Source organism: Dermochelys coriacea, chromosome 18 (assembly GCF_009764565.3).
Source record: "Dermochelys coriacea isolate rDerCor1 chromosome 18, rDerCor1.pri.v4, whole genome shotgun sequence".
Classification (NCBI taxonomy): Eukaryota; Metazoa; Chordata; order Testudines; family Dermochelyidae; genus Dermochelys; species Dermochelys coriacea.
Window position 1 is genome coordinate 23552637 of NC_050085.1, and position 108133 is coordinate 23660769.

General features: G+C 42.1%; 1 protein-coding gene across 7 annotated transcripts; it reads left to right on the forward strand.

Annotated features, from left to right (window-relative positions):
* Nucleotides 1-28924: 28924 nt before the first annotated feature.
* Nucleotides 28925-106938, forward strand: SLC45A1 (solute carrier family 45 member 1). Of its 7 annotated transcripts, XM_043499980.1 has the most exons (10): nt 28925-29388; nt 37447-37518; nt 80791-81198; nt 82529-82621; nt 86789-87013; nt 88284-89023; nt 90812-90965; nt 92557-92733; nt 97710-97915; nt 106539-106938. In XM_043499980.1, exons 3-10 carry the CDS (start codon nt 80802-80804, stop codon nt 106803-106805), a joined length of 2259 nt encoding a protein of 752 aa, XP_043355915.1. In that variant the 5' UTR covers nt 28925-29388; nt 37447-37518; nt 80791-80801; the 3' UTR covers nt 106806-106938. The 7 variants fall into 7 exon arrangements, 6 of the variants coding, with proteins under 6 accessions (XP_043355915.1, XP_043355916.1, XP_038233082.1 ...); XM_043499981.1 differs by lacking the exons at nt 28925-29388; nt 37447-37518 and adding an exon at nt 66020-66156; XR_006276348.1 differs by lacking the exons at nt 28925-29388; nt 37447-37518; nt 106539-106938 and adding exons at nt 74502-74680; nt 97020-97108 and having other exon boundaries at nt 97710-97847.
* The last annotated feature ends 1195 nt before the right edge of the window (nt 106939-108133 follow it).

Sequence of the window (108133 nt, forward strand, 5' to 3'; positions counted from 1 at the left end):
AGCCTTGATGCACAATGTAAATTCCAAACCCAAATGCTTCATCTTTCTGACATGAGCTTAGTTCCTTTTTAAGTAATGGAAGACTGAAAATTAAATCATGTAAAAACCATTCATGTAGGTCACTTAACGCCTCTGCATCTGTTTCCCAGTCTGTACAATGGGAGTGATATAGTGGGACTGAAATGGTTCATTAATGTTTTTAAAGCAATTTGATATCCTCAAATGAAAAAAGTGTTATAAAAATGCAGTGTTTTTCTTTTCAGGCCTCAAAAATAGCTTCACATGCAGAACACAAAAACTTTATTCATAAAGAAAAAGGTGTCGTCTTTGCCAACACGGTAATATTGACTTGGAAAGACAAATCTTGTCTTGGGGACCTGCATTGCCAAAATATTTATAGAAGGTCAAACATGATTTTCTTCCCCACTGAACTGAGCAGCAAAGCTTATTTTGCAGTAAGCTGCAGGTGTGCATGGTAGCCAAGCCTGGCTCATTATCATTTCCTTTCTGAGGAAAGTGGGAAGGACCTGAGCTGAGGCCCAGATACTGGAGAAGATTCAGGCCTCTCTGCAGAAGCCTCTGAAAAAACAGTCTGCTTACAAATTCTAACAAGAGACAGGGCTGAGGACTTAGAGAGGAACATGAAAGATGGAGGAACCCAGAGTGACTGGCCATTAGCGATTAGATACAAACCTGCAAGAGGGAGATGCCCCTAACTCCCAATCCAAATAGTTTTGTACGTATGCTTAATTTGCATGTCTTGCCTATTTCAGAACTGAGCAGTCCCTGAACACAACCCTCGGGAAGCTTGTCATTTTACGAGTTGTGCGCCAAATGCTGATGACATGGAAGTTAATGGAAGAAAGCTTATGCTCTAATAAATTTGTTAGTCTCTAAGGTGCCACAAGTACTCCTTTTCTTTTTGCGAATACAGACTAACACGGCTGCTACTCTGAAACATGGAAGTTAATGGTAATTCTTTCACCAACTTCAATGAGACCAAGATCCAATTATGTCTGTAGTCACAGAATTATGTGCTGGTCATTTCCCTGCATGCTCCCCACTTGGCTGGCCAGGTATTCCAGCCCTAAGCTTGCTCGTATTCACAGGCCCACCAGCTTGTGGCACTCAATGGCACCCCTGGACCATGGCGCTTTGGACAGTCACACATGTCACCCACCCATGAGGTCAGCCCTGCCCTGGTTAATACCCAGCTTCAGTGAGACAAAGTGGGCCCTTGGAGAAGAGCGCAACTGGGGGCACTAATACATTCTAGTTATAATCGATTATAGCAACCTCTATCCTGAGGCAGTGCCCTACTCAGACTATGATCAAGGAATTAGTCCAAGTTTCACCAGAGTTGAACTCCCTACTGAGAGCATCACAGAACAAAGAACAAATTTCTTGTCCTGCCTAACACAGAAGATTTGGGATCCTCACGCTAAAATCAGTTCCTGCTTCTGTTTATCACTCCAGACAGATGGCTCAGTTGAGATTTTTAATAACCCTTCAAAAGTATATTGCATAACTTAATGATGACAGATGAGGAAGACTGGGACTGGTGCTTCTCCCTTGCTGTCTCTTTGTGATTCAGGCCATTCCACACACTGGCAAAATCTGAAAGTTGACTCCGGTACTTCAGCTAAACTAAGTTAACTGAAGATGAATGGAAGGTTCCTTTTGGTCTCTGTAGAACTCAGCTGCAAGTTAATCATCACATTTAGTTTTACTGATACTCTCTTTTGTACAGCACATTTACAAATGATAAATTATATTTTTCTTCCTTCTGAAAATACCTGTCTACCCCCATACAGTCATTCACAGCCACACTACACATTCTGGGTTCTCATCACCATGCTGAACCATGTGTTTTCAAATTGCTGGAGAATCACTACGAGAAATTACATAGTCCCGGTCTGTCTAATAACTACATACTGTAATATCCTCCCTCAGAAACAGCTTACCAACCATACTGGGAGGTCATCATTAAACTAAATTCAATTATTTTCTCTCTTATCTGAGTTCAGTTGAGACAGAGAGAGCACCCTTTCTGATCCATGTGAATAGACTAGTTGTCCAAGCAGTTTGGCTTTGCTCACGTGACTGGACAAACAAATGGGCAACTTGATGAATGTTTCAAGTTCTGCAGGAGCAAAAAGCAATTAATTATCTCATAACCAGTGGGTATGCCATGGAGTCCTATTCCCATTGAGCCTCTATTGCTGGTCTCACTTGCACTTGGTAGATAAAATTTGTAAATTCCATTGGGAAGGAGTCTGAATGTCTGTGGGTAGAATTTTAACCATTGTGACTGGCCGGGGAAAGTTTTATCTCAGGTTGTAGAAAGCTTTGCATGTTAATAGCTTTTATCTTTGCTAAAAAAGTTTTTTCATGTGTGTCCAAAAGGTCAGCCCTGAGGGGCAATTCCAAGAGGTCAGAGTTTCTTCATTAACAAGCCCTGAGGCCCAGTTAAAAAGGGGAAGGATTGAAAAAATATCCCCATAATTCCTCTTTATATAATCTTGTCAAAACAGTTTCAGATTTCTGAGATTTCTACAGGAGTGTAGAACTAGGCTGGAAAAATTGTCTGAGTGTTAATTTACTACCTGATGTCTCAGCCTCCTGGAAAAGACTGGAAAGCAATGGTCTCCTGCTGGAGTCTTGGCCAGAGGTGAATAGCTGAATGAAAAAGCCTTTGCTCTGCTTTTGAGCCTCTCTGACCTTTTACTTCCTGTTCAGTTGTGAAACAAAAAAGTAAACATTTAACTGAATGTGGTAGCCTGGGATAATCGGCCTTATTGTGGGATGAATGCCAGTCTCGTCTCTCCCTGCATAAATCCTCTTCACTGGCAATGCTAATGGATCTGCTGCAGAAGAAAGCCATGCCCTGTATAGGGCAAGACCTGCATCTAATCAGAAACACAAGTAGTCTGTTGTTGGATCCCTGGTATTGTCCTGTATGAAGTAGGATTGTTACATGGGGTGTGCAGATCTTTCACAGTCAGAGAGAAGAAGGGCTCTCAAGTACTTACTTTATTTTCAGTATAGAGTATTATGAGTGCATTTTTAAGTCACCAACATTACCACGAGGTTTGACTCCAGAATAAACTGTGGAAGCAGTTAGACTTCAGCCCTAAAATTGTGCTGTCACAGTTATTGGGATAACTGTACCTGTAGCTCCGACTCCTCCTGGTGGTCCGAGCAAGAGCACCACCTTTTCAGGTCTCATGACTCAAACCATCACCTGGCTCAGCATAGAATCATGTGATTCTCTCACTTTCAGACTGGCCATGCCTGGCACTCCCCTGGTACTAACCATGAAAGTCTCAGCAGGTTTGACTTAGGCTCAGATGCTGCAGTTCTGTTCCTTTTGGGACAATGACAGTAGTAATCAAGGCACCATTTATTTAGGACAAAAGCATTTAAGACAAAATATATCTTAAACACAATAAAACAGACTGTACGAATATCTAGCTTTATCCTAAGGCTTACCTTCTCTGGATCTGAGAAGGCCCAATTTCTTTAGACTCCCTCTGCAGAGTCTCCCTCTGTGTCAGCATGTCCCACTAGACAGCTTTGGACATGTAACTCTCCATCCTCAGAAGGCTTTGAACTCTTTAGTCTCCTGGCAAAACAAGCTTGCTGCTTCCTTGGAGACAGGAGGTAAGGTCCTTGAAACTGATAGTTTTGTGCATGGTCTTTCAAGTGCATACTGGGGTGTTCTTATTGGGAAGCCATTGTGGTGCTTCTGTTTGTTCTTCCCACAGACCCCAGTATAAGTTAGATCAATATAGTCATGCAGGAAATTCTTATAATCCAATATACAATGACTTTCCCTCACTGACCTGGTCAAATAAAGGGTTCAGAAAATTGTGACATCTCAGTATTCCCACCATTATTACATATCAGCTCTGCTTCTGTCACATGTAGATCTCTGAATTGTTATGAAGACACCTTGCAGATCCTTTCTAGCTTCCACTACACCTGACCTGACAGGACACTCTTATATCATATGCATTGCTGGGCTCTATTTGAACTAAAGTGAACATAAAAAGCTATAATTCAAACAGCTATTCTAAATTATAACTTTGCTTTCAATTAGTCTCACCATTATTTCAAGATTTATGGCTTAGCTCATGAGCTCTACAGAAATCAATACCACATCAAGAAACATTTATTTACAATTACCCATTGGTTTCTGGAAGTACATCTTTCAGAAGGGTTAGCTGGATTGTTGATATGCAGTAACCATTGTTATGCATATTGCAAACATATGCTTCACAATGCCATATTATATGCAAATCCTTATACCTGTTACTTTTGCTTCGTTGCTTAAATGTACTATTGTATTGTTTGAAAAGAAAGAGAGGCTAAATAGTTCCATTATTCAAGCCTTCTGAATCTGAACATAGAAACATTATAGCTAAAGGCAAGCCTTGTCAAACATTGGAAGTCTGGAGGACAATGCCAACCTCTTGCATATTTTGCTTATTGTAAAAAGTTGCATAATTCCTGGGGTAGGATTTTTAAAGCATGTTCATCAGTGCTGAACACTAAAATTCTACCCTGCCTTGGTTTGTGAGTGCTGAGGATAGGAAATAAGTTGGAGTGTGCTTGTGTGTTCCCAATGAACATCAAGAAATTAGTCCTTGAAGCCTCTGTTCTCATGACTGAAAGGATCCTTCTAAGATTATGGAAAGTGAATGCCTTTCTTTCTCAGGCTCACTGGCTTAAGGAGTTGTTTACAGTAGCACTGATGGGGAAACTACCTTTAACAGGAGACTCTGGGAAAAGTACAATAATATTTGGTCCCATATGAAAGAGCAACATACCATAGTACTGTAATTATATGCACATTTGCCTCACATTTCTATCCCTGTTTAGTTTTAACTCTTTAGATTGAGGGGTTGCCTTCCAGAGCTTTTCCAGGATTAGTTCTATAACATATGATCCTTAAGAGGCTGTAGTATATTAGAGGCAGATTAAGGTTTCCTGGACTTCCGCCTACAGCCCCACCCCTTTCTGCCCCTTACCCAGGGCCTGCCCCGTTCCACCCAGGGGCCTCCCCATTCTGACTCTCCGCCACTGCAGCCCAACAACCCCTTTTGCTCCTTTCTGCACCCACCCCACTGCAGCGCCAAGACCACAGAAGCTTGGACTCCATATGTTTTATGGAAATATTCTAATGAGTGTGAATATAAGTAACTGGAATATGTTTCATGCAAAAGGTCTCTTGTAAGACATCATTACAAAGTTTATAACCTACTGAGTGTGTTCATCTTATTTGTATGCATGTATCTTTCTTGTATTTAAAACTAGAAATATGAAATATAACTCTGAGGTCCTATTGTAATTATGCAAAGTGTGGGCCATTAATGGTGGTTTAGAATCTTTATGGCTTCCATTGACTAGGACAATTGGTTGTAAATGGCTCTGTTTACTTGCAAACCTCCCTGGATACGTGTGAGGCAGTCCTGGAAGAATGAAGTCTTACAGTGACATGTGACCATGTCACATGATACTGGAATCCATCTTAAATCTGGTACTTTTCCATTTAGAAGGAGGGGTGGGAACCCAGAGAGACAAAAGATTCCCGCATTGTGCCAAAGATATAAAAGGGGTCCCAGTCATGAGAAAGCCCCTGCTTTTCACCCAAGATGCCTGCTGGAACTAACAAGGACTGTACAAGGGGAAAGGATTGGGCCCAGACTAGGAAGGAGTCTAGTCTGTGAAAGAAGCTTATTGGAACATCTATGAGGGTGAGATTTACATATAAACAGTTTCTTAATGTAGAAGACTTGCATGTTTTGTTTTATTTTGCTTGGTGACTTACTTTGTTCTGTCGGTTATTACTTGAAACCACTTAAATCCTACTTTTTATACTTAATAAAATCACTTTTGTTTATTAATTAACTCAAAGTAAATAATTAATACCTGGAGGAGAAAACAGCTGTTCATATCTCGCCATCAGCGTTATAGAGGGTGGACAGTTTATGTGTTTACCCTGTATAAGCTTTATACAAAGTAAAAGGAATTTATTTGGGGTTTGGATTCCATTGGGAACTGGGTGTCAGGATGCTGGAGACAGGTGACCTGCTGAGCAGTTTTTGGTTCAAGTCTCCAGCTTTGGGAGCATGGACCAACCTGGGTCTGTGTTGCAGCAGGCTAGTGTCTCTGGCTCAACAAGGCAGGGTTCTGGAGTCCCAAGCTGGCAGGGGAAAAGGGGTCAGAAGTAATTTCAGCACATCAGGTGACAGTCCCAAGGGGGAATCTGTGACCAAACCTATCACACTGCCCCTCCCACTGCAGCCCGACAACCCCTTTTGCTGCTTTCTGCACCCACCCCACTGCGGCCCCAAGACTAGAGAAGCTCTCTCCTTGTGCTATGGCCCCAGGGCTGCAGTGGGGAGAGAGAGCTCTTCCAGTCCTAGGGCCGCAGCAGGGGTCTAGATGCTGGGGCTTCCCCGACCACCCCCCGTGCTTCTGCAGGGGACCAGGGTTGGGGCGCTGGGGCTTCTCCTGCCTCGTCCACTCGGTGCTTCTGCTGGAGAGTGGGTGGGACACGGGGGCTTGCTCTGCCACCCTGCAGCTTCTGCCAGGGATGGGTTGGGGGCAACTGCTGGGGGGCTTCCCCTTTCCCACAATGTCTGCCAGGGATGGGGTCAGGGGCCACTGGAGCCCCTCATCCCACGGCTGCTGCTGGGGATGGAGTCAGGGTTGGGGAGTGCTGTAGAGGAAAGCGGCTTCCCCCATCCCATGGCTGCTGGGGAGACGGGACTTCCCCCACGCAGCACTGCTCCTGCAGAGTGAGGTTGGGGTGCGGGAGCTTCCACAGCCCTGGTGGCCTGGGCTCTAGACTTCCTCTGGCCATGGCAGATTTTTTTTGGGAAAAATCAGGCCAGGTCATCACAATTTGCCCTTCTGGACTTAAATAAATAAAACAAAGTCAGAAAATGGTGTGGAGAATTTTGTTAAAATAATTATACCTTTGTTCAACAGGCTGACCCTGAATTTAATAGATTTTATTTTTTTAAATAAATTAAAATGTATATTGAAAGCCTCTGAGCTCAAAATCAGAAATTAAAGGCAGGACATGATATAAGCCTAAGGTTTAATAAAAGTCAGTTAATATGTAACCAATGGATCCCCAGTCAGTGAGGACAACATGATATTTCCTCAATTTTGCATTGTTTCATCACTCACATCTCCTCCCCCTTGGCCAAGGAAGAGGCTGGAGCCACTTGTTACATAACCAAATTGATACTGATGCAACATTAACATTATAGAACCATGTGAAAAGGGCAAGATCTCTAGATCCAAATGTGTCTTAATATTCATCCCTTATAGATAATTTTCTGTAGGAAAGGTCAAGTAATATCTATACACTAGCAATACCTATATAATTATTATGTTTCATGAATATAGGTTTCTGAAAACACACACAGAGGCACCAGGAACTTCTCCTAGTCTGAATAGCTTAACTCTTTGGGTATGTCTATATTGCAGTTTGACATCTGATGTTGTCTTAGGTCAGCTGACTTGGGCTCATGGGGCTCAGGCTAAGGGGCTGTTTAATTGTAGTGTAGACATTTGGGCTCGGGCTGGGGTCTAGGACCCTGCAAGGTGGGTGAGTCCCAGGGTTTTCTGCAATGCCCAGTTGCTGAGAAGGATCTGTCCTCAGTGCTCTCTTTTCTCCATCACTGGAAATTTTCAAAAGCAAGATAGGATGTTTTTCTAAAAGATATGCAGTAATTCAAACAAGAATTATTTCTGGGACCTGGGGCCTGTGTTATGAAAATCAGATTAGATGATCGTGGTAGTCTCTTTGGTTTTACAGTGTATGAAATACCAGAGGATGTCAGTTTCAATTTTTCCAGCAGAACGTAGCTGTCATGGAAAATGGTCACTGAAAGAGTGATGGTTCACCAGGTAACATGGGCTTTGAGGATGAGGACTGAAATCTTGAATCTGACCCAGTATCCCGTGGGGAGTCATTGCAGAGCGTATAGCACAGTGGGAATGGAATCTGGACTAGTTTGGGGTGCAGATGCACTTGTCACAAACAACAGGTTTGTCACTCAGCTGGCTACTGAAGAAACTTGATTTGAGTTTGAACTTGGTGAAGCACCCACAGAGACTAGCTGAGCGTTAGTTAGTATAGACAAGTATAACTGAAATCACAGGAACATAAGATAGAGTACAAAAAGTATAGCAAAATGACCCCCTGGATCGTGCATAGGTCTTAGGCTGTACAAGATAAAGCAATCTCCCAATATTGACATACTTAAAACTTTATGGAGGCCATTAGAAACAAAGATGGAAGAAACAGTGGAGCACACCACAACAGGAAATGACACGTTGGGCTGACATATACTCAATTACTTCCAGTGTCCCATTTGTGAATATTCATGCATCAGGTATAAAGCCCTTTTTCCATATCCATACATTTACATACTTACTTAAGTTTCAGCCCCTTATCCATATATAGCTTTCTGGGTACCCGTAACTGAGATTCCAACTGCTGACATAAACTAGTTGTGTCAATCCCACATGAATACATTTCCAAATGTTTCCAGTACATTAATGTGGTTAACCTCATGGTTAGACATACTAAAAATCCCCCCAAAATTGGTTATTTCGTGATTCTATGATGTAATTCTTTATCACCATTTATTTATTTATTTATGGTTACAGACGAAGGTTTTCTATGGTGTAATTCTTTATCACCATTTATTTATTTATGGTTACAGACGAAGGTTTTTAACCATCAGAGGAGTGAAGTTTTGGAAGTTTTGGAATAGCCTTCCAAGGGAAGCAGTGGGGGCAAAAGATCTATCTGGTTTTAAGATTCTACTCGATAAGTTTATGGAGGAGATGGTATGATGGGATAATGGGATTTTGGTAAGTAATTGATCTTTAAATATTCAGGGTAAATAGGCCAAATCCCCTGAGATGGGATATTAGATGGATGGGATCTGAGTTACTATAGAAAATTCTTTCCTGGGTATCTGGCTGGTGAATCTTGCCCATATGCTCAGGGTTGAGCTGATTGCCATATTTGGGGTTGGGAAGGAATTTTCCTCCAGGGCAGATTGGAGAGACCCTGGAGGTTTTTCGCCTTCCTCTGTAGCATGGGGCATGGTTGACTTGAGGGAGGGTTCTCTGCTCCTTGAAGTCTTTGAACCATGATTTAAGGACTTCAATAGCTCAGACATGGGTGAGGTTTTTCATAGGAGTGGGTGGATGAGATTCTGTGGCCTGCGCTGTGCAGGACGTCGGACTAGATGATCAGAATGGTCCCTTCTGACCTTAGTATCTATGAATCTATCACAAGCTACATATTGCAAAATATTGCTAAACTTTATAACCTTAGGTTAAGCAGTTGCACTTAGGCTAACTATTAAAAGTACCACTAGGCCTCAGCTTATTGTCAAGCCTACCTTAGTTATTATACAAATTCTTACATTTCCCTACCTCCTTTACAGCTTTAATAGATTCTGTTTTGCTATCTTAAAGCATTTTAATATGCTTTGTCACATAATATGTAATTTAATCTTGCATCCTAAAATCAGGTCAGGGATTACTGGTCAACAGATTGGTCTCTCAGCACCCTGTGTGGCTTTGTAGACTGAATGCAGACTGAACCAACTAGTTTCAACATTGTCAACAGTTTCATCATTGTTAACCCTAAATATTTATTTGTAGCCTTTTCACTCAGAAAACGGAAAAGGGATTTGGTGAAATTAAAGAAAAGTAGATTCCTATTAAGTTTACATCACATATAATGATGAGCCGGCTAACAGTTCTCTAAGTACACTGAAATGCTCCTATATGCCAGATGCCAGAATTGTAAGCTGCAAGCATTATATAAGTAAGCTTGATTCCATAAACCTGAAGTCATAATCATTGCTGGTTTCATCTCACACTTTGATGGTACTGTTCCATGCAATATAGACAAATCTTGATTTTACTAAAATTTCAGCAAACACAATACAATATTTGTAACATCTACAGAACATGTGATTGCTGGTTATCGGGCAAGGTGACAGAGGCATTTTAAAAAATTATTATTGTTTGTAAAATTGGAGTTTGCAAAATCAGAGTTGGGGTGAGATTCTCAACCCCACTGTCTATCTGTGTGCTGGATAAGACAGCTGGAGCAATGTAAAGGGGGTAGAAGAGCCTTTGATACAACCAACAAAGAATTCCCCCAGCATGGGAACTGAGAAGACAGCTGCAGGATGTCTTTCAAGGACCTCACCTTTCCCCAGCAAGCCCTAGCACAGGTGGTATGCAGAGAACATGTCTGAGGGGAGAGGGTTATATCTAGGGGAGGGTCTGCAGATAGTCCTGTGGAGACTCTGTGCAGTACTATGTCCCATAGGCAACCAGGAACAGGCTGGATAACTTTGGCAGCCCTAGGTTTTGCTAGGGGCTGTGAGAGTCCCCAGAGCAGCCCAGAACTGTGAGGGAGGTTACAAATGTGGTTTAAAGCTACTTCAACCGCACTCTTCTCCTCCTCTTGGACTGTGAATTCTGTGCTAAACCTTTTACAAGTGCAGTACAGAATCTCAGTGGTAATCTCTGAAAGAGCCCCCGGGTTCTGTGAAGTGCCCTTTAATGTCATGCTGCCAACTGAAATAACTCTAGCACTGAACACCTCTACAGAGATCCTGGATGGGCTGCACAATGAGACTTCATAAGAGACTTGGAAATTGAAACCAAATTTTCTTAGACTATTAACAGAATTGCGACTGATCAGAAATCTTAACTGCCAAATGTTGTTAATATCTTTAGAATTCCCAGTAACGATCCTTCTTAGTTTTTTAAAAATCTAACTCTAGTTTAACGTGGTAACTTTTGAGTTTCTGGGGAATCATGAGTTATGGATGAGATTTGGAAATCTGGAGGAAATTTGGCAACATATATGCAGGTACACATTTTTCATTACTGATCTATGGACTACACAGGTTAGGTTAGGAGGAAAAAATGTTAACTTGATGGGTTCAATTCCAGTCTTTGTGATACACTCCTTCTGTATCAATGTGTCTTATTTAATTATGATGCTAAGGAATTTTTGGATGTAAAAATCAAAGAAAGGGAATGACCAAGATGAATAATGATCTATGGTAGTATGTGAAAACATGAATGAGCTGGAGGAGAATACATAGGTGATTCTATATTATTCTGAATACTCCCTTCTCTCATTGCAGTAGTGTACAATGACCGGATGTAGGTGTATGGATAATAAGGCCCATGATTGATGAGACAGTTATCAGTTCATTTGGCATCATTACCTTATGCTAGCCATCTGCAGCATTAGTAAATTGGCGTTAACTTTTCTCATAACATGTCCCACCCCTTGCAAATATTGTGTATTTTAAATCTGAGAGGTTTGGAACAATTTTTAGTAGCCCGAAATACCCTCAAAACACATATCTTTGATGTATAATTCAAGTTATACCACTGAGTGGTCTATTTACCATAAATTTGGGGATGAATTATTATGACAATGGAGACAATGTTGAGAATACAGTAAATAAAAAGTTAAAATGAACTATACCAACCAGTTTAGAACTGACATACAATTTCCAAACCAAAACATACAGTATATATCTGGATTGAGTCCAAAATACCTTCCCCTCCAAACTGGTTTAGGCCTGACAGACAGGATAGTCTATAGAGCAACAGATCATGTGATTAGAGAATGAACAAACATATGGTGTATCATTAACAAAATGCCAGACTGCATTTCATAGTGCTCTTTTGTGATTAGTGACCCATACAATTTGCTCAAAAAAATAACAAAGGGCAAAGGTTCATTCTGTTCAAAATATACCCAGTCATCAAAAAAGAGCTAATGAAACCATTTTTGTATAGCAATGTACAGCTATCCATCACTGAAATATAACTGCAAAGAACCTTGTGTAAACCTCTACACTTTGTAATACACTATGAGAGAGTTTAGACAAGTATTGTGCCTCATTTCCGCACACCCCAGTTCTGCTGATGTCCTTCAATTCTGACTCTCAGCCTCCCCAGAAATATACCTTTGCCAATGCCCCTCTATCCAGGTTCTCTATTTTAGCCCATACCTCCCTATGAACACAACTTGACCAACGCCCTTCAATCCTAAACCACAGCCTCCTGCTATTCCAGTCCTGGGGCCTTTCTGCATTCTGCCAATACCTGTCAATCCTCATCTGCAGCCCTCCTGGATAACTCAGTCCATGGAATCTATTGAGCAGACTGCTATTCAAATTAGGCTGTAGGGTGATCTGGATTAATGTACTGTAGACACAAGGATGAGACCTCACAAAACTCACTTCTTTTGTGATCTGAGCCAAATTTTGAGCCATTCTCCAGAGATGAAAAGCGAGTCCCTCATCCTCTACCACTATTTTTAGACAATTTTACAATGCTCAGAATATGGGGTAAACATCTTTCATCTAAAACTTTTGCCTAGAACAAATGGCTGCTCCTGGCTGGATGGCTGTGGCCCTTTAAGGGCTGCTCTGACTTGAAAGCTGGGGCACCAATAGTTTTGGAGGCTGCTCAGATTGAAGGGCAGATGGCATCTGAGAATTTTGGAGTACATTATGGCCGACTGGTTGGCACCTGATTTTGAGTGAAGATCAGACAGATGAGGGTGAGGTGCCTTGGCTGGCAGCTCAACAGGAGGAGAGTGGAAAATCCTATTCTTGAAGCGTTTAAGGGTATTGTGACACAAAGACTCATTTGTGGTTCACTACTCTGACAACAATTCTTGTCAGGTCTGACATATTCCTGACACACCTTACATTCAAAAAGTTGCATGTAATATATCATTGGAAAACTAATAACTCACTGATCATTAATATTCTTATGTGCTGTATATATGTGGTGTGTACAAAGAATTATGTTCTTAAAATGTGTTTGGCAAGCATAAGCATAAGCACAGTCTGCTTTGGCAAAGGAATGGGTATTTGCTTGTCTGACCAGCCTGGTCAACAGGCAGAGACAAAGGTACATTTACATAAAAGGTAAACAAAACCATCAAACTAGTAACTGGGGGATATAGCCTCTTAACTGTAACGGCAGAGGGCAGAACTTCAAATGATAAGCAATTGAATCAACATTACTGTATTATAGATATGTATCCCATATGGTCTTTTATGAAAGCCAGTGACACACTGCTGATTGAGATAATTGTGAAATGTCTGCATTAACACTATATGAGGAATTATAGCTACTCACTGATATTGCACTTTAAAGGCTGACCATACACAGGGAGAAATAGGTTCTTTCTCAGACAGGAGAGAATGCAACTATCTACCTGTCTCCAATTAAATTGACCAGCAGGGAATCAAAATAATGGAAGCCCAATTTTCATATGAATCAGCAGGGGGATTAAGGTCCAAGGGAAAGAAAGAACAGCAGGAAGCTTTCCTCCCTCTTGAAACAGAGACAATGAACATTAGAGTGATATCAAAGAGGCAAAAAGACATTTGAAGGGGTAAGAGCTTGTGAAATCACAGAACCTTTGATCTTTCAACCGAGGGGATTGAAGTCTCCGGGTACCGAGTTTAGGTGAGAAATCTGCTTAGGCCAAGATTGTAACTTGCTGAAATTATGTTTTAGTTTTAGAAGCATATTGTTACTTTTGTTTGCTTGTAATCCTTCCTACCTTTATTTCTTACACTTGGTATTACTTAATCCTATGTCCTTTTGTTAAATACACTTGTTTTACCATAAATCAGTTCAATGCTGTAATTGAAATAGTGTTTGTCAAACCCCAGTTTAAATAGTCTATACACTGAAGCTTGTTAATTTAAGGGGCAACAAGCTTAACTTCTGTGAGTGTTCCAGGAGAGGGCTGGCCACTACAACGAGATATCTCTGGGACACTTGGGAGTTGGGGTTCACTGTTTGTTACCTACAAGGCAAGGTTTGAATGGGCAGAGTCCTGAAGAGTTTACTGGCAAGGCAGATGAGTTGGTGTGGCAGGGAGTTGCTACACAGCACAACTCTTACTTGCTGAGGCTGAGAATAGCTCACAATTCTGGAACCTCAGCAGATTGTCACATGGGCAGATGGTTTTGGAGAAATTCAGGACTCTGAAGGTATTGGGGTCACTCTGAAAAAGTAACCGGGAGGTAAAAGCCAGGGTGTGACCTGCATGCTTGATTTCTGGCGGTTGTTAGTGCTGAGCCACAACAGCATAGCACATTTAAGGCACCCAGAGTTGCAAGGTAAGGGAGCGACAGACTCCCTTACTAGTCTGGGTTGACCCACAAAGTGACACAGGCCTGAAGACACATGTGAATCTTTAATGCTCAAAGTTTAGACGGTTTAGAGAAAAAAATCGTGTGGAAAAATGGTATATTCCATGTTGTGATCCTACATACAGCCTTTCCAAAAGGGGCAGCATGTTCAAATGGAACATAGTTTCAATATCTCAATCCAGAAGGGGAGAAAGTGGCCCAGGAGCCCAGAAACATATCGGAGCCTAAACAACGAGGAGTCCTTGTGGCACCTTAGAGACTAACAAATTTATTTGGGCATAAGCTTTTGTGGGCTAAAACCCACTTCATCAGATGCACAGAGTGAAAAATACAGTAAGCAGTATAAATATTACAGCACATGAAAAGATGGGAGTTGCCTTACCACGTGGGGGGTCAGTGCTAACAAGGCCAATTAAATTAAGGTGGAAGTGGCCTATTCTCAACAGCTGACAAGAAAGGGTGAATATCAAGAGAGGGAAAAGTACTTTTGTGGTGCTAATGAGGCCAATGCAATTAAGGTGGAATTCACCTCTTTCCAACAATTGACAAGAAGGTGAGAGTATCAGCAGAGGGAGCCTGTTTCTCATTTCAAGTCAGGTCATTTGCCAGCACCTCTGCCAGTGTAAATGAGAATCAGACATATTTAACTTTGATCTGTGTAGGATTTTGCTTTTTTTATAACTGTAAATAAAGATTCCCCAAAAAATATTTATTCTGGATTTTCCTCTTCAACGGAATTTACAAAACAATCTAATTTCCCTGCTGGTGTAACTTGCCCTTTCAGTGAAGTGCAGACTGTACTCAGAGTTGTTCTAGCACAGAAAGAAGCACTTGTTGTTCCAGTCACATTGAGGCATCAGAAGATCTCTGAGAGTATGCCTACACTGGCAAGTTTCTGCACCACAAGCTATACCACTTTTATTAAAACACTGGAATTAAACTGCTGTTGCGTGACCACACTGTGCTCCTTGTCACACTGGAGCGCATCCACATTAGCAGCTCTTGCAACAGCAAAGACAGCAGTGCATTGCGGTAGTTATCCCACTGTGCAACTGGCCACAGGGTGCTTTGGGAAGAGTTTGCAATGCCTCATGGGGCAGGCACAGCACCACATGATGCAGGTTTCCCAATCCCGTTGTTCCATGGGCATTCTACTACATTGCCAGCTGCTTTTCAACTGAAGTGGGGTGGAGGGTAGGGGGAAGTGTGTGACAGGGAGTGTGTGTGTGTATGGAGGGCAAGAGAGACAGTGTGTTTTGGGGGACAGAGCGTGTGCTAGCATGCTGTCCTGTAAGTTCAGACAGCAGCAGGAAGCAACCAGTCCTGAGGCAGGGGGAGAGGGAAACCCCTGACATCAGCCCCTGCCTCCCTCCCCGGGCTCTCTGCACAGCAGTCTCTCTCTCTCTCTCTCTCACACACACACACACACACCCCTCTGTGTTCAACAGCACAAGCATTCCATATTAATGGTTTGCTTTCTGTCCCGGAACAGATCAGCACTGCATGCAACAGCTGTCAGAAATGGTGCTTTGAAAGGAGAGAGGCGCATATCTCTAGGGCAGCCGAGTTCAAAACAATGAGCAGAGCCGTTGCTTGAGGCAGTATGGGACAGCTCCTGAGGACAATTACAGCGCAGAAAGCAATCAAGTGTCTACATTGCCATAGAGTGCTGGAGCCTGCACAAATAGCCTTACAACTCTCATCGAGGTGGGTTTTATTGCAGCACTGCAACTGAGGAGTTTCGGCGCACAAACCAGTTGTGGCAGTTGTGTACACGTCTGCAGTTTGAGTGCAAAAAGCTGCTTTACTGTGCAGAAACTTTCCAGTGTAGACACGTCCTGAATAACAGAGGTGCTGCTATTTGAGACTGCAGCTTGCTGCCAATACCAGTGCTTCTCCCTCAGACACCACTAGTTGTCTTCCCTTTCCTTGCTGCTAGTTGGCATATAGCACCCTATTTCTTGCTGACTCCAAACTGGAAGGTATTTTCCCATCCTTCCTCACTAACTAAAATATCTAACTAGAGGAACAGGGATTTTCTAACACACTTTGGGAATTGCATTGTTTTGGATTAGACAATATTTTTCCTATTGAGCAGCATGTATCAAAGTTCTAAATGAAGTGCCTGCCCCAGAAACGTGAGCCAGTTGACAGCATTAATCATAAGCTGCAGAACCAGGAAAGCAGGGGTGGCAACATGATTATTATTTGAATAACTTCCTACCCAGCAGCAGGTCAACCTAGTGAGCAGCTGCAGCTCAGAGCAAAAGCATGTTCGCTTTCAGAGCTATTTGCTGCCTGGAAAGTTGAACATGTAATGAATAGCTTCAATTCATCAGCCTATTGTACTGTCTATATGTGAAATTTGGTGTTCAATTTCAAGTAATTATCATTGTTTCAGTTTCCTAGAGCCTTCTGTTTACATATTTGTGTTAGGTCAGCTAACCTGTTTCATAAATACTAGAAATGCCTTATGAATCTCAAGAGTGTGCAACATTAAAGCAGAGTTTAAATAATATTAAATCTTAGGAACTGTGATGCTTTACAATAAACTTCAGATATGTAACTCTATAATAGAGTTAAGATTCAACAATTCTCCCTTTCAATCTTAACCAGACAAAGAGTTTGTGACCAGGTGTCACACAGTTCCCTTACAGACAAGATTTCCTTCAACAGTGGCGCAAAAAAAAAAAAAAAAAAAAAAAAAAGTTAACACAGATGCTCCTAACTGGGGAGCGGGAGGGGGGAAGCAAGCCTGGTTCCTGTAGCATTTAAAGCCCCACATGAAATTGCAGTCTCATTAGCAAGGGGTCAGCAGACATTACACATGACTGCTCATTTAAATGTTAATGAGTGGGTAAAGGATCAGTTCTTTTTCTGCAACTGCTTGCAGATGCAAAGACTGAAATCTAAGGGATCAGTTTGTTTTGAGGTTGGAGAAGAACTAAATCATCAAATAAGTGAAATATTTAAACAACAAATGAATGGACTCTCTGGATATAAAAATCAACCCAGGGAGGGAACAAATTTCACAGGCCTTTCTTTGAGCCCAGAACACATTTCTACAAATCTTGAGGAGGAAATTAGAGAATATAAAGATGTTTAAATATACAAAACATTTCTTCTTCTGCAGGATAGTGGCTACCAAGTGACCCCTTTACCACATTCAAATACCTTCCTAAAACTGACTCCTAGAATCTACCCAGTAATAAGAAAAGGAGTACTTGTGGCACCTTAGAGACTAACAAATTTATTTGAGCATAAGCTTTTGGGAGCTACAGCTCACTTCATCGGCTGCATTCAGTGGAAAATACAGTGGGGAGATTTATATATAGAGAGAACATGAAACAATGGGTGTTACCATACACACTGTAACCAGAGTGATCACTTAAGGTGAGCTATTACAGCAGGAGGGTGGGGGTGAGGGGGAACCTTTTGTAGTGATAATCAAGGTGGGCCATTTCCAGCAGTTGACAAGAACATCTGAGGAACAGTGGGGGGGGGGGGGGGTAGGGGGGAATAAATGTGGGGAAATAGTTTTACTTTGTTTAAATGACCCATTCACTCCCAGTCTCTATTCAAGTTAATTGTATCCAGTTTGCAAATTAATTCCAATTCAGCAGTCTCTCCTTGGAGTCTGTTTTTGAAGTTTTTTTGTTGAAGTATTGCCACTTTTAGGTCTGTAATCGACTACAGGACAGGCCCAACAAAGAAAATAACAGAACGCCACTAGCCATCACCTTCAGCCCCCAACTAAAACCTCTCCAACGCATCATCAAGGATCTACAACCTATCCTGAAGGACGAGCCATCACTCTCACAGATCTTGGGAGACAGGCCAGTCCTTGCTTACAGACAGCCCCCCAACCTGAAGCAAATACTCACCAACAACCACACATCACACAACAGAACCTCTAACCCAGGAACCTATCCTTGCAACAAAGCCCGTTGCCAACTGTGTCCAAATATCTATTCAGGGGACACTAATCACATCAGCCACAATATCAGAGGCTCGTTCACCTGCACATCTACCAATGTGATATATGCCATCATGTGCCAGCAATGCCCCTCTGCCATGTACATTGGTCAAACTGGACAGTCTCTACATAAAAGAATGAATGGACACAAGTCAGATGTCAAGAATTATAACATTCAAAAACCAGTTGGAGAACACTTCAATCTCTCTGGTCACTCGATTACAAACCTAAAAGTGGCAATACTTCAACAACAACAACAACCAACAACAAAACCTACAAAAGGTTCCCCCCCACCCCCGCTCTCTTGCTGGTAATAGCTCACCTTAAGTGATCACTCTGGTTACAATGTGTATGGTAACACCCATTGTTTCATGTTCTCTATGTATATAAATCTCCCCACTGTATTTTCCACTGAATGCATCCGATGAAGTGAGCTGTAGCTCACGAAAGCTTATGCTCAGATAAATTTGTTAGTCTCTAAGGTGCCACAAGTACTCCTTTTGTTTTTGCGAATACAGACTAACATGGCTGCTCCTCTGGTACCCAGAAATAGCGCATCAAGCCCAGAATACAGAATTTATTTTTAAAAATAATTCACTGCTGCATGGATTTTGTCCTTCACCAGTGTCCTTTGTATGCATGACTGTATTTGGACTGTATTGTGTGGGTTTTAGATTAAGCTCCTTAGGGTCAGGACTCCAGATTTCTGTGTTTCATACAGCCCCAAGTAAACTATTAGTACTGAACAAAAATAAATAATGGCAACTCCTTGCTGCAATGCATGACAATGACAGACAGAGAACCTATACAATTAAGGCTTTAGCGGTGAAGTGGTTAAAAATGGCCAGAACATGTTACGCAGAACATGATAGGGCTTGTGTGTCAGAACAATCAGGGCAAAATTTAGAGCTAGAGCCAATCATAAGAAATTCTTGTTCACCTTCAGAAAAGTGATTGATTGATTGGGTGAATTCTAATGAACAAAACAAAGAAAACAGCAAGTTGTTTAACAGCAGCCCTGAATTTTGAAAGGATTGAAGATTCTATACTGACCTGAAAAGAAACTGAACATCTACACAATAGAAATTGTGTGTGTGTGTGTGCGCGTGTGTGTGTTTTTTTAGCCCTGGCTAGGACAATTAATTAGTGTCACTCCCCCCACCCCCAAAAAACCTGTCTAAACCACACATCGAAGGCAATTTATAGCAGACCTATAACAGGGAGGCAAATCATGATTCCATCGAGTCAATTGCCCTAGAAACTGCTGCATGTGATCTTCATGAGAAAATTCTCAGACGTTTCACAACAAAACTGCAAATAGAAACTCTGGGACCTATTTACTAACCAGGGGCATAGATTAGATGTGAACTGATGACAGATGTCAGAATATTTGTGTAAGCAAATTTGGCACAAAAGTTTTCTGCCCAAATTCGGTGTGGTTAGTTCAGGTGACTTTAGCCTGCTAAAACATTACATCACTGTTACTTCTCCATGGCTCACCTGAGGAAATCTCAAAGAATGAGGCAGGAGCTGTTTACATGGGAGGGCATGAAGAATTTTGCTACAGTTTCATAATATATACACAATGACAGTTGTCAACATTCATCCCTAGTGCAACTTCATTGATGTCAATGAATGAATTTGGCCTTAAGGGTCAAATTCATGACACTAGAATCTTTTCTTTGGTTCTGATATTGACTCCAGAGTTGAAGTAGAGAGAATCCGGTAGGGTGCCAAGGATATAGTATGAGGCGTGTACAGGGGGAAGATATCCGCATTCAAACCTGAGATATACAGGCCAGGGTTGAGGAATTTACTAAGACGCTAACAGACAAAGTTTTGTAGACAATTACTGTTTTAATTGGTTTCTTGCAGCTCAGTAGACTTAGGTCCTGAGTAATGACCCTACAAATTAGGAAACCAGCCAGCCAGACACCTACAGAGAGACTCCTTTTTTCCATCTTTATTATTCTGGGATGCGCACAATTAGTCTTCTCCAAAAACCCTCTCAAACAAGGAGATTTTGAAGCACACCTGGAAGGGTCACCAAATTCAGGGTACTTTGAATCAAAGGAGCGGAGTAGTTTCCAGAGTCTGAGCCCTTCTATAGTGAGGGGGGATACAGCTCAGGCACATCTAATGGCTGCAGGCTGTAGCAATATGGTACAATGATAGGCGATCACTCAGACAGACTAGGATCAGGCCACGTAGGTAGGGATGGCCATTCAGTTACATATAAGATTTAACACGCTTTATGGGAAATGCCATTTAGAGCCAATTATAACCTGACTGACCTTCACTGGATTTTAGAATGCCTAGATGAAGTTGCTTTGTCCTCCATGATGGAGACTTTGCTTTCTTGCTTATATCTGGGAAATTCATAGATCTGAATATCAACCTCATTCATCTAAAAATGTTAAAAAAATAAGTGCCTTGCATAATGACAGGTTTCAGAGAAGCAGCCATGTTACTCTGTATTCACAAAAAGAAAAGGAGTACTTGTGGCACCTTAGAGACTAACAAATTTATTAGAGCATAAGCTTTCGTGAGCTACAGCTCACTTCATCGGATGCATTTGGTGAAAATACAGTGAGGAGATATATACACACACACACACACACACACACACACACACACACACACAGAGAACATAAACCAATGGGTTTTATCATACACACTGTAAGGAGAGTGATCACTTAAGATAAGCCATCACCAGCAGCGGGGGGGGGGGGGAGGGGGAAAGGAGGTAAACCTTTCATGGTGACAAGCAAGGTAGGCTATTTCCAGCAGTTAACAAGAATATCTGAGAAACAGTGGGGGGTGGGGTGGGGGGGAGAAACAACATGGGGAAATAGTTTTACTTTGTGTAATGACTCATCCATTCCCAGTCTCTATTCAAGCCTAAGTTAATTGTATCCAGTTTGCAAATTAATTCCAATTCAGCAGTGTCTCGTTGGAGTCTGTTTTTGAAGCTTTTTTGTTGAAGGATAGCCACTCTTAGGTCTGTAATTGAGTGACCAGAGAGATTGAAGTGTTCTCCAACTGGTTTTTGAATATTATAATTCTTGACGTCTGACTGGTGTCCATTTATTCTTTTACGTAGAGACTGTCCAGTTTGACCAATGTACATGGCAGAGGGGCATTGCTGGCACATGATGACATATATCACATTGGTAGATGCGCAGGTGAACGAGCCTCTGATAGTGTGGCTGATGTGATTAGGCCCTATGATGGTGTCCCCTGAATAGATATGTGGACAGAGTTGGCAACGGGCTTTGTTGCAAGGATAGGTTCCTGGGTTAGTGGTTCTGTTGTGTGGTTGCTGGTGAGTATTTGCTTCAGGTTGGGGGGCTGTCTGTAAGCAAGGACTGGCCTGTCTCCCAAGATCTGTGAGAGTGATGGCTCGTCCTTCAGGATAGGTTGTAGATCCTTGATGATGCGTTGGAGAGGTTTTAGTTGGGGGCTGAAGGTGATGGCTAGTGGCGTTCTGTTATTTTCTTTGTTGGGCCTGTCCTGTAGTAGGTGACTTCTGGGTACTCTTCTGGCTCTGTCAATCAGTTTATTCACTTCAGCAGGTGGGTATTGTAGTTGTAAGAATGCACGATAGAGATCTTGTAGGTGTTTGTCTCTGTCTGAGGGGTTGAGCAAATGCGGTTATATCGTAGAGCTTGGCTGTAGACAATGGATTGTGTGGTATGATCTGGATGAAAGCTAGAGGCATGTAGGTATGAATAGCGGTCAGTAGGTTTCCGATATAGGGTGGTGTTTATGTGACCATCGCGTATTAGCACCGTAGTGTCCAGGAAGTGGATCTCTTGTGTGGACTGGTCCAGGCTGAGGCTGATAGTGGGATGGAAATTGCTGAAATCATGGTGGAGTTCCTCAAGGGCTTCTTTTCCATGGGTCCAGATGATGAAGATGTCATCAATGCAGTGCAAGTAGAGTAGGGGCATTAGGGGATGAGAGCTGAGGAAGCGTGGTTCTAAGTCAGCCATAAAAATGTTGGCATACCGTGAGGCCATGTGGGTACCCATCACAGTGCCGCTGATTTGAAGGTATACATTGTCCCCAAATGTGAAATAGTTATGGGTGAGGACAAAGTCACAAAGTTCAGCCACCAGGTTAGCCGTGACATTATCAGGGATACTGTTCCTGACGGCTTGTAGTCCATCTTTGTGTGGAATGTTGGTGTAGAGGGCTTCTACAGCCATAGTGGCTAGGATGGTGTTTTTAGGAAGATCACCAATGAATTGTAGTTTCCTCAGGAAGTCAGTGGTGTCTCGAAGATAGCTGGGAGTGCTGGTAACGTAGGGCCTGAGGAGAGAGAGTCTACATAGCCAGACAATACTGCTGTCAGGATTCCAATGCCTGAGATGATGGGGCGTCCAGGATTTCCAGGTTTATGGATCTTGGGTAGCAGATACTCTCCTTACAGTGTGTATGATAAAACCCATTGTTTCATGTTCCCTATGTGTGTATATAAATCTCCCCACTGTATTTTCCACCAAATGCATCCGATGAAGTGAGCTGTAGCTCACGAAAGCTTATGCTCAAATAAATTTGTTAGTCTCTAAGGTGCCACAAGTATTCCTTTTCTTTTTGCGAATACAGACTAACACGGCTCTGAAACCTTCAACCATGGTTATCTGTTCCTGGGAGGGTAATAATGGTAAAACCCCAACCTAAAAGAACTTTCTTCCTGATCCTGTTGCATCCCTCAGTGGTGACAGGACAGCATAGACTTACTTGAATGATACACATTATGGCAACAGACCTCAGGAACATACTCACTCCCATGCAGCCTTTATTGTTTCCTATCCTTATCTTCTTGCCAGAAGGAAGCTGCTGGGATGAAAGTCACCAGATGACTAGGCACCAGCTGTGTCTGAAGCTGTTGCTGTTATACTCCAATAGGTCAGGTTATCAGTAATGTTATGTAAATGACACAATTAGCCCATGTCTCTGCAGAGTGAAGTGACTTCTCTGAGGCACAGTTACTTTATAGCATACAAGCCTGAGGCAGGGAGTGACCTATTCCATTATCCAGCCTGCCAATCTGACTGACAGAGACATGAACTTGTGCTTTTCTAAGCTATTCATTCCAAGTTAAGACACGGACATATCGAACCACACAAAAGTCACGTGCAATCAAAATATTTTCCTAAATCAGTCATCTATTCCTATTTACCAGTGATTTCTAAAACAAAAGAATTCCCTCTCCTCCCCCCCCCCCCCCTGCAAGAGAACGAATCAATAGTAAATAAGGAATCAGCTTTTTCAGGCAGCTTTTCTTGTTTATATACTGGCTGTTTTCCTTCAAACTTTTAATTTATAAGCAAATCCCTTGTTGCCAGAAGTGGAATTTTTTCCCCCACTCTAAAATTTTTTTTGAGATGTATTTCTCAAAAACTGATACTTCTGTAGAAACTAATCAGAGAATTCATTTCCTAACACAGTTTCTGCACACGCTGGTTGATACACATGTGATTCTAAGAGTTAAAAGGCCTTCATTTCCATATCACATACATATCTCTATAGATTAGAATTTTAGGGTGAATATTTCATTGGAAATTGGTCAGGCAGATGCAGTTCAAGAATGTTTAAAATCTTCATTCAATATGGTTTTGACAGAAGACAGAAATCTCAATTCATTCAATATGGTTTTGTAATTTCTGCGGCAAGAAGTCAGGAAATCAATGGCAATCTTGAACAAAATGCTTTTATACGTCTGTCCAAGTTACAAGGTTAGCTGCACCTCTGTCACTCGTCTGGGCACTCTGAGTGCACCCCCTTAAGTTCAAAGCCCTGAGCCTTCACCTCTCTGTGGAATCCTGCAATTCTTCCATTCTTAGGCCAGGCCCTGGGCCTGCAGTGCACCATGCTTACCCAGCAAGTGTGAATGGGTTCAGCACCTGCAGTTCTTCCCTTTGGGAACTGGTGACCAGTGGTAAACACAGTGACCCAAAACAGCCTTCTTAAAACAAAGTATTGTCTAGTCTTTAACATTAAGAACAAAACATTATGTAAGAGAATGTAAGTATTTAAAAAAATAATAAAAGGTCTATACACATCTACTTTACCTAAGGCTTGCCACCTCCCCTGCCCCCCCAGGATGCTTAGGAAGGCCTAACTTTTTCAGATCCTCAAGCATGTGTCAGACTGTTCTCTGCAAACAGTTTCCTAACAACTGCCTGACCTCTGCTGAGAGAGAGCCTTTCTAACTCTTCACTGTCCTTTTGATCTGTTCAATTCCCAGCACTGGCAAAAACAAGCTTTAACGTGGCTGGCACCAAGGTAGTATGATCTTCACAGTTAACAAATGACTGCTTCTTGGAGCAGCTAGTCCTGGAACCCACAAGCAGAGAGGCAATTCTAGATTTAGTCCTCAGTGGATGTGGTCCAAGAGGTGAATATAGCTGAACCACTTGGTAATAATGATAGGTTTCAGAGTAGCAGCCATCTTAGTCTGTATCCACAAAAAGAATAGGAGTACTAAGAGGAGTCTCTAAGGTGCCACAGTTACTCCCGTTCTTTTCACTTGGTAATAGTGACCATAGTACAAATTATATTTAACATCCCTGTGGTGGGGAAAAACACCACAGCTGCCCAACATGGCAGCATTTAATTAGAGAAAAGGGATCTACACAACGAGGAAGTTAGTAAAACAGAAATTAAAAGGCTCAGTGCCAAAAGTGAAATCCCGGCAAGCATAGAAACTTTTTAAAGACACCATAATAGAAGCTCAACTTAAATGTACACCCCAATTAAAAAATACATAGTAAGAAAACCAAAAAAGGGCCACCGTGGCTAAACAACAAAGTAAAAGAAGCAGTAAGAGACAAAAAGGCATCCTTTTAAAAGTGGAAGTTAAATCCTATAGAGGAAACTAGAAAGTAGCATAAACTCTGGAAACAAAGGGTAGGAATGGTCAGTTTTCAGAATGGAAAGAGGTAAATAGTGGTGTCCCCCAGGGGTCTGTGCTGGGACCAGTACTATTCAACATATTCATAAATGATCTGGAAAAAGGGGTAAACACTGAGGTGGCAAAATCTGCAGATGATACAAAACTATTCAAGATAGTTAAGTCCAAAGCAGACTCTGAAGAGTTACAAAGGGATCTCACACAACTGGGTGACAGGGCAACAAAATGGCAGATGAAATTCGATGTTAATAAACGCACATTGGTAAACATAATCCCAACTATACATATAAAATAATGGGGTCTAAATTAGCTGTTACCACTCAAGAAAGATCTTGAAGTCATTATGGATAGTTCTCTGAAAACATCCACTCATGTTGGGAATCATTAATAAAGGGATTGATAATAAAACAGAAAATATCATATTGCCACTATCTAAATCTATGGTACACCCACATCTTGAATACTGCATGCAGAGATGGTCGCCCCATCTCAAAAAAGATCTATTGGAATTAGAAAAGATACAGAAAGGGCAACAAAAATGATTAGGGGTCTGGAACAACTTCCATATGAGAAGAGATTAATAAAACTGGGATTTTTCAGCTTGGAAAAGAAATGACTACGGGGGATATGATAGAGGTCTATAAAATCATGACTGGTGTGGAGAAAGTAGATAAGGAAGTGTAAATAATGCTAGCCTGATTATTGCTTGCATATTTATACCTGCCTCTGGAAATTTCCAATACATGCATCCGATGAAGTGGGTATTCACCCACAAAAGCTTATGCTCCAATACGTCTATAAAGTGCCACAGACTCTTTGCCACTAAATAAGGAAGTGTTATTTACTCCTTCTCATAACACAAGAACTATGGGTCACCAAATGAAATTAATAGACAGCAGGTTTAAAACAAAGAAAAGGAAATATTTCTTCACACAACGCACAGTCAACCTTTGGAACTCCTTGCCAGAGGATGTTGTGAAGGCCAATACTAGATAAATTCATAGAGGATAGATCTATCAATGGCTGTTAGCCAGGATGGGCAGGGATGGCGTCTATAGTCTCTGTTTGCCAGAAGCTGGGAATGGGCAATGGGGATGGATCACTTGATGTTTACCTGTTCTGTTCATTCCCTCTGAAGCACCTGGCATTGGCTATTGTCTGAAGACAGGGTAGTAGACTAGATAGACCTTTGGTCTGAAACAGTATGGCTATTCTTATGTTCTTAATACCTCAGGCATTGTCTCTTAATCCCCTTGAAGTGTTTACCCGGAGGTGTTTTGTTCTCCAACAACCTGTTATTTAACTAAACCAATATATGCATACAATAAACATCACAATGACCCAAGACAGCCATACAGTAATTAGCCCAAAAAACAGATTACACATGGTTTTCAAGAATTATTACAGATCAGCCCCACAGCCTTCAAAATGGCATCAAGCTGTGGAAAATTGAAGAATATTTTCAATCCTGACTGCTGTAGTTGCCCACCCCTGGCCTGGAGATAGGCAGAGGGGTGAGGCGGGGAGCTTGGCGGGCCGCATGAAAGAACCCCGTGGGCCCCGTGTTTGAGGCCTCTGGCATAGAGTCACAGCTTGTAATGTCTGATGTTTGTTTATTGTGTTGAGTTTTATTCAGAGGTAATTAAAATGCTATAAGTGTTAATACATTGTAAATGGAGTTCACAGCATGGGGACTGAACAGTTACTGTGGTGAGAAGCTTAATATAGGGCAAATGGGTATGGTGCTCATAGGGCCCTGGAGGATCCCCCTTCTCCTCTTTTTCTAGTGAACAGGGCCTTCTTTTCATTATAACACTGAATGCCTCAGAACACCTAATAAATGAATTATACATATGCCAAAAAGCACTTGTCCCTCACCACAAAAATGCAGAAAACCAACAACAATGGAATGTATGGTGGATGCCTCCTTAATGCGCACCACAGAAAGATTACTTAATGACACGTGCAGAGTCCAAATAAATGGATTAGCAAAATAAAGACAGATTGCAATGGATTAACTTTAACTAACACTTCTTTATAGCAAGGTAGCCACGACAGCAATGGTGGGCACTTCCTCTCAGAGTTCCCCCAACTTAATTTCCATATATCTCACAGGGATATTCTACCTAAAATTTTTGCCTCACAAAAAACTGCCATTCGATATCTGTTAGGACACAGCCTCCACCTAGAGCAACTTTCTGGTGTCATTATAAACTGTCAAATTTACTCTTTCAGACAGAAATTGCTAAACCAGTGGGGCCATGGAGTCCAGTATTCAGACTCAAAGTGATCAGCATCAGCTGCTTCAGAGGAAGAAGCCCTACAGTAGGCAGCAAGGAAATGAGAAAATGGAGTAGCTTCTAACCCCCAACGCTTAGAAATTGGCTCATACTTTCAAGCAGGTGGTTTTAGAGCCTTTTCAAAATTCTTATTTAATTTTTAATATTTACAATTATAAAATTCTTGATATTCTGGTTATCCATATAAATCATAGACATGTAGGACTGGAAGGGACCTCAGTAGATCACTTAGTCCAGTCCCCTGTACTCATGACAGGACTAAGTATTATCTAGACCATCTCTGAAAGGTGTTTGTCTAACCTGTTTAGGGTGCCAACCTTCCTGGTTTTGCTGGGAGTCTCCCGGAATCAATCCCCATCTCCCAGAGGCTACTGCAGCCAAACCGGGAGATTTTCGGCGCTAACTGTCCGGCAGCGCAGCGGGACCAATGCAGGTTCCCTGCCTGCCCTTGCTCCCTGCTGCTCCCGGAAGCGGCCAGCCCTGTGGCACTGGGTCTCTGTGCACTGCCCCCACCCCAAGTGCTGACTTTGTAGCTCCTATTGGCTGGGAATTGCAGCCAATGGGAGCTGTGGGGGCAGTGGCTATGGGCAGGGGCAGCACATGGAGCTCCCTAGCCCCTCCCCCCACCCAGGAGCTGCTGCCAGAGGGATGTGCCAGTCGCTTTCAGGAGCCACCTGAGGTAAGTGCTGCCCCGTTCACTTCCTCCTGCACACCAACTCCCTATCCCAGCCCAGAGCCCACACCCAAACTCACTCCCAGAGCCTGACCCCTCACCCCCTCCTGAATCCAAACTCCCTCCCAGAGTCCACACCCCCTCCCGCACCCCAGCCTTCTGCCCCAGGCTCAGCCCAGAGCCACCTCCTACACTCCAAACCTCTTGGCCCCACCCCCGAGCCCGCACCACTCCTGCACCTCAACCCCCTACCCCAACCCAGTGAAAGTAAGTGAGGGTGAGGAACTAGAGTGAGTAGGGCCGGAGCCTCAGGGAAGGGATGGGGAGGGGGGCGGGGCAAGGGTGTTTGGGTTTGTGCCATTAAACAGTTGGCAACCCTAAACCTGTTCTTAAAAGCCTCCGGTGATGGAGATTCCACAACTTCCTTAGGTAATTTGTTCCAATGCTTAACTACCATTACAGTTAGGATTGTTAAGCACTGGAAAATGCCTAATCACTTTTTCAATCCTGCTAAATAATGTTCTTTATCTAGCAGCAATGAGCTCCACAGTCTAATAGTCCACAGTGTGAAAAAGTATTTCATTCTATCAGTACTGAATTTACCACCTTTCAAATAAATTTTAATTGAATGTCCATACTCTTGTACTATAAGCCAGGGAAAATATAAGTTCCTTATTTATCCTCTGTTAGGGGCAAATTCCCAAAGCTGTGTTTGTATGGCTATTAGTATTAGTATTTGTATGGCTATTAGTATTATGATTTATTATGTTTGTATGGAACCCATTTTGTTATCTAAAATGGAGGACTTGGTCATGTGATCAGGAGGGCAGTTGGAGTGTTTTCCCACCCTTTCCAACAATCAGCAGTGGCCCAAGTAGTAAACAAGTTCCAGTTTTAACTGGATTTTCCTGGGAATTCTATGGGGTTTCGCACTATAGTCTATATAAGAGCGGCAGTTACCTCAGTTTGGGGCTGCCCATCTGAGTGGCAGGTGCATGCAAGTTTGCTTCCATAGGTGATCAAAACTCCGGACAAGTGCCATCTGCAGCTATTACTTACCAACCGCAGCAGTTAACATCCATCGTTGTCATTCGCCTGTGAACACCCAGCTGTCATCTCGTGAGTCTGCTGCTGTGTCATCTGGAGCCAGTGAAAAGGACAAGTCATCGAGGGATCTCCTCAGAGTTCCTCTCTTGAGGCTCTGAACAAGCCAAAGGATCGAGGTCCTGAGCAACCATCAGAAGGGTGACATTGTATGTTTACTTACTTTTTGTACTCTATGGGGGTCTATGGCTTCAGGACACAGACGTTTGAGTTACTATACCTATAGAGAGAATAAGTTTGTTATTGTTTTATGCATTTTTCCTGTTCCCATTTATGTACCTCAGTTTCCCCAAAATAAATACAATTTTTTTGGTTTATATACACCTGATTCTACTTGCCTCATTCCAGCAGAGAGAGGGGGAGGGAGGTTACATAAGGAGGACTAGCTTGGCTACCAACCAAGTGATAGATACTGGAGCTCGCAGTAAAGGACTGTGGACCTACATTTTTGTTGGGGGGAGGGGATTCCTGTAGCCTTTCCATATTTTATTCCTTGACCTAACACCACCTTTACAGATTAAAGAACTCTTGTGATAAAAGATGGACTAGATCTGAATTGTCTGCTGCTTCTATATACCCACTATACACAGATGCCCCCAAATTCCTGTGAACCAGCTCCCCTATTCTTGAGCTACTGATCCTGTAATTTTTACAGAGAAATTCAGTTACATGCTAATCTTGAATAAATTATCCAGTGGTCATTGTGTGATTATTAACCAATTCCACAGTTTAAGATTAAAAATGTATTTTCTAAAAGTACTTTGACTTTGTTTATGGCTCCACTCTAGAACTATTCATGTTGAGAGATTTAACCAGTTTTTCAATATATGAATCAATAAAACAGTCATAATAAATGTACAAACTTTTGTACATTATAAACTGGAAAAGGTGATTTCAAGCATAGATTTCACTAGTCTTTCTCCACCACTGTGGTCTAGGGGCTGTGGAACAATTTCTGATGCATTGCATTGGTGTGGCAAAGTGGATTGATTTAAGGTTTGGCACCGCTGTATCACAGCAAAATTCCTGCAATACACAATTTGACAAAACTGAGGAGTGTTATACAAGATTGTAGAGGAGTAACTCCCATCAGTGGATATGATGGGGTGAAACCTCATGCAGCATTGTGAAAATGTCCATTTTGTTGTTGTGTTTGGATTCAATTGTGGTGTCACTACATTGTTCTACATCTTATTTTGAGGTCCTAATTTTGCAGTAAAAAGCTTAGTGAATTTAGAATAAGCGTATAGAAATCTTTTTTTAAATCCTTGTTCAGATTATATATTTAATTTTGGATATAATGTCTTGCGAAGATTTATACTCATCCAACCCCCCCCACAAAATCACTGATTACCTTGAAATCTAACACAATGTAGACACTCTCCAGTGCCATGCACTGATTTTATAGTTTTACTATTTCCAGAAAAATCTGTGTGTAATCCTGAAACTTTGTAGATTTGAGTCATACATTTTATAATTGTATACTAATACAGGGCTAAATTCTCCAACCTTTACTCATGTGAAGAAAAGGTTGAATTCTCTCAACCTTTACTCCAACCACTTACTCACTCAGATATACCATGTGTTACTACTTTAAGATGTGGAATCTGTTCCACACTTGGGAAATGTAAAGGACTATCTCCCTCTAGCATTTTAACCTCAACAGTAAAAATAAAATACCTATATGTAGCTATAATATAATAGGCCTTTCCATTCTAGATTCTATAATTCTGGCAGCACCTTTCATCTCAGGGGATCCCAGAATACTATACTTTACATACAGAATTAGCTTAATCTACAACTGAAATACAGCTACCTCTGGAAAGAAACATGGCAGCTCTCCAGTATTGCACAATGACACCATATGACAGTTTAAAATAAGTGTAAAGAAGAATCCTGCATTAAGCTGAAACTTCAGGGTAATGCAGGGAGGCAGAATGTATTTATCCTAATAAAAATTTGGCCAAGACAATAGGATTAGCATTTCTATTTTTGTTAAAAGTGCCACTGGATATTTATTGACACCCTCTCCACTTTTAAATCTCTCAAAAAACATTTTCCACTATGCTGATGATAGTGACTCTTGGTCTGTACAGAAAATTCCTTTTGTTTTTTCCTTCAGACTGAACTCCATCTGTCTGGTTGGCTGGAAAAGGAGCACCCTCCAGAGGACAATGATCCTGTCCTATAAATTATACAAACTACAGCTATTGGACTGCATGACTGATGATTTATTCCTGTTGAATGTAGCCAATTTAATAATTTTTTTCAATAAATTTATAGTACTATATCCTCATGCATCCTCCAAAAGATTCTGGAATGTACGTGTTTCCTCATTCACATATACTTATCCGTGACAAGGACAGCTTGAAAGATTAATCTTCAAATGCCATCTAGGAAATTCTGGTAGGGCCTTTGGGTGCAAACGAGAAGTGTCAGCTTTTGTAAATTCAGCTCAACTGTTGGACATCAGGGTCTTGTTTCACATTATACTGACTAATTCTATTGGAATGAGCCATTGCCCTTTTAAGATACAGTGACATCAAGGAGTGAAATGGAGCTGAGTATTTGAATTAGTAGCATGTAGCAGTGGGTGTTAACTTCAATCTTTCCCACCCCCGCATCCTCTTTGCTGACATTCAGAGCAAGCAAGGCAGTGAGAGCATGAATCAGTGGAAATAGTCACACAGACAGGAAGTGGATTCAGTAAAGCCTGTGGCATGGACTTTTCCTGAAGATCAGGTTTCCATTCCTTTTTGGTGATCTGGCCTTCAGCATGCACTTATCAATTGTATTTTTTATACATTTAGATTTTTTTTCCCCCCCTTCAAGTGAGGACTTGTGCTACTTGAGCATTTCCTCATGTCTGTCTTGCACTTTGGAAACTCCAAATGTATTTATAACTTGTATCTATTTATTACTTCACACCTGAAATTTGTCTCTCTCTATAAAGTAATAGACAACGGCAAGTGTCCAAGCATAAAATACCTCTTAGAGGGTTACTGCTTTTCTGAAGATGCTGAAATATTTGGGCTCTGAATGCATCTGGCTAAAAATAAGTGCCTATACTAGTGCCTATACTATAACTAGTCACATTAACATATAATTAGAAGGACAGGAAAGAATGTTTTGAAGCTTTATAAGGAAACGGAGTGAGAGAGACTAGTAAGAAGGCCAGTTTATGCATAGACAGTAGCACAATTGAGAGATGAGCAGACTTCCTGTGCAATGTCCAGGTGGTTGAGTCTGACTCAACAGGTGTTCTTGATGGCTCCATGAGAGGCTTCATCCTGTAGGGAGGTGAATTATTACAATGGGATGGAGTTCTCATACTTTAAACTGTTAAGGGAAAAAAAACCCCAAAAACAAACAAAAGAAAACCAACTTATTTTTGGCCAACATTTTCTTCACTCAGCCTGTGATCAGAGCCCATTAGCAATGACGTCTGACCACATGGAGAAGTCCAGAGGTAGCAAAATTAGCAAGTTCAATGCACACCGATGTTTGTAATGATATAAATTAGTAAATATTCTAAATATTTTATTTTAGAAGGAAGACTACAAACTACCACAAATTTCTGAACCTACACAAAATGACCAGAAAAACTTCAAAGTTAGTTTAAAATTGTTCTGTTCATGAGCGCAGCACCATTGTATATCTGTCAAAGTGTCCAGAGACAAGCTCATGGTGGACATGTAGCTTATTTTTAATTAAAAAGATGAATAATTTTCATTAATCAGTTTGTCAGGATGAGTGTGCCATGTCACATGCAGAATTGTGTTGATCAGGATTCCTGACACACTGGGGATGACACAGGCTCTAACCCATTGATTGCTTCTGCATTCCCTTCCATTTTGACAGTCACCATAAAGTTTCACAAATATATATGTGACAGGTAGTTTATGGTGTATTGAAAATTAGGGATAGTTAATTTAATGGATATGCAGCCTGACTTTAGGAGGTGATGAGTGCATACAACTCCTTGTTTCAGTGAGACATTCAGACATATAACTGGTAATTGACAGAGTATGTGAACATAAATGCAATAGCCCCCAACTAAAACCTTTCCAACGCATCATCAAGGATTTACAACCTATCTTAAGGACGACCCATCACTCTCACAGATCCTGGGAGACAGGCCAGTCCTTGCTTACAGACAGCCCCCCATCCTTAAGCAAATATTCACTAGCAACCACACAACAAAACCACTAACCCAGGAACCTATCCTTGCAACAAAGCCCGTTGCCAACTGTGTCCACATATCTATTCAGGGGACATCATCATAGGGCCTAATCACATCAGCCACACTATCAGAGGCTCATTCACCTGCACATCTACCAATGTGATATGTGCCATCATGTGCCAGCAATGCCCCTCTGCCATGTACATTGGCCAAACTGGACAGTCTCTATGTAAAAGAATAAATGGACACAAATTAGACATCAAGAATTATAACGTTCAAAAACCAGTCGGAGAACACTTCAATCTCTTTGGTCACTTGATTACAGACCTAAAAGTGGCAATTCTTTAACAAAAAAAATCTTCAAAAAACAGACTCCAATGAGAGACTGCTGAATTGGAATTAATTTGCAAACTGGATACAGTTAACTTAGGCTTGAATAGAGACTGGGAGTGGATGGGTCATTACACAAAGTAAAACTATTTCCCCATGTTTATCCGCACCCTCCACTGTTCCTCAGACATTCTTGTCAACTGGAAATGGCCCACCTTGATTATCACTACAAAAGGTTTTTTTCCCCCCTGCTCTCCTGCTGGTAATAGCTCACCTTACCTGATCACTCTCGTTACAATGTGTATGGTAACACCCATTGTTTCAAGTTCTCTATGTATATAAATGTCCCCACTGTATTTTCCACTGAATGCATCCGATGAAGTGAGCTGTAGCTCACGAAAGCTTATGCTCAAATAAATTTGTTAGTCTCTAAGGTGCCACAAGTATTCCTTTTCTTTTTGCGGATACAGACTAACAATTGCTACTTTGAAACCTGTCATAAATGCAATAGGTTTCAGAAAGCTGTGGGGGAAGGTATTGTGATGCTAACAGACCACTCTATCAATAGTTCAGTAGGCAACTATAATAGGATGACCAGATGAAACGGGGGGGAGGGGGAAGCGCTGCAGCTGGAGCGGCCAAAGCCGCAAAATCGGGACAAATGGCATCCCAACTGTGCATCAGTCGGGACGCGGGACAAAGAACTAAAAATCGGGACAGTCCTGATTTTAGGAGGACATCTGGTCACTGTAAACTATAATGACCTTTTGTCCAAGCACTGTTGGTAACATTTAACCTGCAGCAAAGCAGGAACACAGCTAGAGTGCCAGCAATGGGTCTCATGGTAGGTGACTGATTACAGCCTATATAACTTTTAAGCCTATATGCCATGGCTGTGCAACGGACAAAGAAAAACTGGGTTGATCTAAACTGATGCCATTTAGTTACAGAACTGAATGTCTTGGTGTGAGGAATTTTCCATTTACTTTGTGGATAAAAAAAAAATCTCTCAGATCCAAACTGAACTTTGTGCTTCCATGGAACCCAACCAATATCTCATGGGTAGGGCACTATTAAATTCACAGTTCACTTTGGTCAATTTCATGGCCACAGGGTCTTAAAATTGGTCAATTTAGCTATTTCAGATGTTTACATCTGAAATTTCACATTGTTGTAACCACGAGGGTCCTGATCCAAAAGGGAATCATGGGGCAGTCCTAAAGCTGTTGTAGGGGGGGTTGCAGGATTGCCATACTCACTTCTGTGCTTCCTTCAGAGCCCAGTTCTGAAGGCAGCAGCTGCAGAGTTTCCTGCAGCTGGAGGAGGCTCCAGGAGGTGGAGGTAAGTCCCATCTCCCCAGTGCTGCTGGGAGCGCCCCAGCTGGGGGGCTCCTAGCTGCTCGTCAGGGCCAGTGGTGGATTAATTTATGAGCCCATGCAAGGGGCCCTGGACATTTTGAAAAATGAGTGCCCCAGCCCTGGCAGGAGCTAGGAGGGGTGGGAGGAAGCCCCGAGCCTGGGTGGTCCGGAACTCAGGCAGCATCTGTCTGGGACAGAAGCCCTGAGCCCAGGCACCGGAATCCCTGTCTCGAGCCAGAGAGTGGGGGGGAGGGGAGGGGTGCGGCGTCCCCAGGTCCTGGACAGGAACTGCAGGGTCTGGAGCTGCAGGGGGTGGCAGCCCCCATCCCAGGTCCCTGAGCCTGGACAGGAGCCACAGGGGATGGAAGCCCTGAATCCTGCCTGGAGGACAGGTGCCCTCAACCCTGGCAGGAGCCACTGGGGGCGGGCAGGGAGAGGGAGCAGCAGCCCTGGAGCTCGGGCATCCAGAGCCTGGGCAGGAGCCATGGGGTGGAGAAGGGGGGCAGCCCCAAGCTGGGAAGGAGCTGCAGGTGGTAGCAGCCCCCAGCCCAACGTAAGCCCAAGCAGGAGCTGGGGGGGGGGGGGGGAAGGAGCCCAGGCAGGAGCCATGGCCCATGAGGGAGAGGGAGCAGTAGCCCTAGAGCTTGGGCTCTCTGAGCCTGGGCAGGAGCTGCGGGAGATGGCAGCCCCAAGCCTGGGTGCCCCCTGACCCACAAGAGCTGTACTACCCTCACTTCTGCGCTGCCTGTGGAGGTGGGTCTGATCTCTCTCCCCATAACAGCCATGCATGGGAAGGACAAGTCCTGTCCATCCCCAGTCTGGCTGATTTTGGGGAGCTCAGATTTCATGGGGCAGGGTTTATTTCACAGTCCATGAAATTGGTAGGGCCCTACTCATAGGGACACATACAACTTTCAGCGCTTGAGTTTTGGTCAGTTACAGTACAGCCAGCACCTATTAGATCCATGTCCTTCCCAATTGGTTACAGCCAATGGGGAGACATTGAAGCCACGAATGGTTGAGATTCTCAGTACCACCATGTGGGAGGAGCAGGGAACCAGGGGTTCTGAAAGCAAGCACTGGCCTATGTTCAAATCCTTGTTGGATATTGATGATCTTGTAAACTATTGACCTGTGTCAAACCTTCTATTTTAGGGAAAGCTAATGAGGCCCTAACAAGTGGATGGAGTTGCTTTAATACAGATCTGCTCCTTTCTGACCAAAAACCCAGCAGATAATTATGGGTGATTGTCACAGTCTGCTCCCCAGTTACTGTATTTGACATGTAAGCAGAGTATGGGTATCCAATATCCCTGGCTCATTAGGCAGCGTGTTCCACACACAACATTTAATTCACTCAAGGCCAAGCAGAGCACAGCTGTGCAGTAAACAGCCTGCCTTGTCAGTGTTTGGTCAGAACAGACAGTTTTAATCTCTCTCATGAATCATGGTCTCTTGAATTTATTTTACATGTTCTGGAACAACACAGTTTTCCTCAACTCAGTCAGCTGGACATGAAGCCCAAAGGGTGGTGGGGGGGAACAGAACATAAATCCATTTTCTTTCTTTATTTTTTTTTTTAAAAAGGTGTTTGTGGGTGGGGAGTGGCTTGATTACAGATGAACACTTTGTGTCATTAAAACGTACAGGAGAACCTCAATTCTCCTCCTCAACATGGTCACTGCAAGACACTTGGTTTGGGTACATTATGGGTTTGGCTACTGCCAGTCTGACTGATGTTTTATTTGTAGGGTACCAGATGGAAGAATGACTATTTGTGTGTATGCGTGCATGTATTAGGAAGAGGGTAGGGGAACTGCAGGCATGTGAACGTGATAATGATGCCTGCTCTTTTCTCTGAATTGATTCCCCAAGAACTTCAGACTCCAAATATTCAGACTTCAGCATATATTAATGTATTTTTCCTTATCTTTACTCATGCTGGTTTTGTGAACAGATCCTTTAGGAAAATAACATTTATTATTCAGTATCTATTGACTTGGTCCCTGCCCCAATAAAACAACAGTTTAAATTAGACCCAAACAATACACTAACCCATAGATTAGGGCGCTATTTTGCAGCAGGGCAGATATTAAATACATGCTTCAAAGAGAATAGTGCCTGACCATAGAGTATGAAGACTTATTTGATCATATTGTTCACAAATGAATACCAAGGCCAGACCATCATAATGGGTGGATGAATGCAGAGTTTTTCTAAACTCTAAATCTGTGTAATTACTTCCCATTCCTATAATTATACATTGATTGTGATATTGCAGCCTGAGACCAGGGTGGTCCATATGCACAAAACTAGAAATAACATTCTTCACTTAGATTTCCTAAGTTACCTTTAGGATGGGAGCAGGATCAGTGTCTGCTTGTTGGAAGGGGAAAGCTACCATGTAGGTGAGTCAAAAATTTCAATACTGAGGGAAGATCAGTGGAAAGTTGTAGGATGGGCAGTGGTAGGTGCTCAGATACTATGGTGATGAACATGGTATAGACCAGTGGTTTTCAAACCGTGGGTCACGATCCATAACTGGGTTGTGGAATGGAAGGGACTGGGTTGCAGCAGCTATGGTCAGCACCGCTGACCGCGCCGTTAAAAGTCCCGTTGGCGGTGCTGCCTGGCTAAGAAAGCCTAGTCCCTACCTGTTCAGACACCACGCTGTGCCCCAAAAGCGGCCAGCAGCAGGTCCGGTTCCTAGGCTTGGGAGGGGGCATGGGGCTCCATGTGTTGCCCCCAGCTGAGCACCAGCCCTGCACTCCCATTGGTTGGGAACCGGACAGTGGGAGCTGGTGGGGAGGTGCCTGTGGATGAGAGCCACGCGGAGCTGCTTGCGTCTCTCCGCCTAGGAGCCGGACCTGCTGCTGGCCACTTCTGGGGTGCAGCACTGACCGTGGTGTCAGGACAGGCGGGAAGCTGCCCAAGGTAAGCCCGTGCCCCAACCCTGCTCCCCAATCCTCTGCCCCAGCCCTTAGCCCCCCGAACCCAGAGCCCCTTCCTGGACCACAAACCCCTCATCCCCTGACCCACCCCAGAGCCTGCACCCCAGTCCAGAGCCCTGACCCCCTCCCATACTCCAACCTCCTCATACCCAGCTCCATTGGGTCACAGGCATCAACAATTTTCTTCAACTGGGTCACCAGAAAAAAGTTTAAAAATCACTGATATAGACATCTGTGTGTAGGGTGCCAGAACAGGGGGGGCTAATGGGCCATGGCCCCCCACTTTTTACTGGAGGTAAGGGTGAGCGACTGGCAGGAGGGGGCAGAGAGGAGCAAGTGGGAGGGAGGGTCTAGGGGGAAGAGTCGATACGGGAGCAGGTCCTTGGGGGAAGAGGCGGAGTGAGGACGGGGCCTCAGGGGTGGGCCCACAGTTCAGGCGCTTGTGCACCCCCACTTTTAGTGAGCGTCCATCGCTCCTGTTCTGTGTCATACATTTGTATGAAGCTAGACCCTTTAACACATGGAATTGTTCACGTAAAATCCATGTCTTCACTTTTTTTGAATACTCAGTAGAAGTTTCTGTTTTGCTAGCTGTACACTGCAGTGCCATATCAATATTATAACAAAGTAATAATATAAATAAATAATACAGACTGAGAAAAGTATGGCAAACTGTGATCAGACATGATCCAGACACATTCTTAATAAAATCCTCAGGGCTGCAATCTCTAGTAATACCTCTATATATGAAAACTGTACCCCCAAATCTGCAATAAATCATATTCTGGGGCGAGGGGGAAGCCTTCTAGATGATTAATTCATCCTGTTTCAGGTTATTTACTAGACATGATACACCTCTTGGCAGAACCATGAGCACAAGATAACATGCAGTGACTCAGCGATAGCACCAGAATCCCTAGCAAGAACAACACAATCCTACTGATCCCTAAAGAACCAGATATATTACAGGGCTTCCAAAATACAAAGGTAATATATTATCTGAGCCTGGGTCAAGTCTGCTAAGAAAACAATGGGAATATACCTTCTGATACAACCCCTCTTTGATATTAGGATCTGACTAGCAGTTTCATGGTCTGTGTTTGGATGATGCCTGTTCCATCCCTGTAATGCCAACCCAAAGGATCAAATAAATGCAGAATTAGAAAACAAATCTGAATGGTATAAAATGCTTGTGGTTCTGTACTGTTGGAAGGACATGTCATCATTTACTTTTGCATTGTTTACCCACCTTCTGTGTTTTCTGATTCACAATGACTTGCAAGGGAACATTCCTACACCATAGCCAGGGCACTGAGGTGTAGCTAATTGAGCAATTAAGTTATCAGGTGATGGAAGTAAAAAAAAAAAAAAAAAAATCTCATCAGCACAGCTAGATGGATTTGGCTAGCCAGCTCCTTTTTGTTTATTACTTGTTATTATGTAACATGTGTGTATAGCTCCATGGGTGCATATAGTTTGGCACAAAGATGTAATCAACCACTCTCAGGTAGACTCCAGCTGGCATCTGGGGTCAGGAGTTCAGTCAACTGACCACTGAGGAAGAATAACAGGAGTTTCTTACCCTATTGTCTGGATTTGGAAAGCCAGTTTTTAAATACAATGCCCCATGTTCCTAACAGAGTTTTCTGTTAGGGGTTGACTTCTGAGGCTGTTGGCATTTAGAAGGGACTATAGTGTCAGTGTCTTTTTTCAGTCAGTAGCATTTCACCTATATAAAAGTTGCTCACCGTAAAGTGCAGGGAAATGGGGAGCTATAAGGTGCTATTGGATCCACACAGATTTGGAGAGGGAAGGAAGGAGGGAGATCAAACCCCATTTCAGTGGAGAGTGACAAGTACTACCTAGACCCATCGAACCTCAAGGCCCCCTCAGTACTTTAGATGGAGGAAATGCAAGATAACAGTGCTTCTGGAGAGCCTTTAAGTCGTGCTGATGGGTCAAGACAAGCTTCCCCAAGTCAGTAACCTTTGAAACAATAAATGTAAACCAGCATTCTTGGCCCCTTTGTCTGCCATGCACAGGGCTGCATCAACAGCTGTGCAGGAGTGCTGGAACAATTTTTATAGTGAGGGTGGTGAAAGCCATTGAACAAAACCATAAACTCTGTATATAATGGAAACCACTTCAAGCCAGGGGCTGTGACAGCACCCCCAGCTCCCCTAGTTCAATCACAGCTGCATAGGTGCTGATTTTTAAGAGGCCAAGTCAGTGAGGGAACAAAGGAGGGACTTTCTGGGTTAAAAATGTATGGTCTCTCGGTATAATTTTTCATGAGGGGTGTACTCAAATATTTGGATGGCAATCTCTAAACTATATTGTTAAATTTATTAATTTAAATTTGGATTATTGCTGATTATGTACTATATTTATTGTATGGCTTTTAAAACCAAACTTTGTACTTTGGGATAATTTAAGCAATATACCCAAATGTACAGACACTATTTCCTTAACCTGTAAAATATACATTAGCTTTAATCACACTGCCCATCTGAACCCATCACTGCTTTGTACCTTTGATGTAGTTAAAATGCCCAAAGAGCTGGAGTGGGCACATTTCTTACTTAACAATGTCATGACTGTAGAAAGTCAGGTGGCTATGCATGTGTATCAAATGTGCATGATGCTCTGGCAAGATTTCTAAGAGGGATCGACTTAGATGAAGTATTATAGGATTCTTTATGGTGAGATGGGCAGGAAGGAGATGAAGGCACTAAGAAATTGGTCTCATTATCTGCACCAACTCAGCCTACTTTAGCTTACTTGGTTTAGAAATCAGGCTACCTACTGACCGCTATTCCTACCTACATGCCTCTAGCTTTCATCCAGACCACACCACACGATCCATTGTCTACAGCCAAGCTCTACGATACAACTGCATTTGCTCCAACCCTTCAGACAGAGACAAACACCTACAAGATCTCTATCAAGCATTCTTACAACTACAATACCCACCTGCTGAAGTGAAGAAACAGATTGACAGAGGCAGAAGAGTACCCAGAAGTCACCTACTACAGGACAGGCCCAACAAAGAAAACAACAGAACGCCACTAGCCATCACCTTCAGCCCCCAACTAAAACCTCTCCAACGCATCATCAAGGATCTGCAATCTATCCTGAAGGATGACCCATCACTCTCACAGATCTTGGGAGACAGCCCCCCAACCTGAAGCAAATGCTCACCAGCAACTACGCACCACCCAACAGAATCACTAACCCAGGAACCCATCCTTGCAACAAAGCCCGTTGCCAACTGTGTCCACATATCTATTCAGGGGACATCATCATAGGGCCTAATCACATCAGCCACAATATCAGAGGCTCGTTCACCTGCACATCTACCAATGTGATATATGCCATCATGTGCCAGCAATGCCCCTCTGCCATGTACATTGGTCAAACTGGACAGTCTCTACATAAAAGAATGAATGGACACAAATCAGACGTCAAGAATTATAACATTCAAAAACCAGTCAGAGAACACTTCAATCTCTCCGGTCACTCCATTACAGACCAGAGAGTGGCTATCCTTCAACAAAAAAAACTTCAAAACAGACTCCAACAAGAGACTGCTGAATTGGAATTAATTTGCAAACTGGATACAGTTAACTTAGGCTTGAATAGAGACTGGGAGCGGATGGGTCATTACACAAAGTAAAACTATTTCCCAATGTTTATCCCCACCCCCCACTGTTCCTCAGACATTCTTGTCAACTGCTGAAAATGGCCCACCTTGATTATCACTACAAAAGTTTCCCCCCCCCCCCCCGCTCTTCTGCTGGTAATAGCTCACCTTAAGTGATCACTCTGGTTACAGTGTGTATGGTAACACCCATTGTTTCATGTTCTCTATGTATATAAATCTCCCCACTGTATTTTCCACTGAATGCATCCAATGAAATGAGCTGTAGCTCATGAAAGCTTATGCTCAAATAAATTTGTTAGTCTCTAAGGTGCCACAAGTACTCCTTTTCTTTTTGCGAATACAGACTAACACAGCTGCTACTCTGAAATCAGGCTGAGGGAGTCTTGCAGGACATCTCAGTTTTGATATTTGTCAAACCAAAGAGCGTCCAAAAAATCATGAGTCAGACCCTCAAAATTCCAGGGAATGGCTTAAAAAATCATGACTTATTTAAAAATAATACATTGTAGGTTCTTTTTATTTACCAGGTGATTTTGGAACTGTGCACCGGGGTGATGTTTTCAAATTTTTCTCCACAACCAGGAAGGTTAGAAACTTTTATTAAAATGAAAGCTGACAGTTATGTAGTCACACAATTCCTGGAGCTGGGGCTTCAAGAAAAGTGACAAATATTGTGAGACTCAACAGAATCTCAAGAGTTGGCAACAGTGTGTGGGAAGATTGCTTGCTTTTTTGACTGGGCTCCGAAAGGCCCATATGTATGTTAGTTGGGCTTCTTGAGATACCAACATCAGTCCCCTACCTGTGAGCTGTCCTGTCACACCTAAATTAACAATACTTTTCATTTGGAGGGGGATGAAGGGGAGACATGGATCAGTGTTCATGTTACACTCCCCATCAGTATCTGGCCCAAGCCAGCGAAGCTAATGATGCAACCAGTGTGCCAAATTTGGTGGTGACTCCTGGTCACATGCAACCTGACGTATGTTGCACATATGCTAAGATGATGATTTGAAAGGGCCCCAAAGTGTTTTGTAAACTATATTTTTTTATATTAAACTCACACTCATGAAAAACTTTCACCCATTGCTGAAAAATTGCTTCCTCTGGGGTAGAACAGGGTAGCCATTTAACATCATAAACTAAATAACCAACAAGTTTAGGACAGAGTGTAAAGAATGCTATTTCTGATAGAAATTGTTGGGGGGCTTTAGGAAGTCAGAATGTAATTACCCAAATGGGAACTTGGCCATCACACCAGGGCCTGCTAAGACTTCTAATCTTGCTGAAAATGCCACGGAATTTTTAATAAGCGGCCAGATCCTTGGTTTTATGCCTGTCTGAAAGATCATGTCGAGAAGCATTTGCTAGGACACCAGCTCAGTAATGGAAGTGTCACCAATACCACTTAATATGCTGCTTGTAAACCAATTATTGCTGCAGCAATTTATTAAGCTGCTCATACTTGCATAGATTTACAGTGATTAAATTATGTGGTATCATCCATCCCCTGCCTAGGGCACTGAAGAAAGAAAGAATAGAATATCTCAGCTAGAAGCTATGCTAGGTACCACAGGCTATATTTGCTAAAAATAAATTTGTCCTTTAATTGAATAATGTTGCAGAATGTCATTGATAGCAGCACCTACTCCCACCCTCTAGAGTTTAGAAATATTTGCTTTAAACACTGCTTAGAGAATTATAATTAAGCAACACATATCCCAGGTCAAATTTAGCCCTAAAGATACTTAGAAAAGGGATCATTAGTATATATATATTTCAGAATTGTATATAAATGGTGGTTCAGATGCCGTTTTATTATGTAATAATGGCTGCTTTCTAATGAAACACCTGTCTGTCTAAAATCCTTGTCATCATATTATGTAGGTTCTTTATGTCCAATCCCCCAGGGCTCCATCTGAAAGGCCCCCCCTTAAAACTATAAATTAGAGATCCAGACAGACTTAGACCTTATGGCTAGAATTCCCCAGAGATCCAGATGAAACGTAACCCCAGAAAGGAAGCTCTTGTGATTAAGGCACTGGACTGGGATATAGAAGATTCACAGATTTTAAGGCCAGAAGGAACCATTAGATCATCTAGTCTGACTTTCTCTATATCACAAGCCATAGAATTTCACCAAGTAGCCCCCTGCATTGAGCTCAAGTAATTTATTTGGCTAAAGCATCTTCCAGAACGACATCCAACCTGAATCTGAAGACAAACTAACTATTGGAACAAACTACCAAGGAAAGAGGTAATCACGCTCAGTTAAAGATGTGTGCTTTATATCTAATTTGAATTAGTCTGGCTTGAATGTCTAGCCATTGGTTCCTATTATGTCTCTCTCTGCTCAATTAAAAAGGCCCATTAGTATCCAACATTTCCTCCATATGAAGATACTTATACACTGTAATCACACTTTGATAAACTACACAGATTGAGCTCTTAAGTCTGTCACTGTAAGGCATTTTTTTTCCAGCACTTGATCTGAAATTCCGTTCCCTGCTTTTTCATAGTTTTCCTGTGTGATTTCAAACAAGTCACTGACCTCTGTACCTCAGTTCCTGATCTGTAAAATGGGGCAATAGCACCATTTCACAGGGGTGGTGTGAGAAGTTAATTAATAAATGTAAGGCACTGCGATACAACAGGGAGAAGCACAAAGAACCCAGACAGACTGCTCCAAAACTTTGGGATCTAGATGAGACCTGTCCCTTAAGGACTGTACATTTTCTGTGATTCAGTTAAAACATGATCCTTTTGCATTGCATGGTGTGGGAATGTTAGCTGCACTACACAGAGAAATCCCTGAGCAGTCTTTGGAAATGTATGAAACAGCTTCCAAACTCAAACTAGGTCCATGGGAGCTTTTCTTCTAAATCAATCACACTCTCGGGAGTATGTTTATTTTGACAACTCCATGTTTCCTGCATGTATGGCCAGCACTGACTTCCTGCATGGTACAAAGGAGCTGACTAAAAAAATACCTTTATAATGATTAAACAGAAACCACCACCTGTATAAGATCAAGCAGACAAAACAGTGTAGAATAAAATCCTCTTATGGTCTAGCCATCAAACCATAAGCTAGCAATACCTGTGTGTACATAACTGGATCCCCTTTAAAGACATAGTACTAAATTGTTTTCCATTATACTGAGTTCAAGTGCCATGGGTAAGGACATGACTTTGTCATGGAGGTCATGGATTCCATGATTTTAACAAACCTCCATGACTTCCAGGTTGGACAGGCAGGCCTGACCGCCCTCCCCCACTTCCACACAGCAGTAGGGCTCTGGCAGTCAGCCTCAGGCAGCAGGGCTGGGGCTTCCATGATTTATAGTTTATTGCCAACATCCTGCACGTGAATTTTAATAAGAGTCCCCATGCCAAAAATCTTAACCTTAGCCATGTGTATATCCAGTTGTACACACTGCTGGGATACCCAGAGCTGTGAGCCACTGTGTTATCTTTCTGACTCAGCAAGAGCAAGTTTTGCTGGAGATCAGATTAGAGGTCAGCTCACTGCTACACCAACCTCCTGAAGGCTCTCCCCACCCCAACCTTGCCTGGCAAGTAACAGAGAACTCCATCCTGCAAGCGTCTCAGAGAAGTTTCTTTGCAATGCACAGCTACCGTAGTGGATACACAGAATATATTAAGTTGGCTGCTCTGTTAAACAGTCAGTACATCACGGCTCATTAGTTTAACTGGGGTGAAAACACCCTTCCCTTCAAATATGGCACTGAATTTGTTCATATAAAGTAAAACAAGTTTATTAACAAATGAGTATGGATTAAGTGATAGCAAATAAAAGCGAAAAGTAGAGATGCTTATAAGCAAATAAAAGTGAAAAATTCACATCTAAAAGTTTAAAACTTAATCTAGCCAGATAAAGGTCTTTGTTCAAGATAGTTTGTTTTACCCAATCTCCTTTCCAGCTTTTTATTGGCCAACACCCATCCGAGATCAAATTACTTGGTTTCTTTGTTTCCGGAGGTGAAGAATAAAGCTCTGTTCCTTATATCCCCCTTGAAACACACCCATTTGATGATGATTCCCAGTTTACAGTTACATTTTGGAATCTATCAGTTAGCCAGCTTTTAATACATTTCCTGTGTGGCTTTTAGTACACTGGATGAGTCACCACATGTAGTGATAAGCATGTATAGGATACCTGGGTCTTAAAAGTTGTGTTGTGGGGGCCCTGATCATTGTAATAGTGGAGATAGGTCTACAGGTTTTGCATCTGTTATTCTGGCAGGGTCTGGTGCTTGCTTTGAGTTGATGTGTCCTGGTCTATGGGAAGCCTATGTCTAATGAGCTTGGTGAGGTTGGCAGCAGATGTTTGAAGGCCAGACGATTTCTTTCAGGATGTGGTCGTAATTCAATGATACCCTGTATGGGTTCCAAGAGTGAGTTGGTAGGTGACAACTATGGGTACATACTTAGAGGGGGGTTTATTTCCATATTGATGCAGGTTCTCTCAGGGTATTTGGGTGGCCTGTTCCATGATGTGATCTACTTCTCTGGAGGAGAATCAACTAACATCAATTTCCTGCATACCACAATCAACTTCAAGCAATGGAACCCACTATATACAAAAAACCCACACATCACCCCACCTATCTTCTCAGATCCTATAACCACCTCAACCATAATCAAGAAATCTGTTATCTACAGCCAGGCACTCAGATACCACAGAATATGCTCTGAGGAAAAAATCTGGGCTATACACCTTAACACTCTTAAAAATGCCTTTACCAAACAAGAACACTCCACTACGAAATTAATAAAAACAATTTCTACCATTTCCCCTAAATCTATATAAGGTATAATTGCCAATTACATTTATAACCTTGAAGTAAGTTTACAGCAGTAAATGATTTCTTTTACGGTCATATTCTGGTCCCTTTGAAGTCACTGGGAATATTGCCATTGATTCTGATATGACAGGCATTTTGGTCCTTATAGTAGTGCAAGTTATCAGTGTTCCCAGCAGAATTACTGGATAGTCTCAGCAAAAATCACATTCTGTATTTGTTTACAATTGCTATGAAATTAGCAAATGTAATTGTTGAACAATCACTTTAAAAATATATATATGTACATCTGTTAGTTTTGGGAAAGAAATACTAGCTACGAGTGATCACAAGATTCCTCAATAATATCTGTGAGCAGCCAGCCCCTCATAATTCAGAAGCATCTGGATCAAGTATTTAGAACACAAAACACCTCCATTATCCCAAAATAAGTAGAGGTTAGAGCAAACATTTCCTGAAGGTCATTCAGCTTCTTGGCCATTACATACAGAGGTTTTGAAATCTAAGAGCCTCTTAGCCCTTTGAGGAAACCAGATGCAACCACACATTACTTCCCTCTGATTAAGAGACTACTAGATTTTTTTTACCCTTCTCAGCAGGGGGTTAAATTGGATACAGTTGTGCAACTGGGCTGGGTGTAATTCTCCCGTACTTACTGTGAGCTCTGAAAGGCATGCAATCTTGATTTGAAGACATCAAGAGATGGGGGAAGTTTGCCACTTCCATTCGTAATTTGTTCCAAATCACACTCACTGTTAAAAATTCATGCCTTATTTCCAATTTGAATTTGTCTGGCTTTAACATCTAAACCATTGATTCCTGTTATGCTTTTCTACAGTAGATTAAAGAGCCTTTAGTACTGGGTATTTTCCTCCCTGTCACATTACTTCTATACTATGATCTTGATCTTTTTGTTATACTAAGAATATTGAGCTCTTTAGGTTTCCCATTGTAAGGCTTTTTTTCCAGCTCTTGAATCATTAGGGTGCAGAGAATAGACAATTATTTTTTCAAACATTTTTAAAAGGTAGACACCAGAACTATATGCAGTATTCCAGTCTTAGCCTCACAAATGCATCATATAGAGATAGAATCATCTCCCAATTCCTACTTACTACTCCCCTGGTTATACATCCAAGGACTGCAGCCATACATCCCCTCCTAACCTGTCTCACTGATGTGCCTCCACCCTGATTGGAGGGACAATTTAGAGGAGGGATTCCATGGCTATTCTGTCTTTGACCTCTGTGCTAAGACTGCCAAGGTTGATAATTGCAGTGGTAGTGTCTGTGCAAATAGGATCAAACTGTAAGAGACCAAACCACTGTCAAGAGGTAATGATTTTCAGTCAATACTGAACCAAGCCAGATTTGGAGGGATAATTTTATAGACCATCTCCTACTCCTAAAGGACAGAAGATTCTACCATGAAACTGATTACACACCTGTGGATTCTCTCCACACAAAAACAATTTCACTCATCTAGCCAGCTGATTTTAGCTCCTGAGATTAATTATAGCACCTGCAGGATTGGCCTCATATTTTGCATCCAAAGCTCATGGTTTCAATCAGGGACAGTTAGTACATCCAAGCATCAAAATCAGCACATAAGCATTTATCAAAGACTGGATAGAAGATATTTGTGCATTGTTTCTTTACATTAGCTAGCAGTTTACCTGGGGTTAGGAGTTCACGGTTTGTTATCTGTTCCATTCCTCTTACTCAAGAGCTTTGGCAAATATTTACTTGACAGAACATACTGTCCCATTACTTTTTTCTAAGAAAATGCACTCAATCCCTAAAGAAACACTATCTTCTCACATGTTCCACTCTGTATTCTAGACAGTAATGTTTTACTGGGGAGAGCAGAAAGTGTCTCAGACACGAGACCAATCTCATGCTGACCTAGGTATAGGGACCTATTAGAGAGGGAGTCAGGGAAAAGGAAATATGTTTGAACACTTTTGTTTATTTCTGTTAGTGGCTGAAATTCTCCCCTGAGCTTCTGTGAAACAGTGTGTAGAGTATATTGTAGCCTGAAAACAACTGCATAAACATTGAGACTGGTCACCTTAGTATGGACCACAGGTGTGTACATAAGGCAACCAATTTGGTCAGACTAGCAGAAGCAAGAAACCATTGTGAACAGTAATAAACTGCAGTGGAAAGAATTCACTCTTTGGTAACCTGGGTCAGCAGCGGGGCCATGGCTTTGCAGTGCCCTAATTAATCAATGTTCTGTAATACAAATTGTACAAACAGCGCCAAAACAAAGCTTTGAAATATAAAACAGGATCAGCCATTTTTACTCTATTGGGTGGAATTTGCACCTTTGGCAACCCATTTGGTCCTGGGTCTCATGACAGTCTATAACCAAATACACCTATTTTGACAGCATTGTGTCCATTGAGCAGATGTACAGACCCTTATCCTTACAGGCAAAGATTAGATATCTGATGCCGTGGTCTGCCACTCAACAGCAACCAGATTGGTGCCAAAAAAGATCTTTGAAAGAGGAGGAAAGAAAGACACAAAGCACATGTCAAGTTAGTCAGTAGCCCTCAGAAGAACTCCTATGGAAGACACTTTGGGGAGAGAGTAGTTCAAATCTGCCCTTGGAAGTAGGGTAGCTGGGTGAAGGTGCATTAATCTAAGTGGTTGAGACTACAGCTTTTATAGTGGTAAAGACTAAGGAGACTTTGCATGTATTTCTGCTTCCTGATGAGCTCTGAAGCTAGAGATAAGCACATGGGATGGCTCTTCAATTTATATCCAGCTATGGGAAAGAAGAAATGGCTGGTCGGGTTATTGTTATGAGCTTACATTCTAGAATGTATCAGATGTCATGTGGTGCCAGTCAGAAATCAGAACCATGCAAGATTGACCATCTGCAGTGATGTGTCCAGTCTATTCCCAACAATAACCCTCTGTGTGCAGTTCAGTCTGGCATAGTTACTGAAGGCTCTTTCATAGAAGAACATGTGGATGCCTGAGAGAGATTTCCTGTTCTCTCTGGTAGATGGATGGGAGGAGGAAGGTGAGATGGATGAAAACAGAAACCTTGTTATCAGTTTATTTATTAATTTAAAAGTCTGCAGTTAACACTGCATCATTAAGCTGAATGGCTTCTGTGTCCAGATTTCATGTGATCTATCTGAAAGTTAAACATCTTAAATTTTACAGTCTCCCAACTGTATTCAGCATTAAATAAGAGTAATCCAACAAATGTAATGGATACAGTCATCTCAGGAGAATTTGCTGACATGATTTCCACTGACTGTCCTGGTAGAAGGCTTTCCTGTGAAGCATCTCCCTCACTAAAAAGAGTTTGAGCCAGACCCTTGGGTCCAGCCAAAATGCACACAACACAATCCAGGAGTGATAAAAAGGTGGCCCAGTGCTCACTTGTGCTTCCCCTAACCTGAAGCAGCTCTGTGCCAGACTCCTCTGCTCTGACTCTAGCTGCTGAAGGACCCTAGGGTCCAAACCATAGGCCATGATGAGCTGGGCATAAGGGTATCCCATGCAAACTCCTCTACCTAATCTGTGGCCTTCTGTGCCAGAAGCAGGGAGAAGGGTAGCATAGGAACCCCTGTGCTGTCTCCCTCACCTAGGGAGCACCTGCACTGAGGTGATGATCCTCATGTGTCCAGTTACATTGGATCTATGGCCAGATGACAGCAATGTTGTCCTCACAAAGCAGTCACATGCCACATCTGTCCATCTGCCTGTCTCTGACAGAGAAGTAATTGTTAGAGATGGCACATAGACATCTCGGTGCTTTATGGCTACACTTTCTCGTCACTGCACACTTTGGGACAGGGAGGGGCCAACATCCCCTGCCTCATCTGTCTGAAAGACACTGTTTACTAATGGACGAGACAAAGTTAAACACAGAAGAAGTGGACTTTCAGGTTTTTCCTGATGACTGGTGTATAGGAGAGGAGGGAGCAGTCTGAGCCCTGTAATTAAATCAAGTGCTATTGCATCCCATCCTGTAACAGGATATAGATGATAATCTGAGCAGAAATGCATATTGCATTGAGTCAAAAATACAGGGGAATGCTGGATTTTGAAGGAGATAATTAGGCCCAGGAATCTGGTGGTTTCTTATTTCCATGTTAGAGACAGGGGGTAGGGTCAGCACTTCCTATAGGTTTCTTTGATCAATAGGCTATTATTCGAGATTCCACTTCTGTTTAAAAATGTTTGGGTTTAGATAAACAGTAAGTTGCATGAGCTCCCACACACATATAGTCATGCCCCATGTGGCCAGTCAGCACCTCAGTCTGACATGTTTCATCCTGTGCAGCACTATACCTTTCCTCCCTCTACCATACTGCTCCTCAAAAATCCACTACCATGTGTGGTACCACTTCCCTGCTCCATGCCACACTTCACAAACCAATTTTGTGAACTCAGCTCCCTGTGCCATACTGCACTTCCCCTGCCTCCAGCTACATGGGCTACCACCTCCCTGGCCATATTGCAAATTCAGTTAGGTGATCTGAGAGGACTGGCATACAGGCTATAAGTTTCTGTATGGGGAGAAGACAGATGACAGCAATCTCTTTAATCTAGGCGATGAGAGCCAATGGCTGGAAACTAGACAAATTCATACTAAAAATGAGACACAAATCTTTAACAGTAAGGGCAATTAACCCCTGGAACAGTTTATCAAGGGTGCGATGGAGTGTCTGACTCCTGAAGTTTTTAAATCAAGATTGAATGTCTTTCTAAAACTATATGCTCAAGATCAACCTGAAGTTAATGGGCTGGATGCAGGAACCACTGAGTGAGATAATCTGGCCTGTGTTATATGGATGATCAGAGTAGATGAGTGTAATAGTCCCTTTTGGCCTGAGGAAAAAACCCTCTATGGATCTATAACACCACTGCTGTTTTAGACATTGCTAAATCTCCTATCATTTGCAATATTGTCACCGGCTCCAGTCCTCCACCTCTCCTCCTTAAAAGCCCTCCCAAGAACTCACCCTTCTGAGATGCCCTGACAGATGAGTTAACAGCCACTATTTTACATCTGTACAGTCCTGTTCTTTGTATTAATAACAAACAACAAACAAAGATAGGTCCATGCCTGTACTGTTCATGTAATTGTATGGCTGTGACCCTTGTCCTTCCTCCCCACATTCCCTCCATACTGTTTGTCACCCCTACTTGATTTGGCATGTCTACTATTTAGATTGCAAACTTTGGAGGACAAAGATCACATCTGTCTCCACTTTTGGGGCATCATAATTTGCCATTCTCTACCTCAGAGAGCTCCACAGCCTGCCTTGTGCATTCCCACCTCTTTTGTGTATCAGCTCCTCAAGCCGTCCACTCATGGTGCCACACTGCACCAAAGTGTCAAACATTAGATCTTTGCTTGGTTGATTTGTTCAAAGCTTCTCCCTCCAAAAGCTCATGGTGAACATCAGGCTAGAAGATATGCTGCTTCTAGAGAGAATTGTCCTTTTGTGCCCTTTGTGTTAAAGCAAAACAGACAGTAAATTAAGTTGGATTTCCCTTATGTGAGATCTTCAGAGTGGTTATGGGAGCTGGATATGAATTAAAGAACAAGTTTTCCTTGAACACCATAGTACTTACATAAAACATGGCAGTATACTCCCATCACATTTACTGGATTCTATTAGTGCCCTCTAGTGACTAATTTTACATGCAGCAATTTTGTTTTCAATCCCCAAAATTTGCCTGTGTAATCTATATTTGTAGGGGCTGATCTGTTAATCCTAGTCTAGATCTTGTGTTTCAGTTAGTTTGATGACCATATCAACTTTTCTCTCAGTAGGAAGTGAAGGGTGCTCACTCTCAGATGCTGAATGAAGCTAAATGGGGGTCACTTATGGACATCAAGCAATTGAATGGAAGTCGAATGACTGCATTGGAGCAAAGCCCAGTCACCTGGACACCAATCTAAATGCAGTGCAGCAGCCTCTTGCTGCCCAGAACCCAAGTGGCTGCACAGGAGCCAGGACAAGGGTGGCATGTTTTCCTGAACAATTGCTTTCTAGAGGTTGAGGAGAGGGTGGCATTTTACCTCAGATTGCTCTAGCCTGCGCTGTCTGGTCACTGGTGTTTCATGTGAGTAATAACAAGAGGATTCCATATTTCTAAAACTAAACTGGCTGCTTACAGAGATAGCTATTTGGAAACGGACTGACTTCTTGCTGCCTCTTACAAACTCTTCCCTCCTGCAACCTGTGCTCCTCCCTTCAAGTTCTATACAGGTTGCTACCTCTTTCCATTTAAGAATTGTTGTTGTGTCTTTTGTGCAAGCATTTTATGACTTGCTGGGGCCCGATGTTACTAGTATGTAACTCATCCTCGGCACATAGCCTTTACCGCCAGCACGTTGCAGCCTGTTAGGCCTCACAGACCTTCAAGCGTACTGCTCTTCAAACAAGCCTCCCATTTCTGGTCTGTGTTATTGCTGTTGGTGGGGAACCTGCTTCCTGTCTGTTGCTGTCTTCATTCTGTTGGGTGGCATTCTATTGGTCCTCTGCAAGGATATGATTTTGTCACAAAGGTCATGGATTCCATGACTTTAACAGATCTTCTTTGGCTTCAGCCCCTGCCAGAGCGGCGGGGCTGGAGCAGCGGTCGATAGTCAGCCCCTGAGGCTGAAGCAGCAGTCAGCAACCCAAAACTGTTAGTACACCCCCTTCCCATGTCTCTTCTGATCTTTTCTCAGGCTGAGATCTGGATTTCATGAGGCTGTAGTTTTCTTTTATTGTCACTGTATTTTAAAAACCACAAACACCTCATACTGTTCCATGTATGGTCTCAATTGGAAATTGATGCCTCGCCAGTAGATATACTCCCTGGCTCATCTCAGGCATGCCTCTATCCCCAGGTGTGATGCATGTATCCCTCTCATGATGTCAGCTCTTATATATCTGCTGGAATGACTGCTGAGTCCTCTTTAAACAAATTCCCATCTTGCTCACTCAGCTCATCGTCACCTAGTAGTAGCTAGTGACCTCCTGCGGCACTTGCTCTTTCCACTCCAGCCAGCCCCGAAGCAGGAATAATTTTACTGGGCCTGTCACACCCAGAGGTGAAAGTGGGCCGGTATGGTGTACCGGTAAGAAGTGGTAGCCAGTACCGGCCCATACACAGCCCATCTTAAAAGCTGTGCTATGACCAAAGTCTGTTACTGCTTCTTGTCCAGAGCTCTCTCTGCCAGTGATAGTGAGTAAGCACCTCATTCTAATTTTTCCTCCCTCTTTTTCCTACATTGAATTATAAAATAAAACCAAAGAAAGGACACCACACAAAAATGCTCCCAGATCTTCCACCAGTGTCTCCCCTAAATCAAATTTATGTTGGTCCTGGAATTTATAATAACTTCCTGATCCACTAAAAAGTACCATATTTCTACTCTGCTCTTTTTCCTAGAAGGCCAGTGTGGCTATGGACATTTTCTACAGACCACAAATAGAAGAGGAATTCCACCTGATTATATATTATTCATACTACATGGGCAACAAATACTGGAACAGATATTTACAAACATAGTGCAATAATACAGGCATATATAGAGATAAGGCAAATGAGCTGTCTGAAAGGACAGCTTTTACAGGAACTTGCAGGGGCCCTAGATTTCCTAATCTTCAATGGTATGGCTGAAGCCTGTGCTATGAGGGTAGAAAGGGCAGCTTCCTCATACTGACATAACCAAAAGTACAGCTGGCACAAGTCAAGGTTGGAGAAATGGTGGGACATATTGGCAAGAGCTTGGTTCAACTGAGTTTCAAAATCTATCTACTGAGTAAAAACGAAGAGGAGTACTTGTGGCACCTTAGAGACTAACAAATTTATTTGAGCATAAGCTTTCGTGAGCTACAACTCACTTCATCGGGCTGCATTCGGTGGAAAATACAGTGGGGAGATTTATATACACACACAGAGAACATGAAACAATGGGTTTTATCATACACACTGTAAGGAGAGTGATCACTTAAGATGAGCTATTACCAGCAGGAAGGAGTGGGGGAAGGAGGAAAATCTTTTGTGGTGATAATCAAGGTGGGCCATACCTATCTACCGAGTATTCATTTGGATTATAAGGAAAACATCTGGCAGAAGCACAGGTCCCATTAGCTAATACTTCTCAAATATTGCCTTTTTCAAACATTAATAGGATAATATTATGACATAGCAATAGATTTGACAAAAGCTCTGGTTCAATGTGTCAATGTTCTTCATATCTGTTTAGACCACATTAATTGCAAAACTATTATAGCAAGAACTTAGTGGATCCTGATATCTTGACAGGTAAGTGAATAAGCAGCAGCTTAAAGAAAGTTTGAGCTGGACAGAGTCCCATTATTAAGATGAATGGGAGATGGAACAAACCATATTTAAAATATACATATATATTTTAAGAAACGTTATATTTAAATATGGTGTTAATATGAAGCAACTCTAGGATCTTCTTTTGACCAGAACAGTCAGTTCTGCAGCTCTCCAGCATCCTTAAAGTCTCCCAGAGACTAGACTACTTTTTTTAGATTACTAGATTACATTTTTTTCCAGCAGATTGACTGTGCAAAATGTTTTTTGTTCATCTGATAGCAGTGCTCTTGTTTCAGGGGCTGAGTTGCTGAGCTGCTTCTCTGGAATTATAAATATAGACAGTGTATATAGAGAGACTTATGGTTTAAATTGCCTAAACATTTTCATTCTAAAAGGTCATATTCAGTTTATAAATTTAATGTTTTATCTGTTGGCTGAAATTTGACACACTTGCTCTCAGTCTGAAATTTTCATCAAAAATGGCTGAGCCACTTTCAACCAGACTGTATAAAGAAGTGGTTAAGAACATAAGAACGGCCAATACTGGGTCAGACCGAAGGTCTGTCCAGCCCAGTAGCCTGTCTACTGACAGTAGCAAATGCCAGGTGCTCCGGAGGGAGTGAACCCAACAGGTAAGGATCTAGTGATCCCTCTCCTGCCATCCATCTACAACCTCTGACAAACAGATGCTAGGGACCCCATTCCTTATCCATCCTGGCTAATAGCCATTAATGGACTTAACCTCCAAAAATTTATCCAGTTCTCTTTTAAACCCTGTTATACTCCTAACCTTCACAACCTCCTCATGCAAGGAGTTCCACAGGTTGACTGTGCACTGAGTGAAGAACTTCCTTTTATTTGTTTTAAACCTGCTACCCATTAATTTCATTTTGTGGGCCTTAGTTCTTATATTATGGGAACAAGTAAATAACTTTTCCTTATTCACTTTCTCCACACACTCATGATTTTATATACCTCTATCATATCCCCCCTTAGTCTTCTCTTTTCCAAGCTGAAAAGTCCTAGCCTCTTTAATTTCTCCTCATATGGGACCCGTTCCAAACCCCTTATCATTTTAGTTGCCTTTTTCTGAATCTTTTCTAATGCCAGTATATCTTTTTTGATATGAGGGGACCACATCTGTACGCAGTATTCAAGATGTGGGCGTACCATGGATTTATACAAGGGCAATAAGATAGTCTCCATCTTATTCTCAATCCCTTTTTTAATGATTCCTAACATCCGGTTTGCTTTTTGACTTCCGCTGTACACTGCGTGGACATCTTCAGAGAACTATCCACAATGACTCCAAGATCTTTCTCCTGATTTGTTGTAGCTAAATTAGCCCCCACATCAGGTTCTCAAACTTTTGTATTGGTGACCCCATTCACACACCAAACCTATGAGTGACCCCCTCCCCCCATAAATTAAAGCCATATTATTTTACATTTAACCCTATTACAAATGCTGGAGGTGAAGCGGGGTTTGGCAGTGCAGGCTGACAGCTTGTGACCCTCCTTCCTCCCTCCCTCACATAAGAGCCTTGCAACTCTCTAAGAGGGAGAGAAACTCTGGTATAAAGATGTGCTTTACTGCTAACAAGGAATCTTTGTAACTTTTTTCCTGAATAGCTTTAGCACCTCCTCAGCAAGTGAGGAAAACTTGAAATATGGCAGGGACTTCACATGGTTAGATGTGCCTGTAATTAGCTCACTGAAAATCAGTATTGATTTAGCCAAATTACAGGGATTTAAAACTGTACTTTGCACATATGCATAGAATTATGTTAAATGATTAAATTAATGATAAATATTCTATTAGCACTGTGCATGCCTGTAAATATAAACTGAAAAATTCCTTTCATTAGATGTTTAAGGACCCTACTAGTTGTACACATACATGCAATATAAAGTAGAGTGAAATTTCAGGTTTAATAGGTAGAAGATTGTGGGACATGCTCTGGAAAAGTGTGTTGTGAAAGAAGGCAGAGCTCAAAAGAAGTAATAAGGAGGCAAGTAAGCATATCAATAGGCGTAATCTTATCCTGACAGCTGCTTATCCTTTATCAGCTGTCAGTGTTCTTTAGGCATCATGGTAGAAATGAACCTTAAGATGATATTTGAAAGCAGATAGATGAGTGGCTTTATGTATAGTCTTTATGGAATAATATTTGCATAATAGAGAGCATGAGAGAAAGCTCAAAGGTTCTTGTGGGAAAAGTGGACAAGTAGGTGACTGTATACACCTTATACTAATCCACCTTACTGAAGGAAAAATTCTGGTTGCTAGATTTTTCAGAAAGATACAGGCCAGTAAGGAAACATGCAAAATATTATTCTGTAATGTGCAAGTTTGCTGGATCTTGATGTGAAAGTTGCTGCAATCATAATTTGAGACTGCCAGGCTGAGCTGGTGGCTAGAGCTTCTAACATGGTGCATGTTACCTCTCCCCTTCAGCACAGGCAGCAGTCTTCACTCTGAGTTTCTTGGCTTTTGGATTATGTTAGTTTCCTCATTATTATGCAGAAAAGAGTATACTCCCCTTCCCTCTCTTTCCCCCCCCCCAAAACATCACTGAAGAAAGTCTTCCTTTGATGCATAAAGGTCTGCTTGATGCCAGATGCAAGAGTCCAAAAGACTCTGACACGCTCTGACATCTCCACAGTTTGTAGCCACTTTCAATTCTGATACATTAGTGCAATCATTCCATATTTTGACAGACCCATCTCAGATGTGATTAGAACATAGGCCATAGGTGGAAAACTCTTATAAGAGCTTTCATTTTCAATTTTTCAAAAATGAATTTAAAACTGCAGTGTTTCTCCTGATCACTTGGCACTCAAGTTGTATATCACCAATTGTTGTCTCTTGCTTTAAATTAAGTCTTGGTGGATTTTCTGCAACTTGAAGCTTCTAAACTATGATTTGAGGACTTCAGTAACTCAACCAGAGGTCTATTACAGGAGTGAGTGGGTGAGGTTCTGTGGCCTGCAATGTGCAGGAGATTAGACTAGATGATCATAATAGTCCCTTCTAACCTTAAAGTGCGAGTCTATGAAGATGAATCCACTACCTGAGGAAGAATTCAGCATCAAAATCTGCAAAAAACCCTATTTAGTTAAGAATGCGGTTTTGTAATTGGGAAGTACATGACAACTTCAGAATAACGTTAACCAAACCAGTTCCATTCCTCAGTGTAAATGAATGGTTCTAGCTGTATAAAGCTTTGTGCTCAGGGCATTGGTCATTCTGTATATGCATGAACACTTTTTAAACTTTAGTAATTCTAAGTAGTAATTGACTGAGGCACACAAGAGGTTAGTGTGGCTATTAACCAGTGAGTAGACACTGCAAAGTGAGAGACGGAAATAGTAAGGCAACTGAATGAATGGAAATATTAAATTAGAATCTAAAACTGGAGAGGACAGGCCACTATGGCCTAAAATCTTCCATCTCTATAAACAGTTAATTGAAGAGTGTGACAGTTATTCATTCTGATGTTAGCCACCTGCTCTTTTGCACATATAGCACACTGAGTTATTGCAATGTGTACCTTAGCACTTGTAAATATCTTTAACCTTGGGAAAAGGTTTTGTCATGTAGTTTCCTAGCACCCTGGAAAGATGGAATGTTTTCAGTAATAATTAACAGCTCTCTAGAGGTTAATGACCTGCACAGAGCAAACAGCCTTTTTACAAACAAATGATTGTTTTGTAACTTTTCTTTATAAAAAAAAAGTAAACAGAACTGATACAAAGGGGGTGGAGAAACTCTTAAGTCAAGTTTAGTAAAATATAGCCAGTTTGTCTCTTTATAGGCCTCAATCTTGAAGAGCCCTGCATGCTCTTGCCCTTATCCAGCAAAGCATTTAGGCATATGATTAATTTAAGCACATGTAGTAGTTCCACTATAGTGCTCAGAACCTTCCAGGATTGAGCCCCAAGGAGTAAAAATTGATACAGAGTCATAGAAATATAGAACTGGAAGGGACCTCAAGTAGTCATCTAGTCCAGCCCCCCCGCTCTGCACTGAGGCAGGACCTAATACACCTAGACCATCCCTCACATATTTGTCTAGCTGTTTTAAAACCCTTCAAAGATGGGATTCCAAAACCACCCTTGGAAGCCTATTCCAGAGCTGAACTACCCTGATAGTTAGAAAGCTTTTCCTAATATCTAACCCTCCTTTGCTTCAGATTAAGCTGGTTACATCCCATCCTACCTTTCAGTGAACATGCAGAACAATTGATCAGTCACCATCTTCTGACTAACAGCCCTTAATATATGTGAAGGCATATCAGATTTCCTCCTCAGTATCTTCCCCCCTCCCCCCCAAGAAACATGGACAGTTAACTTTTCTTCATAGGTCATTGTAGAAGGTGCCACTGCTCTGCCTCTAGTCCCCCACTTCCAGGCCTCTTTCCTTCACAGGGACTCCACACAGGTGCTTGTCCAATTGCCACCCTTTTGGGGGTTGCAGGTGTATACAGATAGTAACTTGAAACAAAACTCAGAGTCCCAAAAATCTGTTTTCTAAGGCATAGCACTTACCTCAGAACCTGGCTTTGGCTTGCAGCTATCCTGCTCAGAGAAGACTTCTTTATAGACATCCCAGGGTCAGTTCTCCCAAACAATTACTTCAGCTCTCTTATAAGCAGACAACTGCTTGCAGTTCCCTCTCCACATCAGGTGTCTCTGGTTAATTCATTTAGCATGTCTGCTCCAGGCTTCAAGTCTCCTGTGTGTAAGCAGGGGAATAGTCCCCGCTATTGTGGGGAACTTTCCTGACTTCTGTACTACCCCAGTGAAGTGGGCTAGAAAGGATCCGAGTCCTCGCTCCCACTTCCTTTACCCAGTGGCCTCCCTGCCCTTGAGGCTCCCCTTCCACTCTCCTTTTCTGGCAGAGTCCTTGTAACCCCAACGAGGCTGGGCCCAGGATTCCTGCGGGGCTTGACCCCCAACCCTGCTGTGGTCACCTAGGACAGGGGCTAGGGTATCCCCACTCCTGGGTACTCTCTCTGCACTGGGCACTTCTCTGACCTACTGACCTACAGAATTGAAATACAATTTAAAGCAAATGCAAGTTATTTAAATCAACAATTACTTTTAAAAGAATAAGGAAAAATGGGAAAGGTTAAAGTACACACATCAACCCGCTCTGTGGCAGGGAACATCACAAACAGTGTCTCTGGAATGTCAGGGCAGTTCACAGTCTGTTCCTTGTAAGTCCCAGGCTGCCTTCTCAGGCCCTGGCTGTGCTGCAGGGATGCTGTGGGTTGGACACTTGCTCTGGTGGTGGCCACATGCTCTCAGGCTCTAAGTGGTAGGACCCTTCTTCCCAGTGTCTCCCCTGCCCTGTTAGGGTTACACTCCAAGCCTGGCCTGCAGAGCCTCTTGGCTGAGGCGTCTCCCTGTGCCAGGCCAGCTGCCCAGGGTCCCCCTTTCTCTCCCCAGCTGCTCACCACACCCAGCTCTGGACTGCTTCAGCCCCAGCTCCACCATTCTGTCTCAGCACTGCTGCTGCTGCTCTGCCTCTAGCTCCCTGGGCTGCTTCTTTGGCACCTCTGGCTCTGGTTGCTGCAGCTCTGCTCCCAGGACAGGTCTGCTCTGCAGGCTGCTTCTGTGACTCTGCTCCCAGCACTGACCTGCTTTGTGGGCTGCTTTTCTGGCCCCTCTGGCTCTGGTTGCTGCAGCTCTGCTCCCAGGGCAAGTCTGCTCTCTCTGAGCTGTGCCTCTAGCTTTGGGGCTGCAGCTCTGCTCCCAGGGCAGGGTCTGCTCTCACGGGGCTGCTTTTCTGGTCCCTCTGGATCTGGCCCAGCTCTGCTCCCCAGCTTAGCTTGGGCCCCTGCTTTCTCCTTAGCTCGGCCCCACTCTGTCTGAGCCAGGCAAATCCAGCTCACGCGGAGGACAGGACCTCCCTGCCCTCCTGACTCTCTGATTAGCCTGCCCGCTCTGTCATTCAGGCTAACCTGGAGCATTGGCCTCTCCCCATTGTACCTGGGGACTATCAGTCTCACGGTCCTGGTTTCCCATAGGCCCTTCCCCTTTTAGTAGTGGGAGCTAGCCAACCAAAACACCCCCACTGAATGTTAGTAAGGGGGCAACAGTCCCCTTACATGTGGACAGCTCCCTCACTTCCTCTTACTCCCTTTGCTCTCTCACAGTCACATTTTTTGTCTTTTGTCCTTTTTGTTGCTCTCCTCTGGACTCTCTCCAATTTGTCCAGATCTATCTATGTCTGGAGTCCAGAACTGGACACAGTACACCAGTTGAGGCCTCACCAGCACCAAGTAGAGCGAGATGCTTACCTAGAGACAATGTGTAACTGTTGGAGGGGGGGCATAATTTAAAGGCTCTGATGATATGCAGTAGAGTTCAGGGAAGAGCATATAAACCCTGGCAAAAATCTGGTGGGAGGGAGGGTATATGACCTTGTTGCCTCTGCACTTACCTATGTCTTACATGTGGCATTCCTGTTAATACACTTCAGAATATTAGCCTTTGTCACAATTGCATCACATTGTTGACTTATTCAATTTGTGATCCACTGTAACCGCCAGATCCTTTTCAGCAGTAGTACCACCAAGTTATTTCCCCATTTTATATTTGCCCACTTGATTTTTCTTTCTTAAGTGTAGTGCTTTGCACTTATCTTTATTGAATTTCATCTTGTTGATTTCAGACCAGTTCCCCAATTTGTGAAGGTTGTTTTGAATTCTAATCCTGTCCTCCAGAGTGCTAGCAATTCCCTCCCATCCCCCAGCCTCCCCTGCCCTTTGGGGTCATCTGCAAATTTTGTATGCATTCTCTCCCTGGCTTAGTTATAAGCCAGTTCCTTAACAGGATGCATTTAATCAGGCCCTCCTGATTTAAATCCAACTTATCTAAATATTCTTTAACCTGTATTTTCCCCATTTTGGCTTGTGTTCCTTCCCCCTCGTTGCTGTGTTAAGTATCTGGTCACCATTAACCTTTTTAGTAAAGACTGAAGCAAAATAGGTATTAAACACTTCAGTCTTCTTGATGTCATTCATTATTAGTTCCGCTTTCCCACTAAATAGTGGGCCTACAGTTTCCTTCATCTTTCTCTTGCTCCTTATGTATTTGTAGAACCTCTTCTTATTACCTTTTAAGTCCCTTATTATGTGTAGTTCATTTTGCTCCTCAGCCTTTCTGATTTTGTCCCTAAATACTTGTGCTATTCTTTACTAATTCTTTACTTATCCTTAGTAATTTATCCATTTCCACTTTTTGGGGGATTCCTTTTTGACATGTGTCATGCTGTTTTACCTCCCTTTGAAAATGGGGACAATATCATAAAAAATACCTCCTGAAGGGGTTGTTACTCTGAAACTCTAACAGTCAGTATGCCAGGTAAGGCTATACTTAAAAAATGAGTAACCCTTTTTGTTCGAGATTGTGTCTGCTTTAGTTGCCACCTTTCTATTTGCTGGTAACCAGATCCCTGAGGCTCTTTCCCCCCTCTCCCCCCCCCGGCCCTCTTCCCTGTCACTCACTGGATTATCTCAGTGTAAGTAGGATGAGGCCCTGGCTGAGCAAGGGCTGGTGTGGGTTAATGAACTGGTGCGGGTTAATGAACTGGTGCCTCCCCTGAACCCCATGGTAACCAGGCTTTTGATTCGGGTGCCATTTTTGATTGGCCTTTCTGGTCAAAAACTGGGCACCTGGCAACCCTAATTTTATGGCACCTGAACACAGAAGCCAAAAACTGAACTGTCCATGTAAAACCTGGATGAGTGGCAACCTAGCACCAGCTTGGGAGAGTGGTGGTACAAGACAACATGCCCACCCACATATTGGAACTTAAGATAAGGTGGTTTGAGATTATGCATAGCAGGGGGTGGGGGTGGGGGAGAAAAGAGGTTAGTGCACCTTTGTGCTGAGAAAAAGTTATTTGATAGTTAAGGCCAGACAATCCTTGTATACAGGGGTCCTCCCATCTTATCTCCTGAAGTGCGTGCTTAAGAGCCACACTGTCCTCACCAAGGATGCACCTAGGTTCAGCTCCACCAGAGTTAGCAATGTCAGGAATCCTAGGTAAAGATTTTCTTCCTACATGCATCTGTTTTGAGTGTAGTGGCTCAACTGATTTTAGTAGCGAGACCATTAATGTACACTGGTGTCATTTGAAATTAGACTTGGGCCAGTAGCTACTATCAGTGTCAACTCATTCTGCACAGAGCAGATCTGTATGTCAGTGTTTCAAACACTAGCAGCAGCAGCCTGTGGCTCATATACACCATGGCTTGTGACATTTTTAATGCCAATGGAACTGAACCACTCTTAGCGTGGACAAAGAGTTTTTTACTCTCCTCATTTAATCTGTACTTCAAACTGCATTTAAACGTGCCCAATTTGATCACAAAATGACCTCTTTCTAGGCTACACCACAAGTATGAAACAGGATTTTAGTACAATTCGGACCTATTCACACTGGCTGACCATGTCATGTTACAAATCAGTTTAGCTGGAATCACTTTAAAATGGAGTTTAAACATAATTCCTTAACTCCTTTGATGGCCTGTGAAAATAGGTTGGATAGGGCTTCATTCTTATTTTAGCTCTGCAGAGAGGAGAATTCAGTTTTGTAACATTCTGACAGTCAATCATCAGCCACTGTAGAAGCACGTCCATGCCTCAGTTTCCCTGTTATACTTGTTTTCCTGCTTCTGTGCCTTAGTTTCCCTTTGCTGGTACAGGATCCAGCCAGACTAAGAATCCTTCCTTTCCAGGGTAAGTAAAGCAAGTCCAAACCTTCATCTTCTGTATAGGGGCTCCACTAAATTCTTCAAAATAGCCAGATCCCTCTGCCTAGTGCCTATGTGACCTTAGCCACTTACCTTTGTATCAGGACTTCATGACATAATTGCTAAGAGGTGCCATTCAAATAGTCCTCTGGTCTGAAAGAGGCTTCTATAAAACAATCTGATTGATTTGTGTTGGATTATCACTAGTACTATTTAATTTTATGATGGTAGTCTGCAAAGGCTGCAATCAGGATTGAGGGCCCCTTTGTGTTGGTATTGTATAAACACATAGAAGACTGTTCCTACTCCAAACAGCTCAGTCCAAAATAAAGTACAGAAAGGAATTGGGGGAGAATGAGTCACAGCAGTAAGAAAAAGTGTTCATGGTGACCAGTTATGTGCACAACTAGATGGTTTTGAGACAGATGTACATTATAAAAGTCTACTTTTGATTAGCACTATCCTAAGTTATCATCCTCTGTAACAGAGTGAATTTGAAGGTAAATCAGTCTCTGCTTTCCCATGAGAACCAAAGCAGCAATTATTTAGAATTGAAAAGATGTTTCGTGTTTGTGATCAGCCTGCACTAGATGGGCAGCTGATGCTACTAAAGTAACAATAAATTATGTTATATTCAGTCTCATTAACTGAACCAAGACCAAGAAGTGAAAAATTTGGTACTTCCCTTTCAGGCATCTAGCACTTCTGCTATGGGATAAGTGTTACACTTTGATGGTCAGATTAATACACATTGCAGAGTTCAATTAGGCCTCATAACTTTAGCAGAAAGAAAAGTAGTACTTGTGGCACTTAGAGACTAACAAATTTATTTGAGCATAAGCTTTCGTGAGCTACAGCTCACTTCATCGGATTCAACTTTAGCAGAGTTCACCATTAATACATTTCAATTGGTTACATACTCCAAAGTACTGTACTGCAGTTCTGGTAACATGTTAGTGCATGTACCTGTGGGGAAGACACTGTAGAAGAACTCAAATTAAGTTCTTAGCATAGCCATACACTCCCTATATCACTTTGGACAAATAATTTAATCTCTCTGGGCTTCATTTAGCTAAATAATAATCCTTCCTTTGGCCCACCCATCCTTTGTCAGTTTTGTTTATTTGGATTGATAATGGTTCTGGACATGGGTTGTCTGTTATTATGAGTTTGTACAGTGCCTTTTCATAATGGAACCCTGATTTTTCATTGGAGCTTCTAGCTGCTACCATAAAACCAATAATAAGCAATATTTATATAAACTATCAGTTTATCCATCCCTTTGAAAGCCCAATAGGCTGTTTTAGTTCTCCCCCCCCCGTAACATGTAAGCAATCTATACTGATAAGAATTGGCATTCATAGACCATCTTTAACATAGGTTACTTATGGGGCACCTGTAGAGTTAGGCTTTTTCCATAATAGATAGCTCCATCTACAGTAAGCATGCTGAGTAAGTTTTACAAAAGTTCCATCTTCCCTTGATATCTTCAGCTGATCCTTGGCACTTTTCCTATTGTAGAAGCAATTGAGTTTACCTTTCTGCAATTACACACAACTGCTGCTTCATAGGCACCAGGGAATGCTCTGCACAAGGAACTTGCAGCTCCTCCTACAGACACTAGTCATTCTGTAACAAACTGAACCTCCTCTAGCTTGTGTCATTGAATCCAGATTCTTCTTTGCAAAAGGGTCTTTTGCTTGGCCTTTAAGTATTCTATAACTGCAGTACCTGACTATTAGACAGTTTTTTCAGTGCATTGAGCTGGCAGTACAAACATTTGGTCTCCCAGGAAAGAATCTAATTATGCTTGAAAGAATCTGCTACTTCCAGGTGGCTCATGAATGGAGGTCTCAGATCCATTGATCTTAATTGAAAAACATGTTAAATTAAATTTTTAAAAAACCAAAAACAAAAGCCTTTGAGAACAATAAATTCTGTGTTGTTGCCTGAAGCAGAATTTCACTCAGCTGGAGCTAATGTTTTCCTCAGAGAAAGGATTATGGAGATCCTGAGAGAGGTTTCCAAGAAACAGAGACCTAACCCTGATCCAAGTTAGGCAAATAATGCAGCGTCTGTCTACTGGCAAGTGAAACACTGCGCCTAAAATGAAGCTGTAAATGAGGGAGGAGATGAATACGCTGTCAGAGGTTGTTTCACAGAAGGACCAAACAAAGGGGTTTAAGTGAATAGAGAACATCTTTCTCTCAGAGAAAAGATCATGGTAGGAGGGAATAATGGAGATTCACAGCAAAAAAAAAGTTTATATATATATATATATATATATATATATATATATATACATATACACACATATATACATATACACACACACATATTCATCACCAAAACTCACCCTTTTGAGCTCTGTTGAGTTAGACTAGAACAAAGTAAACTGGGAGACTCCACATCTTAATTTACATGTACAGGAAAGAAGGAAGAGATTTGTAACTTCTATCCAGGCCCAAAAAAGAATGCCTAGGCAGGAATCAGGTTCCTTCTCACCATCAGTACCCTGGTAAGGAATATAAGGTCCTATTCCACAATCCCAAAGCTACATTAAAGGACACAAAACTCTTAAGGGCACCTCTTGGTGAATAATTGTATCTGCTTTGGCTAATGTCCTGAATCTCTCCAAAGCTGGTAACTCTCACACAGCAGTCATCTATATGATTTTCTGGGGCAGAATATTTTAACACTTGACAGACCACTGTATTAAGGGCCAAGTGGAACATACTATCAATAAAGGAAAACAAATTATAAGTGGCTCCTAAACATCATTGTCCCCTGCCTTGTCTTCATAGGTCCCCATAGTATACACCTCTTGTAGGCTGAAATGGGACAGAAGATGGCTAGAGCATAGATCCTGGAAGTCACATCCCAAATCACTGTCTGTAGGATAAAATTTATTAAATGGCTGTAGAGTTGGAGACATCATAACATGCCCATAATGGTAATATAATAAATACACTAGAACCTCAGAGTTATGAGCACCAGTTACGAACTGACCAGTCAACCACACTCCTCATTTGGAACTGGAAATATGCAATCAAGCAGCAGCTGAGAAAAAACCCAAACAAATACTGTACAGTACTGTGTTAGATGTAAGCTACATAAAGAAAATTTAAAAAAAAAATTGACAAGGTAAGGAAACTGTTTCGGTGCTTGTTTCATTTAAATAAAAATGGCTTAAAGCAGCATTTTTCCATCTGCATAGTAAAGTTTCAAAGCTGTATTAAGTCAATGTTCAGTTGTAAACTTTTGAAAGAACCACCATAACATTTTGTTCAGAAATACAAACTTTTCAGAGCTACAAACAACCGCCATTCCAAAGGTGTTTGTAACTCTGAGGTTCTACTGTAGATAAATCCTCAAAAATATATATTCCTGTGCTCTGGTCCAGATCCACATAGAAATTGTTAAAAGCCAAATGAACTGCTTAAAAGGAATCATTTTGGTATTAATTTGCTCCCAAGTTGTATTACATTAGAGATACATCAGTCCTAATACAATTTTTAAGTGCTTGCATTTCAACTCTAACTTTGATCTTTTTCTGGATTTGCCTTCATCTTCTCTTGATCACATACAACTTCAGCCCGTAGGGTATTTAGTGTTGCATTCATTTTTCTTTGTACAATTTTAGTCCAGCAGTCTCAGTTGCCTTAAGAATGTTATGTTCTTCCTCAGACCACCCATAAACTTGCAGAATCTCACTTATTTTCCTCTGGAAGTTTCCTGGGATGTCTATGATTCTGAATGTGAGGTGACAAAAAGTAGTATGTTCTGAACAGCATCTTAAAGTTGTTGGGTTAGCATTGTCGTAATGGAACAGAACTTTTGTCAGAAGCTATAAACTGCATTTGCTGAAGAGAATGTTAATTGGAGACCATAACTTCCATGTTGGAAAGCATATATCTTTCCAATGATGCTCTTTAGGTCTAAGCAGATACAGATGGATTAGTTCCCAGCTGCAATGGGCACTGAAGGGTATGGCACCTCACTGTCTCAGTAATAGGTTCTATTATAGTATCACATAGACTTCTTCCTTCACATTGAGAAGGAATAGGATTGTGAACCTCTAGGCCAGAGGTGGGCAAACTATGTCCTGTGGTCCACATCTGGCCAGCAGGACCATCCTGCCCAGCCCCTGAGCTCCTGGCCTGGGAGGCTAGTCCCTGGCCCCTCCCACACTGGTCCCCCTTCCACACAGCCTCACAGCCAGCAGGGCTGAGAGCTCCTGCTGCTCTGAGCAGCATGGTAAGGGGCTCCTGGGGGTCAGTCAGGGGACAGAGCAGTTGGATGGGGAAGAAGTTCTTGGGATCAGGGGGGTTGGATAGGGTGTGGGAGTCCTGGGAGGGCCTGTCAGGGGGTGGGGGTGTGTGGATAGGGGTCAGGGCAGTCAGGGGACAAAGAGCAGGGGCAGGTTGGATGGGTCAGAGGTTCTGAGGGGGACAATGAGGAAGCGGGAGGGAGCAAATAGGGGGCATGAGCCAGGCTGTTCAGGGAGGGCACAGTCTTCCCTACTCAGTCCTCCATACAGTTTTGCACCCCAATGTGGCCTTCAGGCCAAAAAGTTTGCCCCCCCCCCCCCGCTCTAGGCCATGCTGAGGGCATAAGTCAAGGCCTCCTCTGACTAGAATCTGCACTATTTCTTCTTTAAGCAGGACATTTTTATTGTTCCAATTTCCTCTAAGCATTTTATTGAGGTCCATCTTGATGATCGTGGTTTGGTCCAGGAGGTGGACCAATTAACAAAGGCTTCAAACACTTCCTTGCCTTGTAGTTTTTGCTGAAATGTTTTAAAATAAAAAAAAAAGTCAGCTTGAGCAAAGACTCAGTGTAGAAAATTTCAGCCTGAATGCTTAAAGTTTGGCAAAGTTATAAGTAACAGAAAACAGGGCCTTATAATGGATAGTGTTAGATAAACTTAGCTATTGGCATTGCTACCAGCTTGCCTATAGTTAGGAAAACTACATCATACCAATTTTTTCCTCTCTCTATGCTTTACTGTAGAGCTTCTGCCTAGAACATTCCCCAGTCTGCTACTGCTTGGTTTCTTGTTGGGTGTAATGCGTCTACTGTGACAGGGTCAGGCCAGATAGCGACTGGAGAATGCTCCTTGTAGTAACGAATGTTGCACCCAGGGCATTTCTGGAAACCAGACCAGCCTTTCGGGGCAGCAAACGGGTGAGGGCAGCAATCACGTGGACTGAGAGTGTCTTGCTGGGCTGAGGGGATGGTGTCTCCTGCAGCTGCCATTGGTGCCTTGCACTCTCTGCACAAAGGCAGGTATATTAGACCCAGGATAGGTAGGTCCCTTTTCCCTTAGTAGGTGAACAGGGTTAATCTAGGTTAATTAGGACACCTGGGGCCAATCAAGGGCCTGCCAGAACCTGTTAAAGCCTCCCCTCCAGTCAGATAGGGACATGCACTTGGAACTGTGAGAGGAAGGTGAGCTACTGGAGAGCTTGGTGGTGCAGATGTGGGAACCCTGTTCCAGCAGGGTGTTGGCAGCAAGCCCAGGGACATGGGAGAAAACTGAGGGAAAGAGGAATACCCTAGTGCACCGCTAAACAGAAGCGCAGGATCCACCAAGGCGGAGAAGCAGCTCCATCACACCACATATATTTTCACAGCTGGGCTGATGTGCAGAAATTTAAGAACAGGGCCCTTAGACTATATTAAATATACACAGTTACATACTATTGTGTTTCCATGAATGTCAATAAATCTTGATATGTAAAATGCTACCTGGAAGAAACATTTAGGCTGAGGTTAAGAGCCTAAGGAAAGGAGGTTTCTAAGTTACCTAGCTTCCATTAGGCTTCTTTGAAAATCCCAGCTTTAATCAATCAATCATCATACAACTATTTTCAGTCTATACTCTTCTTCTACTTGGTAAACTTGCACATATTACATAGAATCATAGGTGTCTGTGAAACGTCTCAGGACAGGGATGGAGTCTCTATAAAATATATTTGTCTTGTGGTGGGGGTAGAACTGTCCATTCGTGCTCTTTCCTCATTGATTGGTGACAAACTCCTGTGACTAATGCACTATAGACATAACTGTGCAATGCAAGACCCCATTGGCTCTCTTCCCTTCCGTTTTTGTTCTTTGGGTTTTGGCACACAAGTGCTTGGAACCATGAGCTAATATGGTCCTGTGACAAGGGTCCCAATGGGGGCCAGTTGCAGTCATTCAATTAGGATGACCTGCAAAGAATGGGGTAGATAATCTCCAAAGCTGGTGGATATTTTCACTACTTAGATTTACCAAGCCAGCATAAAACAGCTTCTTTATTACCTCACTGGTTGCCCAGAAGCCAACACCACAGTTCCCTTGAAGTAACCCAGCCTCAAGCCTCCATCCAGATACCCATGTCAAATATGATGAAGATTCCTGAAAATCTTCTATCATATAAAACAAAAGGTTCTACCAATCCCAAAGGATTGAACCTATTACCTCCCAAGTTCTTGACTAGTCCAGATCTTACCCAAATATACACATACAGTCAATTCTTATAACTAAACTAAAAATTTTAAAAAAACCAAACCAAGAGCGAGAGTATGATTAAAAGCTCAATATACACACTGACACGAGTTCAATTCTGGGAAGCTATTTAGGGTGAGCACTGAAGGAAGAGGGTTTTTTGAGAGAGGGAACTAGAGCCCCAGGATTTCCTTAACCTGGGCCTGGTTTTAAACATGCTTCTATCAAATAAATATCGTTGCACTCTAAATGAACGAACACCAGTACTGGAAATGGGGTCTTGGGTTGTCATGGCCACACAAACATTTTAAAGGATGTTTATAATTTAGTTTTTATGTTATTCTGTTTATTATTTATCTAATGAACAAAAAAAAAAAAAAGCTCAGATTTCATGCCAGGCAACCTCTTGCAACAGGAGTCCTCAAAGGCTCATTGTTCTCATCTGTGCTGGAGAGATTATATGACCCTCAGTCATAGTCCTAGGGCTCTATATGAATTTGCAGACTGATTGAAATCCACCAGCACTGAACTGCTCACTGTAAAAATTATTTTTTCTAGGTGTTACTGTTGCACCACCTAGTGTGCAAACAATTTTACCTCTGTTAATGATTTCCATATTATGGAGACATTCTGTTTCACCAAATACTGTAAAATTACTCTTCATTAAACATGATCACAAACCAAATATACTATCTTCATGATAAAACACACTGTTCGCCAAGCAAGGCACTGAGATGTGCTCTGGCAAAAAGGCAAATTTCAGTTTAAGTGTGTGTAATATAACAAGCACAAAGGGATTCAGTGTGATATTACAGCCATCTCTGTAAATATACATTTACATATTGCAAAATGTTAGAGATAAAATTAAGGATTCATAATTAAGGATTAAGTTCTATTTTTTATTTTTTTAAAAGCTACACTGGGTAAATTAAACAACAAATGGCAGTCTTCAAGCCCACTGACAGCAATTCCAGGCCCCAGGGCAAAACAGTCAGTGGGTCCCTGGCCCACATGGATGAGGTCTGCCTGACATTATGGCAATGCTGCACATCCACTGGCTAGTGCCCCGCAAGCTACTGGCTGCACACTCTCTTCCTGCATGGCCAGGGCTTCCACATGCCCACCCGGCTGCCTTTGCCCCTGCTGGTACCGCCCCATGTGCGCCTAGGAGCCCCTGCCCTGTGGCCTACCCAGGCGATTTAAAAAGGCCTGGGTTCCTAGGCCAAACAAACAAAGTCCTCTTTGTTGGTCTCTGAGGAATCCTGTTTGAAGCAGTATATGTGAGCCTCTGCAGGTGGTGGTACTTCTCTGGAGGAGTTACAGCCTGAGTGGATTTTTCTAATCACTCCTGTGATGGGTTCTCCACTCACTGCAGGTAGGGTGCCTCTTCCTGGCCATTCTGGGGAATAAGTCCCCAGGTCAACACCTCTTCCTACAAGTTCAAGTTGTCCCTCCACCTCTGTCCCCAGCCATTCTCTCATTCCAGGGGTTGCTGCAGCCCCTTTGTCACTCAACCCTCCAGCCAGGTCACTATTGTGGTTTCCCTGGGGGTAGAATCTCCTCTCCAAAAACAGGCTCAGGTAGTCTTCCTATGCACTGCCCTGCCAGTGCCACTTCCCCAGTGACTGATTGGGGAACCAGACCCAACTTATACGCCGGTTCCAGCTCAGGGACCCTCTAGACAGTAGCCAAGGTCTGTTCCACTCTGTACCTTACTGGATTTCTCCAAGCCCTTTTCTAACCTTCTGGCTTGCCCTTGCTTCTCTGGGTCTGCCAGCTTCACCACTCCCTCCTCCCAGGGAGCAACTGCAGGCTACTCACCTCAACAGCCTCCGCTTCACCTTCCCAGAGAGAGATTGCAATTTTTCCCAGCACGTCTGTTGCTAGTTTCCTGGCTTCTATATGCCCCGCCTGTTCCTGCGCAGGTGAGCTTCTTTTAATTAAGGCTTCTCTTGCAGTCTTAATCCTCTCCTCCCCTTGCCACGTAATAGGCTAATTGGCCCCTCTGGCTGCCTTAACCCTTTCATGGCAAGTGTGGGGACAACTCCAGACTGCTCTTAGTTCCTGGAGGAACTGTGGTCACCCTCTCCTACAGAATTATATACAGTCCCTAGCCCACAATGATACATAAACTAATATAGTAAGATCTCCCAAAGATAGTGGCAGGACACTGCATATCTGTCACACTCTATGTCAAAGAGTTTCAGAGTAGCAGCCCTGTTAGTCTGTATTCGCAAAAAGAAAAGGAGTACTTGTGGCACCTTAGAGACTAACAAATTTATTAGAGCATAAGCTTTCGTGAGCTACAGCTCACATCATGTAGCTCACGAAAGCTTATGCTCTAATAAATTTGTTAGTCTCTAAGGTGCCACAAGTACTCCTTTTCTTTATGTCAAAGAGTGAAAGTGCCAACCTTAAAAACAGCTCAAGTTCATTCAGAACATAGCAGCTTGTCTGCTCAGAAACACACTGAAAACACATTAACATGGTGTTCTGCTCCCCTTTTAATAGTCAGATTCAAGGTTTCACTCCTCTTTAAAGCCCTCCCCGGGAATGGCCCAAGTTACCTGAGGGATTATCTCACTGGGTATACAAGACCTCCCATGACATATATGTTCTACTTCAGACATACTGAATTTAAATAGAAGTACTTCATTTTGCAGCTTCTAGCAGCTGCAGACAGAAGGTGTACTATGCCTGCGTGTCACAGATAAGAGTTTTATAGTAATTAATTTTCCTTCTGATCAATTCCTGCCCAATCATAGAGTGTGAAATAAATTTTTGCTTAACGTAGTTGTTCAGAAGTTTTCTCAATATATCTGGAAGAGCCATACACCTCTTCCTCAGCTGCAACTGATGCCATCTTTGAATTCCTCCATACAACATTTCGAACCAACTTTGAAAGATTTCCAAAGTATGTGTTGCTTAGGACTGGTCATACACAGTCAACAGTATCTTTCTGGAGGCCTGTGTAATATTGAGGATTCATATTCCTCCCTAGTTATAGTTGCATCTTTTTCTGCCCAACTATTTATTTTTCTTAGAGCTTCCCTTTTCTTCCTTCTCTCCTTCCCACACTTAGATATAATATTTTAATTTACCATAATCTGTCATTCTGGGTGCCCTCAACTGAGGATTGAGATCAGGGTTCAGAGTTGAGTTGGTGCTGGCAAACATTTTTTGCTGGAGTGTTCTTTCATTTCCATAAAAAATGGATTAAGTGGTGAATGAATGCTAAATTAGCCCCTTTCCTTCGGTAATTCCTTCCTGGGCAGCTTTTTTCCTTCAGTAATCATAAGTAGTTATATTAAAATTGAAGAAAGGTTTTTGCCCCTCCCACCGAAGTCCCTTCAGCATCTGAGGTATGTTGTATGCTTTTGGGATGTTTGCAGATACTTCTCCCCCTTAACCCTGGTTTTATTCCACAGGCCTGTCATGAGTCCCTGGTGAGTGTTGGGAATCCAGAGGAGCGTAGGAAAACTCTGTCCATTGTCACCTAGTGAATATAGCAATATCTGCCAAATTCTGAAACCAATTACACCTCTGTAGGCGTAGGAACACAACAACCCAAGTGCCCTCTGAAACATCCTGGGTCATCTTAGGTTTTGAACATTTTCAGAGAGGCTCTAAAGGAAGCTTATCTGTATTACTGTAAAAGGACAGCACTTCTGAAAATCTTGTTGCATGCGAGTTAAAATTGCCAGTCATTTGTTTTTAGGACATTTTAAAACCAGTTGATCAGCAAAGTGGTAAATCTAAGTAGAAGGTAACTTCAAAGTAGCATTTAAAAAGCCATGTGATTAATGCAGTGAGTGACTTTGTTTATTTAGATTTCTTATCAAGTATACAACTCTTACTTTAGAAGCCTTTGATATAACTTAACCTATTAAATTGAAACAGCAGCTAACACCAGCAGCCTCCTAGTAAAAATGACAGGTTTCAGAGTAGCAGCCGTGTTAGTCTGTATTCGCAAAAAGAAAAGGAGTACTTGTGGCACCTTAGAGACTAACAAATTTATTAGAGCATAAGCTTTTGTGAGCTACAGCTCACTTCAATGCATCCGATGAAGTGAGCTGTAGCTCACGAAAGCTTATGCTCTAATAAATTTGTTAGTCTCTAAGGTGCCACAAGTACTCCTTTTCTTTTTGCTAGTAAAAATGGTCATACTTGATTACAAACCCTTTGTGGGATCAAAAAAATTCTCTTACGAAGACTGGAAATATTTAACAATAAGAGAATACAGGTATTTCTCCTGTTAGTTTGTCCTATTGTTATGCAATACAGACAGCTTCTTCTTGCAGCCTGCAGCTTTAAGAAACAATAGCTGAGGTACAGAGAAAAGCTGATGCTTTCTGTAGAGCCCCAGCAAGCTGGGGAGAAAGGAGAGCAAGAGTAGTGATGACATCACCATTCTCCCCAGCCAGAAGGCAGACTCCTTACACAGGGAGGGAGGATTCAGCCACAGCAGCAGTGACTAGGAACCTGTACCTCGGATAATCCAGGCATAGATAAGCATTTGAAAAAGGATGCTCCTCCATCTGTAATTACAGGTAACACTATTTCATACTGAACAAATACAATGCTTTCTGGGATCCAATCCATTCTCTCCTAGTGCTCTGGGAATTTGCTTCAGGGCCCTTTGACAGGAAGCTTTACAAGTACTGTATATGGGGTGACATTTTAGAGGAGGATGGGAGGGAAAGGATGATATCTTTTGTTCTTAGTTGCATCTCTTTCTGCAGTTAGTGGTCAGATCACTGTGCAATTCCTTGGATAATAATTCTCCTGCTGTGGGAAGTCCAGAGAGAATGAGCCTTCAGAAGACAGAATATCCTGTCTTACATTTTATAAAAATGAAAGACATGGACTTTGGTATAAATGGAGGATGGCCATTACTGTGAAAATTTCACAAGGGCTGATATGATTTGTGGTTTTCTGATTCAAATGCTTCATGTTGGTGAATAGGTCACCTGGGCTCTAAATTGCCTTCCTGACTGTAGAAAGGGTGACAGACTTGATTTTACTAGTAATCTGTTTATTCATTAATACATTTTGATCAACAAACCTTGTATTTCAGAACATTTGGTGAAAGCCTTAAAAACCCTTGTATATCTTATACAAGGTGCTGGGAAATATTTTATATTTGCAATTCAAAGCTTGTTTCACACAATGAACAAAAAAATTAATGAACCCTGCAGTCTGGGCAAATCTGCTGTTAGACTCATTTCCCTTCCTCTCCTCCTCTAGAGTGATGGTCTCTCTGCATTTCCATTGCTGTATCACAGATAGAAGATTTAATTCTTGGCTGAAACTAAAACCATAGGAGAATTTTCAGCCCATTGCACAGAGTTCTAGACTGACATTTTCATGTGAAATTAATATTAGCTGCACATTCAGTGCTTTGAAAATTAATCTCAAAGTCTTGGCCCAAGAGAAGTTTCTTTTTCCAATATTTTTTTTTTAAAAAAAAACCTTTTTGTTTAAATGAGGGTACTAAGAGCCTATGTATATAATGTACATGCATGCATCCTTCTGACAATTCACGAGCCTGGTTGACAGGACAATGGCATGGTTCTAAAATGTAAGACACTTACTACATTTGTGACACTAAAATATTCAGTAAAAAAATCTTAAAAATTAAAAGTGAAATGTAACTAAGAGTTATATACTGGTTGCTTTAGATACAGTAAGAGGTTTATCCCTCAAACTGTTTAACTCTCAGGGAGATGTTACCTGATTTGCTACCTTAGGGAAGTTCGTAATTTAGTGACAGGCCCCTGTGCTAAAGAGGATGGGTTCTATCCCTTGTGAGGTGGAGCTGAGATGAAACTCTAGGGAAAAGCAATCTTACTATTAGTGTTTAGACTCAATCTACCAAACCCCATAAGTCAAGGATACTCAAAATGAAAGCTGCTCAGTCCAATAATATCTCCTGTTTATGCAGAACCTCTCATTCCAAATGATGTCAAAGTGCATTACATATTTTTTGAGTTATATACAGGAATCACTTCATAGAATCATAGGACTGGAAGGGACCTCAAGAGGTCATCTAGTCAGACCTGCCATGAGTGCAGGGGACTGAAGTATTATCTAGAACATCCTTGACAGGTGTTTGTCTAACCTGTTCTTAAAAATCTCCAATGATGGAGATTCCACAACCTCCCTAGGCAATTTATTCCAGTGCTTAACACCCTGACAGTTAGGAAGTTTTTCCTAATGTCCAACCTAAACCTCCCTTGCTGCAATTTAAGCCCATTGCTTCTTGTCCTATTCTCAGAGGTTAAGAACAACAATTTTTGTCTCTCCTCCTTGTAACAACCTTTTATGTACTTGAAAACTGTTATCATATCCCCTCTGAGTCTTCTCTTTTCCAGACAAAACAAACCCAATTTTTTCAATTTTCCCTCATAGGTCATGTTTTCTAGACCCTTAATAATTTTTGTTGCTCTTCTCTGGACTTTCTCCAATTTGTCCACATCTTTCCTGAAATGTGGCATCCAGAACTGGACACAATACTCCAGTTGAGTCCTAATAAGCACAGAATAGAGTGGAAGAATTACTTCTCGTGTCTTGCTTACAACACTCCTGCTAAAACATCCCAGAATGATGTTTTCTTTTTTTGCAACAGTGTTACACTGTTGACTCATATTTAGCTTATGGTCCACTATGACCCCCAGATTCCTTTCTGCAGTACTCCTTCCTGGGCAGCCATTTCCCATTTTGTATGTGTGCAACTGATTGTTCCTTCATAAGTGGAGTACTTTGTCCTTATTAAATTTCATTCAGTTTACTTCAGACCATTTCTCCAGGTTATCCAGGTCATTTTGAATTTTAATCCTATCCTCCAAAGCACTTGCAACTTCTCCCAGCTTGGTATCGTCCGCAAACTTCATAAGTGTACTCCGTATGCCATTATCTAAATCATTGATGAATATATTGAAGAGAACCAGACCCAGAACTGATCCCTACGGGACCCCACACTCGTTATGCCCTTCCAGCATGACTGTGAACCACAGATAACTACTCTCTGGGAATGGTTTTCCAACCAGTTATGCACCCACCTTGTAGTAGTTCCACCTAGGTTGCATTTCCCTAGTTTGTTTATGAGGGGGGTCATGTGAGACAATATCAAAAGCTTTACCAAAGTCAAGATGTACCATGTCTACCACTTCCCCCCATTCACATGACTTGTTCTCCTCTGCTGTTTTTATTTAAACATTGTGAAGGTGCTCTTTTAATGTAAATGAAATAGTTTAATTACTGTACGGTGTGCAGCTCCCATAGCTCAATATTCCATGGTATATGGACTCTTCCAAAAAAGGGAAGTAAGTTTCTGATGGGCAGGGCTGCAGCAGTGGGAGCATCAGATGGCGCCAGGGGAAAAGTGGGCCCACCAACTTCTATTTTTACCCCTTCCCCCACACAACCAGGGACAATGGCAGCAGCACAAGGGGCACTGTGTGCTTAGCAACTATATCCAGAAACTGAGGCATCTCCTGTTCTCCCTCCTCCCCCTCGTCACCATCCATACCAGCAGTCATGCAGCACACAGGTCCTCTGGGCCTAACCTCTTTCCTTCATTGATGGGACTGGCATAAAATGTGAGCTACAACATATTAAATACATTTGGAGCCACTTAAACTCACTTCTGAATTAATTTATCTTGCCCTTCCAAATTTATCAACATTAACTAGCTCACTTTGTGTATTGGTTAAAAAAAATAGTATGGGTGATGAGGGGGCAAAAGCACACCTAAATAATTCCAATGCATTGGGTGTTTTTTAATCCGTAATGTTAACATGTTATGCCTGGGCAGTCAGGGTGGAAGCAGTAATTTCTCCTATAAGCAAAGATGGGCAAGAAGTACCCATAACATTTATTTCTATAATGTCATCAAAAGCTAAGAAATTACAAATAGAAAAAGCAGCATTACGCAGCATTTTGCACAGAATCAGATTTAATTAAGACATAATTCACCTTTTTCACTGGTGATAAGATCCATATCCAAATGTAAAGGAGTACTTGTGGCACCTTAGAGACTAACAAATTTATTAGAGCATAAGCTTTCGTGAGCTACAGCTCACTTCTTATGCTCTAATAAATTTGTTAGTCTCTAAGGTGCCACAAGTACTCCTTTTCTTTTTGAGAATACAGACTAACACGGCTGCTACTCTGAAACATATCCAAATGTAGGCATTCCGCAGGCAGCAGCCAGAATGCAAACATAGGTTGTGGGCTTAGCTACATATCAGTAATAGCTCAGTTATGCGTCTTCAGAGGGCAATGTTAATGATACGTTACTCCAAAAGTTTTGAAAACAAAGACATCATTAGCATTAAAATTAGTGCACAGATTTCCCTTTCAGATGGCACCTTACCATTAAAACCAAAGAGCCATGGATGCTCAAAGACCCTGGTTTGCTATATTATGTTTTTTGCAGATGTTCAAACCACATAGTAGATAACGCTTTGTCATTATTCTCTAGTAAAATTGTGTTATACATAGAAAGTTGTTTGTTTGTTTATGGGATGTGTAGATAGTGATCCCAGAAAGATGACATGCAAGGATGCTGTTGACTTACAGTAACATCGCTAAGGCAGAGTGAAAAAGAAAAGTTTGGCAAGAAGTTATTTTTGGTAGCCTGCTTAGTCTAGGACATAGACAGTGAAATTAGTTAATGAGTTATGTAGGAGCCATCAAAACATGCCAGAAACAGCCCCATGTCAAAGAGGCAACTAAACACTGGCAAAGACTAAGGGCCAAATTCTCTGATGGGCTCAACAAAGCACGGAGTTAAAGAGGGGAGTGTCAGAGAGCCAGTTACAGTTCCCTGATTCTTTGCCTGGCTTCAGATACAGGTTAGAACAATCTGGGTTCTCTAACTTGTACTAGTTAGCTATAATCCCCAATGGACCATTTTCTAGTCAGGGATTGATAAACCACATTATGCTCCTTCCAACTCTGCTCCCTACTTCTAAACACATACCCTGCACCAAAGGCTGCAGCGAGGAGAGTCTAAGAGCTGGATCTATTGGTTCTGCACCTGCTGGGGACTCCTGTGGCCAAGAGAATCTGCAGCAAGGGACTTGCAGACAGTCTCTGCTCCCTTTATACACACTGAACAGAGCAGAGTTCTGCCTCTAAGCAGTGAATGTGTGAGAAAATAAGCAAATGTACTTATGTCCTACTTCCAGCTATCTGGAATATCAGTAAGACAAACTCTTCTGCTATTAAGGCTCCCAAGGCCTTGCCGAAAGTTTGCTGACTGAAGAAACCGTATCAATAACAATCTTTGATCAGGTTCAGAGTAGCAGCCGTGTTAGTCTGTATTCGCAAAAAGAAAAGGAGGACTTGTGGCACCTTAGAGACTAACAAATTTATTTGAGCATAAGCTTTCGTGAGTTCACGAAAGCTTATGCTCAAATAAATTTGTTAGTCTCTAAGGTGCCACAGCAATCTTTGATCAATCTCTAAGGCATCTTTGAAATTCCTTAGGAAAGAATCAGCACTCATACTTTTCACCTCGCATCAAATAAGCTAACAAGGAACATATACAGATATCTAAAAGGGCATTAAGGAAAAGGAGGGTAGAACATTGTATTGCAAATACAACTCAATGTATTGCAAATATTCTGTCCTCCCATAGGTCTGCACCAGAGTATACCACTCAGACACCTCCACCAGAGGTTGTTTCTGAAGTCAGTTATGTATTACACTTAGACAAGATTTAGCACACACAAAACTAGATGGAAAAACAACAAAGAATCCAAGAACCTTCCTGTTGTCAAAAAAGTACTGGAACCAGTGACATACAAAGGAGGAGAATGAAGAAATAAGGTAAAGGTTCAAAAAGAAGAAAAGGTGCTGAAACTGAAGCTGATTTCCAATTACGATATGAAGGATACAAAAAGATGTTGGGCTTTCCTGCGTGAAAGAAGTAAATTAAAATGTTGTAGAAGGTGAATCTCAAAATGCAATTGAGGCACTGGAAGAGGAGATGTCAAACAGGTGCATTCTGTCATAATCATCACATAGACCAGTTTATTAATGTAAGTTTATTTTTGAGACAGGACTATCTATGTTTCTGCTATGATTTTATTTTCTCTGTACTGAAGCTGTATATCGCTATCAGTTTGTGAGGCAAAAGAGATGCTGGACTCTGATGAATGTTACTTTTGTCCTGTCTTTTTGTTTTTCTTAGTTTAAAATAAAAAGGCCTTTCAAACTCTGTGTGTGTGTGTGAGAGAGAGAGAGAGAGAGAGATCTAAGGAAGAATGAACAACCTCTTAGCTTTCATGATAACCACAGCAAATAGCTCTACTGCACCTGATCAGACTGGGGACTTGTCTTTCATCACTGGCACTCTAGCTTCCTTCCCTCTCAAAATATTGGTTCCACGTCATCCATGAACTGTAGTGACCTGCAAGGGCATTATGAGGGAAAAGGCCTCTAGGGGCCAGTGTGTCCCCTACTAGGTTATTAGCACAATAAGTTCTTGAATTGACCAGCATTCATTTTCTACATTAAAATCTTATGTTCTATGAAAGGCTGAGGCATTCAATATGTTCCATGACCAGAAATGGGCTACAACTTCAGCAGCTAAAATCAGGTGACATTTCTCTTTCATACCAATACTGAATCTCAGCTTTTTTCCTCCCAGGAATATTCAAAATGATCCCTTCAGCTGCAGCAACCCCTCCCAGTGATGTGCTTTTCCCCAGTCTGTCTTGTCAGGAATTCTGGAGGTCCCAGATCTCAGGCTTTTCCGGATCTGTCACTCGCCACATCAGTCATCGTGCCAACAACTTTAAAAGACACCCAAAGAGGAGAAAACACATCCGCCCTTCCCCTCCACCACCCCCAAATACACCGTGCCCTATTGATCTGATTGACTTTGGGGATCTCCACCCTCAGAGATCTTTCCTAGAACTGCTGTTTAATGGATGTATTCTCTTTGGGATTGAGTTCAGCTATGCCATGGAAACAGCCTATGTGACTCCTGTGTTGCTTCAGATGGGGCTGCCGGATCAGTTGTATGGAATGGTGTGGTTTATCAGCCCAGTACTAGGTAACTTTTTTACGCTAATTTTACTCTCCAGCTTTTCCACTTCACAAGGGATTAATTTGACACTGAGTTCTTTCTTTTCTTTGCTATTTAATTTACTTTACAGGTTTCACATATGTGATGTGGAAGTTGGAACCACTACCCATAATTTTAGAGAATAAAATGGAGAATAGACCTCACTGGCCCTGGCTGAGGAGGGCGAGATGTGACCAAAGAGGGATTTCTCATTACTGATTTCTGAGTCTATTTTTTATTTGCGACCAACATACTTCCAGAATTTTGGCTACTCTATTTGTATATTTAAAATATTAATTTAAAGAAAGTCAAAGAACTAACGTCTATTGACCCAACAGAAAGAGGGGGAGAATATGGAGACTAAACCTCTCTGGGCCTATCAGCAAGCTGGGTGGAAAGATGGGCGATAGCTTTGAGTTAAACAAGGCATCCCAGGGATGGAGTAAATCTACTTCTCAGTCTAGAGTTTTGCTTTCTGTTGGGGTTGTGGCATATTCCTCTGCACAGACATGGGGTGGAAGGTGTATCCTTCTATACAGGAAGAGCAGCAGAAGGTGTATTCCACAACTTGGGTAACATCCTTCTGTCTCTTTGTACTTTTAAAACTGATTTCAGAAGAAGAAAAGAAATAATTCCTTTCCTCAATCACTGAATCCCTACCTGGCCCAGTATAATCCAGGCAGCATTCTGATTTACACATTGATTTACTGCTACAGCCCAGGCTAATCTCATAAGGAAGTTCCGGTTTAAGGCAGCAAAGTTGTTCATACAGAACAGAGCACATTACAGGATAAAATAATTACCCATTCATTTTACATTTTTTGTCAAACTCCACTGTTATTTTGAAGTGTATTGGATTGCATTGGGTCAGGCTTGTACCAGCTGAACATTACATAATGTACTATAGTTCCCAGCTTCCACTCCAGGAAATTCAAAGAAGTAAATAGTGCAAAAGCCTAAGGCCCAGATTTTTAAAGGTATTTAGGTCTTGCTGCACTCAGCATTGCAACACTTAACTGATAAGGAGCCTAAATCTCATTTTCAAAGTTGTGTAGGCACTTAGGAGCCAAAATTTCAAATGCCTATGTCCCTTTTGAAAATAAGATTTAGGTTTCTAAATCAATTAGACATAGCAACACCAAGCACAGCAATGCCTAATACCGTTTAAAATCTAGGCATAGATGACTGCTGTTGATCAAGAAGGTCACATTCTGCCTTAATGATGCATTTCCTGCCTTCTAAACTTCCCATGATGAAGTCTTGGTGAAATAGGATGGTAACAGAAATGTCCCTTACTTGTGAGTCATTTTTGTTTCAGGATTCCTGCTGCAGCCTTTTCTGGGGGCCTGGAGTGACAGATGCACATCAAGATTTGGCAGGAGGCGACCCTTCATTCTGGTCCTGGCAATAGGTGTGTTTTTTTAAATATAAAAGAAAAATAACTTTAAATCTCAAAAAATGTTAAACAGACAGTGAAAAACCTCTCCTTCCCTTCCACCTCCCTCCAACCCCCTCCCCCCCGGGCAGTGTTCTCGGTGACAGGCCCCCTCTTCTCCCCAACCCTCACTGGTGCAGTGCTCTGACCTGAAAAGCCCCATTCCCCTTCCCCTCAGCTGTGCAGGGCTGTGAGTGCCACAGCTGGTGAACAAAGCATTGGACTGGGCTTCAAGATCTTGACTTCTAATTCCAGCCCTGACACTTGCCATGTGGCTCTGGTAGAATCTCTGGCCTTTGCTACACCAGTTTCCTTTTCTGCATAAGAGAGATGCTGTGAGCTTTAGTTGGTTAGTGTTTGAAAATGAGGTGTGTGCAATGCTGTTCGGGTTGAATTTTAAACTTAAAAAGCTGAGGTCAGCAAATGGGATTGGTTCCTCTAAAGCAGAAGGGATTTATAATTGGTCAGAGAAATACATAGACTATTGCCCATATGGCCTTTCCCAGAGTGAAAGCTCCCACATGAAGGGGCCAGAGAGGTTCCCTGCTCCAGAGGAGAGTTATGGGGCTCTCTAGAGTTTGCTGGAGCTGACAGATCCAGAGAGGCAGGAGCCTTCTAGTTTGCCTCTGGCTGGGTCTCCTTACTGTTGTGCAGTAGCAGGCAGGAAGGGGAAGCAAAGGCAGTTAGTGCTTCAAACAGCATTCCCTCCTGTATCTGCAGCATTTGCAGTGGATGGTACTGCTGACTGTGGACAGTCTCCTACTATTCCCCACACTCTACCATGAAACTCCTTCTGTGTGGCACTCCCATAGAGGGGCATCTATAGGGTTCCAGGAGGGTGGAACAGTGCTACATCTAAACTTTGAGCTGTGTGTGATTCCCAACTCATGTTTGCATACTCGCACCAGTTCTCATTGAGCTAACACAAGTCTAAATTGTAGTGTAGCCATGGTAGCATGGGCAACAGCATCAGAGGCATGGCTTAGCTGTACTAAGTACAAACCTGTGGGAAGTTGGTGGGTATGTACTCAGTTCAACTAAGCCATGCTGTCACTGCCTGTGCTATTGTGGTTACATTATGATGCTATAGTACTATAGTACTATAGTGGGAGTCTGCTATAGACCACCGGACCAGGGGGATGAGGTGGATGAGGCTTTCTTCCGGCAACTCACGGAAGCTACTAGATCGCATGCCCTGATTCTCATGGGTGACTTTAATTTTCCTGATATCTACTGGGAGAGCAATACAGCGGTGCATAGACAATCCAGGAAGTTTTTGGAAAGCGTAGGGGACAATTTCCTGGTGCAAGTGCTAGGGGAGCCAACTAGGGGGAGCGCTTTTCTTGACCTGCTGCTCACAAACCGGGTAGAATTAGTGGGGGAAGCAAAAGTGGATGGGAATCTGGGAGGCAGTGACCATGAGTTGGTTGAGTTCAGGATCCTGACGCAGGGAAGAAAGGTAAGCAGCAGGATACGGACCCTGGACTTCAGGAAAGCAGACTTTGACTCCCTCAGGGAACAGATGGCCAGGATCCCCTGGGGGACTAACATGAAAGGGAAGGGAGTCCAGGAGAGCTGGCTGTATTTCAAGGAATCCCTGTTGAGGTTACAGGGACAAACCATCCCGATGAGTCGAAAGAATAGTAAATATGGCAGGCGACCAGCTTGGCTTAATGGTGAAATCCTAGCGGATCTTAAACATAAAAAAGAAGCTTACAAGAAGTGGAAGGTTGGACATATGACCAGGGAAGAGTATAAAAATATTGCTCGGGCATGTAGGAAAGATATCAGGAGGGCCAAATCGCACCTGGAGCTGCAGCTAGCAAGAGATGTCAAGAGTAACAAGAAGGGTTTCTTCAGGTATGTTGGCAACAAGAAGAAAGCCAAGGAAAGTGTGGGCCCCTTACTGAATGAGGGAGGCAAGCTAGTGACAGAGGATGTGGAAAAAGCTAATGTACTCAATGCTTTTTTTGCCTCTGTTTTCACTAACAAGGTCAGCTCCCAGACTGCTGTGCTGGGCATCACAAAATGGGGAAGAGATGGCCAGCCCTCTGTAGAGATAGAGGTGGTTAGGGACTATTTAGAAAAGCTGGACGTGCACAAGTCCATGGGGCCGGACGAATTGCATCCGAGAGTGCTGAGGGAATTGGCGGCTGTGATTGCAGAGCCCTTGGCCATTATCTTTGAAAACTCGTGGCGAACGGGGGAAGTCCCGGATGACTGGAAAAAGGCTAATGTAGTGCCCATCTTTAAAAAAGGGAAGAAGGAGGATCCTGGGAACTACAGGCTGGTCAGCCTCACCTCAGTCCCTGGAAAAATCATGGAGCAGGTCCTCAAAGAATCAATCCTGAAGCACTTAGAGGAGAGGAAAGTGATCAGGAACAGTCAGCATGGATTCACCAAGGGAAGGTCATGCCTGACTAATCTAATCGCCTTTTATGATGAGATTACTGGTTCTGTGGATGAAGGGAAAGCAGTGGATGTATTGTTTCTTGACTTTAGCAAAGCTTTTGACACGGTCTCCCACAGCATTCTTGTCAGCAAGTTAAGGAAGTATGGGCTGGATGAATGCACTATAAGGTGGGTAGAAAGCTGGCTAGATTGTCGGGCTCAACAGGTAGTGATCAATGGCTCCATGTCTAGTTGGCAGCCGGTGTCAAGTGGAGTGCCCCAGGGGTCGGTCCTGGGGCCCGTTTTGTTCAATATCTTCATAAATGATCTGGAGGATGGTGTGGATTGCACTCTCAGCAAATTTGCGGATGATACTAAACTGGGAGGAGTGGTAGATACGCTGGAGGGGAGGGATAGGATACAGAAGGACCTAGACAAATTGGAAGATTGGGCCAAAAGAAATCTAATGAGGTTCAATAAGGATAAGTGCAGGGTCCTGCACTTAGGATGGAAGAATCCAATGCACCGCTACAGACTAGGGACCGAATGGCTCGGCAGCAGTTCTGCGGAAAAGGACCTAGGGGTGACAGTGGACAAGAAGCTGGATATGAGTCAGCAGTGTGCTCTTGTTGCCAAGAAGGCCAATGGCATTTTGGGATGTATAAGTAGGGGCATAGCGAGCAGATCGAGGGACGTGATCGTTCCCCTCTATTCGACACTGGTGAGGCCTCATCTGGAGTATTGTGTCCAGTTTTGGGCCCCACACTACAAGAAGGATGTGGATAAATTGGAAAGAGTACAGCGAAGGGCAACAAAAATGATTAGGGGTCTAGAGCACATGACTTATGAGGAGAGGCTGAGGGAGCTGGGATTGTTTAGTCTGCAGAAGAGAAGAATGAGGGGGGATTTGATAGCTGCTTTCAACTACCTGAAAGGGGGTTTCAAAGAGGATGGCTCTAGACTGTTCTCAATGGTAGCAGATGACAGAACGAGGAGTAATGGTCTCAAGTTGCAATGGGGGAGGTTTAGATTGGATATTAGGAAAAACTTTTTCACTAAGAGGGTGGTGAAACACTGGAATGCGTTACCTAGGGAGGTGGTAGAATCTCCTTCCTTAGAGGTTTTTAAGGTCAGGCTTGACAAAGCCCTGGCTAGGATGATTTAACTGGGACTTGGTCCTGCTTTGAGCAGGGGGTTGGACTAGATGACCTTCTGGGGTCCCTTCCAACCCTGATATTCTATGATTCTATGATTCTATGATTGATTTATAATTGCAATAGCTTGATGAGAGCTAGTGTGAGCATATGGATATTAGCTAGGAACTATACCCCTAGCTTCTATTATTGACATTAGCCTCAGATGGCACTCTCCCACTGCCTCCTGCGTGGGCAACTAGAGATGTATGTATGGAAGCGTTCTGTCTGCTCAAAGATCTGGAGAGATCTAGTCCTATGCGAAGGGCTGTCAGCAGAAAGGAAATGCTACAAACAAACAAACTATGGAAAGTGCTCATTAAATTTTGAGATTGGATCTAAGAAGAGCAAATAATTCAGTTAGTTTGGACATTGTTGGGAACAGAGATCCAAAATCTTTCCATAAACCACACAGAACCCGCAGTTTGTGGTGATCTGACTGTGAATGATGCTACCTGCTGTATTGAGTTTGGTGTAGAATAACAATTGGAGAGCAAGGAAGGATGGGCCTTCATAATTTTTTCCTCCCGGTTGATCTAATTTGATTCCTTGTTCCTAGGAGCATTATTGGGACTCTCACTTATGCTGAATGGAAGGGACATTGGCAGCGCGTTGGCTGACACCGTGAATAACCATAAGTGGGGGATCATTCTCACAATCTGTGGGGTTGTCCTAATGGACTTTAGTGCAGATTCAGCAGACAATCCCAGTCATGCCTATATGATGGATGTTTGTAGCCCAGTGGATCAAGACAGGGGGCTTAACATCCATGCTTTGTTAGCAGGTATGCACTTTTATTTACTCTTGCATGGTATATAGCCATTTAGCTATAAGCAGACAAGTTCCAATATAGAATAGCATGGCACAAATGTGTGTATATACCATAGGTCTTTGAACTATAATGATATATACAGCTTTGGGTTGGGGAACTGTCTCTTTTTCTCTACTATAAGTATAACTCAATAGGTAACTTCAGTAATTTAAAAAATAAACAGTGTATAAATTATAGTAAGTTTGTGATATTTTGCCCTTTATCAGTTTGGGTTTTATCGTCAAAGAGTTTAACAAATGTAAAAATAGAAATAAACCAAATTCTTGACAGCTCTTCATGAGACCCCTCTCAAACAGATGTGGTAGCAATAATATTTACAGAGAGGAGATGAGCATACTGTATTCAGGAGAAAATACCATTTGTATTGGCTTTATTGTAGGAGGCAAATCCTGCTGGGTGCCCTAAAACTGCTGATCTTTATTTTCATTGTTAGCTATCAAACTCTGCAGTTTAATTTTCCTCTTTCACCAGATTTATACTGCATTGCTTCTGCATTGCTCTGTGTGTGTAATGAAAGAAAGGACATTCGCCTAAGGCTGTCACCACATGAATGGTGTATAATGTATATATTTTATATAGCTCACAAAAGCTTATGCTCAAATAAATTTGTTAGTCTCTAAGGTGCCACAAGTACTCCTTTTCTTTTTGCGAATACAGACTAACACGGCTGCTACTCTGAAACCTGTCATTTTATATAGTGTTTGTTTTAAACAGTGTTGCCACTTCAAATGTGTAGCCAGCCCATTATTCAGTAAATTGAGCTAATCTGACTCTGAATACACACAGAGAAGAGTTTCCTATTGAGTATGAAGGATCAATTTTAACTTCACTTTTCAGAGGAGAAATGCACTTTAATCCTAGAGCTATGCCATGAGGCAGGTAAGCATCACTATTGTCATTTTGCAGGTGGGAACTCTGACACATACAAAGATTAAGTGACTTGTCCTAAAATGAGCTGGCAAATGTGGGAGTAGAGCTGGCTTCAGATTCTTTACATCAGTTACTTGTGCAGATTCAACCCCCTTCCCCTCTCTATCTCATCATTAATGTGTTTTTGGTGCAGGCTATTGTATTGTAATTAAGAGATATAAATCCTTAAAGTGATTAGCTAGGAATTGAGAATCTAGCTCAGAATTCATGATTCAAATGGTGCTGTGCTTCATTGCCTTTTTTCTTTAGGAATTGGCTGGGGAAGGTAATCTTAATCTATTTTCCCCAACAGGTCTTGGAGGTGGCTTTGGTTATGTTGTTGGAGGAATAAATTGGGATAAAAACAGTTTTGGAAGAGCTGTGGGAGGGCAGCTCCGTGTCATCTATGTCTTCACAGCAATAATATTGACTATCACTACTGTCTTGACTCTAATTAGCATTCCAGAAAGACCACTGCAGTCTTTCAGCAAGAAGAAAAAAGTGATGAAGAGTCCAAGTCTTCCTCTTCCTCCTTCTCCACCTCTTTTGTTTGAGGAAGGTGTAAATGAAAACCTCAGTTCTCGTAACTCACATGATTTATATGCAAGTTTTACAAGTCCAATTTCCCCTCTCAGTCCACTCACACCTAAATATGGCAGTTTTAACAGCAGAGACAACTCCTTGACAGGAATTAATGAATTTGCATCATCATTTGGGACCTCAAATATTGACAGCGTGCTCATAGACTGCTTCACAGGAGGGTATGATGGCTATTTAGCAATCCCAGCTAGCTTGCCCAGACAGGCAATCAGTGTCAGCTTTCCCAGGGTGCCAGAGGACTTTTACTGTCAAGAAAATGGAATCCTGGACCAAGGGGAGAATTCTGTAAATCCAGGGCCAGGTGGAGATGCACTAAGGGTGGGTTCACTGGATGCAATAAAGCCACGATCAATAGGGATTCTGAAAAGGCCTCAGACCTTGGCCATTCCAGATGTTGTAACAGGATATTGTCCAGAAAGTAGCAGGAGAAGAAACGTAACCTTCAGCCAACAGGTAAGGGGAGAAAATATCTCCAGAAACAATGTCATGACCATGTAATCTGAACTTTCATTTAGTCTCTTTAGATAGTTTTACCTTTTATTTTAAAATACTTGAATATCTACTTTTATCATAATGACTGACTTTTTTTGTTTGTCTATACACACTTGTGATTAAGGGCTCTTTGTAACAGCTTGTTTATGAAAGCTATGGTAGGAATACAATATATGAACTCATAATACGAGTCTATTAATAAGAGAGATTTAGGGAACAAAAATTAGTAAGAGATTTCAGGAAATTATTTATGATTTGACCTCTCCGCCAGGGAATAATGTGGGCCTTTTCCCACCCCTCAGACAATATAACGCAAGGTGCAGAGGCAAATTATGTGCATCAGCATTTCTGAGGTTAATAATGTTAGACACAATTGTTTCACAGCCCATGAAATGATAACCAAAGTAATGGTGGGTGGGGGGCGTGTTTTGCTGTGAGCTCCTCATGAAGATTACTACCCATGTTTTCATCAGGGAAAGTGAGATTTTCCAGCTCTTGGGAAAAGGCTGTGGGGCTTGTCCCCAAACCTAGTGATTTCCTGGGAATCTGCAGGAAGTCAGGGACCTCTATGTGCTGGTACATAATGGGAGCAGAAATGAGGCACCTGTCCTGTTATGTATGTTTCTTTTGCTATCTTTTAACCCTGTTATACATTTTGTGTTTTAAAACATGTTTAACAGATATTTTTTGCCATCATGTTACTGTTTTCAGGCTTGTGAATGGGCTCATTTTGTATAGGGAATGCATTCAGTAGTCCTTTATACACATGAGCCAACCGCAGCCAATGATAACCTGATGTTAACAGGTGCAACACTCATGTAAATCTTTTGCCAAAATTCACGAGTGACATAAATGGCGGTGTAAATTACATGCTAGGTGTAAGTTGGTCTTAAAAGGTGCAGGTGGGAATAGAAAGTACTTTAACATGCACCAACTAGACCAGGAATTGGCAGCCTTTCAGAAGTGGTGTGCCAAGTCTTCATTTATTCACTCTAATTTAAGGTTTTGCGTGCCAGTAATATATTTTAATGTTTTTAGAAGGTCTCTTTCTATAAGTCTTTAATATATAACTAAACTATTGTTGTATGTAAAGTAAATAAGGTTTTAAAAATGTTTAAGAAGCTTCATTTAAAATTAAATTAAAATGCAGAGCCCCCCGGACCAGTGGCCAGGACCCGGGCAGTGTGAGTGCCATTGAAAATCAGCTCGCATGCCATAGGTTGCCCACCCCTGAACTAGACATTCAGTAGCTGTGCAAAATGAGTGTATTTATGACTATGAGTAAAATCCTGGCTTCCCTGACTTCAGTGGGGCCAGGATTTCACCCCATGTGTGTGGGGAATAGCAGGAAAAGCAACTAACATGAGTGTGTAAATTAAAGGAGGTCCTTTTGTCTGCACCACCCCTACTATTCCTGCAGCCAAATGCAGCCCGGTTATGAGGACAGCTCCTATTCACTTCAATGGGATTCATGCCCACTTACGCCAGTACTAAATTTGGTTCCCAAAAAATCCAGAAGAGTGTAAGATACTTGTTTCAAATCCACTGAAAGCCAAAATAGCATACAGAATACTACTTTGCATTTTATGATTAAAATATTTACTCCATTGCTTGCATCCCCACTGAATCTAGACTCATCTTTTTTCTCAGTGTTTACTTTTTATGGCAACACTCTCAGTGACCACAAAGAAATGTAATATTACACAGCTTTGTCTTTATGTTTTCTGATTTGGAGTTCTTATGGTGCAGGTTGCTAATATTTTGCTGAATGGTGTGAAGTATGAGAGTGAGTTGAATGGATCAGGTGAGATGTCTGAGCAATCACTTTCCATGAAACTTCTTTGTTCAACCATCTGCCACATGCCCAAGACTCTGCGTAACCTCTGCATCAACCACTTCCTAGGTAAACCTGCACAATGTCATTTTTTCACCATGAAAGTAATCATATTTTCCTTCAGAAGAAAATGGTTAAGAATCAGTTTAGATTAATATTTTAAAGTGTTTGATCTATTGTGGTTGTCCCTTGCTGAGGACTACTGATTAACTGGGTCCTAATTTTCTCCACGAAGGTGACTGATAGAATTCCAAACTCCAGAAAGTCTCTTATGTTTCTTCTATAACTAGATTATTTTCTGCCAGAAATGAAGAATACATATTTATTTTTAGCAAGAAAATAATTCCTTGTTTATATCGGCATTAAGGAAATCTACCTCTGATTAGGTTGAGTATATGTACTGGGACACAAGAAACTGAACTAGGAGCAGAAATTATAAATTGAAAATTCTATCATTAAAATTTTACAAATCAGCTTCCTTTGATATTGTCCTCTGGTATTGGACTTCTTATTAAATGAGTGTTTATTTGCTCAGAGGCCTCTAAGGGAATTTCTAGTTGCTCAGTAAACTGGGGTGTAAACCTTCAGAGCTCCAGTGTGCCATCCACTAACTGTCCGTTCCAAAGGGAACTCTTCATGTGGACCCTGCGCACAGACTCTTAGTGTACAGTATGCTGGAGCTCTGTAGATTTATACCCCAGTTTGCCACACAGTGTGTGTTCATTTAGACATGCTGTAAGGGTAATGATGGATGATATTCTCTTTTATTTGTGCCAGGGACACTCCCATGTGAGGCAACACAGGGTTCAACTCCCTTTCTACTCATGTTCCATGTGTACATGAGGCTCCATAAGAAAGATTGTAAGAGACATGGGCTGTGGTGTTTTCAGTATTCTGATGGCAATCAGCTCTACACCGCCATCACTTTCCATCTGTTATTGCAGTGGCCAAGTGACTGTAGAAGGTTTGATAGGTCAGGCTCAGTCGAGAGAAGACTGAGTTAATATTAATAAGTTGGCAGAAGGAATCAGATGAACTGTTGCATCAGCATCCTTGAGTGAGGGAGTACAGACACCATTTGCAACATGCATTCGCTGCTATGGAATTTTATTGAACTAGAGGATGCTGCTGGAGTCCCAGGTAGTTGCCATAACTAAAAGCACTTTTCCCATCTGATTTTGGAAAGATCAGTGGAGCTATCTCTCTCAGACCTTGCTACACTAATTCATGCCTTTGTCATCTCAAGACTAGACCACTATGATGTGCTCTATGTGAAAACTAGATCTTGAATCCATTTAGAAACTGAAGCTAGTTCAGAAATCTGTAACCCATTTGTAGTTTCTCTTGCTCTGATCAGTGCACTCTGCCTTTGGGGATTCCAGGTAGTGTTCAAAAGGTAGATTTTAACCTTTAAAATGCTGACTGACTTTCATACAGATTACAGTATAGTATATAAAGAGAGAGACAGTGTCTAAAGTAACTCCCATGATGATGATGATGATGATTATAAGGGCAAGCTATGGAGTGTATTATAGAAAGTTACACAGTTTGTTTACTGCTGGGACTTCTAAAATATGCAAGAGCATCCAGAGCTTGGAGCGGGAGCTTAAAGATGCCATTCAAATTTAAATAAATAAATATTGCTTCTGGCTTCTTCTAGGTTGGCTCTCGTTTGAGGGAATGTTGCTGTTCTACACAGACTTCATGGGAGAAGTGGTGTTTCAAGGCAATCCTAAAGCCCCTCACAACTCTGATGAATATCAAAAATACAATGCTGGGGTCACCATGGGGTGTTGGGGAATGTGTATCTATGCATTCAGTGCTGCATTCTATTCAGGTATTAAGCAGAGCTTTCTCCCATAATGCTGATAGAAAAACAAACTGCCTCTGAAAAGCTGCTTCTGCAGTATAGAATGTTGTTTTAGGCTTGGCATTTATATTGCAGATTAGTGTGCTACTTGATGGTTTTTCTGCCCTAAAATCTTTTTTTTTTTTATTAGCAGTTCTTGTCTGTCTATATACTATCTCTGTTAGTTAATACTGGTTAGCATTGACAGCACAGATACCCAACAGTCTTGTCACAATAAAACAAATTGCCATTGTAAAGCACTGTTCATAAAGTAATCCACAGCTTCACAAAACTCTTGTGAGGTAGGTGAACTGAGGTATGGGGGAATTGCACACTTCATAGCTTGTGTAAGTCAAGCATATTGCATGCCCCAAAGGTTGCTTGCATCCCTCAATTTTCCCACATAGCTTCCTGTGTGCTGCCATCCCATCTGCCTCTATTTCAGGGGCTTCCTGTAACTCCCCTGCGACTGCTAAGGATTCTGCATGCCCTGCATTCACACACCCTATGCACAGGAGCATTCACACACACACAAACCCCATGCACAGGGAGCATGCATCCTTCCACCCATATGCACAGGGACACTTTCCTACATGTTTCAGAGTAGCAGCCGTGTTAGTCTGTATTCGCAAAAAGAAAAGGAGTACTTGCGGCACCTTAGAGACTAACAAATTTATTAGAGCATAAGCTTTCAGCTGTAGCTCACGAAAGCTTATGCTCTAATAAATTTGTTAGTCTCTAAGGTGCCGCAAGTACTCCTTTTCTTTTTGTCCCACATGCAAAGTGGGAAATGTGGCTATGAAATTACGGTAATGTGTATGCACAACTGATTTTTTCAGTTATCAATGGTTTTCTGCCAAACTGGGAAGACATTAATAGTGGGGTTCCACAGAGGTCTGTCCTGAGTCTGGTTCTATTTACTATTTTCATTAATGACTTAGATAATGAAGTGGAGAATATACTTATAAAATCTGCAGGTGACATCAAGCTGGGAGGAGTTGCAAACAATTTGGAGGACAAGATTATAATTCAAAATGGCCATGACAAATTAGGGAACTGGTCTGAAATCAACAAGATGAAATTCAGTAAAACAAGTGCAACCTACTGCACTTAGGAAAGAAATGTCAAATGCACAAATATAAAATTGGGAATAACTGTCTAGGCAGCAGTGCTGCAGAAAACGAACTGGGAGTTACAGCGGGTCACAAGTTTAATATGAGCCAACTGTGTGGTGCAGTTGTGAAACAGGCCAATATAATTCTGGGGTGCATTAACAGGAGTACCTTATGTAGGACTGAGGGGGAAACCTAATAATAGTTTTCAAATATGTAAAGAGGATGGTGGTAAATTGTTCTCAATGTCCATTGAAGGTAGAACAAGAAATGTAATCAGTTAAATCTGCAGCAAGGGAGATCTAGGCTAGATATTAGTAAAACCTTTTTAACTATAAAGGATAGTTAAGTACTAGAATAAATTACTTAGGAAGGTGTGGAATCCCCATCATTAGAGGTTTTTAAGGACATGATAGACAAACACTTCTCAGAGATGGTATATGATTGCTTGGTTCTGCCTCAGCATAGGGGGGTGGACTAGATGACCTCTTGCGGTCCCTTCCAGCCCTACATTTATACGATTCAGTGTATTGGTAGGATAGACAGAGATGAGTCAGGACTACTGTTATGCTGGAAGACATTAATGGGTACTGGTACTATCAACCAGTTGTTTGAGCTAAAACAATTGCAGAGGGGTTTAAAATTATGGCTGTACTAAAGAGCTGGTAAGGCTTCATGGGGCCCCCATTTCCCACCTTTCAGCTTCCTGATTTTCCAAAAAACCAGTAGTGTTCTGGCCATTCATGCCTTGAATGTTTACTGAAATTTTGAAATTGAATAGTTGTAGCATTCAAAGGTTATTGTGTTACAGACAGACAGAGACAAATAGAAATGGTATCAAGTTGACTGTAATGTCTTTGCAAGCTCAGGCAACCATAGTGCAAATCCTTCACTCATCACTGACAGGCAGCCTCTTCTGGGTAGAATTCTGTTTTTTGGCAAATAGTAACACTGCACAAGTTATGCATACTGCAAGCATTCAGACTCACCCGGCAGCACCTCCTACTGGTCATCCTTGAGAATTAGCTCAATTTCCAGCCCAGAGCACCCTCCGCAAGCCAGTGATCCACCTTACCACTGGCCCCCATGTCCGGTGCCCTTGCCTTGGGTGCTTCCCTCTGGCAGTACCCCCACTCCCTAGGAACCCTCACCCACTATCCCCACATCACCTCAGTCATGGCTACTTTCAGTTACCATCTAGCCCCCACACCCTGGGGCAGATTGCAGTGTAAAAGCCAATCATCACAGGCAACCAGGGATTTGGACTGGCTGCCCTTACCCACCCTCAGACTGTCCCTTTGCAACCCCAATACCTATATGGGCCTGGGACTAAGCCCTGCAGCCTGGGGAGTTGCTGGCCTGGGGCTTCCCAGCCCTGCCTTATTCTAGGTCCCCAGGTGAGTTCCCCTGCCTCTCTCTCTAGCCAGAGAGAGACTACCTGAGCTTCTGGCTCCCAGCCTTTGTAAGGGCCAGCTGGGCCCTGACTGGGGCGTGGCACAGCTGCAGTTACTTCCCTAACCAGCCCAGCTTCTAGCCCACAGCCCTCTCCAAGGGCTGGCTTTTCAGCCCTTCAGGGCAAGAGCAGGTGACCACCCCGCTGCACATACACACTGAGAAGAAAACATACAGTACTCCTAAGATATATTCATTTTTTTTTCCACATGACAACTTATTTTGTTCTAGAAGTAGCAGTCCTTCAAGAAACGTGTAGTTCCAAACCCTATGACTATGAAAGAAGAATTAGAAATTTGTAAAGATTTGCCACTTCTGCATTACCACAGATATACAAGCAAGCAGGAATATAGATTGGTTTCTTGTAATACACTCATGTTTATCCTCTTGTCTTCAGTCTAAAAGTCACATATTACATGTTCTCAATTCACCCATGAGAACACTACTTTAGGGTAATATTGGCTAATAATATCTAGTACTAATATGGTGTCTTACATGTGCAAAGTGCTACATTATTGCAAGACTTGGCAATACTGGCAGATCAGCAGGCTTGAATCAGCCAAGACAATTAATTTTCATATTATCCATACTTGAGAGGCAGTGTGATCTAGTGATTTTGCACAGGACTGGAAGAAAGGCAATTCTGTATTCCAATCCTGGTTCTGCTGCTAATTTACTCTGTAATCTTTGGGCGCATCATTTAATCTTGGTGTGTCTCAGTACCCCTTCTGTAAAATGGTGGTAATTATGCTTTCCTACCTAAGACTGTTAGTGAATGATATTTCATATTTCCTATGGGATATGCTGGATATCCTCTTCTCATAATCAGGCAGTATGTTACACCACATGTAATATCATTTAAGTCAATGGGACTATTTGGTGTAGGATACTAATTGATATGAGTCACAGGGCACTCTCTCACCATCCTTGATACGGTACTATGTCACAGTTTCCTTTCCTGTGCCCAGAGCTATTCAGCCATTGCACAATAGGTGATTCAGTTAATGTTTCCCCTCTTGGGGTTTGCTTTGTTTAGCCCAAACAAATGTTTTTACTGTCCCACCCACAGCACAATCAGTCCTTCCCTAGCTAGCAGGATTTCACAAATCAGTCCATCTGCCCTTCCCAAGGCTCCCACTGTCCTTATAGCCCTCAGAAAATTTTCCAGTATTTTCTGTTTTTTCTAGGGTTCTCTCGCAGACTTTCCACCTGGTTATGGGGAGAACTCCCCTCCAGATCATATCCTGACCTTGAATCTCACCTAAACTAAGACTAAGCACGCCCCCCCCCCTTTTTTAAGCAGGTAAACTTCAATCTGTATTCATCTGATCCTAGGCCTGTAATCTCACCTTGTTTACATGCTCCCTATGGTCAAAGTTTCATCTACCATTTCTGTCCCATGCATCGGGGAAAACCAGGCACAGGTGGTGCGGTGTCTATACTTCCTTAAAGGGCCTGCCCACCCTATAACATTGAGTAAAGGTAATCTAGCCCTATAAATTACTTACCATGTGAAATATGTATACTTTTGGTTACTCACATGCTTGGAAAGCCAAACATGCTTTGGGACAGCTTTCCTGTATGCTCAGTCCCATTAAATAAGAGCATTGATCTGTACATCACTTATTACAAACAGAAATAGTCCAACATAAAACATTTCCAATGAAATGCTATTCATGATACTAACTGCTCTCAAATAATCTCTTAAAGCCCAATTCTGCCAACCTTTTTCAAACTGAGGAGTGATAGCACCTTACCCCACAAGAAGTGCCACTGATTTCAACAGGACTACTTGCAAAGTAAGGCATTACTCAACATGAAGAAAGATGGCGGAATCTGGCCCTTATTTATCAATCATTTCTCCACTAAAGATCTTACATTTCATTCATAGTCCTGTTAAAGTTGTATCCATAAACCACAGATTAATAATAGACAGGGTTCAGAAAACATGGGGATGTACACCTAAAAAGCCTTAATGTGGGTAAAGGAAGGATAGACAGGCCATTCTTCAGTTCATAATTACCTTCTTAACATGCTCTGTGTGAAAGATCTTATTCTGCATGAACTGAAAAGCTGACAGTACCAGGAGCTGATCACTCCAGCCTTATACAGTATCACATATGCTAACTTTACAAGTATTTGCATTAAAGTATACTTCAAAACAATTGGCAAAAGTAAAAATTATGACATCAGATTAAGAAAAAGAAATATATCTCACAAATTCCCTTTATTGTTTGTGGAAAGTTATTTCCAGTAATTAAATAAACCAATAATTCTAATGCTTTTAGAAGGTTAAAGACCAGGGCAACTGGGATGTAGTCACAGCAGAAAGTTAAAAAAATAAACAGAATCTGTTTATATGTTTCTGTGCAATTTATTCTCTTAAATTCTATTTTACAGCTGCACTAGAAAAGCTGGAAGAATACTTCAGTATTCGCACTCTGTATTTCATAGCATACCTTGCTTTTGGACTTGGTACAGGCCTGGCTACACTCTCCAGAAATATCTATGTGGTTTTATCTTTATGCATAACTTATGGTATTTTGTTTTCAACACTCTGCACACTCCCTTATTCTCTGTTGTGTGATTACTACCAGAGTAAAAAGGTAAGTTTCCTACTACTACATGTATTTAAACCATAAAGTGCAGAAGTTTCTACACTACCCACAGTTAAGACAAACTTCTGCCAGGATAGATCATGTTCAACTAGAATTTTTTGCTCCTTTTCTTTTTCTGCTGCACATACAGTCAGTTAGAATTAACTTGTTTAAAAATCTCTTTCTACTATGTGGCCAGCCGGGTAGAAAGGGAACTGAATCTTCTTCATCTCTATTGATTTTCCTTTGCCTTCTTCCCCTTCCCAGCCTCTCTAATGCTTACTTCTTTTTCCTTCTCCCTTGCCCTCTGCTGCGTATTGCTGAGAAACTGAATTTTTATTTTCAGTTATTTTTTCATAGCTCAGTCTGTGCTGGCCAGGACACTATTAATGGTCCTATACTCATGTTTGGCAGAATCTGATCAGGAAGCATAAGAACATAAGAATGGCCATAGTGGGTCAGACCAATGGTCCATCCAGCCCAGTAGTCTGTCTTCCGACAGTGGCCGATGCCAGATGCTGCAGAGAGAATGAACAGAACAGGGCAATCACTGAGTGATCCATCCTCTGTTGTCCAGTCCCAGTTTCTGGCAGTTAGAGAATTTGGGACACCCAGAGCATGGGGTTGCATCCATGACCATCTTGGCTAGCAACCACTGATGGGCCTATCCTCCATGTACTTACCTAATGCTTTTTTTATCCCAGTTATACTGTTGGCCTTCAGAACATTGCTTAGCACTGAGTTCCACAGGTTATTGATTCGTTGTGTGAAGTATTTCCTTATGTTTGTTTTAAACCTGCTGCCTATTAATTTCATTGGGTAACCCTAGTTCTTGTGTTATGTGAAGGGGTAAATAATACTTCCTTATTCATTTTCTCCTCACCACTTATGATTTTACAGACCTCTATCATAACCCCGCCTTAGTTGTCTCTTTTCCATGCTGAACAGTCCCAGACTTTTTAATCTCTCCTCTTCTGGAAGCTGTTCTATACCCCTAATAATTTTGGTTGCCCTTCTCAGTACTTTTTCCAATTCTAATACATCTTTTTTGGAATGGGGCAACCAAAACTGCACACAGTATTCAAGGTGTGGACTTACCATGGATTTATATAGTGGCATTAAGATATTTTCTGTCTTATTATTTATCCCTCTCCTAATGGTTCCTAATATTGTTAGCTTTTTTGACTGCCACTGCACTTTCAGCAGATGTTTTCAGAGAACTATCCATGATGACATCAAGATCTCTCTTTTGAGCGGTAACAGCTAATTTAGATCCCATCATTTTGTATTTATAGTTGGGATTATTTTTCTAATATGCATTCATTATTTATCAACATTGAATTTCCAAAGCCACACTGAGGACAGGGGGATGGATGAGCTAGAAATACCACAAGCAGTCAAGACTGAGCTGAGAACTAAAGGTGGGATCAAAGAATACATATATACAAATATACATGCACCTAAAGCCTGTTTTTAGGTGCCTGAGTCCCCTTTTTAGGCACAATTGTGATTCACAACCTCCTACTCAGCTGCCGCCTAACTTTGTAGGTACCTAAACTTGCTCGTTGCATAAGTTTTGGCAGTAAGAATTCCATAGGTGCCTATGTTTCTGCTACTGAACATGCACACTGTGGTATCACTCTTGGTGTCCAGGTGCATATCTCCTGCCTAAGCTCTGGAATGATTCACAAACTGAAGAAGATGGGTATTAGAGTGCATAAGTCATGTGCGGGGTCCGATCTGGTAGGCAGTCTCGTAGCACACCTACTGAATCAGGCCCCACATGTGAGTTCACACAAAACAGCTGTGGGGAGGAGAGGAGGACAACCTCCATTTTAACTTTTAGCCTAGTGGTTAGGGTATTTACACAGGATGTGGAAGACGCACCCTTCAAATCCCCCTCTGCCTGATAAGAAGAGATTTGAACAATGTGCTATAAAATATTCTGACATGGGGCTCCCTCAGTATCTCCTTTTGAAGTTGGCCCACTTTAATTAAATGATTGAATAATTAAATATTAATTGGACTGAGAAAGAGTTAGAATGACTCTATAGCTAAGTGATTAGGACTGTGGCAACTCCCTGTTCAAGTCCATTCTCTCCTTTAGGTAGAATCATAGAAGTGTAGGATTGGAAAGGACCTTGAGAGGTAATCTAGTCCAGTCTTCTGCACTCATTGCAGGACTACATAATAATTAGACCATTCCTGACAGGTGTTTATCTAACCTGCTCTTAAAAACCTACAATGATGGAGATTCCACAACTTCCCTAGGGAATTTATTTCAGTGCTTAACTACCCTAACAATTAGGAATTTTTTCCTAATGTCCTACCTAAGCCTCCCTTGCTGTAATTTAAGCCCATTACTTCTTGTCCTATCCTCAAAGGTTAACGAGAACAATTTTCCCCTCTCCTCCTTGTAACAACCTTTTATGTACTTGAAAACTGTTATCATGTCCCCTCTCTCAGACTTCTCTTCTCCAGACTAAACAAACCAATTTTTTTCAGTCTTCCCTCATAGGTCATGTTTTCTAGACCTTTAATCCTTTTTGTTGCTCTTCTCTGGACTTTCCCCAGTTTGTCCACATCTTTCCTGAAATGTGACACCCAGAACTGGACACAATATTCCAATTGAGGCCTTATTAGTATGGAGTAGAGTGGAAGAATTACTTTTCATGTCTTGCTTACAACACACCTGCTAATACATCGTAGAATGATGTTCACTGTTTTTGCAAGTGTTACACTGTTGACTCATATTTACCTTACAAGCCACTATGACACCTCAGATCTCTTTCTGCAGTACTCCCTCCTGGGCAGTCATTTCCCATTTTGTATGTGTACAACTGATTATTCTTTCCTAAATGGAGTACTTTGCGTTTGTCCTCATTGAATTTCATCCTGTTTATTTCAAATAATTTCTCCTGTTTGTCCAGATCATTTTAAATTTGAATACTATCCTCCAAAATCCAAAGCACATCCTGGGTTAGTACCTTAACTGATCAGCTAAAGGTTATAAGGAAGCTGTTTTGTGTGAATTCACATGCAGGTTTAAATTAAATTTATTCTGGCAAAAGTAGGTGTGTTGAGAGGCCAACTATTGGATTGGGCCCCCGCATTCAATCTAGGCAGCTGAATGCCTATCTTCCCCTGATTAATTAATCACAAGCAGAGATAGGTGCCTTCCTACAGACCAGACTTAGGCACTAAATGTCAAGAGTGGGTCAGGGCTTGGCATGCATCCTTCTCATAGACATCTCCCATTGGCTAGCTTAGGTGGCTCCCTGCCTAACAGGGCTGGCTTTGTTGATTGCTTCTATGTCTCTCCCCATTCATTGTGTAGGAGGCTGGGTGCCCAACTCAGGCTTTGTGGACTACAGTGATGTTCCTGTGACTTTCTAGGCACCTAAAAGTTAGGAGCGTCACAACACCTAAATCCCTTTTGTGGATCTGGGCTAAGGAATCTCTAAAAATGTTTTATGACACCCCAGCACTATACAGCAAAAGGGAAATACCATGTCTCAACAGAAATACTGTTCTGTAGGTGATATACACTGGATGGATGGCAACCCTAAATCTCAGGCAAACTTCATTACTGCTGGAGCACTTACTACAGCTGTCAACAAGGTTGCCTAAGCATTTCCATCATAAATCATTTTTCAGTTACTCATACTTCTCAAATTTGCGTTATTAAGGGTGAATTTTTCTAAGTCTAATTTCTGCCCAAGGATAAATTTATTCTATTGTTTGCACAAAAGCAGTTCATTTTTGAGAATGGGGAGGGGGACCTATTATTTAAAAAAAATCTAAAATATGTAAATTTTATATGAACAGTTTTAGCAATGTCTGGAGGCAAAATATGAAATTGGTAGGTAAGAGCTGTGAGGAAGGAGAGGTGTATTACAGTATCCTTGTGAAAATCCATTTGCCTTGTCACCAAGTTGTGAAGGTTTGAAAATAGTAGCTTGTACATGCCTGATGGCTTTTGAACAATGGCTGAAATTTTAACATTGACATTTGCTGACTTTTGAGTGCTTAACTGTATAACCCTAACATTATTGTGATGCTATACAATATTCTACATGAACTATTTTTGCCAGATTGTCACTCTTGCCGCATGCTCATACAGGGGATAGACAATGTAAGGAGTCCCGGCTCCTCACATCACAGGGAGGAAAGCATTTTCTACAGGGCTGCTACTTTCTCTTTTCCCCTGCACATGTGATGGGCCAGGACAGGGAGTAAAGAGAACCTTGGATATGAAATGTCCTCCAATACGCTTGCCAAGTGAACTGATGTGCCAGGAAAGTAATCTTTACTATCTGTAGTGCTAGCCCAGATTATTTCCTCCCCTAGAACAAGGGGATACCCAAATTATGATTCTCTGAGTCAGAATCAGTTTCCTGGCTTCAGCATTTCCAACCCCAAACATTTCAAACAAATATCATGAGATTGGCTTTAAAATCATGTTTTTTTAAAAAAAATAATTAATTTGTGATGATTTCTATTTGCCTTCTGGGTTTTTAGACTCTAGGATACACTAGGATCACATTTCCAAGATTTTCTCCACAACCATGAGGGCTAGAAACTTCCTTTATCTATATACAAAAACTCAGATTCTCACATATTAATATCACTCCAGGAGCTTGGGAAACACTTTTTGTCACAAGACTCCCAGTAAAATTGTGAGAGTAGGCAAGATTGTTGTGTGCTTCTGTGGCAGACAACAATGCATTGCCTCTTCCTCAGGGCTTATGGCAAAGCCACAAATTGGCCCTAAATTATTAGACCCTGGTTCCACAGAGGATTGTATGCAGGCATACAGGATTGCAAAGCACTAAAGGAATGGAGCTCAATTGGGAGAAACTCTATGCCAGGTGTAACTCTTTGCAGGATCAGGCCTTATTTAGTAGTATTGACATGTCTTGGAACCACTTGCACACTCGATAAACAGACCTACCCAATTAAAGCTCACACAAATCCTTGTGTCAAATACTCTCAAACAGATGGAATTTAATCTCAGTAAACTTTCTCCTGCATTAATTTTACAAGTGACATTAACTGAACAGCACATGTCTACATTCACCTCTTTGGATACAAATATTTTTTCCAAAATTCTTAGCATGTAAATAAAGATGCAAACATGATGTAGAAAAAGATGCAAAAATTTAAGGAAAGGGGGGAAATCGGCATCTTACATTAACTCAAGCAGAATGTAGTATTAAATAAGGACATTAGACAATTTTATAATTTAAATTATTTTACGCAAAAATAGCTATTTTGTTCTTTTAGAATCCCACTGTTAAATTCTCGTTTCCCCATTTACACTTAAACGATAACTGAGTAAAACATGGGTCACTATATACAATGGTAACTGAGATGTCACAAAACCTGTGTTTATTGGCATCATCTGCTAGGGCAATTGTCAAATTCAGATTCCTGGGTAACTGGAATTAAATTAGCTTTTTATACATTATAAATTGTAAATATTGTTTCTTTTTCCTTATATTCCTATTATTATTACATTAAGTGTTTCAAACCTTGTTAATATTGACCAGAGACCTATTAGAGAATTCATAGCTTTCCTAAGCATCTGTAGAGCAAAAATGACATGATTATGGTTGCTTCTTTGTGAGTACAGGGTTCTGCATAACATCAGTGAAAACAGACCAGTCTTATTAATTTATTTCTACTGCTTGTTAGAAAAAATAGGAATGGTAGCAGAGACACTGGAACTGTTGGTTGGCAGGTTCAGGAAGATATCAAATGCATCAGTTTACACGTGGAAGTTATTTTCTCCACTGCAAGAGTTAAAAGCTAGTTTTATTAAATGAAGGCTTAAAATCTGCAAAAAATGGATGGCTGTAGCTCCCTCCCACCGGTGAGTGGATTTCTGCTTGTTACTGGTGAATAGATTTCCAGTAACGAGTATTAACATTATCAGTCACTGTTCTAGTTAATGGGCTAGAAGTGTCTGCTGGAATAGTCGTGTATTTATCCTGTTGTTTAGCTAGTAAGTGTTTGGCTGTACATACTGGGCCAAATCTTGCTCCTATTGGTATCAGTGGGACTTTTATAAAATGATTTCTGTGGTAGCAGGATCAACCTCACATTCAGAATTTCCAATGGAAGATTTATCACATTAAGAATTCTATTCTCCAATTGATGTTGACCAGAGAGAAACAACTTTTAGTAGCATTAATGGTGTATACTTGTATTAAGGGGAGAAAAGATTCCCCAGCAGACCAATTCAGGAAATGTTGGAGTTTCAAAAGGTAGAGAAGATCATTTTCCTTTCTGCTGAGCTGTTTCCTTTATGCACAACTGCCTTCTCCTATGGCATTGCCTTGGTGGTCCAGCATTAAGAGAATAGTCCAGAGAAGAGATTAGTTTGCTAATTAGGGCTGTCAATTAATCACAGTTAACTCATGCGATTAACTCAAAAAATTAATTGTGATTAATCACACTGTAAAACAATAGAATACCAATTGAAATTTATTAAATATTTTGGATATTTTTCTACATTTTCAAATATATCAATTTTAATTATAACACGGCATACAAAGTGTACAGTGCACAGTTTATATTATTTTTATTACCAATATTTGCACTGTAAAAATAACAGAAATAGTATTTTTCAATTCACCTCATACATGTACTGTAGTGCAATCCCTTTATCATGAAAGTGTAACTTACAAATGTAGGAAGAAAAGGAGTACTTGTGGCACCTTAGAGACTAACAAATTTATTAGAGCATAAGCTTTCGTGAGCTACAGTTCACTTCATCGGATGCATTACAAATGTAGGGTGTTTTGTTACATAACTGCACTCAAAAACAAAACAACGCAAAACTTTAGAGCCTACATGTCCACTCAGTCATAGAATCATAGAACCATAGATTATCAGGGTTGGAAGGGACCTCAGGAGGTCATCTAGTCCAACGCCCTGCTCAAAGCAGGAGCAATCCCCAACTAAATCATCCCAGCCAGGGTTTCTTCTTGTTCATCCAAATGCAAAGAGAAACAAGTTTGTTTACATTTACAGGAGATAATGCTGCCCACTTCTTAATGACAGCTTCACCTGAAAGTGAGAACAGGTGTTCGCATGTCACTGTTGTAGCTGGCATCGCAAGATATTTACATGCCAGGTGCGCTAAAGATTCATATGCCTCTTCATGCTTTGGCCATCGTTCCAGAGGATGTATTTCCATGATGATGATGCTCGTTAAAAAAAATGCATTAATTAAATTTGTGATTGATCTCCTTGGGGGGAGAATTGTATGTCTCCTGCTCTGTTTTACCCACATTCTGCCATATATTTCAAGTTATAGCAGTCTCAGATAATGACCCAGCACATGTTGTTCGTTTTAAGAACACTTTCACTGCAAATTTGACAAAATGCAAAGAAGACACCAATGTGAAAGTTCTAAAGATAGCTACAGCACTCAACCCAAGATTTAAGAATCTGAAGTGCCTTCCAAAATTTGAGAGGGATGAAGTGTAGAGCATGCTTTCAGAAGTCTTAAAAGAGCAACACTCTGATGCAGAAACTACAGAACCCAAACCACCAAAAAAGAAAATGAACCTTCTGCCAGTGGTATCTGACTCAGATGATGTAAATGAACGTAAGTCGGTGCGCAATGCTTTGGATCATTATCGAGCAGAACCTGTCATCAGCATAGACACATATCCCCTTGGGAATGGTAGTTGAAGCATGAAGGGACATATGAATCTTTAGCGCATCTGGCATGTAAATATCTTGTGACGCTGGCTACAACAGTGCCATGCAAATGCCTGTTCTCTCTTTCAGGTGACATTGTAAACAAGAAGCAGGCAGCATTATCTTCTGCAAATATAAACAAATTTGTTTGTCTGAGCGATTGGCTGAACAAGAAGTACGACTGAGTGGAATTGTAGGTTCTAAAGTTTTACATTGTTTTATTTTTGAATGCAGGGTTTTTTTTACATCTACATTTGTAAGTTCAACTTTCATGATAAAGAGATTGCACTGTATTAGGTGAATTGAAAAATACTGTCTTGTTTTTTACAGTGCAAATATTTGTAATAAAAAATAAATATAAACTAGAACTGTACGCTTTATATTCTGTGTTGTAACCAAAATATAGTGGAAAATGTAGAAAACATCAAAAATATTTAAATAAATGGTATTCTATTATTGTTTAACAGCTAATTGCGATTAATTTTTTGAATCGCTTGACAGCCCTAGTGCTAACCCTCAAACAAGTGGTTTTCAACCTGTGGTCCTTGGACCCGTGAGGGTCTGCAGATCCTAAGATTTCCAAAGGGGTCCACACCTCTATTGGAAAAAGTTTAGGGGTCCTCAGATGAAAAAAGGTTGAAAACCACTGCTTCAAACCAGTACTACATTCTCAACAATACTGGTGTAAATTCAGCAACTACTGGTGACAGTAATTCCTTACTCTGCTAGGTTTGGGACATCAATGTGTCCTCCTCTGTTAAATGTAGTGAATGCTGCATATGGATGTTAATTATTGAAAGTCTCATCTTGCAGGTTTGCATTTAGCATATTGTTTTACCGTGTTAACAATTCGCATATTTTGCTCTGGTTTGCTAAACTACTCTCTATATCTCATATGGTTTTCTTTCCCTTTGAACAGTTCGCAGGATCGACTATCGATGGTACCAAGAGGGGGATGGGCGTGGATATCTCTCTTCTGAGCTGCCAGTATTTCCTAGCTCAGCTTCTTGTTTCTATAGTGATGGGACCCATAACTTCCATGGTGGGCAGCGCTAACGGGGTGATGTATTTTGCCAGCCTCGTCTCTTTCATTGGCTGCTTGTTTTCCTCCCTGTGTGTCATATATGAGATTCCAGCCAACGAGGAGATGGCTGAGGAGCAGCAGCCGTTGGTGCTGAGCGCGTGACGGGGCCCCAGCTCCGCAGTGCGGGATCTCTGGGGCGGCTCGATCAGCCGGCGGAGAGGGGCTGGCGTCGGCCGGGGAAGAGGCACCAATCCGTACGAGGCCCGCTGGATGCTACAATAAAAGCGATTCAGACAAACTGCGTGTGCCTCCTCATTACTCCGGACTGCAGGTGCTGCGTGCCCCGCGGGAAGACTGCCCCGATTCCCCCTGTGGCTCCGCCAAACACACACAGAGGCCGGTATGGGCGGAGGAGGGGCAGCGGAGGGCGCCTGTCCCAGAGACCGCCCCATGTGGGTGGAATCCACCCCCCTCCTTTCGGTCATGTCTGACTGACGTCTCGTCGGTCGAATCTTCCCCAACGGGTTATTGGAGGAGGGGTCACGGCCTTAGCGTCATAGGCCCCGCCCCCCAAAGTCCAATGCCCTTGGTTATTGCTAGGACAAGGGGGCCCCTCCAGCCACTGATTAGCACCTCCTATTGGGCCACCGCCCGGATTACTCATGGTAGCCAATGGACTCCGAGAGTGTTGTGACATCACCTCTGATTGGCTACTGAGATGGCGTGTCCTCCCTCAGAGGGGGCGGGGCGGGGCGGGGCGCCGGCTTTGACTTGACTATAGTATTCAGTGTATCCCCTCGCACCCCCATTGTCCAGTTCGGTAGCTGCTGCTCCCCACGAGTCCGTATCCGGGTTCTCTTGCAGCACTTCGCAGGCACCGGTGTAGAGTGAATCTTTGGGAGCCCGGAGAGCGGGGGTGCTGCTGGCTGGGCTGAGCTCCCGAGTCTGTGCCCGGCCCCAACCGCTGCTGGATCCCTCAGCCTGAGCCTGATATGGGAGTGTGGCAACCTGGGCCCGGGGGGGTGTCTTAAGAATTCATGCATAGTAATGAACAAAGGATCTTTGGTACTCCAAGTATATGGAGGATCGCAACAGAAAACCTATTGTCTTTTAAGATAATCAAATCGTTTGCACTGAAAAACATGTTGAGTTACCTAGAAATTTTTCAACTGGTTTGTGACCTGCTCCACAACCAATCCAGTGTTTGAGTCTCTCAGTGTTCAAACCAACAAGCTTTTCATTTGGCTGTTTGGGAGTGGGTCATGGCAGCCCACTTGCTCTAACCACAGGTGAGATCACCTGCGTACATTATTTCCGGCCGCTGTTCCTCTTGGGATGCTGTTAGCGTACTGGGGCAAGTAGCTTCCAGTCATTGTTCCTGGTCAGACACTATTACTGTGTGTACCAGGACAAATAACTTCTGGTTACTGGTTCTAGTTGCAAAAGCAAAAGGAGTACTTGTGGCACCTTAGAGACTAACAAATTTATTT

Coding starts and splice junctions, on each gene's coding strand:
- SLC45A1 (XM_043499980.1), top strand. CDS start 80,802: ATGATCCCTTCAGCTGCAGCAACCCCTCCCAGTGATGTGCTTTTCCCC. Junction 82,622..86,788: donor CATTCTGGTCCTGGCAATAG/GTGTGTTTTTTT, acceptor CCTTGTTCCTAG/GAGCATTATTGGGACTCTCA. Junction 87,014..88,283: donor CATCCATGCTTTGTTAGCAG/GTATGCACTTTT, acceptor TTTCCCCAACAG/GTCTTGGAGGTGGCTTTGGT.